The following is a 142,459-nucleotide window of genomic DNA, read 5'->3' as shown; positions in this document are numbered from 1 at the left end:
TTTCGATGCCGGCTTTTGAGAGACTCGTTGCCATCTCGTGTCCCTAGTGGGAGGCGACCAAATAAGGTTAAAATCATAACAATCTTCAGGAACACCAATATTTTCTTGTTTTTCCATAAACAGAATTTTCTTGTATCTGGTGTCTTTGATGTGTTATTCCTACCTGGCAGAAGGGGGCGCACTCCGCCACGATGACGTGGAACTTGCGTTTGCGTGCAGCGTCTTTGAGGAAGGCCTCCGCTGTGCGAGAGCGGCCGATAGTCATGATGACCTCATTCGAGTGAATGTGCTCCAGGGCCTGCATCGCAATGTTGTCAGTTGTTCCCTCTGAAAAGTGGTGGAGGGAGAAATAGCAAAAGTTTTTAACCTCCAGTTGAATTAATGAGTACCAGCTGGTTGATACATATGTGAATGTCCAATCAGTGCTGATGGGAAATGTAGTCCCATGAAGAAAGAAAGCTCATCGTCATGCTATATTGACCAAGAAAGACGTTTTCTCCTGCCGCTGAGCAGTGCCTACATGTACCAGAATGCATTGTGCGTGAGCAGAGAGTTTGCTGCGTCTGATAAATAAACAAACTATATATATATGTTTAAAACAAATTGAAGGAAATATTCCTGAACCTCGAAAAGTACAGCAGGTGTTTTTCACTCTATATTCCGAACTCGGATAGTTAGATAAGGTTAAAAATGGGCAAACTTTCCGTTTAAAAAAAAAAGAAAGAAGCAAAAACCAACCCAGCTCAGTCAGTAACTCATTGATGGCCTCGATGACGTTTGCTTTGAGTGCCGTGAAGTGCTGTCGGAAGTTTTCCTCGCTGAGTCCTCCAGAGGTCAGCAGCTTGTGGAGGGATTCCTGCTGGTCCGTCTCTTCACTGCTGCCTCGAGATCTTCAAGAAAAATATGAAGCAAACAAGCTCACACAAAGCTCAGAAGCACTTCATTCACTTCCACTGATGTTACGGAGAAGGGAACCGTGGAGTCAACAAACAACACGAGTACTACGACAACAAATCCAAACATCCAGAATGACATGAAAGGAAACATGACCAGGTCATGAAAGACACATTGGCGCCATCACATTTGGGTCAGAACTTTTCTAATAAACTTTATTATATTAAAAGAATAAGACAATATGTATTTGGCTTTAAATTGAGCAGTTCTTTTGAGTAAAAAGCAGTGTTCCCTACAGTGAGATTCATGAGGCCATTATAGACCTGTAACATGAACCAAATTACTTTCACGTTATCTGAAGAAACAATGTCTGCCTATATTCACTTTATTCAATTTATTTTGTGAAAATTCAAATAATCATTGTGCAATCATTGTGTGCAATTAATCCAGATCAGTGTTTCTATAATTATTGGCTCATGTGAGTGTGTATAATCTGATTGTCATCTATAACCTTCCCAATGCAGTGATGATGTTAGATCTTCACCTGGCATATTCCTCTCTGACAATCTTCAACACCCGTCTGATCATGTTCCCAACAGTGGTCTCTGAGGGCTGCGCGGCCGTCATTCTTCTCCCCTCTTTACGGATTATTTCCATCAGATCGCCTGAAACAGAGAACAATCGAGTGGAAATGAGATTTAACTGCTCACGCTTATGACAAACTGCGATTCAATCCATTGTTAACTCATTTCAATGACCACCCAAACTAATGTACCACTTATTTGTCTTGTTATATGAATGGAGCCCACAGCATGTCAAATGTAATGTATTCTGCATGCATATATGTTTCCTCTGCACATATATATCATTCTAGTATGTATGCAAATCGTATATAAACACTCTATATTAGGGTATATAGTATAGATACTATAAATGTATTTTACTGTATAAACAACAATATGTTGGACCCAAAATTACAGATAAGATTATTACAAAAGAACTACTTCTCATTACTTTGTACTTTCACCATCTATTAGGTTTCAACCCATTTTTTAAAACACGTTCCCTCAAATGTCAAAACCTATTCAACTTTAAATAAAGGTAATGGAGAAACTGGAACTTAATGAGAAAATTGTTTCCTTGACCAACACCCCCATGATCTGTGAAACTCATGACGCGGTTGTTACTGTAACATTACTACCACACTTTTGACAGCTGTTTCACTACAAGTCTCCCCTGTTGTAGTACAATGACATTGTTCACGCTCTACCTGGCCTCCTGTAACCTCTCATTTAAACTAAGTTCACAAACAGCGGCATGGCGTACCCGCGCTGCTCCACCGAGCCTGCGCTGTGATCCTGCGGAGCAGGGCTGTCGTCTCCCGGGCGGTCTCCGCCGAGCCCCGCAGCGGCCCCGTGCCGCTCCCTCCGCGCTTCAGGTCGGACAGAAACGACTCGATTCTCTCCGTGAGATCCGTTTCCTTGTCCGGGCCCGGCATAGTTGTTGTGTCCAAACGAACCTGCTTATCGGTGAGGAGAAGAGACAGCGCAAACGTTTTGATCCGGAAGTGCTTCGGGAGTACATCCGGGTTATTGGGCCACTCGCGTCATTTGATTGGCGGACCGCTGCGCGAGCTATTGCGTCAATTCTGCGGCGTTTTCACAGCAGCTGTAAAAATGACAGTCTGAGTGGTTTTCACCGACAACCTAAGGATTTCTGTTTCTGTCAGTTTCTGTAGTGCGGTCAAGATAGACCGCACGTTTTTTTCAGTACTCGTATGTACTAGTAACTAGGCATTACGGTACGAGCGTGCGTGTAATATCGGACTTCAAAACAAGAGCAAACTTCCGATGAACGTCACGTCACATTCAATACGTCTGTAGTTTTACAGATATATTAACGAATTAAACTAAACGAATGAGTGAAAAAAATATGAACTTTTTTTTCATGTTTACAATCAACTCATGCAAACAGTATTTCAAGAGGAAAAAAAGTTCCATTGTGTGAATACTTTTACACAATCAAGACGGTCTGATGTTGAATTACAAAATAAAAGCCCTTCAAAATATCCTTCATGAGCTAACTTCATTAGTTCATGATCCAATGTATGTCTAATTTCCGATTAAAGAGAAAATGGTTACAAACTAATTCCACTTCAGATTAATAGTATGCAATTAAGACATTCTGATGTTGAAGTGCAAAATAAAAGCCTTTCAAAAATCACCTACATGAGCCAACTTCAAATCATTTTTGAAATTTGACATCAGAATGTCTTGTTTGTCTCTGAGTCACATCTTGAGGTGGTCTACCATTATTATGAAGTGAAATTAGTTTAACTATGGGTCATTTCCTTTTAAATGACATTTTGATTGTTTCTGGGTGACACCTTGAGGCGGTCTACTATTAATCTGAAGTGTTATTTGTTTGTAACTATGAACCATTTCTTCTCTAATTTGAAATTAGACAAAGTAGTTCATTGATTTGAAGTGAGCTCATGATGAGCAGCATGGATTCTCCAAATTATAAGAAACAAAACCTCTTTGATTCATCAAAGTAAAAAAACCATAGCTCACTCACCTTCTGCTCTGTGGCGCTTTGACGACATGAAGGATACAACAATCCTCTGTGCTGTAGTACTGTGAAAGGCTGTCAGTTGTTGGTTTTGGACGTGCTAAAGTTTTTCTCCATCGAATTTGAACACACTTATTAGAATTTGTTTTGGATAATGATATAATTTGTAATATAGATAAAAGCATGTTCAGGGGTTTCAAAATGTTGAACTATTTACAAACCGATAAATAACAATGTTATAGCTCACCATTGTGACCAGCAGAGCAGCATGTATTGTGTCATTTAAGTGTATTAAAGATTTGGAAATATTCTGATTTTTAGTTTACACATTCACTTTTATTTCTTCCTGTATTAATTTGAGTCTAGCACTCACAACACTGTGATATGACAGCCTACTTTGTGGGCTGGTAAATCGTCCACTGTTGTCCAACGTTTTACCAGCCAATGAGATGTCGAAAATCACCTTTCAGACCTCATATGTCAATATTATAGTATATGTAGGAAATACATGCTCGACTACACTAACTACACCATCACTAATGTAAATCCATCCAATATTTTATTGAATAAAAGCCCAACACAAATTTACAAAATTTATCAGTCAACATAAAAATCATTGATTGCGCACAATGCGCATGCTCATTGTTAAAAATGTACCCATGACAGATGCCGTAATTAATCCCAGTCAAAAACAATCTGAATATTTGCAACCACCCTTATTCTCATGTAACCCAAGCCTCATAAGCATTTCCCCAAAAAAAAAGAAGCACGCTGGATGGATCGGCACTGTAATTGGGAAGTGATACTTTGAAAATTGCAGAAGGGTATTATCATTTACCAGTGTGTGAATAAAAGGAGCGCATGACTGAAAAGATATTTCAGAAAGTGTTGGGATTACCAACAATAAACTTAAACCTCAAGACAAGAGAAACTTGCAAGTATATATGAATTGTATCATAGAAGTCGGGCTGGTTATATTACTAATAGTCATATGCAAACAATATAATGCTGCAAAATCCTTCCCAAGAAACTTTTTGGTTTCTGGTTCCTTTGATTTGTGACAAATTAATGTTCAGGCATTTAAAAAACAACTAGAACTTCAAGGAGCTCATAGAAGTGACCTTATTTATAACTGCATACGAGATTACTCTGACAGCTCACAACCCCCTCCAAAATATACCTGTAGAAGCAACTAAACAGCATTTACAATATGAAAACAAACTAAAGACACGGTTAAATTTAGCTACCAAACATGTATGCAAATGAAGTGACATAACACAGAAGTTCAGTGGTTGCTAATTTTCTCCAAGTAACAGCAAACCACTTTTTCAAATAGCCTTCACTTGATAAAAGGGTACCAAGGATCGAGATTGCTTGGCATGGCAAAGAATGTGTACTTAACAAAAGGGCAAAAGACATTCGCTCATGGCACATTCATTCAAATTGAGCTCAAAATCAAACATCACTGTTCAACTGGTTGAAGGAACTAGTTCTTATTCAGTAGGCTGCAACATTTAAAACAGTGCAGACAGAAAAGTGAAGTACCATGAAATGGACATATCTCACTACTGCAGTGACATACACCTCCCATGTCTCACAGTGCATTTCTCCCTACAGCGCTTTTATTGTTTCAAACCACTAAATAAGCAGGTGAATTTTTTTTTTTTCCAGAGGACAAACTTGAAATTGTGAAAACTAGAATTTGAGCCCCTGAACCCCACTTGCTGTTGTTTGCTGGAGCTAGTCCAAGGAGGGTGGATGTTGGGATGTGTTGGCTGACTGGTAGGCCGCTCGCCCCGAGGTAAGGAGCCATTCTACTCGATCAGTTTCTTTGCCTTGAAGAAGCGCCGCAAGTAGAAGACCTGCCATGTGGCCAGCCCAATGAGACAGCACATGGAGAATATGCTGAAGTACAGCACGCGTGTGTTGGTGGACTCTGGAGGGTGGTGAAGAGAAAAAGTTGTGTTACTGGTCAAGAATTAATACTTTTTCTTCATACAATGACCTAACTAAGAAAAGATAATTTTGATTTTACTCTCTTCAATAATTTAAATCTGTCACACTCTTAAGCTGGGCAGACACTGTTCTTTTTATGTACATTGCTTTTACTTTATTTCTTAAAATCTGCATTTCTGCATGGCCAGAACCTGCAATTTGTGGCCAATAATAGCCACTAATAGCTAACTACCCGGCTTTGCTACAAAGACTGTAATTCAATAGTTTCAGATTTCCTTCCTCCCTCCATGGTAATGTAGCTCTGACAGCTAGGCTGAGTAGCACAGAGAGGCAGGGCGAAGCAAAGGGTCAATTGCATTATTTTCTTACCGTTAGTGTCTCGCATCTCCTCCTCTCTCTTCTTCATGTAAGCAAAATCATTGACGATGGACTCCGACAGGTCCTCCAGTCGCCTCAGCTCGACCTCAAGGGGCTTCAGCTTCTCCACCTTGGCAATCTGGGAGAGACAAATCAGAAGCAAATTAATCCACAGAAAAGTAAGGCCTGAGAAGACAATGGGAAAAAGGATAGAGCCACTCTTGAAGCAGGGCCATTATACACTTTGTCCAGCAGGTGTCACTCTGAGGCTGTGAAATCTAGTCAAGTGAATTATATTTGTATCGTGCAATATCTCAAATTTGCCACGAGAAGGTACACACCTCGTACGTTTGATCAAACTGATGTTTGCCATTCACTCCTGCTCATTTAGACTGCTGAGAAAGCTACCTTTTGAACTCGGGTGGGAAGTGAACAGCTGCGCCGCCTAAGAAGGCGGAGCACAAAACAAGCCAACCACAGGAGTATGTGAAATGAATGTGTGAAGAGTACACATTTCACAGCTAAAGTTAAGTATTTGGTTGGTTTGGTGGATGGTTATGGCAGCCATTTCCGATAATGTTGTGGTGCAAGATACTTCCTTTTGTTCACCTTATGTAAAAGTTTGTCATTTCATTAAATGATGGAAAACAGGTTACAGTTTCAACAATAATGCTCATAACAACTATTGCTCTTTCAGCACAATTTGATGCCAGGCACAAGAATTAACTTGTCCTAAGTGTACCGATAATGATGCAGATTTCAAATCTGCCTGACATCCAGCATGCGTAAACCAAACATTGTGCAAGAGACAGGGACTCCTTGAACGATACGTCGTGTACTGAACAGATTGCACATTTTTCTCAAAAGGAACACACCCATCTACGTAGATTAATATGATTTCAGCTCCACCCTCCGTCTTTTAGACGGGCAAGCCCACATGAGCTCTCCCTGAACAGCCACCTACACTCAATCAGTGGGGCAGAACGTCATGTTCGTGCAACATGAGTGGGAAGGGGCTTGATTTTCAGCTCGCCGGACTTTATCACTTCTGTACTTATTATTATGTGTTGCCTGAGGCAGTCACGGTGCCAAGTGCGATCCATTCTCAGAAGAACCACCAAGTAATGAAAGCGATGATGCACTACATTGTGTCCCTATTTAGATAAATATTGAATGATGTGAAAAAAAAGACCTCCTACACAGATTCCCCTATTTTAAATCACCTTCACGTCATTATGTTTTTCGACAATGACTACTTTGCACTAATCCACACAAGGCACCCACATAACTTTTGCATTCGAACCGATTCAGTTTAATAAATGACTGCCTATTTACGTACTATTTTTTTTTTAAATTGTGAATACATGTCGTGAAATCCCTGCTGCAACCAGTGCCCCACATCCACTGACCTCGTCTCCAAACTGCAAGTCATTATCTGCCGTATCTGTATCATTGCAACCAAAGCAAGTACACTGTTGGGACTCCAACACATACCTCTTCATAGTTTTTAGCCTCCACACCATGCTTCATGTCCAGATTGACCAGCTGGTCAGGGACTCTTCCAGTTCCTGGTGAAAAGAGCAGAGAAACTAGCATCAGAGGCAATTACCTGAAATACAACATTTTAACTTGTGTTCACTCACTAAACCTATTTTCTGAAAAATATTTTTTTAATTAACTAAGAAACAACCAAGAAGGTTTTCAGTTATTTCATGTACATTTAAAAAAAAAATCACTCTAGTTACATAGATTAAATAGTTATGAAACTAAAGGATTAAACGTCATTGCACATTTTATTTCTTAACAAAGTGGAGCACAAAAACATTCCTCACAAACTCAAGACACTTAAATCTTTAGTCCTGGTCAATAAGTCAAACTGTGACTGTTTAGACAGTTTTAGCATACTTTGTATGTATATTTGTCAGTGAAAGAATAATTAGGGGGGCTTTGACCAAAGACATTCTTAGTCGACTAACACTCAGGCTTTTGTAAACTAAACGATAAGATTACAAAACTGAGTTTCTCTAAGAAGAATTACATAAAAGCACAACTTTCAATATTGCGTCTAAAATCAAAGAAATTGAGGCTGGTTCCCAAGCATGTAAATGTTTCCTGAATTGACTCATTACGTCACTGTCTCTTAGTTTTTAGTTCTTTTAACTCGTCTTGTTCTGTGTTTTCTGTCTGTAACTATGTGTTTTTTATGCTGCTGCCTGTCTTGGCCAGGTCTCCCTCGAAAAAGAGATTTTTAATCTCGATGGGACTTCCTGGTTAAATAAAGGTTAAAATAAAATAAGCGATGTGCTCATACGTTTCTTGGGAATAAATCATTCAGCATGAAAAGGAAGTTAAAAAATAACCAATCAACTAAATAAATCTTAGTTGACTAAGATTAAAAGTAGCAATTACTTAACAAATTGACAAAGAAGAGGCAGAACTAAGAATTATAAACAGATTAACTTTTGGCGAATGAGACATAAACGATCAATCTGTTGGTTATGGGGATTAAACTTACCCATGGGTGATTTGCTCTCAAAGCACACCTCAAACATGTCATAGTCCTCTGTGGTGAAGGCAAACTTCCCCTTAACTGCATCTTCCTTGGAGTAAAGAGTGTGGCTGGAAGAATCTGTGATCTACAAAGATAAAGAAAATTACAAAATAAAATATCAACTGCATTTATTCTGTGTTAATCTATTCTGCTTTGATCGTACTCTCAACATCATTGAAAATGAGAGCATGCTCTCAATCTTTTCTCTGGATTTAAATAAAGGTTAAATGAATGAGTAATGCTGCATCAACTGACAATCAATTGCCATTGGTTGCAGCATATTGAATGAGAGGATGTGCTGCTTTTCCCTGTTTAAATTACATGATGTTTACAATCGGTTGAATAAACAACAATTTAATCATTTCAACTCATATTAGCATCTTTTCTAGGATACACTATTAATAAAATAAATAAACTAAACCGATCAATTATTAATATAATAAAACAAAGTTACAAGCAGTTCTAATTATCTCAATACAAACTAGTGTAAAACATTAACTAAGGCCGGTAAATACCTAAATTAATATCATAAAACCAGGAGAAGTGATGCATACTTGGCAGCTGTTCCAATATGGAAACTTCCAGGATTTTTTACTTGAGTAAAAAGTAACGTTAATATGTCAATACGAACATGTGAGGATATACCACCCTTGTATGCAGCATGGAGGAAATCGTAAAACCTAATTTATTTAAAATAACAATGACGTGACATATGGTTGGTTACAAGCTGTCGTTGACATGCTGAGTGAGGTTGATCACGTCGGTCCTGTAAGACTGACGTGTAACAGCAGCAGAGCCGGACAGAGGCGGCTTTACCCCACAAAATACAAGAAATAACACTAGTGACACAAACAACACAACAGGGGATTCCAGCAGCGTTGATTGGCGTCAAGGTCATTTGCTTAACTGGTTAAAAAAAATGCATTTTCAACAATAGTATGAGCGCGCATTGACGTTAGCTGCTGATTAGCAACTGAAACCAGGAAGACGTGTTTTTGGGGCCTAGATTAGCTTCAGTGCTAACAACAGTTGTCACACATTTCAGCCGCACTTGACCAATAGTCGGGACTGATTTAATGACACGCAGTGGATTTAATTTGTGGCGTTTGTGTAACTAAACACGAACGTGGACAAAACGGGAGCCACGTCGGCCTCGGCACAGACGGGGTTACGTCCACGTTAGCTGGCCGCAGGTCTCCGCTTACCTTCAGATTAGTTTTGGTGTTCGCCTGTTCGGTTATGTCGTACTCCCCCGTGACGAGTACGTCCTTGTGGATCTCCTCCCGTAGACACTTTCTGGAGTTGACCGGTAAAAAGAAAGAAATTGAAAATACAGATTCAATAAGAACCGGTAACAACAGTAGAGCAGCGAGTCGAGCCATGGCTACTCTGCTCAACCGTCCGACCAACCAGCCCGTGCCAGCCAGACAGTTTAACACCGAGTTCCAGCTCACACAACCGGCCTGACTGAGCCCTCTTGCGCCGCCGCTGGCCTGGAGGACCAACTGCCTGTGCAGTGGGTTCAACCGGTGTGTCCTGGAAGTCCCCACGTTGCCTTCTTATCAGTTCGGCCACGTCTGTGAGTGGTCTGTAACGTTACAAGCACTGAAGAACAATCTATAAACTAAAATCTAGATATTAGAGATGTCTGTGTGGTAGTCCTACTGATGCAGTTTGAGCGTACACGTTGTTCTTTTCAACCTCACTGTCGTCATCTGAAAATAGTGCTGGCTCAAGTGTAATCGGGTCAATATGGGACCAAAAAAAACTTGAATCACTTTAATTACTTTAATAAATACACTGTGCAAAATAGTTTTATGTATTCTCCCAGAATATTCAGTGATTGTAGATTATTTTCTGGTTTTTTTATGACTGTTTTTACTGTTTATTATTTGTATATCACTTATTTTTAAATGATGTTTCTTGCGTGCACTTTACCCCTTTTGTTGCTGTAATCCTGTAAATTTCTCCAGTAGGAGACTAATAAAGGATCATGTTATTTAATTTTTTAATGGGAGAGATCGAAGGGAGGGATGAATTTTGACACGTTTAGGTGACACAATGGCTGATGATAATCTCACCAAGACCAGGATAGACACTGCAACAGGGACCACCAGATGCATCCCTGTGGGACTCCTGGGAAAATGTAGCCAAAGCCCCCATGGTCATGTCACTTCCCACAAACTATTAAACACCTCAAGGTCTCTGCTGATTTAAACAGGACTCAGTGAGGAAAACTAAAGTAGAGCGTAAAAGACATGCAACACTTGTGTAACCCAAAGACCCTGGACAAGACATTGAATGAACACCAGAGACATCATTTGTAGTCTGTGAATCAAAGCTTTGACAGAGCTCAAAGACTTCACCCAGAAGTTAATAGATGGTCAAAGAAAGTAAAAAGGACGATGTTAACGTCCAACAGAGACCTTCTTTGAATAGATTTCTGACACCTGAGCTAGCTTGATATGCTGGAGAATAGCTTCTGATGCAGTTGTAATCCCTCACAACGAATAAGTGGTATCATTTTGACATTGCAGCTTATATGGTACACACAACAGTGTTCACATCAGATGAGTTTCTATAGTTTCATGATCCAGATGGGGACAACTTGATCACATATTTTACAAAAGGGTTAAACGTTTAAGAGATACACTAGATTGTATGCGTCCCATCACTATCAATGGCACACAGTAGGGCCCAGTGATGCAATGGAACGACATGTGGTGGGTTTAAGATCATACAAGCAGATCCTTTTACAAACAACTTGACGACTGACATAAAATCAAAGCTTTTGGGAAAAAATACTATACTTCCATAGAATACAGAACATTTATGACCTGGGGCCCCCGATTGGGTAAAAATGGCCATACCATAAAGATATTTATGAGAGTACTTGAAGAAGGCTCACAAGTACTCTCACTGTTGTGCAAACCACAGAATGAGCTGGTACTTTCACCTATTTCACAAAATAGCAATCTTATTTGGGAGTTTGCGACACTTAATATCTTTCAAAATAGAGACTTGCAGACACATAACCCTTATCTGTTGTGGTATAATACTCAACATGAGATAAAGTGTGACCCTAGTTCACACAACGTGAACTCTCTTTGACAGGAGACACATGCTTTAGCTGAATGAGGGATGATTGATATGTTTCCATCATTGTACATTTTTTAAACCTGCTCCCAAAGATATTAATACTGTAGTTAGACTAAAATATTTGAAATCATATCTTCCATTTTGTTCTGCTGGTCTCGTGATCAGCTTATTGTTATTTAAAGATGTTCACAAATGTCGTCAATATTACAGTATTTGCATAATAATCCATCTTTTTTGGTCACGGTATATCTTACGAAAGAGACATATCATGTTCAGTGTTGGCTGGGGTATTTTGAAAATCCCAAAAGCTATTATTTTTCTGTCAGCAGCTCTGGGATTACCCAATTATATATGATAGAGCTGTCCAGTTTCCAGGGAAACATCCTTGCTACGGATACGGCACGACGAGACGAGGAAACGCTGCTGTGTGGAGAGTCTGGCACGACATGAACAGTAATTATTGGAGAGAGAAATCCCTTCAGCATTGTAGCTTAGTGCGTCAAATAACCGCTAAGAATAGCACGTCACACACTCCTCCGAAGCTTTAAGGCTGAAAATGAAATTCACAAAACTTTCATATAACTATGACCAATCTAAATTTGTACATCTTTTCTGTACACTGAAAGATGAACGTCACACCTGATTCTGCTTGGAACCACCTCCTGTGATTTTCAATACACACAAGTATTGTTTGAACAGGGCTGAGGTGCAGTGAGCAGAGTGTACTTCAATTATGACTACTCTTTTTTATTACGTCTGGTCACCGATTCAGTGTTGCGTGTCACTACTTTACAGAGGGAATACGTCAACACACTTTCCAGTCAATTGCATTGTTATCACCAAAATACAAACAAAAATCAAATCATATGCTGATAAGAGCACAGAATGCAGATAAAGTTCAAACACAAGTTAGATTTTTCATGCTCTCCGTTGATGAGACACAGACTGGGCCACAGAAACGTCATATTTTAAGGTCTGTATTGTGTCAGGTGTGTCCCTGCAGACAGAAATGATACGGTCATTGTAACTGCCCTATTGAGTAACTGTATGTCACTTTCAGGAACAGGGGGGAAGACACTGACGTAGTCATGGTTTTGTAAAGCTTTCATGTCCTCTCTCGACAAAAGGAAGCTATCAGGGGATGGATTTCTGTGAACATGGAGCCGAGCCAAACTGAGGTCTTGTCATCGTGGCGTGGAGGCAAACTCGGGTGTTTCATCATCGCTGCGCTCACAACCTAGGCGGAGGAATCTCTGTTTGCCTCCCTCCCTGCTATCCTCATATACTCATCATTTTCTCTTTCCCTCCTCCTCCCTTCTCGTCTCCTCGCTCTTCTATCCCTCCTCTCTTTCTATCAGGCTTACGCTGCCTGGTTCCTCCCTTGGGTTGCAGCACCGACGCAGGTTGGCGTCATAGTGGTCTAATTTTACTGCTGTTGATGCTGATGTTAAAAGAAGCAATAGGCACCTGCTATTTCTGCTGCTACCCTTTCTCCCTGGGGCCGGCAAAGAGATATTAATAGATGGAGTTATTAGGCGCTGCATGGTCGCACATTGAGGCTTTATTGAGGGGGGAAAAAAAGGAAAACAGATAGGCACTCAGAATTCAGCAGTTATACAACAGCATAGCGCTAACAGAACAAGAGGCTTTGAGAAAACACAGTTTCGATTCCAGGTATTGTACTTCTGTAACTTGAATTCTCTCAACTATAACACCTATTTGTAATCTTTTTTATGTTGAACTTTGGAAGAGCAGGCCTGTATCCAAACAGGAAGCACAGTAACAGCAGCTGTTATCATGGCTGTGTTGCACAAAAAAAGGTGTGTCTACACTGGAAGGGAACAGACGTCAGAGTAAGTTAGTTATTGTGCGATGGTAGGCTTTCAAACAGTATGTCCTTAACATGCACACAACACCCGTTTCCTGTGCAATGCCATTTAGCAATCCGCCTTCCGATGATTCTTTATATGGGGAAATATTCAAACAAGGTGAAATGAGCAAGCGAGGTGGACGAATGACAAGTAGAAGGGAGTGGTATGAAATATTTGTGTGTAACATGTGTAACAATTAAATGAAATTGCTGAATCACCGGATATGATAATGGAGTTTGATTTACCTCAGCAGAAATGTAGCACAATATCTCTAGTTTTATTTTTATTTCTATAAAGTAAGTCACAGACCATCTTTTGTGTTAGGGATGGATCTACTGTCTTCATGTTCGGACTTCTGAATAACATTTTTCTGTTGAGGAAAGATGGATCAGTGTATATGTGCTGGACAAAAAACACAGCTGCAGTACATGCACCTGAGCCATGAAGCTGAGATGAGATATATATATATATATATATATATATATATATATATATATATATATATATATATATATATATACATACACACACACACACACACTGTTTTTTTCCTGCTTTACAGTTTGCAAAAATCATTTTCTCGATCACCATCTTCCAAATTAGACATTCATGGCACATCAGTAGTCGATTTGGCCCAGCTGTGCTTCCAGAAGAGGAGCATTTAGAGTCTGTTTCGTGGGAATGATGAGTTTGAACAGACTGAATAAACCCACAAATTTGCACTTCATGTCCAGCTGTCTGCATGCCCCAGTCTATTGCACAAAACACACACGCACACAAACACACATCGACACACAGCAACATAGGGGTTATTTCAAACTACTGTCTGTGCCTTTATACAATATTTATGAGGACTCGTTTCTTGCATTGTGCTGTAACTCACATGTGTCTTTGACTGGGGGAAGAGGTAATTTTACGATCTTCCGAGAGAACAGAATAACGTAAACCGATGTAGATCGTGGTTAAAACGTTGCTTTCGGATTCTATGGCGAGTCGTCTTGTGTAACTATATACGTGTGCAGCGGTTGTCTTGCGACGAGCTGAGGACGAAAGCAAAATACCACATCTTATCGTTTAGGGAAGTAATGCCTGGCGTTTTCCCCTTTTCTATATTCCAATAACTAAATCAGATATTACTGAAGACAAATTCCAGAGACGGACACTTACATGCATGTGTTTTAGTGGAAAAAGCCCGTCTGCATTCTGCTGGCACAGAAGCGGCAGCGTTCTATATTTGGGCACGGAAGTACCACGTCATCGCGCTATGTTTGCAAATTTGAAAAAAATGGAAAGAACGCACTGACGTAGGAGCCCTGACGTGTCGTTAACCTTGGCAACAGACGGAACAATAAATAGAGCCAGTGGAGATGCAGGAAAAAGACTGCGATGGGGGCTAAATTTAGGCATTATTTTAATTGTCTGTTGAATAACACTGCTATCCCATGTCAGCACGGAGAAAACGTGTATGCATTTGTGTACATATAATAAGGAAAGTGCCACAGATTCCACCATACAGCAAATTGAATTTAAATATCACTATCTTTTATTTACATATCGTACAAACAACATTCATCTTTACTCTCTCTCTCTCTCTCTGTAAAAAAATAAAATTGAAATTTCATAAATTAAAACCACTAATGTTTTCACAGAAAACTTCATAAACCACTCAGACCATCATGGTTAAGACAAAACACGTCAGTTTTAAGTTTTTTTTTTTTTTTTCCATAAACGGTTCACAATTACTCTCACATTCCATCAACCAGAAAACAAACTAGATCAATAATAACTATTGCTCTGAACACATCAACACTACAACAAGTTGTTATCTAGCACCATTAAATCATATATGAACTCAATAAACGACTAGTTGAAACATGCTTTTTAAACTTGCTACATCGATGTAATAGGCAAGTATATCGATCAAGGCAAATAAAAACATAAATAATTTGCTTCCTGGTAAACGTCCATTCATAAGCCCTGTGCTATGCACATTTATCTCATACACATGTGCTTGATAGGAAGTACTATTGTTGTTCAAAGAGTCTTTAAAGGGCCAGCAGGGTCGGGGAGCTGAGGGAATCAGAGGACTGGTCGTTGCTGCTGCTTTCTCTCCTGTGGGCGACGCCACAGGTGGGGAAGGTCTCTGCCTCTGGGAAGGTGAACACAAAAGAAGATGTGTAGGTGGTGCAGGCTGGTGTGCAGGTGACCACGGGCGTGCACAGGGACTCAAAGTCACTGTTATTGGCTGAGGCGTGAAGGGGCTCCCAGTCCTGAGTTGTGTAGAGGGAGTTGGACAGGTCCACCTCCGGCACTGACCGCGCCGTCTCCATCTCCGTCTTTGCCAGCAGATCCAGAGACTCCTCCAGGACAGAGGAGTCAAGGTCTGTGAGCTTGATCGCGCTGCTGGAGATGGTGGCGGTGGAGGGGACGGAGCTAATGCTGCTGATGCTGGAGAAGATGGAGTTGGAGGTTGAGGTGAAGGTTGGCTGGCTGGAAGCGAGAGTGGTTGCCTTTGGGGTGATGCTCTGTGGCTGGGAGGACACCGCAGTGGAGAGGCAGGGGTGAGAAATGGAGATCACGGAGAAGTCGGTGTCCAGCTCGGAGGGGATTTTGCAGATGGGTTGATGGGCAGCCAGAATGAACTCGAGCCTTTCCTTCTCCTTCAGAAGATTAGAAATGTCGTTCTGCAGAATGGACTTCTCATCCTCAAGCTCATCGGTTTCCTGCAAGGAGGGAGATAAATAGAGGAAAGTGGCATTAGGCTTGGCTGTTGGATAATACGACCATTAGCTGTGGCGAGAAATACATTTTGACAAATGGTGGTAAGTCTGTGGCATATACTTACAGCTTGCAGAGTGTCTGTGAGCTCTCTCCTCCTGTTGCGGCATTTTGCTGCTGCCTGCTTGTTTCGCTCTCTGCGAACTTTTTTCTTCTGCTCCTCCTCAGGTGTCACCTGCACATAATACAAGATAAAGTTAGGCCTTCAGCTCTGTGATAATTAATACACTGCAACATGGAAGTTACGAAAAGGCATGTAACACCCATGGGGAAGATGGTAATTACCTGTTCCATTCTGCTCCTCTTGTTAGAGTTATGCCCCCTGGATGAAGACCTCATGCTTGGGGTGGAGTATGCAGGGCTGGGGCTGGAGCTGTAGGGAGGAGGTCGGTGAGAAGGGGCCACCGAGGAGATCAAAGGATGGACCAGCCACTGCAGATCGGGGCTTGACGAAATAGCTGTGACGGTGGGGATGAAGGAGGCACTTGATGCTGTCAGGTCTGTGAAATCCTGGAGGCAATGAAGCAAAAAAGATCATGAGCACATTTGGTATACTTTCAGGATGCAGCACTGCGGGATGGTCTATAAAAAGCCGTGTGGTTTAAAAATATCCATGTGATGTCAACTATGACGTTACAGTTGCTTTATGGGGTTTCCAGGTGGATGAATGAAGCGCGCCTCGAAATGTGTGCACCGCCGATCAATAGGCTATTTCAAGCCCAACCGGGCATAGGCTGTTGCTATTGGTCAGTCAGCTTATAATGATTATTATAAACCGTAAAGATAAGATTATGAGAATTATTTAGTTCGGGCTAAAGTGAACGGTATATTTCAAAGTTGCATGCAGACTAATACACTCGAATACCCTATTGCTATACATTATTATTAAAAAGAAAAGGTATAATATTTAGCTGGACATACCTGAGACTGGGGAGATCCCATGCTGGAGTACGATCCCGCTGGAGACGGGTAGTATCCCAAAGTGTCGGCGGACGGAGAAGCGGTGCTGCAGCGAGAGGAGGAATCGCACTCCGTGTTGAAACTGGTAAACATCATCTTTCCTCAAAAAGAAAAAGTCGGGAGATCCAGACGAATTAAAACTTGAGGAAATACTTTCGTTGGTTTGGGAGAAACTCTCAAATGTCGCTCCCGATATCTTTGCTGTTGTAGTCGCTCTGCTAGTGAAAAGTTTGAGTGCCAACTCTGAGACCTCGGAGGGCTTTTATAGCGTGAAAAAAGGGACGGGCCAAATGACGTCGGTAAAAGGGGAGCGCTCCTTACAGGACACCGGGAGGGGAAAACACCAAAACATTCACTTAACAACGCGGCAGCGGTGGCAAATCCTGCTTTTACGTCGTTTTCACACACAAACAATTGATTATACGATACAAATGTGTGCTGTTTAACATTGAAAGTAACATTCAGAAATAGTTTTTAAACTCACCTCGCGGAATGGAATATTCCAGAGACGGGATCCCCAATACGTAATTTCCCTAATATGGTGCATCCTGTAAAAGGGGCGGACCTTGCTGGGAAACACACAGTCTGAGATTGGCCGACAGCGACATGACGTTATGTAACACAACAAACACAACGGCTGTTGTGAAAACTGAATAAGTTGGATCATTGTCAGCTAAAGAACATCCTACACAGCAAAATAAGTCAAACATTTGAACATGCAGATCTGTCTGCTCTGAACTGAGAGTACAAAACACACAATTTGAATAGTTAATACATTAGTAACTATATCAAGAACATGTAAGATAAGATTGAATAACATATGATAATCCATTTGTCCTGCAGTGGGGAAATTGCAGGATTACAGCAACAAGAGACACAGTAAAATAAAAAAAGTTATACAATTAAACAGTAAAGGTTTTTTTGTGGTTATTTAATATAGCAGGCAAATTTTTTATTTTTTTATTTTTACCTCTTATACTAAAAGAGCCTTGAATGTATTTTGTAGTTCGCTGACATAGCATGTGGAAACCCAAAATACTTTCATTTACAAGTTGTGGTTGGAGGAATCAGGTCTATCTTCCAGATAGAGCTCCACTAACTCAGCTCAGCTCCCTCCTCAAACCCCTCTCTCATGGTCATATGCAACTCCCCAGTCATAGCAGAGTTTAGAGTTTGTCACATAAATAACTAACACGTGTCTTCATTGAATATAATGGGACAACCTCACAGTCTGACAGGCTGTGTTCATGCTCAAAGCCCCACGACATGGTTCTGCTAAAGGTTTCTGCAAAGCAAGTTTAAAACCGTACTGAACTGAAGACATTTAAACATTAAAAACATTACGCCGCAAACGTTGTAAAAAGGATTTGTTTGAATTCAGATGTTTGATGACTATTGTTTTAAAAAGGTTAAAAGTAAGTGAAAACTATGTTTTAAAACTGAGTTTTAAGGTTCTAAATTAATTATTAGCCTGACTGAGTTTTAAAAAAATACGTTTAGTGCAATGGAATAAAGCAATGTGCATGATTTGGATGGAGTACAAAATAACTATCTAAACATACACCAAGCTTATAATTAGGACATGTTAGAGCAAGTTTATTGTATTCTTCCCACAGGCAGTGTTGAAGCCTTAGTGCGCAATCCATGGGTGCGTTTAGTTGCAGAACAAGCTGATAACTGGTTTGGTATGTGTACTTTTGCACAACAGCAGTTAGTTTTTCTCAGGCGTGTCCATCACAAAGGTCTTCCCTTATGGCAGAGGGAATCCTCATGACTAGTAGAACAATATTCGTGATTCCCTAAAATGCAACGTTGACACAAAGAAAACGTTCAAACTTTATGTTGATCTTCAAATTCAGTGTTTAACTTAATGATTGCTTTATAATATATTTACATGCATTAAGTTAACAAGCCCAAGAAGAAAAGAAGGTCTATACAGTTATTATAGTGTCAGCACTTTGCTGGCAGTTTTATGTTGAGTAAGCATTTGACAAATTTACAAATGGGTCGATAACATAAACTCTGTTTAAATTCACAACAGTTGCATTAAGATAAGTAAGTCAGTGTAAGTTGCATAGGAATGTCCTTCTTTATCAAACAGCATAGATTCAAGATTTAAGATGTTTTTATTGTCATATATGCAGATAAGAGACAGTTACACTGTACACTGAAACACACATTTAGCTAGGTCCTCCACAGAATTACAATAAACTGCAGGTAAAAGAACATTTGAATTAGAATGAAGAATACAAAACAACATTGTTATAAATGAACAGGACAAAGGCTGGCTGTTAAAGTATTAAAGTATATATATATTATTAACATGACGTTGAAATATGCCTAGATTTTAATAAAAGTGTTATTTTGTCAAAGTGCATGGATTTAGGTTAAAGCAATTATGTTTTGTTTCCCGCGCTCGTGTTTTGTTGAACATTCCTGGTTGTCGTAGCAACACTCCACCCCTTCATGTCAGTGACGTCCTAATTTTGCATAGCAACAACGATCGTCTATGTTATGATAATGATTCACTCCACACATTAAAAAAAAACCGACTCCGCGACAAGGCAAATTAAAACACGTGATGACGTTTCTGGTTCCAGGAAACGGCGTCAGAGTGGGAGCTCTGTCTGTGTCGTGGCTCTCAGACAGAAACCTCCCCTCGGTGTCTGCGGAGCAGCGGAATGAACGACACCAAACAACCTTGTGGATTGTTTCAGTATTTTGTTTGACTGGTTGGCAGCAACAGTAGCTTCCAAAGCAGTAATGACCTAGAAGACTATCAGTTTAGAACAATGTGTTTAGTTCTTTAGCGGGACGAAGAGTATAGCCTATCAATGATGTCAATAAAATATGTTTGAAAAATGTTTGTAATGACGAACATAATCACTTCGCTTGATTACTTACCATGATATTAATAACCTAAAAATACATTTTTTAAAACAGCAACACAGACAAGGGTTAATGCTGAGATAGCCCATTGAGAAAAACCTTTTTTTTGGGAAAGCATTTTAAGATGTAATGTTATTTAATGATTTACACGCACTGATTTGCCCAACAGGCATGGCCTACTTCCTTTATTCATATAACAGATTGGTAAAATATATCTATATATATCTGCATTCACAGGAGCAATTATCTATTTCCTAAATTTGCATGAACTGATGTCACTGAGTCTAAAAATAAACTCCGGTCTGTGCACATTCACGCTCAGGTTGCTTTGATCAAAACAAGTCTTTGAGGGTGTCTGCAGTTATGTCCGACCTTTGAACCCTTCTGGGCTTGAGCCGCCGGCGACTGAATGGGCTCAATCCGACCACCTCATGATGTGCCAGTAAATAAACCCAAAGGGGGGCTGTGCCTGCCGGGAAGCAAACGAAAGAGCGCGCAGCCCCTCGCAGCGGGGAGAGGCCCCCTCTGTTCCCCAACCACCGCTTTCACTTCAGTGATCCGTGGAGTCATCTGACGCCTAAATATCATATCCAGCCCATACGATCTCTTTAGGAACTGGATGTACTGTTCGGGAATAAGGCTCACATAACCGGTGCCAAACAAAACGTACCAACACAATAAATCAGATCGCTGTCGAAGTGAAAGAACATAAATGATTATTGCAACAAAAACAAAACCAGCCACCAAATTAATCAATGATATTATATATGTAGAGGCCCAACATGTATTACCCTCTGCCATAAACCAATACATGTTACTGATTAATCATTGCATTTGTCAATCTATCTGGAGTCAGTGCATATCGTCTTATAGTTTAAGGGGCTTGCTCTCGTCTTCTCGTCCTGAAAGTAGCACAATGACGCTGTTATCAGGTACAAGGCATGACGATCAGCGCATGTTTCACTTTCTTTTGTGACTGTGAGTGAGTGGGCCACACACACAGCCCCACGTCCGTCTGCGCGCTCTCTGTGCACCACAGCGCGCCCCTGTCTCACCGGAAACGCCATATATGGCTCGGTCGGTCCATTCGGCGATTGGCTGCTTTACTACAGCGACAAATCTGTTGCTGGAGCGCTATTCATATGCAGAGACAGGTGAACAAGGCAATGTGATAAATGGATGACACTTCTTTTAGCAGCTCATAAATAATCAGCCGGTGTGCTGGAAGCTGTGTGGATTAATTAAATCATGCTGGGTTTCACAATATCCAAATGATGTGATGGAGCAGCTGTTTTATTACATTGTATAGCTTTAGTACACCAGCAGCGTCACAGTCTATTCGGAGGGACATAGACCGACTGTTTTAAGAATTGGATTTTAATATATTGCTTTGTTATCACCGCCTTTCTCCTGCAAGAACATTCTGTTTCCTTGAATGCGCCAAAAATAATTAGGATATGTCTCGTGAACGTCTGTGGACGTATGGGAACATCATGTATATGATGCAGATGCTGCATACATGAAATGACGTAGCTTAGTTCATTCATGACGATGGGCACCTCAAGCAGGCGGGGGTGTCACTTAATACAAGCTATGCTCAATATTTTCTAATATGCGAGTTTATAGAACACGTAAAGATGAAATGGTTGCTAATATTGTTGTTCAAACATTGCACGGATGTATAAGTTGAATTGGAAAACATCCGCCCCCCTTTTTCTCCTCGTGCCTCTCCCTCTGTGCGATGGTTCGGTCTCACCAAACAGATTTCATTCATAAAATTCCAGCTCACTATAAAAGGCGGGCCTCTCCACTATCTGCACAGTTACCATTTATGAACCCGGCAAATGGAATATAAGTAGTGGTTTAGGTGTGAGTTTTCCACTTAGGTTTAAGAGACTGTTCTATCTTTTTATGCAATGATTTTAGACGAGAACATGCATCCAGACTCCAGCACTGAGTTCGACTCATCGTCCAGCTGTAGCACAGCATCGCCTGGCGGGGACACCCCTGGGTGCAGCCAGCATCCTCCTGACTCGCTTTCATCATCAGTGGACAGCACCAAGGTAGAAGCGGATCTGATCATCCCAAAAAAAAAATATCCTTACACATTTTACAGGATTATTAATGCACACGTTTTACAGGTCGGGGAAATGCGACTATATGGTACAAAATGTTCATACATATGCGAGCATCTCACAGACAGCATTTCCTTTAACGTGAATGCTGTCTAGTGCTGGAAATTATTCTATACAAACACATAGGCTATAGGCAATGTCTATAGGCGCCATGCCATCAAGGTAATCCGCAAAAACAGCGCCATATATAATGTTTAGTGTTATTTCAGAGAAATTATTTGTCATACTTTAACACAGACCTGTCTTGGTCGTGACCTTTCATTTTAGAGTGATGATGATGATAGAGATAATGACAATAACTGACAAGGACGTGATGATTAGGCATGCATTTGATTTTGATAGATTCGTATTGATTTGGTCCTTTTTTGGAGGGGGGCTTTCCTCAGCCAAATAATTGATGTGCCATTTGAGCACATAAAAAAAAGGTCAGCCTCGAACGTGGTTTCTCTCTCATCAGGTAAGCCAAATTAGTGTTTGCCTGCATGCACATGCTTGTCTCTGTGATGTGTTTTTTCCAGGACGCTGAGACCAGTGCAGCGGACTCCTTTGTTCCGACTGTGACTGCAATCTCAACCTCTCCGGATCTAAGGTGGATGGTGCAGCCGACAGTCATCACATCTGGCTCTCCGTCGCCTGGCCGTGCAAAGACTAAAAGTCGCGCCTCAACCCAGTCGTCTTGCCCGGCAGGTGCAAACAAGGCAAAGCCCTCCAACAGGAAAGGGCAGAAAGACAAGGTATGCACGAAAACAGGACGGGGGGGAGGGGGGTGGGGGGGGTCAATGAAATGTCACTTGAGAGATAACGTTACAGGTAGCCAATCAATCGATCAATCAGCCAATCAATCAACCTATTCATCAATGAGTCGTATTGTTCTCCACCATTACCCTATCATATTCCTCACCACGGCTCCTTTCCCCTGGTAGAGGTTAACATGAAAATGCAATTATCGCGATATTTTCAACAGAACGTGAAAGAGGATGCAATTGTTTTTGACGGTAAAGGAAAATTAACGTAGCGACTGTATAGCAAATAAATGACTGCAGGGAGTTGCACATCAGGTGATTTGATTACGTCTAATTGGCGCAGCGAGTAATTACTTTGGGAGTAACGAGCACAGCGCTGTTTATGAATGGGAAATTGCATTAAAGTGCGCGTTCACGTGGTCGACGAGACCGTGCCAGTGGTGCAGCATTTTAACGCCTGAACTGGAAGAGAGTCTGCGCCGAGCAGATCAGTATTCCCAGCATACACTGCAAGGACGATTTTTCTTCTTCGTCTTCTTTTGGCAAGTGAAATGGTGCCGGAGAGCCAAATGCTGATATGGCAAAACTCAGCAGGGAGCGCATTTATTTTTAAGGTCTTTTTTTTCTGATTGATTTTAGCCTTCCAAAGAGGAGGAGGAAAGGAGGAAGATCAGAAGGGAGAGGAACAAAATTGCTGCAGCAAAGTGTCGTAACAGACGGAGGGAGCTGATAGACACCCTGCAAATTGTAAGTATGCTGCTAATCATATAGAAAATCCACACAGCACGCACTCTTCGTGAGCTGAGGATACTGCATAGCATGTCACCAGTCGTTAAAAACAACAGGAGCACATACAATGTTTTCATGCCTCCCTCATGCCAAGTCTTTTATCTGATTTCGTCCCATCTCACCTCAGGAAACGGACAAGCTCGAAGACGAGAAGTCTGCCCTCCAGGTGGAGATAGCCGACCTGCTGAAGGAGAAGGAGAGACTCGAGCAGGTTTTAGTCACCCACAAACCATCCTGCAAACTCCCTGCGAATGAAGGTGACGAGGAGGATGAGGAGGAGGAGGAGGAGGTTGAGGAGGATAAAGAAGATGATGTTGACACCATGCTGCAGGATCCTCCGGCCTCCCCGCAGCTGCTGTCCATCTTAGAGGATGGTAAACCCCCGGAGAGCAACGCAGCCATCGGAGAAGCCTCATGTCAAGACATGGACAGCGTCCCCATCATCCCCGCTGCAGCCATTTTGGGGAACTCCAACATCCTCCTGTGCTCGAGTGCAGAAGAAGAGACTCTGGAGGACCTAAGAGGAGACGACCTGGACGATTTGGTGCCCAGCCTGGAGATGGCAGTGACTCCGGACATGGCTGCATCCGTCCCCGACATAGACCTGAGCGGCCCCTTCTGCCTCTCAGACTGGGAAACCCTTTACAAGTCTGTGGCCAACGACCTTGAGTCTTTGAGCTCGCCAGTCCTGTCTTCCAGTCCCACTTGTAGCAATTACCGCACAGTGTTTTCCTTTAATTACTCCGAGATTGATTCCTTGGCCGAGGGCTTGGAGAGCCTCAAAGGCAGCCTCGGTGCGTCTGAGTTGATGAAAGATAGTCTTAACTCTCCGACCCTTCTGGCCTTGTGAATGCAAAGAAGTTATGCAACGATACTGTTATTGTGTTGTGAAACAGCCAGCAAGCTAAATGATCTATCTCTCTCTCTTAAGAACAATGTTTTGTAGTGTGAGTTTTGATGTTGTATAAATCTTGACATCAAAGGTTGTGTACATGACATGTTTTCTGTGACTGTAACAGGGTTTGACTTCTTCCATATCGCTGGTGCAATTCTCTGAGCGGAGACTTTGTCCTGGTAACAAAAATGCATGCAAATACAAGTCATCTGTATTCCAAGCAGAGGTGGTATCTTGTGTTTTTAAATGTGATGTGAAGTTAGATCATGCTCGATAGCCTAACGTATGCGTAATACTGTTGACAAAGTTGTGTTGTAACAAGTGAAAATAGCAGGGTTACTTACTAAAGTGTAGTGTATAGGTGTCACATCTTGCTGTAAGGTGTCCCCTAACATTTCCTTTCAAGTTTTTTCCATAACAAAAAAAAGATCACGTCATGTATTTTATCAAGATGTATTTTATGACATAGTTTATTTTTTTACTTATCAAAAGTTATGAGATGCAAAAATTGTATAACGCTGGAAATAAAATAAGACAACCACTAGTATTGTCTTATGTTGTCATCATTCAGAATTCAGGACTATAAATGTGAATAAACATTATCAACACAGGATTTCTTTTTTTTTTTTAAATTATTATTAACTGTTCTGGAGCTTTCTATCATCTTCATCAGCAGATGGAGTTTGCTCAGTATAGTAATGGGATTACAGATGTTTAAATGTCCTCATGGTCGGAGCAATTTTAAGGGCTTCTTTCTTATCCTAATATAAGTGTTTTAACTGGTCTTTTCATTTGCTGGGGAAGATCATGATTAAAAGCTCCAAACAGATAGCTGACTAAATGGACCTTGTGGTGCAATGTGGACTGTGTTTTCCAAGGTTGAGAATTCATTTTCATCCTTGAGCTTCAGGGATAAGAAGATGGCATATATATGTATATGAAAAGAAAGACAAAATGAAAATTGATCATTAAAGTTGAGCAAACTTCACATGTCAAAATAGATTATAAAATATGATCAAAAGCACATCCACACACAATCTTACAAGATAGTTTCCTCAAGTGGCATTTCCAACGTCAAGTACACCAGTTCATAAACCAACATGGATGAGAAGGGCTTAACAAATAGACACCCGAACATCCATAACAACTGTTCCCGATGACATAGTATATATGATAGCTTCATAAAACGAACTAAATTTCTCCAAGAAGAGGGCCAAGAATATTAATATTTTCAGCTGAGTCCATAAAGATGTCAGTGAGCCTATTTTTGGATTCAGGATTACATAAAGTGCAACCACCGGGGACTGAAACGTGTTTAAAATGAGTGGGAGCTGCAGAAACAGCAGGTTAATTATTTATTCATGGCTCGTTCACGGCTCCGCTATTGTCACGGTCAAGGGAATCCGGCTCCACAGCAGCGCAGTGCGTGCGTGCTACGTCACCACGCGATGCCCGTATCACTTCCGCCTAACCATGTTTGGGTAATTGCAGTTGTTTTGTTTCCACGGCGACGGGGTGTCAGATTTCGAGGCCGGAGGACGTTACCGGAAAAGCTCGAAGCAGAGGAGCGAGCAGGAGCGCTGCTGATGGAAAACAGACGAAGACTTTCTCATAAATTACAGAGCGGGTGTCACGTGCACGGTGATAAGTGGTCTAATTAGTAGTGTAACGGCGCCAAAGCCTTTCTCGGAACAGAAAATGGGGCATTTAATGACCACAGCCTGTTTGTTTTCGGGACTCACGGCAGCGATACCGCTGCAGCGGTCAGTGGAGGGCACTTAATGTAACTTAATGTAACCACATTCAGCGCTAACAAGTACATTGTCTTCATGCGCAAGGCAGAGAGCCTTTGCTGCGTCAATGTTCCCATAATAGTAATACGAGTGACAGGATGTGAGAAGTGCAGTACTCCTCTTTCGCCAGCAGGGGGAGCTATACAGCGTGAGCAGCGCCCAGGCCCAAACGAATGAGTTTCTCTGCAGTTTATCAACCGCGTGTGTGCGTGATGTCTTGATGGTGCCCGGCAGATCCAATGTGTACTGACTCACTCTTTGTCAACTTGTACCATCACACTGTGTGTGTCCAGCAGTGCGATGAACTCCACAGCCCGGTTCAGAGTTGTAGAATATCACATAGATCATGTTGTTCACAACCAAGCATCAAGCCACAACCTGACCGACCGTATGAGATGTGAGCTGAGAGGGTTATTCAGTTTGGACTCTGCACAATGTGGCAGCGGTGGAAAAGGTATTCAGATCTTTTAGTTAAACTAAAGTAACACAATCACAATGTAGAACTTTTACAGTCAGAATGATAAACAAGTAAAAGAACAGGAGTCTGCACAGCAAAACACACTGGGTGTAGAAAAAGTAAATGTACTCTGCAGGCAGGTGTTATTGTTGTATTATTACAGTGTTGGATAATCACTAATGATGCAATGTTTTCTAAGCTTTTATCAAATGTTGCTGCTGAGGGCCATGTTATCTCTCTACAAGACAAGGGTGCCTCATTATATAGAGAGCTGAGATTGTTCTGCACATTTTTAATGTAATTTTGTATGCATCTCATATGCAAGTGCTTTTAAAATTTGAATTTAAGAAATTATGTAAAATTGAGAAATTTATTGAGAAATGAATCAGGGAGTTAAGCTGAACCATTTTAGTTAATTGCTGTTAGGTAAAATACATGAATGGCATTTCATAGACTAATGCACTGTTTTCATAATAACTTAGAATTAAATGTAGCAATATAAAAAGTGTAATATTTCACACTAAAAAGGTAGTAAGTTTCATGAAATGGAAATACTCAAGTGAGCGCACAGGTGTTTTCAATACTTTAGCTGATTGCAGCTCTTGTCAGGATTGTTGGGGGCGTGTTCAAACTGCAGGATTGACATCTCTCTCACTCTCCTGCTACATTGGTTGCATCTGTGAGGATGGGACACCTTTCCCCTTTATTGTTCATTCATGCAGTTTGGTGACCTTATGTAATTCAAATCATAACTCAACCTACAGAGAAACATTTTGACTTGACCGGTCTACCATGACGCTGTGACAGTGAGCAGCATGCACAACACCACGTCTATGAAACTGAAACAGTTAAATGTTCAATACTTAAACAGGTGCTTTTCCTACTATGACAAAAAAATGACTCTCATGGAAAATACCTTTTAGTTACATTTACCTTTGTAAGTAGAGTTATAGGCATATCATTGGTTTACTAATAGTAGACCATCTTGCGATGGGTTCACACTAGCCACAAAGCCAAATCAGACCAGGGGTGTGAAATGTGTGCGTAGGGCCCTTCCACACCTCCTACCCCTGATCCCACCGCACTAGGTCAGCCCACACCATTCCTCGAACCACACCTTCAACACACCTGCAAAGTGTTAGGACTGCATCTTGCACGATTGTGACGCAATCGCAGTCTACAATCTGTCCACAGACATATAAACGCCTGGCGAAGTATTCCAGGAACACATTTTACCTCGATGACTCAGACACAGACTGACGAGGTGATAACAATACCAGCGTCTCTGCTGCCAAATATGATGACCTTATCCCAAATTTACACTTATCACACACACTAGTTGATACGGACGAACTGCAAAAGTTAGTAAGTTAGTTGTTTCCATTTGGTAAAGCTTTATTTAAGCCTCCATTCTTTTAGTTTTTCTTATATACTGACAGTGTATGTGCAGACATGTGCTTTCATGTTGAACAGATATAAAGTGTGCATTGCAAAGCATTGGCTTGGCCTTTCTAAGTCAGAAGATACAAAACATGGAGTAGTTTGCTGACTGCAGTTATGTTCCAGGCAACATCAGCACTCTGTAATATGTCTCACATTGCATGGTTACAGATCTGTCTTTCTATTATTTGTTGTGTGCTCACTGTTTCCAGCTCTGTTATCTCATCCTCATACACCTCCTGACCACTTGCTTTCCTGCTTGCTGCGATATTCCCAAGGAAGTGCTATATTTACAGTAATAAATCAATGTCACACGGGTTCGGGAAGACTGGGTCACCTGACATGAGTAACACTATGTGAGAGCACACATGAACTCAAACAATACTGTAATATTCCAACAGTAGATGGCAGATACAATAGAAGAAAAAAAATATCTGATTTATTTTGGAAAATCCTTTTTTTTTCACGACTAAATAACTGATATGTATAAAACAGCACTTAAAACATCTTTACTAAATAATGTATTCTTTAAAGACTTTGATGCAACGTGATACTGGTGAATCCATGTCTGACAGCTCTTACAACACTGGGAGCTTTGACTCAAATGGAAACAGGAGCTCACAACAGCAGCCTTGTGTTGTGAGAGGGAGATGAAGATGAAGAGGGGGAGGGTTTAAAGTCAACACCAGTACGCAATTGGTGCACTCGGTGATTGATTTGATATCGTGAATGGATATGGTGGGAGCCTGCTACAGCATCACAAATCAATCCATCAAGATGGGCGTGTATATTATCTATGTGTTCAATGCACAAGAGGATTAAGGGGGAATGTAAAAAAAATACAGTAAGTATCCGTTGAGACACTAATACAGTATTTTACTGCATGTTACTGCAAGATTTGATGTCCTGAAGAAAATCAGATTTACTCTTGAACCATTTGTTTCAGAAAAGGGGAAATATCATTGTGTTGTAATGCAACTGGCAAACTGCAGGACGTCTGTTCCTTGTTTAAAATATCCTGCATCTTTACACATTACTAGACATATTTTGACGTGTTCTACAACTGTCTGAGATTATTTTGAAAGAAGAAAAAAAGGAAGGAAAGGATGAAAACACAATGGAGTGGTGGTAAAAATAAAGCTTTTCTCTTCTGTCTCCGGTGCGGTGGATGATGAGTCAGGATTGTGTCTGGAGGTGTCTGGTTTTGTGGGTATTTCCCAAAGACATGGTATTGGATATTACTACAACAAAAGACTTCAACTTAGCAGACAGATTTGAATCAGGGTGAATACGTGAGAAAATATGACTTGTTGGTCCTTTTTAAGTCGTCAACAGGAGTGCAAAGTGTGAATAAGAAGCTGGTGTTTCAGCAACAAATACAATGACAAATAACTTGTGTACTTTGTCAAAATAAAGTAAATCAAGAGACAGAAAAAACACAATGTTGGTTGCTGTTTCGTTGTTTTTGCCTCAACTTCTGACTTCACAAACTGCAAGAAGGCTGCACGAGTTTGGCAAAGCTGCAAAACCACAAACCGCTCTCCGTCTCCATTCATCATTCAGGCATATTGTGAAAAGTGCAGCAAAGATTATGTGTTAATGCAAAGACTCTGAACTTTTAAACAGAGCAAACAAACTGCATGCTTCAAAAACCTCAGCAGGGCTTTTAGTCATTTCAGCGTATTACAAGTACACATTCACACTTTTGTACCTTTGTGGAACAAATTAAGATGCTCTGCATACTTCAGCTGCATATCCAGACTGGTATATATTTTTTTTTCACAGTGTCATCACCAAAGCTTATTGTTCTTGGCAGGGACAATTCCCTCTTAAAAGCTTAAAGTGCCAAATGGGCCTGCACCATATGTGTTCATGTACTGAGTGACATCTCCGGATGCCTTCCTGCAGGCACAGAGGAATTCAGCTAAAAGTCCACACCTGTAAAGGGGAAAACCAGGACCTTCCTTGTTCATGAAATATGTCTGCTTGTTGGCTCAGTTCTGCTTTATTAACCCCAAATGCATCCCCTAAAAATTTGTCATCTATGTTGAGAGCGACTGTGACGCACAGTCCCCACCTCCCCCTCCCCCCGACCTCCCCTCCGATGGAGACATAAATCACAGCAGAACCAAATTAGAGTCTAAAAAAAGGAACCGAGTGGGGTATTTTAGCGAGCCTTGAATAACTCGTCTGCTTGTTGGAGGTGGAACAGTTGAGAGCGCATCGAGTAAAACCCAACTGAGCCTCAGATTAAAGGTAATAATAATAATAATCTGAGGTATAATAAACGATGCAGAAGGCTGAATAGGTTATTCTTGATTAAAAATACAGAGAGCAATATCAAACCTTACATTACAGTCATGCACAACTTCAAGTATTGAAATAAAAAAATAAAGACGTTGAGCGAGAAGCTATATATAAAAGCTATATATATTTCTAAGGGTATAGTTTTCAATCTACAAGATTTTTATTCAAGTATTTATATATGTTCAGTTTTAGAAACTGTCTGAGGTAACTGCAGAGTGACAATAGTCTGTTACTGTTTTTATCCATTGTTTTTCAACTTTGCACACAATTCTAAAAAAAAAACTTGATCGTTATGACGGCTAAACTTTGAGCACGATGCCGTTGTTATCACTAAAATATACATTTTATATCAACCAGGAATGATCTTAAGGCCTGCCTCTCCTAACAGACACATTTCAGTGTAAGAGCAGAACAGTGGGAAGTAGTTACGACTGCTCACGCTAGAGGGAAGCAGCAGGAGGAGATATTTTCTGGAACTTTCTGGAACCTCCATCAGAAATACTTCAACATGATTTTGTGCATGTGTTTTTACTTATTACGTGTTATGAATCAAGTCGCAGCTTTATTAAGGAGAGCAAATACAATCGGGTTTCACAGCAGCTAAAGCTACATGTGCGAATACCCTGCAGGATTTACTGCATTACTGAGGCCTTAAACTTCCTCTACCACCTGGAATAATACCATTTCCACTCTGTGAGTTTATCTGAGAAAAGCTATGGAGTATTTTTCTCTTTCAGTCTTACAAATGTGTGTAATAGGCACATTTGGAATTAATCTGTGCAAACATCTGAATGCCAAAGGACTTTTGGGGTAAAGTTAAATAAAACTAATGAAAACATTTCATAACAGTTACCAAAATTAAGCAGTTCTGTTCTTTCATTTTTGCGTGTGTCTTTGAATAGATAAACAAAGCCTTATTTGAAAGACAAAGGGATGATTGTTGTACTGGAAAACACACCCTGAATGTTTTATTTGGGACTATACTAGGTGTTAAATTAGTTTGTTTTTGTCACTTGGAGGCTGCACATTTAACTGGGGTGGTGGATTTTATTTGATCCTTAAAAGAGTCATGTGATGTCTTGAACCATTATGGGCTGTTGACAAACCAAATGCCCTCAATGGCTAATTTCCTTATTCTTAGGTTTTGCTGTCATTTAACAAGTTAAACGTCTTCTGAAAGTAATGAAACTTGAAGCCACATCCTTCCCCATAAATTATCTCAAGTAGTGTGTTCTGAGGGATTTAAATACATTTCAATCTAATAAAAAGACTAATAATAGAATGTGCTCCGGGGTAAAGTGTCCTAGTGTCAATCCTCCACATCGGAGGTTCCCAAACTGGGCTACGGACCTCACGAGAGATCACAGGATGAATCGGAGGGGGTCACAACATGAAGAAAATGAATTCGTGAGAGGAAACCAAATCATTCCAAAGATATTTCCACTCTAATTGTTTTGCTCATGTCTTGTACTATATATACTACACTAAGAATCTGAGACATTGAGTCCTGGGTGAACATCTCGTGTTCACATTGTATGTTGTGAGAAGGAGCAGCTACAAGGAGACACTGATTTGTTTCAGGGGTCACAAGCAAAAAGGTTGTGATCAGTGCTCCACTATAAGTCCTCCAAATGCATTCAAATGTTTAACAAAACAATTAAAGGCAGTTTTTAGTTCAAGGAAAGGTTCCTTATATTCAAACAAACAGACATTTCTGCTTTTGTGTAACACACAGTTTCATGTTAACATAACTTCAGCATGTGGAAACAACTTGCCATTTCAAGTTAAGAGGATTTACATTCCAAATTTGTTTCAACTTGCATATAAACGTTATTTTGAGAGTGTGCTTGCTTCATAAAAAATGAAATTAGCAATAATTCTTAATTCTGTTCAAAAGATATTAATCGGAAGAGAATATACACAGACTGAAAAATTGACCACAATGTCAACTCATTGTTCCCATACAAGTACTAACATGTTTTAGAGAAACCTGTAGTCAGTGGTAAAAAGTAAATACGTATTCGCTTAAGTGGAATTTTGTCATCGGTCCGCATCGCGTGTTTCCATTTCTATATACCATATTCCAGTCAGAAATATTGTACTTTTCGCTCCACTACATTGATGTGACAGCTATATCTACTAATTACTTGTCACGCTTAAACTTCAGCGCTTCACTCACCATTAGTGTAAAAACATACAAGTTGTGATATCTGATAATAACGTATTCCAATACTCTGAAAGGACTGTTTCTGCATAATGAGTACATTTACCTTTGATACTGTTAATGATAATACCATTATACTACTAATAATACTTGTTTGCAAGTGAATGCAGGACTTTGACATGTGCTAATGCTGTATTTGGAGACTTCTACTTGTACTTGAGGATCTAAGTGAGACCTCGTCCAGCACAGATAATAGCTCATAAATTAAAAAAAAAAAAAACTGGACTAATGAAGAGTTGTATTTTTGGCAAGAGCTCAATTCCCTCACCCGCCTACCAACTGTCAAATACCCAAACACCTGCAGCTAAGACTAGCGTGTGTGTGTTTATAGCCGTGACTTTATTCCCTGACTCGTTTACGGCTGCAGTCGTGCGTTCATTCTGTCCATCTCCGTCTCTCTCTCTCTCTCCGACTGAAACTTTCCTCTCCTCCAGTCTGTGTATGTTATTCTGTTGCTAGGGGTGGAGCAAACATCTTCAGCCCTCCTCTTGCATTATTTTCATCCATGCTTACGTCTGGGACAGCAGTTCCGCATTCCTGAGCCCTCGCAGACAAGATCAGTACTTAAACGGGCTGATGCAACGGCTTCAGTTAGTCCTAAAGCCCGCATCCAGTCCCGCACCGTCCCATTATTACTGCGGATTTTTGGACGCACAACAGGTAAAGACTGCGCGTGACCCGCAGAGCCGAGTCACTGCCGTTTCCTCCCTTGTGTGTGTGTGTGTGTGTGTGTATGTGTGTCTATGTATGTCTGGTGTGTGTGCTCGCTAAATGTCGGTAATTACAAGCTTATTTGCATTTTTTGTGTGCCATTTCTCTCACCACGTTGTGCCGATTAACGTCAGAGAGGTTTAACACGCTGGATTGTGTTTCGAGTTTTTTTTTTTGTTGTTGCATCGGTTGTAATATTAATATACAAAGGTGAATTTGCACGCAAATCGCTGTGGAAAAGTCTGGAGGTTTTAAATAGTTGCAAAGTCCCCCCTTCACGCACCCCCACCGTGCTCGTTACGGCAGAAAGGCAATGTGTTGCTACAACCGATCGGCGGGTTGTTGTAGCAACTGTCGCATGTAACGTCGGCGACATTAAAAGACAGTTGGCCAAAGGTGTTTTCGTCCCGTGAGTCTTAATTTCCAGTGTTGCTTAACAGTCGGCTCGCGGGTGAAGACAGTTATGTAACGCGCTGGGGTTTCAATGTGACTGCAACGCGAAGCGAGTCTGGCGCACCAAACTGCAGCGACTCGGCGACGTTTTTATACTTTTCACACGAAATGAACGTGCCAATCAAACTTTTGCCACCACTTAATTGATCAGATTGTTGTGACATTATAATCGGCTTGCTATTCCAGTTAATCGACCTTTGTCTGACTCTTGAGTTGATACCAGATTTGCAAAATGACTGTAAGAGAGCAGCGTGTTTCTCTGCTGGTGTGGATGGAGATATGATAACAAGGGCTGCAGCTAATGATTGTTTTTGTATTAATAATTAATTGATGCTTGTATCGTTATTGATTGATTAATTAATCACTTATACAGGTTCTAAACTAAACATTGCCCATCACAGTTTTTCAGAGCCTGAGGGGATGTCTTCAAATAGATACAGACACAATGGCATAACATAAGAAAAAAAAATCCTCACATTTGAGAAACAAGACATTCACTTTTAATTACAATTATGACAATGATTTGTTTCAGCTTTGATAACAGTAAAATATATACTATGAATTGTAATAAATATCCTTATACTTCTCTACAGCGTCCAAACACAGTTGCATCATTGACAGAAGACGACTGACAAGTTTTCTCTGAGTAAGTATTGTGCATTTAAATGAGTTTTACATTGGAATATTCTTCTGATGATTTATTTAGTAGAACTGGTTCACCTTCAAATATAAGTGATGTAAATGAAGTGTGAAGTTTATTTGGCAGCATGCAATATTTGTGCAGCACACAAATAATGTGCACTCGATTTAGCTATGTGTGTAATCTTTGCTTTGGCCAATAATAGCGCACATGCTCTATATGTTTAACTGCTCTGGATGAGGGAAACTCTGTCTGTCCGTGTGTGTGTGTGTGTGTGTCTGAATTTGCATACTACAACAGACTCCAATACTACACATCTTCTTAATTACTACATACATCGTTTGCTTTCCCCGTGTTGTTGTGATGAGCATCCCTTCGTCCACATGAGGATCTTTTAAAAGATTTCCACTCTGCTGTGTAACAGGAGCCTTTAGCTTTAGTTTTCTTCCCCTGTTGGACTTGAAGGTTAAAGGCCAATCATGGAATGGGAAATATGATGGGTAGGGGTGGCTCATGTTTGTGGGTTTGTGACTTGCCAGTTCATGGGTTCATGTTTTCCCACACAGTGAGTGCATCCTCCTCAGCTGGTGCAGCGCTCGCTCGTATACAACGCCATGCCATGCATGCAGCAGAGGGAAACTATGCGTGTGTTCTTTACATCCGCGTTTCCTTTGTCTCTTTATTTGTGTTTGTGTGAAGTGAACAAGCGTGTGTTGCAGAGAGGTTTGAATGCCCCAGCGCCTGCCCGGGCACATCCGTAGGATGGTTTCTGCATAAATGGAACGCTGCAGTGGATTAATGGGGAAGGGCTGGCAAGCCGACAAGCAAGCAGCACAGGGCCGACAGGGCTGAGAGGCTGGACGTGGGCGCACAGGGTTTATTTTAAGTAGAAATGCCTTCCAGTGCGTCTCTGGAGAGCTGGAATTGCCAAGCTGCACCCCAGTACACTGAATAGACAGCAGACGCATTGCAGGCGAGCGAGCCAACTATGCAACAGCTAGGCTCAATGATACTAATACTAATGCTGGGGGGGGAGCAGCTATACACTGCCCTGTGTATCACATTGTAGCCCCTATAAGCCTTTCCACATGTTTTTTAAAAAACAGTGTGTCAGGACAGGCTAGACGTGCACTGTGGAAGCAAACACCCACATGTCCAAAGGTGTAACTGAGAGGCGAGACATTAAAAGCCAGTGAGCTTTTTTTTTTTTTGGTGTGTGAAAGAACAGCACACAATAAAAGCTCCTTTTCATAGTTATGATTTCCAGATTTCCTGCGTTTTGTTTCTACTTGAGGCCAGTTTTCTCCATTTGCACGAAATAGCACTAAATTGTCGCTAAATGTCGACCTCGGCATTGACGTTTACACTGAAGCCAACAGCAGGACTGAGCACATGCACACAGTGCAGACATTAGGGCTTGTTTAATCAGAGCAGGCGTGTGCTTGACGTGGGGCAGATGAGGAAACGTCAGAGGACAAAGTATGAAGCGGCATTAAAGTGACAACCACGCGTTACGTAACAACGACGATTGCTTCAACAGGCGGCATTATATCAGATTTGCTGGACTTGGTTAGCCAATATCTTATCGGCGAGGATTTCACATATCATGCCTTGGATTTGTAACAGACGTGACGTCCACACATGTGGCATGTCTTTCGTCTGCAGTTTGTATTTTTGATTCAAATTGATTGGTTTATTCCTCGCCTGAGCCAAGCTGGAGCTCAAAGCTACGCAAAGTAGAATCCTGATTTACAACGCGAAGAAAAAAAAAAGTAACAATATAATATTTCAAACCAGGACCACCCAGATGCAGAATATAGCTGTGTGACTCTTTGAATGGCATGGAGCGGGCCGAGCAGGAATCCAGCCAATGATCACATAGTGATGTTTGAATAAAGGCAGCCACAGTCCTCAAGCCATGTGCATATCTGCAGGTGCTTTGTGTTTTGATTTGCCTGGACAGTTTTGCATTCTTCGGCTGAAGTCCACAATAAAATGCAATAGTTGAACTACCCGCCCTCTTGTGTAACTTCATTGATGACCTCTGCAGGCGTTGCGCTTCAGCTCGCTCACTGCGGAGACATCCAAACTGTTATTGTGAGGGGAAATTAAACTCGCAGCTGAGGGTCCCATCTTCATCAGAGATAATATTGCAAGGTTAAAGGTTTGTAATTGCTTTGAACTGCTTTGGGAAAGTTTAGTTATGTTCGCAAGAGGCATCGTGAAAGGTTCCTTATATCTGTGGCAGCTGTTTAGCCTTTAAGAACTGCCAAAAGAGAACTGAAAGCCGAAATGAAAAGAGATCCCATTTTCTGTTGTGATAATCACTTCCACTCCCACACACTATCACCCCCGAGTTTAATGGCCGGAGATGACCGCGGTACGATCAGAACAACAGCCATTATTACAGTCTCTTCCCCGCTCACGCCTGTGTCTTGTCCCTCCAATGAAAATATAATGAGGGGTTTGAGGAATGTTGATGCTGTATATTTGGACTGTCCTGTCCTCGAGGAAAGTCGGTGCCAAATTCCCTGGTTTCCTCAGAGGATTGCGAAAATGCTGTAACTCAACACACAGCCTGACTGAGTGCAGACGGTAATGATGATCGCTGAGACCTTGGCCAGAGATTGAGAGAGCATGCCTTGGCCTAAGCCTTTGCGCTCATTGTTCATTCTCAGCGCTGGGAGCTGTAGACGCCGCTTTAAACAGAGTTTTGCAAGATGCTTGTGTGTGGGCCGTGCAATGCATTATTAGTCCAAAATTAGACTTTAATGAAGCACACTGACAAAAAGTGGTCGACAGAATCTTGGAGAGATCTTCCTCATCTTTCCCGTAATGCCACGATCCGGTGATTTATAGTCGAGTGGTCTGGCAGCGCCAATTTTCAACTTTGTATATCCAGCAAAGATAAGTTAGCAAACATATACTTTTAAATCCTACTTGCCTGCCACCAAAAACACTGTGTTAGTAGAGGTTAAATGTGAGTGGGCTTCTTTAAAAAAAACAAAAAAAAACAGCAGTATATGAAGGTAATGAGCGGCCTTTGAAAGCCCCCACCCCCTCCTTCACCGTCTCTATAGGGGATGAAGATAATAGGGCCTCCAGTCGTGCTGCAAGCCATCGGTAAGGGGCTGAATTCCTCAACACTGTTAATTGGTCTCAGGAATGACTCAGGAAATGGACACATTTGGTCGCGCTGAAGACATTTTGAGTATGTGAGCAAAGAAGCCAGCCAATCGTATGCCAATGGAGTATCGAACACACAGTGTCGACTGCCTACACATTACATATGAACCCTCACGTGCACGCACACCTCCGGCTATCTGCTGCTCACATGCAGTTCGATGAGTGTTGGGCTGAAGCCAGAACCTGGGTAGAGTACGGCCCTATATTTCATAACTAATAAATGATATTTCCGCTCCCCGCCTTTTGGCTTCAGCCCGTCTCCTCTCAGTTCGGCCTGAGAGGCAGCAGCAGTGCCGGGCTGTGTAGGTGTCTTTGTTTGAGGCTAGTGTGGGCCCAAAAGCTGCGGCACTGGCTTTTCTGCTCGACTGCAAAAGCACAGGAACCACGTTGCATCATCAAACGCTGACCACTAATCCTCGGCTGCAGGCTGCTGCTGACAGAAAAAAAAACGAAGAGGTGAAAAATACCCCTCTTTTTTGGAAAATGTAAAAATCACTTTGACTCATGCTTTTTGGGGTATAATTACACAGCGCGAGACATGCATCAGCAAACTTTCCCTGTTTTGTACAGATGATGCTTCTTCAGGCTTTCATCTCTCACGGCTTGCCGGGGTGTTGAATTTTGCGAGGGGGGTTTCAAGACACGTGTGTGGCAGTTTGAAAGAGACGGAACAGCTTGAACATAAAACAAACTTAAAAAAGGCACACTAACCATTGTGTTTGACTTTACAGCAGCACTTAAACGTGAATGGTGTGAAACATAATTGATGGCGTCTTGCATCAGACATCATTTCACTTTTTGTTTGCAGGCCGCTAGTAAAACTACTTCAAGGGGGCGGGGGGTTGATTTGTGTAATCTGATGTCATACAGAGAAATATGAGGGTTATGTACGTTTGTGGTGAAGTATTTCTGAGTGCGTGTTGAGGTCTGGCCTCAGCTGCATGCTTCGACAAGCCATTGTATGAAATGGGAGCTTTACTTGCAAAGTCTTGACTGAGGAGCATTACTGTGCACAAGCCAGGCTGATGGGCATCAAATATAATCACTCCTGGACGGACTGATTTTAAAGTGTCAATTTCCATTGAAAAAAAAAAGAGAAGTGTTTGTGCAGGACAGGGCCTGATCTGAGTCTGTAAACGAGTCCTGCGTGTCTGGCCAACTTGGATATTGGACTCCATTTTGGCTCTGAAAGCGATTTGCTCAGTCATTCCTAATGGGTGCTTCAGTTTCCTGTGGCGGTTCTCTCGGCCCAGGGGTTAGTTTGCATTGCATCCTTTGAATTCCAGCACAGTTATTGGTCAGCAACGAACAATGCAAGAACAAAACATGGCATACTCTTTGTCACAAGCCATCAGATCGGATCTAGCAGTCGGAAGACTTTGTAGTAAATGCACCGGTTCAGTCACTACAGCCCTACAATCTTTGGTTTGGCCATTAGCCCATTTAAGAGCTCTACTTCTCAGTCACCCCTGAATTAGATGCCATATGGTTTTCCTTGTTCTTAGACAGCCTCCTCTGCAGAAAGAGAAGGCCTTGGCACCTTCCATTCCTCCACCTCTCCCGGGAGTTTGAGAGAGAGAGGGAATTTTGTCTGAGAGGGATTTTTACCAGAGCTGTCTTGTTCTTTTCCTCTCCAGCAAAAACAACAGGCTGCTGCCAAGTGCAGTGTAAATGGGAGTATACATACAGTGGGAGAGAGGGAGGGAAAAAGGGAGGAAGGGGGCAGTCTGGATTTAAATAATAAAATGCCTCATTGGACACTGGCTCCACACACCAACTTGTCCTTGGAGCGAATAAATCATGCAGACTGGAGGTGGTAAGGAACAGGTCAAAAGCAGTGTGGAGGTGTGACAGACTTGACAGTCGCTGCACTGTAACACTCCATGTTTGTGGTCATTAATATCTAGATGCTACGCTAATCCCCCCCCGCCCAGAAAATAACCATCACTTAGTGCCTACAGATTGTTGCAGACAAGACTGTAATAAACAGAAAATTGAAGCATTATGTGACAGTCTGAATTATTTCGCAGAGAAGAAAGACTATTGTGCATCAGAATCCAGTCCCGGTCGATTAAAAGTGGGCTGATTTGGTTTCCACCACGCTCGACAGTAAACTCCCGTCCAACTGTAAAAACACTTTGAGACCAGCCCATAACCAGGGTGGAGTACATCAGAATAGAGTTACATAACCTTGTTTTTTTCATTACCTCCTCTTTGACTTTTGTAATAGAGTGAGTCTTTCTGCCCTGCAGGAGAAGTAGCAAAGGAAGAGAAACCTGGTTTAACTTACAATACGGTCGGGCCTGTCAGCCACCAGCAAAGTCAGCTGTTTCCGAACCGCCTCACAATACTCGTCTTTGTTGGTTCAATGTGAGGGGGGCTTTGTTCGGGCTGTGCTACGACCTGTGGAGGTTCAGCTTCGGCCCAATGCTCACGAGGCAAACGTGATTCAAGACGTTGATGCAGAAGTCACACTGATATCATCAATGGGTTGTTTTTTTTAAAAACTCCTCGTCGCTTCGGGTTATTAGGGAAATCCTAGCCGACACCCTGGCAGCGTGCCAAAGTTATCGGAGTATCAGTTATTCAGTTGTCTCCGTCATGCAGGGGTTTTGTCAAAAACAACATTTGATCCACAAAAGGGTTTCTGTTGCTATTCAGGGAAACATTTCTTCAGCAGAAAATGTGTAATGGCTGCTGAATGTTTGCCTCTACTACCCATCTTTTACCTAACTGCACATGTTATACCACTGCATTGACTGGAGCTATTTTTCTAAACAAATACTAAACAGTAAAAGCAACAATTTGAGATTTTTTTCCCCTGCTCTCACACTGCCTCTCCTCAGAGATTGCAGGGATGGGCAGGGTCCAGTCGGCTCATGTTTCACTGTTCCCATCTGTAACATTTGTTTTTTATTTGGCCATCAGAAGTTTTCCAGCTCTTGGTCGAACAGTAATTAGAGAGACGTCTTAATTCTCCAGCCACTTCCTTTAGGCCTGTACAAGTTCTCCGTTTTCTCCCCTCTGTCCCTCATTCCTCTCTGATTGCATTAAAAAGTGCTGCGGTCAACCCCTTTAAAACGACCCCAAATTGTTGAAAGAGGGTGGCAGTGGAATGCACGAGCGTCACCCGCTCACTTTGGACATGAGAGCTTGTTTGGTATCCTGTGAATCCTCATCACGAAAACCGAAATTAACATTCAAGAAGAAAACTACTCCATACATTACAAGACGTAGAAAGTCTTCCATTGATGTGATCACGCTGACGGGTTTTCATTGCTTCACTTTGCATGTGAAAGTACAGAGATGAGCGTGTTGCTGCTGACAGGGAGAAGTTTGTTTTTTTTACCGGCTGCTGACTAAGAAGATAACACAGCTGTCAAAGCTGTCAACGTGTGAACGCATTCTTGGAAACGGCAACCTGTATTTAAAAGACGTTTGATGACAAGGACAGAAGACAGTAAATTCATTCCTTTTTGGGGATGGAATGCCATCACTGCAAGATCACAACATGAAAGATACTGTCGGGTGACGGCAATATGATGAAGAGCGTTAGAAATGTATAGCTCACGTTACCACCAGAGAATAGAAGAATGAGAAGTAAATGTACTCAAAAATCCCCTTAAACACAAAAACAAGATGCTATACTATCAACTACAGGCAGTACAGATGAGATGGTTTACATGTGGGTGTACATTTTGCTTTCCACTAAATGCACTGATAACGTTTTCTTCCATTTTCTTCCATTTTCTCATGGACTTCTTTAAAGGCTTGATTCTCCAGCGCTAATCGTTCCCTTCCTCTTTTTCTCCGTCCCCGCAGCAGCGGTGGTGGCCGGGTCGGACATGATGCCGGGACAGATACCTGACCCTTCGCTGGCGGCGGGCTCCCTGCCCTGCCTGGGCCCGCTGGCGGGCATCTCGGCCACCACGCTCACGGATCAGCTCAAGCTGGCCGACTTCCGCCAGCTGGGAACCATGCTGTCCCCGCTGCATTTCCTGGGGAGGCTGGGGAAGAGGCCGATGGCGATCAAGACCGAGGTGAGGAGCGAGGAGGAAAGAGGAAGTGTGCGGCAGAAGGGCGTGTGAGGGACGTACGTCAGAGGGTCAGAGAGAGTCAGAGGGTAGAAAGCAGGAAGAGCGCATTTGATTCAGGATGTTTCAAATCCTTTTATCAAGGCAGGTTTTTATTATTGACTGAGGGGATTTTAAATGTCTATAAAATATAATCTCATCTAAAAGTATTATTAGAAGGAGGAGATGCTTTGGTTTGGTTCTGGGACCCTGTGATTCAATATTTAAGGATTAAACAATCAAAATATTTTGATGTAAATAAGTATATCAAAGGGATAAAAAAAACTTTACAAGCATTTCCACATTTTATCTTGAAGAGGTAAACCGGCCATTATGAATAACTAAATGTTAAAAACACAGTTTTTAGTATGTGCTATTAAAAATGTATACACAGTTCAAATTATTAATATGTGAGACCAAATAAATGCATTTCGTAAAAGTGAACAGGCTTCTTTTCCCTCGCTCGCCTTTCATACTAGATGCAATGTTTTAAGTACGGTAGGCTACAATTATCAACACGAACATTCAGGCTCCATCGCGCAGCTCAAAACTTATAAATGTCAAATAAAAGAAGAAATTCTGCTGTTTTTATTTGGCAAACCCAATTCAATCTACGACTATTAGTTATAGCTTCATGTCATTTAGAAAATACTTCTCTGTATGAAATACATGATGCAACGCTCGTTTGTCATATTCACAACGCGTTGCGTTTGCAGATGGACGAAGACGACAACAGGAGGAAACGGAGACGAGAGAAAAACAAGGTAGCAGCAGCGCGATGCCGAAACAAAAAGAAGGAACGGACCGACTTCCTTCAAAGGGTGAGTCCACGCCACGGCGATGCTGACGAGCAGAAGCAGAGCAGCTAGGAGTGGTCAACAAAAACAGCCTGACGACCGTTAACCTGAACAGCTGATTTTGACCAGTCAGCCCAACTCAGCTAACACAAAGTTTTAACAATTAAGACCACTGCACCGACACAAGTCAGGGTTTTTAGATGTTTTTAGACGATTTATCAGCACTTTGCACATTGTATTCGCCTCGTAATTTCTAATAATTCAATTCAACATCTCCGTCCAGGAATCGGAGCGTCTGGAGATGGTGAACTCCGACCTGAAGGCCCAGATCGAGGAGCTCCGTCTGGAGAGGCAGCAGCTGATGGTGATGCTCAATCTCCACCGGCCCACCTGCATCGTGCGGACCGACAGCGTCAAAACGCCGGAGAGCGAGGCCAACCCCCTGCTGGAGCAGCTGGCCGCCGACGCCAAGTGAAACCAGGGACGCACAGTCCCTGACGCCCAAACTAGCGGCAAAAAGTGCCAGCCTTTTAAATGAAAACCTAACTGGCAATACATTTCTAGAGAAGCACTTGAGATCCAAGCTGAAGACTTTTGGAGACTCTGCCCAAAGACCTGAGGTTGCACAGCTTCCTCAGTACTGCTACATGAGCTGGCTCTGTCCATTGGAAGACTGGCAATACCCAGTTTCATCTCCGCATTAAGTGTTGTTGGTGACACCCGCTGTGCCTAGTTGTTACTTCAACCATCTCTACATAAAAGGGACCAATGGAAACAGTAGAGTACGCCTGGAAACAACGCTGAGGAAACACACTAATATCAATATGGTGCTCTGTTACAAAAGCCCTGAATAGATTGTGTGGCATTGTTTCAATGCAGAGGCTTAGTGTTCTGCAGCTTTTTTTTGTATGCTAGCCGACATATACAGGTGTAGAGTCTTTAGGATACAATACTCAATACAAGTACACCAGACGGAGTAGAGTGTTTTTTTTGTTTTTGTAATGTTGATTTCTATACTCTGCCTCGACGATGGCAGTAACCGGTTGATCCGATTTGTGGTGACGCTGGCGTCATGAAAAGCACATATACACAAAATGTTTACACCCGTGTCTTTTGGACTTGTTGTCTGTCCATTATCGTACTTGTTTTATACTGCTTTGTATACATAAACATATATGAACTGCTTGTTAATCACTTGATGTGATTTGTCTTTTCAATCTTTCCAGTCCGTGTCTGTCATGTTGTGCTGTCAAACAGCTGTGAAAACAAGCAGAAATCCTTTCAGATGAGCAGTATTCCAGTGTCTGTTCTGGACCTGCATTTGCGATGTATGACTCTGTTACCATGAATAGATTAAATTTTATTTTCTAACTACAAGAATGTGCGTGTCTTGTTGTTGTTGTGTGTTTTTTTTTATTACAAAAACAGACGTGGAAAATCTCAAGTGTTTCTCAGTGAAATTAGTAGAAGTCCGTTTCTTCGCTCCTCCCATTCATAACACGAGAAGTGACAAAAGTTGTGCAATCATGTTTCTTCAGCTGAGGCACTTTGCCAAAAGTGGGACTTAACTTTCAATTGCGAAACTCGCAACGCGTTTATTTCTCAGAAAGTTTTATTTTCGCTGCATTATTGCAAATTTTTTATTAATGTATCCTAAAATGTTCTTACTTTCTTTAAAGCTTTAAGAAAGATCTTTCTCTAATTGTTATAATAATCATTGCATTTGATTAGTATTCTCGCCTCTTTGAACCCCTACCATGTTTTAATCTTAGTTCGTTAAAGAACATTTAGTAGCAGTGCAGAAGTGTTTTCGGTTGGACTATATAATAATCATTACTGCATGCAATTCCACGAGTCATATTGCTGCTGAACGAGGACAACCGCACCTACTCTGGTGACATTTTATTTTGAAGAGCAGGAAAAAGTTCCCCATTTTTTGTCATGTCCGTAAAATAATTTTGAATTAATCAAATTAATACGTCTTATTTGGATAGAGCTATATAAAAACACACTCTTGGAACATAAAGTTAATTTTCTCAAGAGGCCCTGAGTGGTTTGTCCCTCAAGCCGCACTGCGGACCACAGCGCCATCTAGTGGAGCCTTCTGTGAGCTGTGGGATTTACAGCCCGATAAACCAGTTTGATTTCACAATACTGGGCAGATACTATGAAGACAAACGTAACGGATGATATTTCCATGTCCACATATCTTTGTTTGTTTAATTAACCGTTGCAGGGTTCTAAAATATAATCTCCCAGCAACAACGGTTGGTTTCCTGTCGTTAAACCCGGTGACAAAACGGGCTCACGTAGTCTGGTTTCTCTGTTCTGAATAAATAAATACAGTTTAACAGGAAAGCGTTTTAAATGCGGATGCGACGTAACATTCAACTCTTTGGACGTTGGTCAGCTTTTCGGACGAGACCCTAAAGTCTCACTCAGGTGTTCGCAATTAGCGAACTGTTAACGCCAGACAGACACGGAAGTGTCTTTCTTCATGGTCACACAACTAAGACGTCACCAAACCTCGTGGCAACTGCGACTCACCTTTTAACCCCGAGTTTAAACGGGTTCACAGTGCATTTCTACACTAAAGCTCCAGTTGAAGCAGTATTGCGCAGGTACTGATGAGCGTCTCAGGATCCAGTGACGTCATGGATCCCCGCGAGGAGGAGCAGCTGCCACCTGATCCGACAGTCCTGCCCAGTGAATCGGAGTGGGACACTGATCTGGACACAGACAGTAGGTCAACGTGACCGTACATTCATTGGCAATGCACGGTTTCCCACCCACTCACCTCTTTCTGCTGCATTCCTCCTCTTCTTCTTCTCCCTCCTCTTCTTCACCCGGTTTGGTCGCCTATAGGTCGGAAACACAGTTTGTTCAGTGACGAGCAGTACCTGCATGCCTGCCGGTGGGCAGGCTCCATCCCCGTGTCCTTCTTCCTCAGTCACCAGGGTGAAGCCGACCTCAACCTGAACCACTACGGGGTGGGACCTCTAGGAGCCAAAGCTCTGGGTTGGATTCTGCAAGTAGGGGCGCTTTAATCCCTTCATCTATGTTCTCACAGAATATGTACAACGATCACCAGACATGACCATCATTTTTACAAAGTAAAGTTATGAATGGTGACAGGTCAGGGTAGAGTGATGCATTTACTTTTGGTATGTCGTAAAAGCATTTGTGATGCGATAGATGTAAACAGAGAAAACACATTTTTCTTTTTTTCATGTTTTAGAATGACCAAATCATAACTAACCTGGAGCTGGAGGACAACGCCCTCCAGGCCGAGGGAACATACCATCTGATGGAAATGCTTCAAACAAACATCACCATCCAGAATCTAGTAACTATTCTCAAACTATCGAATACATCGGTTCTGAAAGATGTGCCTGTTCTCATCGATTTTTTTATTTGACTGATTCTATTTTTTTACAAATGCTTATTTCATCTCAAAATGTCTTTGTGTCAGAATCTTTCCAACAACCAGCTGCGCCTTGAAGGAGCCGACCTCGTCTCCAAAATGATTTCAGACAACTGCATCATCAGGTCCATCAAGCTCTCAGGTGATCAACGAAGTCTTTCTCCTTTCAAGATATTTTATGTCCACCTCTGACTTGTTTTTTTAAACAAATAATTCAATTATTTTCTACTTCCTTACTTAGGAAATGGTTTTGATGATACTGCAGCTGAATACTTTGCTGATGCTTTCGAGGTACATTCATCTTTTAAATCCGTGCAAAAGAACTTTTGAGCCCATGAACACATCTTATCTCCTGAAAATGTCCATCACTTTTATTTTTAGAGAAATGATATCATCCGAGAGCTGGACCTCAGTCACAATAAGATCTCTGCTACAGGAGGACAACACCTGGGCAACATGTTAGGTACAGTAGTCCATCTCTGTGTGTAAACAAAGTATTTATCTCACGAAGCTCACACACCTAAAGTCCAACTGAAATTGTTTCTGTAACAAAAATATTAAAAGCTACTGTTCATATTTGTTTCTCAAAGTCACAAACATAGGTTTAGAAGTCCTAAATCTGAGCTGGAATCATCTTTGTATGGGTAGCGCGGTGGCTTTGAGTGCTGGACTGAAGGTGACAAACAGAACACACACACGCACACACGCACACGCACACACACACACACACAAACACACACACAAACAAGCCTTCAGTGCTTATTGAACAGCTTCCCATCGCAGCTGCTTGTCACTCACATCTTCTTTTCCTTCAGGTGAACTCGACTCTGAAGCAGCTCCAGCTGTCGCGGAACGGGTTTGGCCGCATCGAGGCGGAATCACTTGGTCAAGCGCTGAAACAAAACGGCACGCTGGTGCTGCTGGACCTCAGCAGGAACCTCATAGACAACAAGGCTGTGGACCTCCTCTGCAAGGGCCTGGTCACCAACGACGCCCTCAAGGTGCTCAAGGTGAGCGGACAAAAGGGTGAAAACCAGGAGCTCTGGTACCGTCCTGCTGCGTTTGATCAGCATTATTCCAATTTGTTAACTCGTATGTGTTAAATGTTGGGTTTGTGTACTCTGGCCAGCTGTCCCATAACCCTCTGACAAACATTGGAGCTTTGTCGCTGCTCAGAACGGTTACAAAAAACACAAGTTCAGCCATAGAGGACATGGATATTTCTGTAAGTGCAGAAAAAAACTATTTTCCCCTCAGTATATGAACTTAATATACATTTTGTCTGTGTGTGAATGTGATGATTACATCTGACTGTCATACTATTTATACACTGACCATGTGTTTGTGTGTGTGTCATGCAGACAGTTTTTGTTTGTGAGACCTTCGTGGAGCTGTTGGAAGAAGTCTGTCAGAGGCGTCCTGGTCTGGTCATTCGGCACAGCGTCATGCACTCCGTAACCAGGAACATATCGGCGCTCCGGGACTTTCAGGTGAGAGGTCAGGAAGACAAAGACAAGTAGTGACAAAAATTGTCTGAAGCATCCCAAAAAAAGGACATAATCTGTGCATGTGTACTCATGAAACTCTAGAAATTCCTCCAAGGGCGAAATGAGAGCATCATGGACTTCTTCCAAGCTTTGGATAAAGAAAGAACCATGAAAGTCCCCACCGTTGCCTTCAGGCAGGCCGTAAAGGTCGGACTTACAACTTCTCACACGCACTGCAAAGATATATTCATATGTATCAGTAATGTTTAGGACAAATCTGTCACAGAAAAAGAGCTTTACTAGTCTGAAGTATTCAGATATTCACTATTGTCTGGATGAGGAGCAGATGTTGTCATCCATGCAGGAAGCGAACGCACCTCTGGATCAGCGGCAGCTCGAGTGGTTGATCAAGAAGTTCGATCAGAACTGCAAATTCACCATCGCCTACAGGTGAGTCTGCGTCATGTTGGTAGTCCAGTATTAAAAAACATTTAACAACTCAAGGTTTGGGTTAGTCCAACGTTGTTAGTTTTAAAGGGCCGGGTCACACACATTAAATAGCAAAAATGCTTTCCCTCTTTGCCTTTCGGAGTCAAACTCACAAGTCGTTTCAGATTTATTTGCCTGGATTTTGAATACATTTTGGATTTCATTGGTTTAAGCATGAAAATGTGTTTTTGTTCATTGTTGACCTTTAAAAATTGTAGTTTGACAAAACGATCTTAAATCAAGTTCCATGTACAAGCTTTTCCTGGAGCTTTCAAGCAAAATGCAGTTTTTAGTGCATGGAGATATTGTTTTATTTGGGTTGAAAGTACCCTTTAAATGTAGTTTGGGCAAAGTGATTATTCCGTTCAGATCTTGTGAACACACTTGTCTCTTTGTTGCAGTCAGTTGGCTGATCTGTAATAGATGACCTACGGCCAAGATGAGGATTAGACATCTGCAAATAAAACTTAATGACGTCTCTTCATTTTGTTCTTTGTAAAGTCACAAGGTCCTTCCGTTTCATCATACAACTCTTACGACAATATTTCTTCGCAAAAACCTCCCATTGAGTTACTCACCAGGAGGTTTAACTGACACCACAAACCCGATGGCCATGTGCACCACTGACAGGTGTCTCCTAATAACATCCCCTCTCCCTCCACTGGGGTCCTCAGCTCAACCCAATTCTGTCCAGCATGAATACTTGAACCTCTGACACCAACCAGCTGCACCCACCTGAGCACCGCCAGCTGTGTCTGCCGATGGGCCACAGGGTCCTCTGCCTCATTCTCTCCATCCAAAAATAATCTTCTGGTATGACAACAGAACAGAGGAGGAAGAAAAAGAGAGCTGGCGTCCATATCAAAGGAGCGAGAGGAGAAAAAGAATGGGGCCAGATGCAAGCGAGTTGTTTTCGCCACACTGGTTAGCTTTGAATTAAATGGCCTGTAAAGGAAACGGCCCCGTTATGAATATGCATTACTTAAGCGGGCCATGTAGAGTGGGTTTATTAAGGGGGAATTGTCTCAAGGTGCGATGTCCCACAGTGCAATTTGTGTCCGTCTGGTGGCTCCAGTGGTAACGCACCGTCTCACCCGCACCTCTTTATTGAAACACGTGTAAACGGCTTGACACCTAATATTGTGGGTCACGAGGACGACTAACATCCCGTTTCAATTATATATGATTATATGCAGTTTTCCTGAGAGGGATTTAGAAAACCTCCGTGTGAAAAGATGAAACAACTGCTTACCGTGATGCGAGCGTGGCCGTCTTCCTTGTTCCTGCATCTCAATCAAAAAAGATGAGGCAAAGAAATTAGTTCTTTTAAATTAGTGTATTATGAGTGATTTTAAAACCAGTAGAAACTCTCAAACTGGGATGCGTGTTTTCGAATAAAGTGCATGTAATTTAAGAGTTATTCAAATAAAGCAGTATTTTTTTGTACAAGCGCCAGGCTCATATATACATAAACTACCTTCACAGAAGTCTCTCTGGACTATGATTCGGCTTCCAAAGTGAAACGTAGTCATTGAAGAAAACTCAAATCACTGGATTCAGTTAGTTTCAATGCACATTTAAAATGTACAGTATTTTAAACTCAGTGGTCTTTTGTAAGATATGAGGGAGGGCGAATCCTTTCTTAACTCACCGTGACCTTGATGATGAAAGGATAGATCAATGCTTGGTATATAAACAGAATAAGACATTTCCATTTGTTTAAACTTCCCAAATAAGTCTGACATCACCGAACTCAATCACTTTCCATATCCTCTCCTGCCTCATCTTTTTCTTTAAATCAAAACACACCTCATTCATTTCATTCATGTTGGTCTCAACATCCTCTCCTCATCCCTTCATTCACTTACTGAAAATACATAGAAATCACACCGTGCATCATTCAGTACTCCAACTTGCACTGTAAATTACACTAGTTAAGGATTAACAGTAAGAATAGGGATTATGAGCTGTGTAGTTATTCTTTCCAGATAACTTAAACAGTATAAAACAGCAACAAAGTTCACAAACTGAACACTTTGACAGTAAACTAACGTCACGCCCACTGAAGGACTCATTCAACTTTGTGGTCTTCAAAATGTTTACACTACTTCGCTCTTAAACTTATTGAGTATACCATGAAGAGTTTAAGTGTAAAGGAACAATTTTTTTTCTCGTTGGTATTAGGAAACCCTTCAAGCCTACTTTTTCCAAATTGGACTAAAATACAATTCTTTATTTAAAATTGATATAATTAGCCATTTAAAAAAGACAAAAAAATAAGAGAATAATTTAGGCAAATGATCCCTCTGATGTGGCTTAATGAAAACAAACAGCTTGCTGCCAATTTCTAATGGGCCATCTTTCATCTGAATGGACACAAAGACTTTAAAACCCACATCTTATTGAGCGGTGAAATTGCAAATTCACAAATTTGGCCAAATTCTGAAGACGAAACAAAAACCTGCCAACGAACCCTTCAGATATCTATGCACCCACTGGCCCAGTCTGCCAATTAGCACGATCTCGAAAGCGCTAATGGAATCTTGAGCGTTAATAAAGTAAATAATTAAATTAAAGGAACCCTTGTATCATTGTTTGCTGTATTCAGGCCCATTAGGACCTCCTGTATTCTCATGGTAATCTAATGTTTGGGTTTTTTTGTGTTCTCATAATGAATTCTGTGTTTTCCCTCCAAAACAGTGTTGTTCAGACATTTGTGTAGGTGCTGGCAGAGAAACAAAGACGTACATTAGGACCCTTTTGTCCCCCGCGATTATTAAAGTAAACAGAAATACTGAAGGGTTATCATACACAGCTGCACACACTTGAGCCTGTGTTTGTGAAGTGGGAGAAAAGGCCAAGCAACCCTTAAGACTCTGTCAGACATGATCCCATTATTTGGAGCTTCTCAAGAGCCGAGCGCCAGGCTGGCGGCTAATGAGGCTTTGAAGATCGGTCTTGGGCGCAGAATTCACCCGCAGCAGAGAATTCGGGAGCAGAATAGATTTGGCACGAGATAAAATACTTCAGTCTAGACCGGCTATGAAGACCGCCACCGCCGTGTGCTTTCACTGCGACGTCGTCATAGTTCTGAGTCCGTTCTTAAGAGGGTGAGACTTTAGGTGAAATGTTCAGTAAACAGTTTCTCTCGTGCACGGAAAATGGCACTTATGTGTAAAGAAGATTTTAGTGCCATTTTTTCGGAAATACTTTAAAATGTACATCAAAGTCCCAACATATCCTAATGTCTTGTGTAAATGATTCATAACCCAAAGAGATTACATTTCAAACCATGTCAGCCAAACTTTACTTTTGGGAAGCTGGAACCTTCAAACTTTAACGATTCAATGACGATTTAAATTGTTAGCAATTAATGAGTCAAAAGATGTAATGCTTCAACTCTCGTAAATCATTGTTCAGACTCGTGGAAATAAATCATGTAGAAAGTTTGAAGTAACTGTGCAAGACAAATTTTAGTACAGAAAACTCTTGATGTTTAATGTTCAAAATTATTTCTTTAAATAGATACAAGTATTGTATATTTATATATAGGATAGCACAATGAAAATCTCAACATAAAATCCTGATGCCAAATTGTGCCTTTTGAACATGACTCCCAGTATATGGAAAAAAATAACTAATAGTATTTGGTGTTTGTAAAGTTTCTGTGAATTCCCGAGTGTGTTTTACTAAAAGCACGTAGCAGTTTGATCAACATTTATAGAATTTGATGGTCAAAGAATCGGCAAAACCCAAATGATACAGAACACGAGTGAATATAATTGGAGTTGGCTCAAACTGGCAACCGACAGAAACTTTGTTTCCGGTCACCGATTTCTTTTTTCAGACGGTTGCTCGAAACAATGACGAGCAGAAAACTAAGAAATTCTTTGAATTCTGTGTTCAAATTAACACAATTTAAACTAATTTGTGTGCGCCCGGCTTGAAAAAGTGACTCGGGGGCACCGACTAACGAGCAGGGGAAAATGTCAGGCAGCCAAATGCTGCCCGGAAAAGCCATGTAGTCTCATGATTACACAAATGTGACAGGGATGCAGCGAGTGTTTATCTACTGCCTCGTATTTTCATCTGAAGAGCTCATTGGTACAATAACGCACCCATGTGTGAGTTATATTCAACCTTTTTCAGCCCATGTGTTCCAATTTGTGTCCCAAGATGTGTAATTTAAATGTAACTTGTCTCTTTGCTAAACTAAAAATGGAGTAAAAACAATAACCTTTGGAAGATGGCACGCAATCTTTTTGCTTTGTTAATGTAGCCAAATCCCATTTTATGTGCAGTCTCTACAGATAATACCATGTATTTAAGCTTGAGTGTGTGAAGTCAACCTCATTACCCCCAAGAAGTCAGACCGAACGTTTAAAAGTGGGACAGCAACAGATTTTGTACGACTTGTGCGTGTTTTGTGACGTGGAGTTCATCTTATGCGGCATTAAATAAGAGTGATGTGGCGGTAGAAACATCACATGTCCAGAAGCAGCACGCGTGGATCTTCCACCGCCGCTTTGATCTTGCGGAGGAACATGACCGCTTCTCTGCCGTCGACAAGTCGGTGGTCGTATGTTAGTGCCACATACATCATAGGCCGGATCTCAACCTGTCAGGGCAAAAAAGAAGTTTGGAAAACCAGTAGATTCACATAAGTATGTTTGATCATTGTCTGTCCAGGCCGACTGTACATGTAGATCAGGTCTGTTGGGGACTCGCCTCTAAAATGCTTCTTCTTGCTACTTTGTTCCACACAACCTCTTGGGATTTAATCCCCCCGTCCCCACCTCACACACCATCTGAGCTTTTATTCTCAGCACCACTTTTGCAAACCCAGGAGATCAACTAAAATCCCTCTTAACTGTTTTATTAGTCATCGGGTTATAGCTCATTGAACCTTTCCTTTTGAAAACGCACACAAACAATGTTTCCATCTGCATCTATGGACACAAAACTCTCACCTGGCCATTGATGGCCACGGGCCGGTCAAAGATGCCGTGCATGCCCAGAATGGCAGACTGTGGGGGGTTGATGATGGGCGTGCCGAACATGGAGCCAAACACGCCGCCGTTGCTGATGGTGAAGGTGCCTCCGTCCATATCTTCAACAGCGAGCTCATTGTTACGAGCCTGAGGCACACAACACAAGTGGGTTCTCATTTTTGTGACAAATTAATTACATATTTCTTTAATCAAAATTGCATTGCAGTCTAAAATGACAAATATTTGGGAAACCTATCGCATCAAGCTTTTACCTTTACTCCCAATGCATTAATGGTTTTCTCAATGTCAGCAAAGTTCATGGTTTCAGCGTTACGGATCACCGGTACAACAAGTCCCTAAACAGACACATGTTTTCAGGTTTGTAAAATGTTACCCAGCATTTAGCAGCAACAGTTTTTAACAATAAAATGTAAAGTTTTATTGAGGAAAGGTCGTACCTTTGGAGTTGACACAGCGACGCTAATGTCTACATAATCCCTGTAGACAATCTCTTTGGTTGTATCATCAATAACTGCAGTAAAAACATTTTGGGAATAAAGTTTGAAAAAATGCAAAAAGACAAAGAAAAATGTACAACTTGGCTGTACCACTTGGGAGAAAGTTTAGAGAGATAAGATAATCCGTTATTAGTCCCGCAGTGGGGAAATTAAGCAAAAGAGAAAACAGTGGACGTCTTACCGGCATTGACAGCAGGTTGGTCAGTCAGAGCGTAAGCGGAAGCCTTCACAAACGCCGACATGAAACCCAGTTTGATGTTGTGCTTCTTTAGGAAAGCAGCCTGATGGGTTTTCCTCAGCTCATGAATGTTGCTGAAGCATTATTGAAGTAATATTAGAGAATGTGTTTTGTGAGGAAACATTTTTTTAAAAAGAAGAAAGAAGTTTGTAGAGTCAAACAAATAAAAATAAGACATTGGCATGAAAGTGCAGATTTTAACTGTGCGCCGGGTTGTTTTGTGCCAAGGCTTGTAGTCCGAATTGGCTAACGTTTAGACCAATGTAAATATGTGAAGAAAGTTGGAATAATCTGTTCAGGAGCTGCTGCGGCTCACCTCATGTCCACCTCATTAAAGGTGGTCAACATGGCGCAGGTGCTTTGAGCCTCCTTTAGCCTCTGGGCGATCCTCAACCTCATACGGCTCATCTTCACCTGGACAAAAAGGAGAACAAACAATTATTTTCCACTTTTTTTAAACATGCAAATGAAACACAACAAGTGTGTCTTCAGCAAGTGTGTTACCCTGTTTTCTCCTCTCCCTGCTGATGTCACAGGAGCTGGTGCTGGGGCTGTGGGCTTGATGGCAGAAACTTGAAGGTGGAAAGACAGAATACAACAATAAGAGTCAAAGTCAGATACATCCTGCACAATAATATTAAATAAATGCTTTCTGCAGAATGTAGATTTAGATGACGGAGAAAGAAACACACCAGGTTTGGCTTGTGCAGCCTGTGGTGGCACTTTGGGTACTGGAGGCATTGCAGTGGGTGCTGAGGCTGGAGGAGGAGGTGGTGCTGGGGCGGCAGCCGGCGCTTCTGCTGCTGGTGAGGGAGCAGCTTTGGCAGCAACACCTGTGGAAACACACGTAAAGAAGGACAAATGTCACATGGGTTTAATGATTCACAGCATACACATTTTGCCTAATTACGTTATTGCTGTCATAGTTCAATGCATTTCTTTTAATCTGTAAGTTCTCAGTAGCTTCAAAAACACAACTACAGCCATCATTTAAAATGTACAGCACTGGGAAAAAAGTCTGCTCAGAATAAATCACTGATTGAAATGAATACACAGTACTAACTGAGTTGTGCTGGTAGTATCAAGCATTGAAAAATCACATCAGATGTTTCACATTTAGAACTATTTTTGAAAATGTCATCCTGTTTAATAAAAGGAAAGAGTTTGTTTCAAGATAAAAACACTTTTCTACTGAAAAAAGTCAAGTATCCAAAATGTACTTTGTTGGTAGCGGTCCTGAAATTAAGGTATCACACTGCCACCAGCCTATAAAAAAATTAAATTTGTTTACTTCAGTGAAAAATGATAACCAATAGTCCACCAAGCTTACCTCCTTTACGGAGTTTGAAGAGGGGCTTCCCTGGTTCTACCCTTCCTCCATCAGGCACCAAAAGTTCCTCAATTACACCAGCTGCTGGTGAGGGGACTTGCACCGAGGTCTGAAAGAACAAAATACGGACGTTTCTTAGGGGTCATTTACTTTTTCAAACTGTCTTTAAGAGAGAAAAAATCTGAGATGATTTTAGGGTTGATGGTCTTTCTAGTTCATACCTTGTCAGTCTCAATTTCACACACCACTTCATCTTCAGTCACTGAATCGCCGACAGCTAAAACACAATCAATGAAAGAGCATGGATTTAATGTGCAGAAATGTGAATTGCCAACAACGTTATATTGAAGACATGTTGACTTGTACTAACCTTTCTCCCACCTTACATCTCCCTCTGAAACGGACTCTGCAAACGCAGGCGTTTTGACTGTGACAACCTCATCCCCTGGACAAAACAAAAAAACAACCGTTACTTCAACTGAAACACAGAACAACTGTCTTCAATACATAATGTTGAGAATTATTGTAATACAGACTGTGGACAGCAGATGTCTTGAAGTATCTGATGTGGAAGACATTTGCTGAGGATGGAAATTCACATCTAAAAGTCAAGAAAAAACAAAGAATATTACTTATTTTTCGTCAAATGCAACTGTACAAACCAAATTGTTGCATTCAAATACACACAATACTAATACATGTTCTATAGCACATAAAAACTCTTTAAGATAATAATTTGCTGCACAGCTGTAGGGCCAAGTTCATGATTTATGAATAAAGTAGATAGATCTTACATTGACAATGTATCATTGTGCTGAAGAGTTTTTTAACCTGAGGTGACCACCGAGGAGCATTCAAAGACAGACAAAAGAATAGGAGCAAGCACTTACGGCTGAGAATTCCTGTAAACTAGCTGGCTGCAAACAGGGAGGCCTAAAGAGGAAAAAAGAAGAGAAAGCAGGAAATAAAATCAACAATAACAACAACAATTGTGTCTTGAGGCCGTAACATGAGTTACGACAGAAAGTTTTTCTGAGAGCTGCAATTAACCACTTGTGGGCTCCTGAGGCATCTCAGACGTTCAACAAACATCACTTATTCTGCTTTGGATGATCACTCAGAAAGAATATCAAGAATGCAGTTTTAGATGTCACATTACTAATGAGGTTCTCAAACCAGGCTAAAAGGTCAAGTCTACTTAGTAAGAAGCACACTCACCTGAAACACTTTGTCGGACAAGCACATTATTTGCCTGAAAGGATAAAAAGGAAAAATTGGTTTTACATGCATCTATTTGTATATGTTGTTTATGAATTTATAATGGTTTCGACGACACCTTATACTGGCAGCTTTTAAAATCCCATCTGTGGGATTTTGATTAGTTCCCCAACTGGAAATCCTCAGTAAAGGAACCTCCATAGCTTCAACTTTCAGTCAAACTGCTGCATTTTCCAACACTGACTGTGAGGTTAACCGCGCTGCATGGCTGCATGTTATGAGTCATGTCTCTGGGTATTTTGAGGGCAGGGCCTCTTGTGAGGAAAGCCGGCTGGTTCTGGCTGCTTTTCCATTGATGTTTAGCAAAAGGAGTTGCCCGTTACTCAAACCTACAACAACTGATGTGGGCCGAGGGTGGAGTAGTCTGAACTTGAACTTCTACAGTATATCAAAGCATATACAGGCATGTTTCTTGAGTTTTGTTTTTTTCTGGCTCACTAACCAGCTGGTGTTGATTACAAACCATGAAGAGCTGAGTTCAACATTACATTCGCTGGTGAACAAACAACACATAATTAGCTTAATCCTGCTTTTGTCTTCTTGCATATCCTTTTCTTGAATCTGTTCGATTAGTCGTTTTCTTGGCAAAAACTCCAGAATAATTATTTTGCAAGATTTTCTTTAAATTATGTCTAACAACAATAACGTACTGTGTTTAGTGTTATGCACTTTTCAAAGTCAAATTCCTTGAATGTGTAACGTACTTGGCAATACACAATTCTGATTCTGATATTCAACTGCACCAAATTACAAAAAGTAAGCACCTCTTTCAGTGACTCTCTTTGTACAAACATGAATGTTGTAGCTTGCAGAGCTGTCGTTTTAGACATTACTTGTGTACCTAATAAACTGTAAACTGAAAACACCCCACTGCGGTACATAATCCACGAGAGCAAACGTCTCCTTCAGCTACCGTCGGGATTATGTTTCACCTTCATTACCTGTTTAAAGCACCAAGACAGCTGGAGCTCGTGCACTTATGTTATGTCAAACATGACATGTTCTATTTCTGTCACGTGAGCGTCCTACAAACGCGACACCATAACCAGCTCACATTAGCAACTGCTAGTTTACTGTAGTGTCAAACCAGTTGCAGAAACAAAAACAATATAGCTTGCACGAGAATAAGACCCCTTTTGTAATAGTCTGATAGTTATTAGGCTCCTGTTCTCATATTCTTCTCAAACTTGACTGCTAGTGTCTGACTTGTCTGCCCTTGGTAATCTAGGCGAGGCCCTGCTTCACTAGCTAGCTAACGTCTGCTGAACGCTAATGTATCTCTGATTTAACCGGAAACAAATCGTGTCAGAGTCAATTCGGTTACGTTTCCAACGAACCTGGCTCACGGCGGATAGAGAACGACCGAGCGTCCGGTACGCACATCTGGACCGCGATAACATGATGCTAGCCGGGTAGCCGTGTGTCCCTTAGCTCGGTTTGACAGCAGTCGAAGGAGCGGGACGGAAGCGAGCTCCGGAGCGCGAGGAGGGCGGTGCAGGTGGGAGGAACCACTGCGGCGGTCCGCGGAGGGGGAGATGTGGGAAGAGTCTTCGGGGACCGTGCGGCAGGAGCTGGGACTGTGAAGAAAAATCATTCTAAACTAAAATTTGACAAATATTTCGAATATCAAAACATTACAATTTAAAGTTGGTTTTTAGATAACAAAATAATTACATTTACGTAGAGGAAACAGGACTGGACCACTGCCTGTATTAGGCACTAATCAACAGTTAATGATTTAAAATTAATTCCACAATAAACATCCACAGCACAGCTGGACTACCTCAAAAGGATACAAAAACATACATTAATATGTATTCCCCGTACTAAGAGTGGGTTATCCGATTAAAATCGCATGGTATTATGTACAGGTAGGATCGGATAGGTTGGCATATTTGACCACACCTCCTGATTTTTGGAGGGTCTCTCAGCTGGACCACTACAAATACTCGAGTCATTCCTCTTCCTGCCAGCTCCAGACCTACAGCCTCCTTGGATCCCTTTCGACAGGCAACAGGTGGGTCATATAACATATTTCTGTATGTAGATGTGCTTCCTGTTTTCTGAGCGACACTTTTTAGTTTTTACTTTCATATGAAACTAGTATGTAAGATGTTTATCTCAACCTTTGATTGAGGCTAACATTTTATATGTCTTTCTTTTTCACCCAACAAGCATGGATCCAAGTGTTTGGAGCAAGAGTATGTATTCTTCCAGCAGCCTTTTCCTTGACGGCTACCCCATAGAGCACGTCTCCTCTTTCCAACTGGATCCCGTGCTGTCAAATTCAGAAGTTTCAGCTGTTTCTGTGTCCATGGACGAAGACAGCGAGGACATAACAATGCCACCGGAGACAGCTTATTACAGCAGTGATGATGCTTTTACAAGTTTGATCTGTTCCAGCCAGCTGGAGCTCAATCCACCAAGAGACAACCCCGGTGGACATTTACCCACCAGAAAGCACTTGTATCCTGCATCCGGTTCTTGTGATCACCACGAGTGGAACTTAAACAGTGGCCATCAAGCAAAGCGGGCCAGAGTAGAAAATATCATCAAAGGCATGACCAGCTCCCCTGGAGTGCGCTTCATAGAAGGGATGACAAGTCAGCACGAGGAGTCGGGCGGCATGCAAGAAAATGAAAGTATTCAAGATCAGGAGCTCGCGAACGGGAGTGGATCTGACAGCCGGACGGCGAGGAAGCAGCTTGAGAGTCAGCATCAGCACCTCAGACAGCTCAGAACGAGGTTAAACCACGTGGGTGGGGTCGCCGACGTTGCAGACAGTAAATATCACACCTGGAACAACTCTCCCGAAACATCTCCAACGGAGGCATTCACAGACTCATGTGGTGAGTTCCAGAGCAGCCCAAGTAGAAAATACCAAGGATGGAAGAAGGTGAAGCTGATGAACTTCTTCCAGTCGAAGCCGGAGAGGATAAAGCTGATGGCAGATGTTTTGAAGTACGAACTAAGCAAAGCCGTCAGTAAGAGCGTTGACTCGATTTTGAAGAGCACACCACTTCTCCAGGCATCTCCAAATGACGAGGAGAACACGGTCACTGATGCGTCTCTTCGGCCTCCAGGTGGTAAAGATGATAAAGAAAGACTTTCCTGTGAGATGCGACAAGTCCCAGGTGTTCAAACCGAAGCTCTGTCCCTGGTTGTGCAAAAGCCTCGACTGGAAAGAGCCGACAAGCTCATCATCCAGTCCAGATCAAAAGCTCCCTATCGCCCTCGACCCCTAGTCCCCTTCAGCCATGACTCGGCTCTGCACCGAAGTCTGCCGTCAGATCGGGATCACAGCGCTGAACATGCCCTCGGGTATCTGCGGAGTGAACGCTCTGAAGATAGCCAAGCGAAGTTTGAGACGTACGCCGCACATTGGAAGCCGGTCAAAGTGAGATCGAAGGTCAACTCCAGATCTGTCAGAAGCCCTCAGGCTCACGCTGTGTCGGTGGGTCCCGAGCTGTTGGAAAGGCGGTTTCTGCCTCACGTCAAGATGGAGTCGGAATGCCTGAGGAAGAACGACCCGTACATGTTGAATGTATCCTTGGCACGTTTTGGAATTTGCCGTCGAATAACGAAGCTTTTAGGTTTTTCTCGTGGCTTTAAGAAAGCAATCAATAGAGACAGAATTAATTCCCCTAGTGTCTTCTGAAGCAGCTACCCTTTACATAACAATTACTCTGTCTTTGCTTATTTGAGTTCCAAATTACCACCTGTTATGTCACAAACCTTTTCCCCTCTGTGCCATTAGCAAAACACAGAAGTCAGCAACTTGGCCCCTTACAGATTCCAATAAATAGCAACTTTGATCTTCCAAACGTGCAGAAAATAGCAGTCTTTCATTTACGTTGAGTTGATAAATGGATCTCTCCTCATTAACAAAGGAAAGTCCTCTGGTATTGTCTTGATGTGTGGTTTACCCCTTAACTCCGGTGCGTTCAGGAGGGTCTGACCACGAATCACCTGAAGAAAGCAAAGCACATGTTCTTCTACAGCCGCTACCCGAGCTCACTGGTCCTGAAGATGTGTTTCTATGATGTGCAGGTGAGAAAATATCACACGCGTCATTTTTGTCAAAAAGAAATACAGATGTATAGCGATACAAAGTTGCTGTATTTTGCATTGAAGCAGACACATTTCATGCTATTTCTGAGAGAAAATCTTCAACCTAAATCTCACAGCAGTCATTGGTTGTTCATGTGCGGCATGTTTTATGATCCCAAACCAGTTCATCCTTTCAAAATAAATCACCACAGAATAAAGAATCAGTCCCAGACAAGCAGATAGGTTTTGTTTTTTATTTGTCATCATAATCAAGCAAGAACAAGATTATTAACTTTTTTGATTTGCTTTATGTTTTTAATACTGTGAAACACATGTTCTGTCACATCAACTTACCCGTCTCTCGGCTCCTCCCTCAGTTAACGCGCTGCATCACCTCTCAGCTCATCAAGTGGTTCAGTAACTTCAGGGAGTTTTACTACATCCAGATGGAGAAGTTTGCCCGGCATGCTCTCGTAGCAGTGGCTGACGTGAGGAGTCTGACTGTGGGGAGAGAATCAGAACTTTTCAGGGCTCTCAACATGCACTACAACAAAACCAACGACTTCCAGGTAAACTGATGCTCCTCTATTATTCTTAGTGCTGATATTTTACTGTCATCACATGATTAAAAAAGATTAAACAGCCTCCTGTTCACTACTTTTGGAGTTTAAGTGGATAACATCGCAGATAAAAACAATTATCTTAAAAGTAACTTAAATATTTAAGATTTTTGTTAGGTAAACTGATACACTATAATTATTCTTACTTGCATCATACAGATGTGTTTGTTGGCTTTGGGATCCTCCAGTGAAGTTATTTTCAGTTTGATCATGTTCAGTCACGTTCAGTCTAACACACAATTTAGTTTCGTTAGTGTGTGTGTGTGACACTTTATATTTGTCAATAGTTTCAAAGCTTCATTTTCAAATTAGTCAGATTTGCCGCATCTGCATATTTATTACTGGTAAAGATTATAGTGGCTTTAGGAGATCAATTCAATATAATGGTCCCTAATAATTTGCAGGTTATATAACACACACGTAGAAAATATGAATTTCTTCAGAAATGTTTGCTTGTTTTTTTCTTCTCATTTTTAAACTGGCACTCTGATTATTCACTGATCAATTTGTAGTTTATAACTCTGCTTCTTACAGAGTAAGTACAGATGTAAAACAAATAATGTTGTAAGTTCCTGCATGCGTCAACACATGGCTATATTAGATGTGTTAATGCATAAATAATTCCAAGATGATGTACGGTAGAGACAGCTATCAAATAAATGTATCATGAAGAAAAAGGCACAAATCCTTGTAGATGTAATATATCACAACACATCAAACATAGTCGTGAGGATTCGCCTCGAGTTAAAGAAAAGGCCTTAGCAAACTATGGGATGTTTGTCTTCCAGATTTTAACTAAGTCTGTGAGCAAAGCTGAGCACATTGCATATCCAACATAAAAAAAAGGTTCATTCTGAGGAGAACAGATTAGTGGTGAAGGGATCATGGGGGTCTTTTATATGGAAACATTTGGCGGACTAAGTTAAAATGAAAGTGCAAACTCACAACAATATTTTTATTTCCCATGTGCATTAATTGGAATAAAATGAACAAATTATCATTAGCAGCTCTGCTCGTTTACAGACAATATTCATGCAAAAATGGAAAAGCTACTTTACAATTCATTTTCCAAAAACCAACTACGCTTTATGAAAATGCAAAATGTTTTTCTTAAAATTGTCAAGGAATATCCATCAAGGCATTTAAATAATGTAAATGGGAACTGATTATTCCATTTTTTTTAATTTAAATTAGGACCTAGATGAAACTGCAAAATTAAATTACAATATATCTTGCATTTTTATTTTAAAATTTGAAATAACATTTTAATTAAAAATTGTATCCACTTAAAATAAATGCTTTTGTGAGATACATTTTTCATTTAGTCTGCCAAATACTTGCGTTAAAAAAATACTTCAAATGCTAATATGTTATGAGTTCCCCTAAAGATAAAAAGTTTTAAACAGCTTTTAAGAACCAAACATTTGAATTCATCATAAAACAATATTAAGAAAATAATAAACAATTTTTTGATTTTTTTTTCTAAAAGAGAGCAAAACTCTTCCGAACCAAACCAATGACGCGTCTCCTCGGATACTTACGCTCTGGACTGATTTTTTTTTTTACCTGGCAACAGAATACTGCATGCTTACAAGCTCCATTATTATCATAATTCAACAATGTTACAGTTCAAACATTTGTAAAAGTATTCAGAACTATAAAAAACAGAAACAATATGGTTTACATTAAAAAGCAATGAAAGCAGATTCAGGTATCAGCTGACGTGTGTTGATGCAGTTTGTAGATCTGCTTTAATAAAGTTCTAAATTAACCGAGGTGCCTTCGCCATGTTACTTACCTTCATTCTCCAATCCCAATTCTGTATTTTACCGTCTGTGAAATATAAACACTTTGTGTGTAAAAGGCTTTTAAATCTTCCCCTGTGGATTCACAGGTCCCTGACAGATTCCTGGAGGTTTCTGAGATTACACTAAGAGAATTTTACATCGCCCTTTCAATGGGAAAAGATCGTGATCCATCTTGGAAGAAAGCAATCTACAAAGTGATCTGTAAACTGGACAGTGACGTACCGGCTGAATTCAAAAGTCATCCCTCAGGATGAGACCCAACCAGACGCCATCATGTGCCACAGTGGTCACTGTCACAGTGTGGACTTACTCGTGCCTTGAATAGCAAACTATTTAGTGTCCAATGAAGCATAGGGGGTATTGTACAGCAGAATAGTGACGAGCACGCTCGCACCGATCCAATCTCATGTCCAGGTTCATCAAATGCTACTGGCTTGTTGCAGCATGTCGTTTGACATTTGTGTTTTTCCATGTCAACCATATTATAGAGCAATAACAGTTTGTATTGTACTTATTGTAAAACTATTTAATCTGTGATTATCTTCAAGTGCAACACATTTTCAGTTTTTTATGTCTGTTTATTAAAAGCACAAAAAAAGGTTCACACAACAGCAGGAGAAGAAAAACATATTTAATATTCAACAGAGCTTATTATATGTATGTACAGGATAACGTGAAAATTACAAGTATTCTGAAATGTAAATTATCATCCGCTTCTGGCAAACTGTTGTTAAAATATCTCTTCCATACTCACCATGACGATCCATTCATCCACTTCCTACATGATTGGCTGTGGCTGGATGTCCACGGGCAAATCTTCCTCAGTGGCTCTGTGTGTTCGGTCGTAAGTGAGGATCCTTGTCTCGTCTTCAGTAACATCGTTTGTAATCCAGATAAAAATTCTCGAGTGAAATTTCTGGAGGATTTGCTTCCCAAGTGCAAAGTTTGTAAATGTAAAATGTATCTTTAAAACTGAACACAGCTGCTTACATATTAACCATGATTATCTCACTCACTGAGACTGAATTTGGTTTCCATTGAATACCAATATGAAGTGTGCACATAGGCATACAATAACTGTAAATAACTACACCTCTGTGCAATATTGTCATTACCTTGCTGTCAACAGTGAGCGAGAACAAGAGTCAAACAGGCAAATTCTTCTCTTCATTAAGTGTGCCACTGTCAGGACTTATTGAGTGAATATTCTGTATAAAACATAAGTATAAAACCAGCTCTCATCTTGTTTTAAGCGTAAGTGGCTTGTGAGACAGACACAATAAAAGCAATACATTTGTATTGTTCTCACTTAAATATTATGGTTAGCTTTGTTAATGTGCATTAGTGGTGATCACATATAGTATTAATCAGCTGAATTGTGTTACAGGTGTAACATGCGTATATCTGGTCTTTGCATGTGTTAAAACAATGGCGAAAAACTCAAAGAGACATACAAATAAAATACTATTATGATCATGAAAATCCACTGTGGGCTGAATTTGTCATTGAGGAAATCAGACTTTAACCACCCCAAAGTTCCCGTTTTTACGTTGTTATTGACAACCATAAAGGGTTCTTTAATATAATTTTAAATTATACTTAAAGGTTGAAAACACAGAGGGAGGTGTTTTTCAATCCTACAATCATGCACTCACGTCACACGCAAACCCATTCAAGGCACAAGTGCACATCTCTGTGCAATTATCTCACAGTATTTATTGTTCAATTGTTTCAATAAATACAAACCTAAGACAAGAGAATGGCAAACACACCACCACTATGAGACTGAGGGGCAACGCAGAGGTGCAAAACTGTCACGGGGTGCGATTCATTTGCAACGGGAATTGTTGGAATTTGCTAACCCAACCATTTATTCTTACCTCTATTCTCCTCATGTAGCCATACATAGTGATGGACCTGATAACAGCCCGTCTGAACAAATGTTACAGGGGGATAAACAAGTGATGTCAGGCGGATGTAAATAGTTTTTCTTAAGCTCCACTGATTCAAATCGAGCACATTCTGCTTCTTCTGGAAGCAAAAACTCTTCAGACATCGTGTTCCTCAAGAAAGACTCCCCAGGTTGGTGATTTTGTGAATGTTTTATTGTGTTTTTTCAAGTATACATGGATCAGAAAAACATTGCTACAGGTAAACCGTACAGAAAGCATGAAGAGTATAAAACAGCAAGAACCATGTCCGAGTACAGAACACATGACCGGAAGAAGCACAGAGTTACAAACTACAAATTGATCAGCGTGCCGGTTTAAAAATGAGAACAAAAAAGAACTATACTGCATCCTTATTCATAAAAAAACTAAGAATTTGATAACCATTGGTGGTATGGATGAGTCTCTTGTTTCACCACAAGTAAGTCAGTGTTTTCACATTCTGGAAACCTGCAGAAAGAAAAAGAGATCGTTGATATTTTTTGTGATCTAGTTAAACTTTTATATGACAACTAGACAAAAACTTTCCTAATAAATTTAAGTTTTGTAAATTCAGTTATATTCAAACATTTTGATAACACTTACTTTATGCAGAACAAAGTTACAATTGTATTTGTATTAAAAAAGAAAAGTAAATACAGCCGTGAAACATATGGTGGCAATCAAACTAAGTAAGGTTATACGTGTCATTTTAGTCAATATTTAATGCGATTAAGCTCAGAAATGTAAAAAAAATCCTTTTGACAAAACAGCTTCTTGAGAAAAAGCTGAGATAAACCAATAACTTGATTTAAAGAAACTATTAATCCATAAAGTACATTTAGAGGACATGTTATAAGAAAAAGCCTTAAACATGTTCTCATCACGTCATTGAATGTTACATTTGTATTTTTAAATCAGCGATTTGACGATTCCTTACTCTTAACATTGACAGCCATCCTAACAACATTATACAAAAGAGGAACATACATTACCTTTTAATGAAGGGGGGGAAAAAGGGGACAAGATCATCTTCTTAGAAATACTTGGTACGGTTGAGAGCCCTTTGTGCCAGCTGTCCGCTCTCGTCCGTTATTCTATCCCAGTCCGTTTGACCCACCACGAAGCCGATTGCTCGCTTTCGATCCGCTTCCTTCTGCTCTTCGAGGTCAGCCCAACGGACCTTGACAAAGCAACCACGGGTGGTGTGTTATGACGGCGAAGTGGATGAGCGAGTATCACTTCAGATAAATCTGTTACATTATTTAACATTTTTAAAAAAATGGTGTATACAACTTGAAGACAACCGTGACTATCTGGATCTTTATCGTCAATGTTTTAGCAATTCATTTTAAGAAGACCAAAGCAACAGGTGTACAGCAGACGGCAATTTACCCGTTTCTTTCCTGGTTCCGACATGCGCGTGGCATAGTCGTCCGGCAGCTGAAGGTAGTCCTCCATGTCTTCACGTTTCCTTTTCCCGCCGCTCCCCAGACCGTCCAACTTGTCTGTATAAATGGAAGATCACTGTGGCGATCAGTTGTCATCTCCCATGATTTGTCCATGAAAAGCCAGCGAGTCAATCGGCATCTGTTTTTTTTTTTTTTTAGCTATGTCCTCTTGCACAATCACATAACAATAACACAGTGAAATCACATCAACACTAATAGACGAGGGCGTCCCGCCTCATTTGCCTGGTTTGGGATCTCTAGACGTTATGACCACGTTTACATTTACATGGATTTTGAGTTGGAAAACATCAATAAGTCAAAGGAGGTTCACTTTGCATGTTTCCGTTTACATGCAGGACTTCATCTTGTCATTCTCTTTGTACATTCACTCGTCTATAATAGACATGTTTTTTCCAGAAGAAAACAAACGCCGGCTCTATTAAAGAGTGTTCCATTCGAAGCATCTGTCAATCGTTAAATTATTAGTTTAGGTTGTTATCATGCTGAATCCAACCAATATCATCAACCTTTCACTGAGGGGTAAAAGATTGGGTCGTCATAAAATCAAGACTAACAAAGAAGAATACCTACCAAGTTTGGCCTCGGACGTGTCCATCTCCCATTTGCTTTTTGGAATGTAGCCCTATATTTTATAAAGAAACACTGCAGTGGTTAAACATCTGGGCGACACAGGGAAAGGGAGAGAGAAAGCAGGGGATGGCTGAAAAGAGAGCAGACTGGTTTATCAGGCGTAGTAAGACAACAAAGACTACTGAAGGATGAGGCTGCGTGAGGACTTATCTGGTTAAGACAGAATGTAACAGTGGCATGCAAATATTTTGATCTGGCAAGTTGAGACTAAAGCTTTTGTTCTTGACGACATGCAAAAGAAAAGAGAGAATGGATCATTGGTGTGCTCTGCTTTGTAAAACACAACTTCTGTGCCAAAGTGCTTTTCTTTATGAAAAGATTGTCAAGCAAACCGCTATGTGCTTTTAGAAGATAAAAAAAAAAGCAAAACAAGCACTCTGGTCTCCAATCACGTACTTTGTCTGTGTAAGTTAATGATCGTGTGATCGACACAGTTTACGTGACAAACAATAAACCTGAGTGCCAGTTTGCTGCTGAATATTAGTGTCAACTAATCATGCACATTTTCCTGGTCAAAAAGTATAGTGTGCTTTTCTGACATTGCATCACTTTCCCTTAACCAATCCTCAGCTGTTGAATTACACTGATGCGACTTGGTTGGCCAGCACTAGCCGTTTCCTAAGTAAAGACACACCCCTGTATTCTTTTGACACTCTTCAGATCACCCAATTGAAGCTGCAAAGGGTTATTTGAGAGGTAAAAAATGGTCAACCAAATCATTTTTTGTGTGCAACATATTCAAAATGCAATGCGTGCAGAATAATTTGTTAATCTCGGAGAAAACATCTTAAGGCTACGTGCATACCAGGTAAAACCATGACCAACATGTGAGTGTCTGGTACTGGACATCATATAAAGAGGTGACACCTTTTTTTACGTTAAATTAATGTGCTTAACAATGAAGCTGACAAAACCATTTGACCCATCGTATTACGACGGGAGAACGAGCCTCTGCAACTGAAATTATTATGGATGCACCAGTGGCCCTTCTTTGTTAAAATGTCATGATGTGATACCAAGTTTACTGGTTTCATTAGTACAATAATGATACATTAAAAGGGTTATTTTTTTCTCTCAATGGTTCAATGTGTTTTGATTTTTTGTCGACAGTTTTTGTTCTTACATACCTGTTATTTTTCTAATTTTTAAAAACTAACACTGGATCTAAAAATCTATTCACAGACAGTTTTAGAAGTCGTTGAATTCCTCATGGGACATTACATTTTCATGCATTTATGATTTTTTTTAATTATATTTGTGAGATTTGTTTTTGTTTTGTTTATGATTTGTTTTTCACTGTTCTTTATATACAGATGTTTTCCGTCAAATTTTGTGATTAGACCTCTGCTCAGGTTTAAGACGGGCGAAGCTTTACTTGAGAAGACCCGCCCACTCAGTCCAGACAGAAGTCTAATCAGGAACAGTGAGTGAAAACATCTGTGTGGGTGAACATTTGGTAGGTAGAAGCTTAAGGAGTCAATCATTTCATTTGTCTTTTCATATTTAAATGTCTTATTATAATTTGTATTATAGAAATCCGTTTGTTACGAGTATGTACACATGGGACAACAAACAAAAACAAAAGACGAATGCTAAAAAACAATATGCTGCAGAAAATGTCAGGCGCTCTGGCTTTCAGAGTTTAATGTACAAAACCGAAGCTTGACGATAAAAAGAAGCAACCAAGACTCTCTGTCTGTTCAGATTATTCATTAATAAAGTTCTCACATACATGACACATTGTCTCCCGAAAGACTTTAAAGATTAAACTCAGAAAAAGACAAATCAACTTTCAGGCTTAATATCTGTGGGTGGCATCACATCACCGTTGGATTTGGTCGCAGGTGCAACAAACAAGATCCGACACACATCCAACTGTGATGTCAGTTGTAGTGTAGTGTATTCAAAGGTTCAATGTGTAACTTATTCCATGTATTAATTGTGGTTTGTATTTATTGCCAACGAATGGATAGTAACGTGGCAAAAAAAAATAGATCTTTCCCGACTTTCTTGCTCAAGAGTCTATTGACTTTCCTGTGGAGTGATTTTAATGAAATCAATGTGTGTTGCTTCATAACATTAAAGTTATGTTCAAATAAGAAGCTGGTTAACGCACCAACCAGTTCAGCTCGACTGTGGATGAATTAACTGACGTTATCGACTCAAGACAGTATTTCTGCTACAATAGCTAGCTAGCAAGCAAGCTAACGTTAGCTATGAGAAACCAGCTAAAACCCCAATATCACATTGTTATTATTATCACTATTTAATATGTGCACTCTCTTGTGGTGGGTATGAATACAATATAGTAATTAATGTCATTAATAACAATCTATTGATTTTCTGAAAGTTTCAAACAGAACCTCAAATGGTGGAACGGAGGCTGAAAGATGGTAAATGTGGGCCATTGTAACCACACGCTGGGTAGAGCGGTGCTCTGCATCCACTGAGCTCGCTTTCAGCTCAGCTGGTCGGAGCGCAGCGAAATTAGTTAAATCCCTGAACTGTGGACGCCATTGCTTTTCTACACAGTGCAGTCAAACACTAGGGTAAAAAAAAGAAAAAGAATATACTGCCTTTATTTAGCCTCTCTATTCTCACTAATGATGGCTGGGAGCAAGAGGGTCCTGTTACCAGCAGCAGCACAAAGTTGTCTGTTTGCGGGTCGAGTTCTCATGACAGGGAGGCGGGTGCTTGCATTAAGTAACCCTGACCCGGCCTTTTAACGGGTTGCAATATAGGAGCAATATTTGCGATGATACAGTGATTACAAAATAAATGGGACAGGGCTGTAAAGTACGTAGAAAAACCAAACAAGTACCATATTGGGGACTCCTCTTGTGCTCAAGGGCACAGGCAGCCCCATGAGGTGTGTTGGTGCCGCTGAATAAAGTTGTTCTGGAGATGTCAGTGACGCTTTAAATGGGTTTGGGATCCGTACAGATTAATTAATAAAGAGACACTTAAAGTGAAAGTTGAGAACTATTTGTAAATTAGTCTGATGTTTGTAACTTACATTTGTTTTCTTGATTTAGATCAAAAACTTTTTACACAGTTTAAAACAAGCCATCATCACTGACTATTTTTCATTATCATAAATCATTTATATTTGTTTACTTTTTCTTGACTTTTGATAACAGACCATCGGACCTCTGCCTTTTGTGTTGCATCCACCGCTCATTGCTGTGTTACAGCAGCTTTATGTTTTAATTATTTGGGCCTGGAAACAATATATTTCCCCCCATCTTCAACCATTTCGTTACTACTTTGAATTTTATGCACAAAAAAAAAAGAATTCATCCTTCAATCTGATGGATAAAAGACGTCCACAAAGAGGGTTTTCACAGTTAAATCATTATCATAGTGTCATATTTAAAGAATAACCAACAATTAACGGACAATGTCTCTAAATCAGACATTTTAAACTGTTAACTGCATGTTGTTCATGGACCCTTTTTACACTTCAGTGGACTTTTCTAAACAGCTTGTTTCTATAAACTACAGTCCTGTAAAAGTCTACTTGTGAAATCTGGTCATGTCTAAAGAAAGTGTTTTTTGGTTTGTAAATAATAAAGCATATAATAAACAGTCAGTGCAGAGCTTGAGTATATGACTTTCAAGCAAGAATGGTCAACAAAACAATCTCAACAGAGCATTTTCCTGAGCCAGTGGATATCTTGATCATACGGACAGATGGGGCCTCACGACACAGTTTGAACTGTAATGAGACAAATCTCTTGATCTTCATATTTATTCTAGTTATTTGTCTCTACCAACTCCTGAATAAAAAACATCTGTCTCTTTAGCTGATACATCCCCCACTGTGTCACCAGCTAGTTACAGATTGTGTGTGATGTTTGCTGCTGAGCAGGTAGTAAACAGTGAGTTATGAGAGTGAACAAAAACAATAAAGCTGCAGGCCGGACAACTAAACATGAGCTGAAACTTGGGATAAAGCTGAGGGGAACTGCAGATTTGGTGGATCACTACAAGGGAGTCCTTCCTCATTATTTCCCATCGACATTTGATAAAGTATTATTATATATTTAATAAAAGCTGCTTCAAGCCAAAGCAGATTTGTTGTCAGGCGATTATTAGGCAACTGTGCTTTTTTTCTTCCTGATAAAATCACTTAAATGGTCACAACTTAATTACATAGTTTGGTCCCAAACTTGATAAACTCCACATGGAGACAATCACCCTGAAGGTGGTGCCATTAAATTTGGAAACTTTTGAAATTCAGTAGTTCAGTTTTAAAGATCTTATACAAAAATCTTTCTCCGACACCAGATACTAGAAAGTCCATCATTTTGATTTCATCAACACCAATGTAGGTAAATTAAAATTGTAACTTTTTAACCAGAGTAGTTGCGAAGTTAAGCTGGTTAAACAATCATATTATTTGCTTTGAAAAGGTTTCAAAACCTGAGCCCCAACACACTTATGTCTGTATATGAATGCACCTGTAAACATTTTCCTTTATGTCGAAGGCAATATTTACCTCATTGTTTTAAAATGTATTTGGCATTTTGTTTTTAAATCACACGATTTTTAAATAATTGGTGTTTTCTTAACCAAGCTTAATGAGAAATATATTAATAATGAGTATGTTTTACACATGAAAATTAATAGGCACTTTTTTATTTTTTAACTTGATTTTTGGATCCAAATTAAATGTATGTCTAACAAAAAAAAGGTTTGTCTTTTCTTGAATGAAAATCCAAACTCAGCAGAATGGTCCAGATTCATCCGCAATGATGGAGGAAAAAGTTTTGGAACATTTTGCTTTATCCAATATTTTTTTGAAAACTTTGAGATAAAAATTAAACTACTAAACTAACCCTAACCAGGAAGCCTTGAAATTTACCCTTGTGTTAATGGACTGTCATTTATTTTAGGAAAATATTCACTGCAGCATCTTGACGGTCTCTATCTCGCTCCCAAATATTTATTATTTTTATCATTTCTCTGCTGTGGTCTGCTCTGCTCTTCCTCGTGCATCTGATATTTACTCCATCGTAAATCAAATTACGAGATACGCCTTTTGTGAAAGATGGGAATACAAATAAGTGGAAATGATTCTGGAAGCTATGTGGCTATAAATGAAAGCTTTTCATGTCCTACCAGATCACCCTCTTCTTCCTCCTCCCTCTTCAGCACTTTGGGCTCGTCATCAGGATTGAAGTCTTCCATTTCAACCTGATAACACAGGCACATATTAGTTCAGCTCAGTTACTAAAAAAGGACGATAATATTATAAGAACATCGCGTGTTGAAGACCTCACCTCTTCTATAGCAGCATCCTGAAGCAGGGACCGGACATCCAAGCGCACCATATGACGTGGTGAAGGCTCCCAGTTGTTGGACATCTGTGTACAGACGGCTCAATTAAGAAGTGCATTTTACACGTAAGACTGAACATTCATCTTATGCCAAATGTATCTGAGACAGTAATTAGATATTACAGACCTTTAATATATCCTTAAGAGTGCGCGCATGGACATTTCTCTTTCCACACGTCTGAGTGTCTGCAGTGATTTCAGCCAAATACACCTTAAAATATGAAAATAAAACCTCTTATGCACATGGCCGATGGGATATGACATATTTTTTATTTCTGAGACATTCACAACTCACCTCAAAGCCTTTCGTTTTGGCTGCACTCCAGAACTGTTCAAAATGTTTAACCCTGTCATTAATAGTGTCTAAAATGATGAAGGGGAAAAAGCCGTCATCCAGAGTTTTCTTAAATGTTTTAAGCATGCTGTTCCGGTAAGTATCTTCCATCTCCGGCTCATACTCGTATTCAAGAACCTGCAAGACAGATTTTTGTATTGCATCACATTGTTTATAATGTTCACAACAACAATGACAATTTCTAACAGCCCTGCTTCAGCCCCACTTTGTTGTTGTTGCGTGTCAGACTCACCTTATTCTTGACCCGTCTTCCCGTGTCTGGATCTTTTTGTACTTTCTCAGTCTCTGTCATGAAATAATCGTCCAAAACAAGAACTCTTGGAGGTGCACCGCCACAATCGACTTCCTTATCCTTGATAACGTCAACAACATTAAAAAACAAAGTTTTTATGTTTTGATTTGACTTTTTCAAAAGGCAATAATATTTGTTTAGTAAAAAAAAGTACACATAAACTACAAGTATTGTTCTTACACATAATTACACTATGACTTGCTGGTATAACGCCACTCACCCGTATGAGCTTTGCAACATGACTTTTTCCGCTTCCTGGAAGCCCTCTCATTATGATGACAATCTGTGAAAATGTATCACAGACGTGACCTCTTAATATACTAACTAAAAATGTGATATTGTTACACCAAGAAACATTACTTCAGTAATAAATACCCTTTCAGGACGAGATGATCTGCCAGGTGGTTTGAGGATATCGTCAATATTCTTGATTTCTGGCTTCCTCTCGACTCGTGGGGGCGGCTGAGGTGGAGGTGGGAGAGGCGGTGCAGCAGGAGGCCCTCTGTCTTCTGGATAACTTCTTCTGTCTACTGTATGATATTCATTGCGATTTAAACATTTCTCTAAATGGCATTATTTTCATTCCATGTAGATTTACTTAAAGTAATTAGGAAATTAACTTGTGATTTAAGTGCGGAAGTTAAGGTCTACCAAACACAGCTTTTGTATGCAAGTGCACGTCTGTAAACAGATGTGAGATGGAACGTACCGTAAGGTGAGGAGCTATGGCCGTAGCGCTCAGACCCACTGCGCTCGAGTCCGGCGCGCTCGTATGGAGGTCTGTCATATCCAGGCCTCGCGTAATGATCTTCTCGATCACGACTGTCACTTCTCTCCCTGTCTCGAAGATCCCGCTCTCTCTCTCTGTATGCCGAGCGTGAAGGAAGTGCCAGTGGAGATCTACACAGAGGAGGACGAGCATTGTCAAGATTTGCTTTGTCGACGAGAGTTCTTTGATTCAAACTAGCACACACTGACGACCAATAATAATCTATTGACACAATTTGATATTGTACCTTTCTTCAATCATGGACTGTGTGCTTGAATTAAAAAAAAAAGACAAATAGAAAAAACAATATTACATATGCACAGAAGCAGCGTGCTTCCCCACAGTTAGGAAAAAAGGTCTACTGAGGAAACACCATACCTGTCATCTCTCTCTCGTGGGGGATATCGCTCCCTTTCATATCGGTCTCTATCATAATCAGATGGCAGCTTTTCTCTATACAATTCCCGCTCTCGGCTGTAGTCGCGACGATCCATGTAAGGGTCCGATCGTCTATCAAAATATGGGTCTCTACTGTACGGATCTCTGGGACCAAGAGGTTCTAGGACAATGAAATAGTTAATCAATAGTTAGAAAATTGCAAAATCCAGTTCTGTTTGAGAAGTGAAAGCTAAGCTTTAAAGTACTGAGACTCACCTTTTTCATAGCCCCTGTCTATAGATGGGTCAGGCCTCAACACAATTCTCTCACCATAAGACATCCGCTCAACAGTGGCTCCAGGCTCTGAAACACCAAGTGTTAATGTCACCAACAAGATCTTGAAACTTAACCTGTGTTATCTGTTAAAATGATCAAATATGTCCATCTCCGCTGCACATACCGTGCCCATGCCCATAATCCACAGTCTTTGGCATCATTGAGGGTTTGGGGAGAGATGTCTGGTAATCTGTGGAAACAGGCTTTGTATCCCAAGAAACAGGTTTGGTTACAGCCGTCTGTGCTGCTGCAGTCATGCCCTAAAGATAACAGATTTAATATATTAATCAACAGCTAAATGCAAAATAAAAACATTATATTTTAACAAATACATTTGTGAAACTGTATGAAAGAATACAAATCATAAAAGTCTGCCAAGTGTCCTCTAACACATCCACCAATCTTGCCGCAATGCAATCTCATTAACTGGGCTCAAATAATGTTTGTAAATATTACCTTTAGAACGTTCCTGACGTCTGGTGGGATTTCCAAACCAAGGAGACCAGCAGGAAGCTCAGACAGGATGTCAGCTGGTACAGGCTGAGGCTCAGTACCAGGTGTCTTCCCCTCCTGCAGCTCCCTGTAGCCCCAACAGAATGGAAGTTAAGTTCACCAAATAGTTCCCCAAAAACCATTTGACCACAAAATAAAGTAGGTAATATGCAAGCAAAATGGCAAAGCTGCAACTACAATAAAAAATCCTTCTGCTTCAGTCATGGTATGGTGTGCAAAGGCCGCCAGCCGAGCATGTTAACATTTATGAATGATTTCATTGATAGGAAGACTTTGCCGTCACCTTTAATTGCCCCAGATTCAAGAATATTAATTAATTTCTGCATCTCACTACTGCATTTTATTTCTGAAACTGCACTTGAACTTTTATTCTATTTTTGACCGTTTTAAAATGAATGTTCTTCATTGATTTTAAATATTTTTTTCTTTTGTATTATGTTTTGATGCTTTAAATGCTGTAATGTAAAGCATTTTCAATCACCTTGTTGTTGAAATGGGCTATACAAAAAAGTTGCCATGCCCACCACCATTTTCGTGCTATAACTAATTACAGAAAGTGAGTTGAACACTGACAAGTTTGGCCCTTACTACTACTCCACGGCGGGTTTTAGTTGTTTCTGTAAAACCTCACCTCAATGAGTCCAGGACCTGCAATAAATCGATTTAGTTTATATGAAATTTAGCCTGCTACAACGGTAGCAATGTCAATGGTATACATAAAAATGGATGCAGCTTCTACCATCCTGTAATGTTGATTAAATTGGGAATGTCCGTTCCACTCCTATTCTATTTCTATGGGTGGATATTTCCACACCTGAGCATTTAATGACAACACTGCACGGCTAGATTCCACTACAGATAAGTCAGAATATAGGAACCTAACATAATGATGCATTAATTAATGGCAAAAGTCAAGAAATTACCTTATAAGTTTAAGCTCCTGAGCAGCTTTCAAGATGATCTCATGCTGACGTTGGGAGAGAGCAAGAACATTTGCTCCACTTGTTCCTTGTGATGCCGGATCAACCGAGCTCTCTGGCACGTTTGTGACAGCTGAAGCTGGAGATGAAGCTGGACGTAAATCCATAGGAGGCTCTTCCCTGCGCTCTTCATAGCGACCTCTGCGGTCCTCATAGTCCGCGGGATACCCTCTGTCTGGTGGTGGAGGAAGTCTCGAAGGCCTATCCCATTCTGAAGGCGCTGCGGATGGTGGGTATGATGGTTCTTCCTGCCGGTACGGTGGCTCAGCCCCATACTCACGAATTCTAAGTTCTCCCCTTCCCCTATCATGTTCACCATAAGGATATGGCTTACCTCTTTCTCTTTCCTCTGGCCAATGACCATCTCTGTAAGGCTCTGGAGGTTGCATGCGAGGGGGATAGTCCCTCTCTGGAGGAGCACGGTCTCCGTCCCATTCAGACTCATAGTACTTAGATTCGTGCCCATAGTCATTAGAAGGATAGTTCTGTGGTGGCCGCCATTGAAAACCATGTTCCCCATGACCATAATCCTCCACAAAACACTCATTATGTCGTTCTTCATATTCCTCATGTGTTGCGCCTGGACGCCACATGCCTCTGCCTGCCATTCCTCTACCCATAGGTCTCCTTCTCATTCCCCCCGAATCGATCATCTCATGTGGAGGCGGAGGAGGGCCTCTACCATGTGGCTGTTGCCACCCTAACTCAATGCCTTCATTGTACAATGTTTTTTCCATAGGATCCATCATTTCGTGAGGTGATGGTGGTGGCTCACGACGTCTGCCTCGTCCTACATCAGAATGCATCGGATGGCTATGAGGGTCATGTCCATGGTGCATTGGATCCAATTCAGTATCATCAATTTCCATTCTATGGCCTAATGGTTCATGATCCATTGGCCCATGTGCTGGGTGAGGTGGGCGCCCTCGTCCCTGGTGCATAAAGCCAGGATGACCACGTGGGGGACGACCCCGGCCAGGTGGAAACGGGGGTCTCATGCCTCTCATTGGTGGTCTCATTTCTCCCCAGTAAGGATCCCCTTCCTCGGAGTACTCTGCTGACTCAATTTCTTCCCAGTGCCTGTCCATTGGTCCCCCTCTGCCCATAGAAGGTCCCCCTCTGCCCATTGGAGGTCCGCCTCTGCCCATTGGCGGTCCGCCTCTGCCCATTGGCGGTCCGCCTCTGCCCATCGGAGGACCTCCTCTGCCCATCGGAGGACCGCCTCTTCCCATCGGATGACCGCCTCTGCCCATCGGATGACCGCCTCTGCCCATCGGTGGACCTCCTCTGCCCATCGGTGGACCTCCTCTGCCCATTGGAGGGCCGCCTCTGCCCATTGGAGGGCCGCCTCTTCCCATAGGAGGGCCGCCTCTGCCCATTGGAGGGCCGCCTCTGCCCATAGGAGGGCCGCCTCTGCCCATTGGATCATCATAATACTCTTCCTCTGTTGAGAAGTGATGTCCACCAGGTATCCATCTTTCTTCAAGAGACTCCTCCAAATCCTCACCATCACACTGCTCGTATGAAGGATCTTGCCAGTGATAATCTTCCTGCTCTTCAGGTACCTCCACATTCTCTTCAGATGGCATGTAGTCATAAGACATTTCTCTCATATTATCCCCAAGTGGTACAGTGTTCGGTCCCCTGAATTCCCCAGGGCCTGCCTGCCCACGTCCCCGCCCATGCACTTGGATAGTTACTGGTGGCTGACCACGTCCCCTCCCCGGGTGAAGCATTGGAAGATCTGGTCTTGACTGCATATGGCCAGAAGCTTGCGGCTCCTGTTGGATTCCAGGAGTCTTTGGATCAAGTGGGGGTTTATCGTTTATCATTGGTCCATCTGATTTGAGGGGATTTTGTATAGCAGTACTTTTTGAAGCAACATCAGAAGAAGAAGTTGCAGAAAGGTTACTGTTTCCAGGTTTTAGTTTTTTGTCATCGTTTGTAGCATTATTGTCCTTTGATTCCTCAGGTTTTGGGTTTGTTTGTAATGTTTGTGGAATGGGGTCATTTTGGACAAAAAAGCCATCTGTTCCAAGCAAGTTATCGTCTGTCAAATCATCAGCATTGTCCTTATCACCTGGCTTTGATTTAACTTTTTCTTTTTCGGGTTGTGGCCCAGCCGAATTTCCAGAACTCTTGGAATCTATATTAGCTGGTTGTTTAGTAGCTGGTTGGGCCTTAGGTTGGGGACATTGCTGTTGTTTTTGCGGTACAGTTGGACGTTCAAAATGAGTTGGTGGGCCATCGAGCCTTGTGGCCTGCTCAAATCTAGACTGCTGTCCAAATCGAGGTTGGTCAAATCTAGGAGGACCATCGAAGCGCTGCCTTGGTTGGTCAAATCGAGGGGGACCATCAAAGCGCTGCCTTGGTTGGTCAAATCGCGGCGGGCCATCAAAGCGCTGTGGTTGATTGAACCTTGGGGGACCATCAAAGCGCTGTCTTGGTTGGTCAAATCGAGGGGGGCCATCAAATCGCTGTTGCGGTTTGTCGAACCTTGGGGGACCGGCAAAGCGCTGTTGTGGTTGGTCAAACCTTGGGGGACCATCAAAGCGCTGCTGTGGCTGGTCAAATCTAGGAGGACCATTAAAGCGCTGCTGTGGCTGGTCAAATCTTGAAGGACCATCAAAGCGCTGCTGTGGCTGGTCAAATCTTGGAGGACCATCAAAGCACTGCTGTGGTTGGTCAAATCTAGGGTTGTTTTCGCTGGGACCAGCAGGGCTACAGAAATTGGGAAAAAAAGAAACCAAAAAACAGAATTATAATTAACATTATTAATAATAAAGCTTTCGATTAGCATCTCAGTTATAGGCTATCAATATAAAACATATATTTTACACATCAGGTAATGTAATAACCCACCAAAATTGAAATACTCAATTGATTTTCTGAAACTTTTTTCTTTTGAAAAAAAAGCCAACAATCTTAAATGTAAACTTTTATATTTTAATTTTATTATGCTACTAAAAGGAACTTTTGATTCTTTTAATTTTGGTTGTCAAAACCTGCAGTGTTTCCAAACACCAGATACCCTTAAGGAAACATCAAATTTTACTGCATCAGGGTCTGACTGGCCTGTGCAGTCCAGGTTCTGCTTCACTCGAGCCTCCCTTCATTTCAGCAGGCCTGGGCCTTCAGCAGCATGGTGTCGGTGTTGGCTTACATTGGGGAATGACAATGTAGGGAGGCAAAGCTCTGCTCCTCACTGGGGGAGGAGCCGCTGTTGCTGGGTTTCAAAGATCTCCACCTCCTGCCGGAGTTCCAACTGCTGGTCAAAGGCTGACCTGCTGAAATCTGAGTTTAAGCCTATCTGGGGAACCTGCGTAACCAGTAAATCGTTTCGGGATATCTTACCCAATGACAGACATAAAGAATAATTATACAGAAATAGCCAATATTCTCTACTTATGTAGGTTATGTTGAGGTATCAGGATTAAATTGAGAATATTAATAACCAATTCAAAAAGTTCCTTGTAGTAACTTTCGATAAAATCACAATTACAGTTGTACATGAACACCCTACTGACCGTGGACCTCTGACGGTGTTGATGCTTGATGGCTGAATGGTGGAGGGACCTGGGGGTCTGACTCCTATGCTAGCAGGAGCCGCTACTCTCAAAGGGGGTCCAGCAGGGGATTCCGAATGTGTCCCAAAGCCAGTCGGCCGTGGACCTTGAGCGTTGGGTCCAACACCAAGTGGGGAATGCTGCATAGCCAGCTTTGCAGTCTGTTGCTGCTGCTGCTGCTGCTGCTGCTGCTGCTGCTGCTGCATTTGTATGTCTTGTCCAGGGTACTGGCCAAATTGTCCCATCATACCACTATTATACTGGCTTGAGGCAAATGGCACCATGGCAGAGAGAGTGGCCACCCTTTCTTGAAGGTGGGCATTGGTGGCGTTCATCTGCTCCTGCCACTGCTTCCATTGACGCTCATAGTCCTGCAATTGGTCTTTGTGGGGATAGGTCTTGAAATGCTCATGCCACAGGACGAAAGAGTGATCCCAGTCTTGGAACAAAGGGGTGAACTGCTGCTGTTGCATTTCATAGTGCCTCAGCTGCATTTCAGCAGACATCGTCTGCAAAAAAAAGGACATTCGATTTTAGTTATTTGGTTAATTACCATACAAGTACATGCATAACAAATAAATCACTGACATGTGGCATGTGAAAATAAAAACATATTGGCTTCCAAGCTGCTGCTGCTGCTGCTGCTGCTGCTGCTGCTGCTGCTGGGGTTGCAGATCAGAGTAGTTGCAGCTCAAACTCACTCGAATGCCTGCTTTTGGTTCCACTCAACATACTATGCTTGCTGTTCACCTTTCACTTAATGTACCGATCATAGGACACCAGGGGAAATGACCAGCCAGTAAGTAGCTTTCAAAGAAACTACTATTTACATACCTGAAGATTTGTAGGTTGCTGAATCAGCTGTTGGTATTTTTCCAGGATCTGCTGAAGCTTTTCGTGTTGTTGCATGAGAGCCTGGTATTGTAAGCCTGCTCTTTCTTGCTGCACCTTTTGCCACTGCGCTGCTGCAGCCTGTAACTGCTGCAAGCGGGCAGCCTCCTCTGGGTCTTGAGGGACATCAGGCTTTAAACAAACAAGATTAGAGCAAATCACATTTTTGAAACTCAAAGATTTTTTTTTTACATAACTGAGGGTAGGTTGTACTACTGAGAATATATTACACAACCATTTACATATGTACATAAGTCCATTATTTGCTCCTCTGTAACTTTGCATGTAGGACAATTACAATGAATGAGCTTGAGTTCTATGAATTTCACACATTACGACATGGCAGTTATCACAGAAATGTGGGTTAATTATATCATGAAATATCAAATATGAGAATGATCTATTGTTCTTTACAGTTTGAAAATAATTATCTGCAGCACCATTTAGTTTAGAGTATTACAGAAAAACACTATGGATATTAAAGAATAGATATAATAGAATATGTTGAGAGTAATGACTTATATCTTCAACATATATTTTCATTCTTCAAGAAGCTCTAAAACCAATAATCGGAACAGATATATATTTGCAGCACAATTATTCTTGGTGTTAAAATGTAAAAGACTATAGGCAACCTATTTTGCCAATGCAGGAGTACTCCCCAAGAAAAGACTGAATTATTACATTCACACCTCTGTAACATAGTAGTAATGCTTACCTTTGCCTCGTCAGGCAGTGGAGGTGGTGCAGGGGGCTCCTCTTTTGGAGGGGGTGGAGGAGGTGCGCCTTTTTGTGGTTCTGATGGAGGAGAAGGAACCACCGAGCCAGAGGGTGGCAGCGGCAAAGGACCATCGCCCTCTTTCTGACTAAGTCTGGCTTTCTCTTGCTTCAACTTTTGTAGATTTTGAAGATGTTGTTTATACCATCGTTGCTGTTGCTCCTGTGTGAAACAACTTATATCAGATAAAGTGCACGAGAAATGTTGTCCTCACTTTCACAATGCAAGTGTTTGGGGAAATCTTGCTTTCCATGTGTTATCTGTATTTCTAGCTTAATGTGACACAATAATACGATTATAATTAAACATGGTATGTCAATGACCTGCAACAAACACATTTTTAATCAAACCCTAAATCCTTGACAAACATGTGATTCAATGTTTATTTACCTGCTCATATTTAACTTTTCTGATAACCAAAACATATACAGTAAACCAAATGGGACAAAATTTACTTCATATACAAAAATGAATTTAACTCTTCATTTTACAGTCTATATTAATTAGTTTTTGTGCACATATTTGACATTTTGTGCACGTATTTGACATTTCACACCATACAGCTGTACACTGATTTCACATTGACTTGGATTTATAATGTTTTCTGATTAATATTCAGATTACTTAGGGTAGTTTCTTTTGTATGCATTAATGTTCAACATTGTTTAAATTTTAAACAAAAACTTCAAATTTGGAAATGTATTGTATTACTAGGTATGTGTGATGCAACTTTGTGCATATGTACGACATCTAAAATTGTAGACAGTTTCTTGGGTTACTTTCCATCCCAACTCTCAAAAGATGTCTTGTGGAATCCAAGGAAATCCCATCCTCTTTTCACCGAAACAAAATCTTCATTTAAGTACTTAAATATATTATCATCTGCTCTTTGATATTGAAACCATCTGCTGGTAGTCTTCTGAGAAAGACCAAAACGTGTCCAAATCCAAACAATATGTATGTATGCATGTATTAAATATATAACAGCTGACTACCCGGAGTCAAACCTTATACAATACCTGCAAAGGTAAGGACTTGTCTTCCTCTGTCGTGGATGGATCTTTCTGGTTGGCCTCTTGGGCTTTGGGAGCACTGATGATCTCTGGTGGTTTGGATGACGGGGGCTCGGGAGGAGGACCAGGTTGGGGATCGTTGGGGTGCGGTTGCGCTGGAAGTGGAGGAGGCTGTGCGTGACCCGGCTGAGGAGCAAGTGGACCTCTGGCCGGCTGGGTAGGAGTCTCGTCTTTTTGAAAATACGACTGAGTCCCAGCACCGCTGTCTGGATGCCCTGCTCCTTCTGTATGCCAAGTTGATCCCGGATATCCAACGGACTGTCCGCCGCCGTACGCATTCGTATTATTCCCGTGGTGTAACACGGACTGTAGCTGCTTCTGGTGCAGCATCTGCAGCTGCTCCATCTGCTGTCGGTGCTGCTCCTGCAGACTGGAGAACGTCGAGCCGCCCGACGGGGCGTCGAAGCCGCCGAAACCCGGCGCCTGACCGCCACCGGGCGGCCTGTGGGGTCCGGCCCCTCCAAAGTTTTGCGCCTGGGGTGCCCCATAATTTCCCCAGGAAGGATACATTTTTGTTTTTTTAAACGAGGTGTCCACGGCCTTTGTCCTCACATACAGCCGGGCATGAGTAGCTAGAAGCTAGCTAGCGGCTAACGTGAACCTACCTCGTAAGCAACAGACAGCTAACTAACGTTACATGTTCATGTCCCGACTGTGCAGGTCGCATGAAACAAAGAGTATAAACACAAACTCTGTAGCAGCAAATAGTTATCCTTTTGATCAAAATGAGCACGTCCAGCCCATGGATCTATACCGAGAACTAGTGTTGTGAAAATAAGCTACAAACAACGTTTTGAGACGGTGATATCATTGAACGTGTGTGGCCAATGGTACAGCTCAACGAGCTCAATGGTGACGGAAGTGCATCACAAGTCACCCGGTGACCACTTCCGGTGGTGATGAAAACGTTGTTACAAATGCAGTTTTTCTTAAAGAATAGGATATATAATATTGATCATAACAATAATACTAATGGCACTATTCAATATTAACTATTAATTAATACTAGTTCATTGTTATTGTTTGTACATTATCCTTGTTATTATATTGTTATTGTAAATTACTGTAAGTCAAAACATGTTCACAGGTAATTCCTGAGAAGCCTACTGTGGATGCTCTCCTGAGGTTTCAAAGCTGCCACTGCAAATATATTAATCTGAGCAGCTGACCCTGGATCCGTGCTTTTACCACAAGAGGGAGACATTTACAAAGACATGTTTACTCAACTCTGAACCCTTTTTTATACTAAATAAATGAATAAAATAAAACTCAGTAAATGTCTTTGCCTCACACCAAGAAAATTGATAATATTGCAATGAAATGTATCCATTCCAACAAGCTCTTAAAATATTTCATGTACATGCAAATGTGTCAGGCGCCTCATTGAAATAGCATACCATGATTTAAATTAACAACATTTTAACAACTATATGCAACTACTTACAATATATTCTTTATGAAACAATAAATTAAATGTAACCTTAAAAATCTTTAAGGATTAGGCCTCCAGCATGTTTGTCTATACAATCTACAGTAGTTTGTTGTCAGAGACCAACTGTGTGAGTTCAGACTGTGTTTAGCAACACAGACGGTAGGGTGGGAGGTAGACCAGTGGGGGTAAAAGACCAGTGACTTTAGGTTGCCCTTGAGGTCTGATACACATAAGAGTATTTTTTTCTTAAGATCACCAGTAAATCTGTATTAATTTTGACCAGAACCACTTAAAAAGAATCGTTAAAGCGGATTAATCAAGCCCGTCCTGTTTAATGTCTCCCGTTAATTAGTTTGTCAGCAGTGTTTTAATATCGCCTAATGACTTCATATTTCACTGATGACATTAAAGGGGTGTTAAAAGAGGGGAAATGGCCCATTCAGGATTCAGTTCTTTCGCTTAAGATGCCCTCGATGAATAAGACAAGGTCACGGAGGCCTAGCCTTTAGGGAGAGATACATTATCAGGGGATGGGACTGGGAGAAATCCCATGGAAGAAGCTCTCTCCCCTCTAAAACAGCATGACGGGCACAATGTGATACAGTTCTGTCTTAGAACAATACACTGCGCAGGGAATTCATGATCCAGCTTAGGACAGGCGCTCTGTATAGGATGGCAGGATAGCCCAGTGTGGGCTACAATAATATGATACTTTGGACTAATGCCTTGTGCTTTTTGGAAGGGGGAGGGAGGGTGATTGTTGCACTGTCATTTGTGTATTGTATTAATAACAATACAATTTTAAGCGTTTCTTGAATGCATTAGAAGTTGGCCCTTTTCAATCATCATCAGCACTTTCTGAGGCTTTCTAAGCAAAGAACAAAGAAATCAGAAATCGTAAAGTTGTAGCTCACAGTATTGAGGACACTGCATTTTCTCTGTGATGAAAATCCTATGTTAAACAAAATGCTCAATGGAAGCTAATGGATCCCAAACAAGTCCATGCACTGCTTCCAAAATGCTTTGTTTGACAAATCAATTTTCCCATAACCCGGTGAGGAGAAAAGTGATGCGGATTGATCGCCCCCCCTGACTTTGTTTCCAGAATATTGTTTGATGGCTGGATAGATTAATTGGTATGACATTTGAAAGCCTTCTCTTGACTGTCAGCATCCAAGCCTCTATACGCCAATCGAACCTCGGTCTAATTGTCTCCTCTATAATACCCCACTTCACAAATTAGAGACAGGGCTTCTATAAACTCTTCTCAATGTAAGACCCAAACAACATCACACTGCTCAATCAGACGCTGGTTTGAATAGGGGTGATGCCTGCCTGATAAGATAGAGCGCATTAAAGGGCATCACCCCAAAGTGCTGCGCCAGCACATCTTCCTTGCAGCACAGTAGATCTGAAAATTACAAATCAAATCCAAGCAGCCGCTCCATCTGAGACTCGTTAGCTGTTCATACTGTTTGAATCTTAGTTATGAGGCTAATATGAATTAGAACAACAATAGTGAGGATCACAAAGAGAAAACCATCTATCTGTGACCTTGAAAACGTTGGGTATGCATGTTGGATCAGATTTTGAGTAAAGATTTTGTATTTAAATGTGCGTTTGTTTTTCTATATAGTGCAACATTGTTGCTTGAAACATAACCAACATTGTTCTTTATAATAGATGAGTCACAATGAAAAAAGAAAAAAGCCAATAGCCTAAATAATTAAATAATGAGGATGGCTGATTTCACTCACAGGGTCGTGGTCTTGTGCATGCTGGCTCACTGTCACACTCTCCAAGCTCACTGGGACACTTGAATGGAGCGAAGCCATTGTCATTGTTATAAGCAACAAATAATTCTACAATGAAATGTCAAAATGTGTCCTGTGAAAAAACTATATTTTACTATATTTCCCAACTGAGATTTTTCCATATTGATCATGCCGTGGTATCTATTCATTTCTGTGGTTGCATTTGAACACTGGGAAACATGTTGCAATGAGCACAAATACATTACATGATTATTTAAAGGAATATTTAAAATATATGTATTAAATTATATCACAATATCAAATTATTATATGTTATAAACAATATCATCCATAACTGAGATGGCAATTAGTACTGAACTTGAATTACTGTAATAGTAAAACAACACAGTGTACTACACTGCATGCAGCACATAGTAAATTAACTATCAAAGACAAATAAACCCTTAAATGCAGAATAACAACACTGTTTACGTTAATAATTTTTCTGACAGTTTAATATATATTATGCAGCTTGTGTTTTTTAGGGAAAAGTCAGTGTTTAACTCTAATGGTGACTCAGCAAATAAGGGAAGAAAATGTGAACACTTAATCTTGTTAAAGTTGCTCAGTTGTTATCAGTGTATGTATGGTAAATAGAGTTAGACTTTTTGCTTTAAATAAAACCTGCGAAAACTGCATTATTTTTAGTGCCATAGACTCTCTCTCTCTCTCTCTCTCTCTCTCTCTCTCTCTCTCTCTATATATATATATATATATATATATATATATATATATATATATATATATATATATATATATATATATATATATATATATATATATATATATACATTTGCTGTGCCTCACAATCTGTGTCTTACACAATCAACGGATGGCTGAGTTTTTTTATTTTTTTTTTACAAGATATGTGATTCACTTTTGAAAATGCTTGAAAGATAAATTACTGTTTTCATCAGTGATGGGGTAAAAGAAGATGGACACAGTTCGGTCCCAGATACGAAAACAGTCAATAATCTGCGGTCCATATGGTCTCGTTGTCTTTCTGCTTGGTACCAAATTCCACTGAATGAAAGACTTGCAGTTATCTGCCCGCCACAATTCATCATCATGTATTTATCATTCAGAATGACTAATTGCCTGACTTGACTTCAATTTTGTGGGCCGGGCTCCTCACAGAGCAAGCTGCTCAGCGGCCCACCTCCCTTCACTCGCCGCTCCTCCCTATCACCCCAACACACCCACTTGCCTTTGAAAAACTGTAATTGAATGAGTTTATGTCGTCAGATTGATTAATCATATTAATTTGTACTTATTAGTGGGATGGTTGAAAGCGATGACAATTAGATTAATGAAATTAGTTAATTCTTCCAAACCACACCATGATACTCCCAACTATAACGAACCAGGAGAAGAAAAAAAGCATAGAAAGGAGAGACTGTTATGACAGAATTAGCAATCAAGATTTGGCTGCTAATTGAATGTCTGCTTTTATTAATGATGAGGTTTATAAAAAGACCTTGAGAAAGGAATATTAATTGATTAATCAAAGTGCTTCAAATTAAGGGGGAGTATACAAAGCAGAGCACTGAAAATTTCTCTCATATTTAATTGTGAAGAATGCTGCGTTGTCTTTTACAACACGCCAACATATACTGATTGACTGTTTATTGACATCTGGCTGTACAGCTGTCGTTTAGTTTTCCCCGTCGACTGAAATATTTGTGAAAAATGCCATAAAAGCTTACTGATGATGTAATTCATTACATCTTAGTTCAGTAAATTGTGATAAAAACTAATATTTTTGCAACATATTACTATATTTTGGAAAGACATTGGTGCAGTAATGTCGTCCTCACATTACCGTGAAGAAAAAAATTGAGTTTTTATTAGTCAGTCCAACATGTTGACATGATAAAGAGACTCCACTGTAACACAACAGACCGAGGCTCTCCACACAACAGTAAAGCTGGAAGTTGCCTGACCACAGATCAGTTCTGCAGGGAGCCACATGTCCCAGTGGGACCGCAGCCATACATTCATCATGCCTGTTTGCCTGTTGTGGAAAAACAAAAATCCATATAAGTATATGTAAATATAAGTAAACAGAGCCCGAGATCCCTCAAGCCGATAGACCGCTTTGAATTTCATTACGCAACAAGCTGTCCGGCAGTTATAAACGATGCTCATGAGAAAGAAGTGATTGTTCGATATGATAAAGATGAAATGTAATAGTTTATGCCACCATGAATCTGATTGTAACGTCCACACTATTAGAAAGGCAGATAAGAGCATTTATGACTATTTGCTCTGTGTCGTAAAGGGAAGTGGGCTGTTTGATTAATATGAGCAGCTGGCTGGCTCCAGGTTCAACAGATTGTGTTGTTGCATATAACTTACAGAAGCGGTAATGGGCCGGTTTATACACTGGAATGTGAACTGCCACACATGTGAGATAAGCAGAATTATGACGAGCACACTCTGCATTTAGAAAGTATAGGCTGGATATGCATGTGTAAGTGTAGGTGAGTAATGTTTTTGTTTTCACTTCAGAAATATTCACATAGATGGCGAGATGATATCCGGTCTATACAAAAGTGTAAAATAGGTTGGTTTCCACCTTAAAAAACATATAAATCTTGCTCATAGTTATGCTGCAGTAATGGATTACAGCTAGACTTAACCCATTCAATCAAAGTGTTAGGTCAGCGTTCCTTTTACACAAGTATATTATTATTATATTCAGCCTAGTCCTTCATATGAAGAGAATTCTTACCGGTGAAACAAAAGGGAAACTCCATAAATTTCACACATCAAAGACTACAATTTTTTAAATTTAAATAAGTGAGCTCACCAGACCTTGATAGCCTGCTTCTCTTCTCTGCCTTCTCTGCATTGGCAGCTAACATAATAACTGACCAAACTGTCAGAGTTCAAGTTGCATTGTGGGTAATGTAGGTGCCAGGTTCTGACAAAGAGTTCACATTTGTAACTTGTGAACAGCTTTTAAAGTATTGAACTTAACTGCAGAAGCAAATATCCTTTTTGTTAACAGTACAGGAGTAAGTTATAGTTTGCAGAAATAATTACAACTTTTTAATATGCATCAAATGACTTTGCATACAAAATGTTCTGCTGCACCTTCTACCAGGTGGCAGTTCCTGAACAAAAAGCCAGTTGTGAAAATATTTGCATTTGAAAGCCAAGTTTTGCACCTCTGCATGCCAGTTAACACACACAGTCAGACAGGGAGTGGATACTGTTATGACATCGAGAATCTGTAAATATAAACAATCATAGACATGGTCCATTAAAACTGCTGCATATGGGAATATTGCACAAAAAAGCTGACGCCTGATGTATGGTAAAGAAACTCGTCAAAGATGCAGTATAATGTTTTATTTCTAATAAATCACTTTTGAAAAGACATGCCATTCAGGTTTTATTTGGGAAATTCCAACCCGATAGCCTATACATAATATTAGAAACAGCTAATTTAACCTTCATGAACCGAGGGCACACATTTCAGACTGATTTCTTATCATGGTCATAAATTAAAAATTGGTCTAATTTACACACCTGTTAAAACCAATAATCTGCTTCTTAACTGGATCGGACAAGATCCTGCTGCGTTGGTTTCAGGTTGACATGAAGGACCAAATAAACTTCTTTTCACCAATTTTCTGTTGATCAACTACTCGATAAATCAATCAAATTCCTGCAACAGTTGTGCTTAACGTTAACTCTTCTTACCATGAATAAGTGCATGAACAGGATGCACGTGTTCTTTAGCCACTCTGAACTGGACAAGGTGAATCCGCACACTGGACACCCACAGGATGCGGTTATTGGATGCCTATTTGCCAATACCTGCCTGCAACTCCAGATCCCTAATGGCCCCGTTCATCCTCGACTGACCACTCATCTTTGGACCAACCCCCTATACATTTCACTATCCTGAAGTCCCGCTGACAGGGTCCAAACATCTCTGTTGCCAGATGTATTGACAGCCGTCAATGGTTCGACTTGATCAAATGCTACCGCACCAGTCAGAGGCCATCAGTGGTCAAGGCATCCTCACCGGCAGGATCTATCGTCTCTGTTTACACAGTCCATCCTCTTTAAACTGTGCTATTGATCTTGGCCTAGGTCATGGAGCTTTGGCATCAAGGTAGGGGGAGGTGGAGGCGTGGTGGATGGAAGAGTAAGGACGGCGAAGGAGGAGAATAAGGACACAGAGGAGGAGGATTCCCCTGGGTGTCTCTAGTGCCAGCTTCTTCTTATTTAGCATTTGACCCTGCTCTTGGCTTTACTGCTCAATGCGGCGGCCTTATTTTCAGCACATAGTCAATGGCTGCCAATATTTTGAATGAGGACTTGTCGGTGTTCTTCAACAAAAGCTTAAAAATACTCTAAACAAACCAACGTGATGTGTTTGAGGTCAAAGGTTTCATTTTTACCCTCCAAATTCCTTTTGTCAGGTCAACATTTGACAGTTTCCGAATCAGTTGTCCCGTTCACAGGTTTCTCTGCACCTCCACACTTTGCCGTTCATTTATGGGCATTTCCTGTGGTCGCCTGTTGCTGTCGTTATTTTACAGCTCCGCGCTCCAGTCCATTAGCAACACCGCTGCCAGAGCACAGAGCCGATAAACCATCTGGCCAGGCTCCTGAAACAGATAGCAGCCTCTTAATGGAGTGAAAAAGTAAAAGCAATTAATGTCACATTAGCACATCACTAATAAGGCCTGCCCCCCAGTATGCCGCGGTGAGAATAATCGGTTAGTTCAGACTGAGATGCATCCCAATAACCCGTCACTGTAAGCAATGATACTGAGTCCGTGTTGGCAGAAGTCATTTCCCCAAACAAATGAAACACTTTTAGGGGGACTGATCACTCAGATTGTATCTTGACTTCTTTTTTCATATTATGTAAACCTGTAATAATTTATATTTTTCACCTCTGTCACCTCAGTATTTTGGCAACAAGCTGCCAAAACACTGACATATTATCACCTCATGAAGCTGATACGACGAATGCAACAACATTCTATTGCACTTGTGAGTCTTGCCACTTGGCGAATATAAGAACGATATTTAACTCCCTTTTATCTCTGTTTTTGGTCGCCACCAACTTAATTAAGCTGCTAAATACACCAACTTTGTCGGTGTGAGCAGGCCCAGTGGGGTTTAGCAGGTTCACCTTTTGTCTTGTATTAGCATGCTAACATTTGCTAATTGCGACTAAACACAACGATAGCTCAGGCTGATTGGATCTTTGCAGGTTTTTGCTCTTAAACCAAGAAGGTCAACAAGTTATTCTCCTCACCAAAACATACTAATCTCTGTAAACAGATTCGGCATTCATATGCAGGCAAATGGACAAGATGTTTGGTGTCGGAAGTGTTCGAGTTTCCATACGTAATCAGAGTAATATTGACCAATCCCGGTCAAGCAGGCTTTGGTTGAATGCAGATACACGGTCCGTGTGGGGAGCGAAGGCCCAACAACTATCATCTGACAAGGGTTAACTCTCGCTCCTCAAACTCCAGTCTGGCATCTCAAGTTGCTAATGACACTGCAAACAATGATCAGCTCGCGGAGAAGGAAGTCCTGGCCAGAAATACAACCCCAGAGGCTTACCCTTACTTAGACTATAGGTTCTGAAATTGACAAGATACCAACGTGTCTTTTTTTAATTTTTTGTGTTTGCTTATTGTCACGTTGGCAGCAATAAGCCGCCATAAGGAATGCTAAACTGTGTTAAAAATGTGTTCCAAGTAAACTCATGAGATCCAAGTCCTCATGTTTTCTCCTGAGCACCCAAGGCATAAATAGTGCTGTGAAATTTACAATGGATGTCATTCAGTGCTCGAGAACAAACATGGCACCTTCTGCTAAGTCGCTGCTGTGTGAGAGTCATCTGGCCTCCATGAATCTGTCACATTGTTGTCATGACCTCCCTCACTTTCAGCTCTTGTCTTTGAACTGTAATTCAAACTTCACAGAACGGCAGCGCCGTCTCAAGAGCTTTCCCGAAAACAATGCATGCCCTCTCTGGCTTGAATGAGACTGGGGTTTTAAGATCTGGATTAATTGTTGTCTTTTCCCTGTGTTTAATTATACAAAGACCAGAGCACTGTCTTTGCTGCTGTCTAATTCCACCATGTTCCGCTAATTATGTTGTGTTAATAGAGCTTTTTCTTTTACGGCGTCACACTCATTAACTTAGCGGTGACACTGACCTTAATTGGATAAGAGGCCATAAAATCACTTTTCTTTGATTAAAATTATTGCTTCCTTATGAACATCATCCCTGACTCTAACTGGCTCAAAGCCCATGAAACAACATACGACGTAACTTTTACAATGATGTGTTTATAAAGTTCTGGATGTTTACCTCTCTGTAAGATGTCAGCAAACTGTATATCAACACATTTCTAAATATAGCCCCACAAAGTCCACATTATAAAATCTTGTCATCATAGCGGCACAAACCAACACAAAAGAAAAATGTGCACACAGTGAATCCTCCCACATCAGGAGGGGATGTGTCACTTCCTGCGGCATACTCTGGTTGCAGATACGACACAGCTCTGTAGGTTTAATAAGGGTCAGACTGAAAAGAGAAGCCGGAGAAAACCTCCAAAATGTCAGACACTGCAGTATCATCACTCACAGTAAATGGGCTTCTTTTTCCAGCGTCTCCCCTTTTCTCTTCCTTGTTGTGATCCTCCTGGGTCCGGCGCGCGGCGCCGATGCTGTGAACTGATATGCAATTATTTAAAGCAGCTTGTAAAATATCAACTTTCAGGTCAGTTGATGAAACAACAACCAAATGCGTCAGTGGATTTGTTTCATGGAGAGTTCAGGTTATTCTCGTAAAGGATAAAGCAAAACTATAGTTGTTTTCAAATCAATAGCAGTGCCTGTATGTTAAAACATCTCAATGTTCAAATAAAGCAGACCTCCAAAAGGCCCGTTATAGATAGAAAACAGACTGCCACCACCGCTGCTTTCCAATCCCCAGTACCCCTGTTCCCATACCCACACATGCCCTCAATTACCCTATGAGCACCACATGTGCAACATCATTAATAAGATCCACTAATAATGGTGGCGAGCTTCATTGGCCGTGTGTGAGATTTGACTAATTACTGTAATTGTATCGGAGTCATGCTCATTAAATATGAAAATTGTGTTCTGTGAAATGAATGGGTTTTCATGATCACTCTTGTATGGACAGGCGAGAAATAAATTAGAGAACAGTTTCTCGTTGCACAATTAACTACAGCACACACAGCTACCTGCCACACCCCGCGGTCTGGTAACCTCGTGTGTGTGTGTGTGTGTGTGTGTGTGTGTATTTGGATGTTTGGCATTACTTGTTGCCTATGATTTTCTATACACGTACTGTATGCATGACCTGCTTACCCATGAAACGTGGAAATGTTAATATTGCACAGAGCATATAATTACAATTGTAATGATGTTTTTCTTTATCTTTCAGTTTTTCAGCTACATTTATTTTTTTATATTTGATTTTATATTACTTGTAGCTCATATCAAGTGTTTTTTTTCTTCTGGTTAGGTTGTTCTGCAGGAATAAACATCAGAAATGACAAATATTATAACTAAAATGCCATTTATCCAATTTAAAAGAATATGTCTTAACTACTTTGAGTGTTTTTAATGGCTCTGCAATTATAATGTGTAATCATCACCTTCATAGGTAAAGAAAAAGCTAAATCTTCCAACGTGAACACACACACGACTAAAACCCATTTTATATTGTGGACTTCATTCATGACATCTCTTGCCAAATGCAATTAGCGGGGAAAAACTTCCTATATCCATACATAACTGGATGTGCCCGTGACTCTTTACTGTAACTTTAGTTCATACTTCTTTCGATCATCCCTGGGGATTTCAGCAGCTGTCAGGGCTCCAGAGCCTCGGCGACAGCGTCTGGGAGTGGCTACGTCCCGGAGGAGCAGAGCACCCCCTCTCCGCCCGCCCCCTTGTTTCCGCATGCTCAAGTTGTTTGAGAAATCTTGCAATGCAAATGTGGTACTTACCTTTTACCGCCCAGTAACAAAACTGTGTCACACTCACAGCCTTCTGTGAAAGCCCTGATTTTGTCTGAGGAGATATAGAGGTGAGGAGAGGCAGGTAAACAAAGCATAATGTGGAGGTCAAATGCTAATGAGAGCTCCATTTGTTACGTCTGGCTCCCTCCAAAGGCAAAGTAACAACGTCAGAGGCGCCCAGACATAATAAATCATGCCAATAAATAATAAACTTTAAGATTCAGAGAAGACTTGATGGTATTCATTGTGCCGCCTCGAATGAATTTACAACCAAGTCCTGATTTCTCTCATGTGACCCTATTTAAATTGCTCCATTTTAAGCTGCGCGCTCGAGACAGCAAGCTGCTTGCAAGTCCATTTTCAGGCCTAACGCCCCACCATATAATTTCCATCTGCTCACTGGTTAATAGGGTGAGGCCAGAAAGAACCCCACCATGAACTATAATGTAACTTGCTTTAGTTGAGATACAAGCCATAATGCTGCGAGACTTGAACAGATGCAATGCCATGCGGGGTTTGCAGCTGTTGCGAGGCCTCGGAAAACCCACAGCTGGCCCCTCTCTGTCTGAGTCCCCAAGTGAAAGGAGAGTGAAAGACGGACGTGACTGATGAGGTGATGAAGAACCCAAAGAGGCACGTGTATCACAGGTAGAAATGTGCACCGTGTTACTGCTTAGCTGCTTCTTTCTGGACGGCCGAGGTACAGAAACTCAGTCACTGCGGCTGCCTATAGATGGCGCTCAATACATTTTGAAGAACACTGGCTTTTCTCAGGGCTGTCCATCACAAAAGAGCCACCGACTTCATGGTGGCGGGGACGAGCGGCGGAGAAAGGCACCCTTACCTGTCCTTGAGCCAGGCGAGTGAGAGAGGGTGGGGGGGGGGGGGACAAAAGAGTAGATTCAGCATGTATGTACGCTGTAGCCGGGAGCCATAAATCATGACCTTCTTCAATTCACACAGGGAGCATATTGATGGTTTCCTATCTCCTTCACTCACTTTCACCTGGTTACATTGTCTAAGACAACACCTCTCTGGGTAACCATGACTGACACTTTACAGCCTATTCTCAGTGGACTCTCACCTCGGCCACTGAATAATCCTCACGTGAGCCAAAAGAAAGGATTGTGAGTGTACGGCAGTGGTGAAGGTTGCACTAACAGCGTGATCATAGATTTCCTGAAAGCGGAAGCCGACAAGGTTGCCTGATTAACAGACCGCAGTGTGACAGTGTCAATGCCCCTTCTTAAGCACGGGCAGGCCGGACAACTGGTGACGATTTAAGGAGAATAAAACACGGTTGACAAGATGGAAAGTCACTCTGAGGACAGTGGGCCGTGCCCTGATTCCTCCAAAATGACTTAAAACAGAGGAGAAAAAAACACCTGCAATCCTACAAAGAGCTGCAAACGATGAGAAGTTTATGACACAAGTGATTAGGTGTTTTATTCTCCTTGCATTTTTTCTTCTTCTTTATTCAGTTATTTCTCAGCAATCCTTAAGTGCTAGAGGGGGACACCCAGACATCCACCACACTAACATACTGGGGTTGCAGAACAATCCACAAGTTAATACACAGTGGTTATTTCTAGCAATAATATGGAGTGGCGGGCGTAGCCGTGCCAAGAGAATAAATAAAAAATGAAAAAGTGACAAGCCCATTTATTTGTTTAATTCAATCTTCTGTTGAGAGATCTTTTCGCTGGACATCATATTTGATTTTGTTTAAGGGAATGGTTTGTGGCAGGCTGATTAAACACAGACTTAGTCCCCCATCCCCCATATTGGCTGAAGTTGAAAGCCCAGTAAATGAAATGACTTCCACAGGATTGCACCACAAAGGAAGGGAGTGTGTCAGATGTGCATTCAGCCAGTGTTGTAGCCGAGGCAAGGTCAAACGGGACATTGTGTAGACAGCTAACCAACTGACAGTCGGGACGGGAGGATGCCGCTACACCCCAAGGCACCGCCTTGCTAAACATACAAGTGCACACAGACAGACGCGCACTTACACGACCGGTCATGCTCGGCACCGTCTGACTGTACGTTTCATATGCCGAGGCTCTACTGCGATACGAGTGAAAGGAAGATAATAACATTCACCATTATTTTCATCCATCAAATAGAAACAAAAAACCCTGGATGATCACTGCAAATCATTTTAAAGTTTTTTTTATGACATGAACTAAGAGTCTGTTTTTCTTTGGGTTATTTATTATCAATAGGAAAGACAAGATCTTTGAATGTTTATTACATATTATTATACAGTATGTAGACATTTTTATGATTTTAAAACTGCGAGGCGAGTGTGTCTAACTGCAGCCTTTCTATTCGTTCATCTGAAATGTCAAAACACTCCATGTGTTTCTTTATGTTCGGGGCAAATTGCAATCAAAATGCATGTTTTATAACATTGTAAAGAGTCAGCATGATTGCAGGACGAACACATTCTAACCTGCAATTTCATCTAAAAAGCTGAAACCAGTTGCTTTATTCCGTGTCTTCACATGTTGATGAAAGAGTTCATCATATCCATACATAAACTGCTCTATAGACTCAAGCATACAGTGCATTGTGGGTATCCATGGTGGCAATCATCAAGTGGCACAGGGCCGGAGGTCTTTCATCACAAGGTCGGGGGTTCGATCCTCGACTTCTCTTGTCTGCATGTTCAAGTGTCCTTGAGCTGAAGCCCATGTAGCTCCCCTGTTGCTTCACAGCAGCCCACTGCTCCCAATCTTTAGGATGGGTTAAATGCAGAGGGCAAATTTTTTGTATGTATGTGACAAATAAAGTTTATTAAGTCAAAGGTAAACGCCCACAATAGCCTTTTACAGGGCTGATGGTTAAGGGTTTACATCTGACAATGACCATGTGTCCAAACATTGCCACGTTCATGTATAATAAACAGCAGTGTGTTTTTTTAATTTTATTTTTTGGTATCCATAAGGGACCTTGTAACTCCCGCACCCACCAACCAATGGTGATAATATAACCGAACCATGTCTGTAAATATGGTACAAAATAAAGAATTTTGAAGATTGATCCCCATGTTCGTCGATAGTAAAGAAATAATTTGCAGTGATTACATAAATTATGTGATTTTATTGTCACTGTACATTCAGTGCAGATCTGACTCACTCCAAAAAAAAAGCATATATTTACACATGAGTACATCAGGCATGAACACAACAAAGAAAACACAAGAAAATGCCACACAATACTGCAGAGAAACCCAGCTGTTGTTGGCTTTTTGCTTCTTCATCCCAACATTTCACATTTCCCCCCCTTTGTCTCCCCAGGACTGTGTATGCATAGCTACCCGAGCCTTTTCCAAGCATACGGCATGTTTATAATTCAAATGAATCAAAACTCCCTTTTAACTTGATTCATATATCACAATTGCTAACATATTGCTTTTGAGGGGAGTAAACCTCTCGGGTAATCACATGTCTACGGTACACACACCTAGCAGAGTCCTTTATACACCGCGGACCGGAGCGGCCAGGGAGGTTCCTCCGTGTTTTATGTAAATCTCGTCATCTCAGAGTGCGCGGAGATAAGATAACTCCGCAAATGGAACAGCGAATGAGCAGCTTTCTCCTCCGAGGAATGTGATCCCCCCCCAATTGCAGCAGGTTCATCTACATTTTTTTTAATACCCAGTCAGTGATGTCACTTTATTTCTGTGCCACCGATTCCCAGGAGGAACCCATGGCCCGTTTCCAAACCCAGGATAATTTTCAAAATATGAATTGAGGTATAGGGTCTAGACTCCTTCACTCGCTATACATCCCGCTGTGCTGATGACCAAAATCGATGATAACACATGGTGTGTGTTTCAGCCATGAGGGACACAGAAAAGGAAAAGAGAACATCCCACCAAACATAACGGACTCGCATGACTCAATACAGTGATTTATATTATACAGCTATTCAGATGGGCTCCAAATGTGTGTTCAAGTTGCTGATACACCATGAAAAATGAATTATACGGGCAGATTAAACAAACGATCATAGTAAGATCAATGCACAGCAGCTACAGGATAGTATGATGAAATATGCACAATACATTTGCGGCGTACAGCACTTTACAGTATGTCCACGTTGTGAACAAAGCACAGCTAAATGTCAGTCTGATGCTCCACAACACAAGGAACATAGGTGGCCATATTCGCCTTGCATAGCCCAGTGATCGCTCTGTTATGAAACTATTACAGACACGCATGAAATCGCCTTTGTAAAGGTTTAGACAATCCCTCCCCACTGTCAACCGAAATAAAACGTCTCTCGTCCCCACGGTAGAGCCAAAGCAGAAATTTAATTGCTCCATTTCTATTGAGAATTTCAGCTTAGGAGACAATTAGAATTAATTGGATGTAGTAGAACCGTTTTAGAGCTCTGAAAGTAAATTAAGCATTTTTCTTTTATTTTTCTGATATTAATTTGAGAAGACGGGAAAGTTGGGAAACAATTATCTGGCACCAGTCTTCCAAGTGCAGAGAGGAGGTACGTGAGGGAGAGGAGAGAAGGTCGGCTTGCATGTTTTTGCAAGTTTTGGGGCCAAAACCTGAAGTACTTTTCTTGAAACATGGTAATATGACTGTTTTTATGGTAGTTTCATCTCTCAGTGAGGCTTCGGGGCGTCCCACACTGACCAAGACACTGAGCTTTAATCAATGCATCTAGTGAGAGAACAAAATAGATGTTCAGCTGTTATCACTTCCGTCGTAAGTTTGAAGGATGCTCAAAATGAAAGGACGCACAACTGGATGATTAGCAGAGTAAAAATACATTAATATTCTACTGTAAATAACATCTATGTTCACAGGCTGGCTCAAAACGCAGTATTATCAGTTTTTCATTTTGAAGTATATGTAGACGCTTTGGTTTGCTACTATACAGCGGCCCCTGACTTCCTTTGGGGATGGATTAGCTGGTTACACACTTTGGGGAAGTGCATCATGGGAATTGTATTCTCTACTGTATTGGGGTATAAGTACCTATGCATTACATTACAGTGAATCCATAGCGTCCATTCCTGTAGGGATCTTTTAAATTGTATAAACTGGCCGACATCAGTAGTTACTGGTGGTTTGGCTTTGTTTTCTTCTTGTTGGGCCGAAGCTAATGGCACTTTAAAACCCGATAAAGACACGACCGCTTTACAGTGTTCAGAAGGGACAATATCTGTCTCATTAAAATCCTAAGAGCAGCTGATTATTGTATTATTTTGATCTTATGATACCATGTTTATAGTTGTATCACATTCTTCTGATTGCTTTCGTAGAATCATTTGGCAACTGGTTTACAACTGATAGGTTTGCCTTAAAAAGTCTATAATTTCTGTAATATACAGATTTATTACTTTAGTTTGCATCAGTGTTGTGTAAAAAATTCAACACAGTGCCCGTCTGAATGAGCACCGCCATTAAAGATTGGCAAAATAATTGTCAAAGATACAGAACATCAGTGAGCTGAAATCTGTGGTTTGATATTTTCTGTCGTTATAGTCGAGTTTCAAATCGCAAAGGAAATCAAGTTAAGCTCAGAAACAAGTGTCATTATATTGTTGCACATTTTTAAAGCTGCAGCAATCTGGTAAAAGTCTTCCATCTCCTATTTTTAATTACCAAGTTGACAAAGGGACTCAACACCCTCAGTTTAAAAACAAAAATGAACATTACTTTTATTTGAATTTACCACCCTGATAGATCACAAGAAAAAAATAAAGAAAGTTTAAAACTTGGCAAAGTCATAAAAGGGGAGAAACTATGCCCAATATTGCCACAACCTTTGTTATTTGGAAAGCATAAAGTAAAATGTTCTCTCAGAGTTGCATTTTAAAGTTAACTCTCTTAGAGCCAGACTATTTAAACCCACAAGCTATCACATCATTAGACTCGATGCGTGAGATTATCGCATGCAGATTTTGGAATAATGCAATAGCAAAAACAAACAAAAGACTGTTGTGATTAACTGCAGAACTATTGCTCTGAATATAGTGACACTTGTTTGAACATGCGACCTAAACAAAGAGGGATGGATGCGAGAAAAAAGCAAAACCTATACAATATAATGCAATCCAACACCGCGCCGTCACAACCTGTAGGACGCAAGAAGAACCAGAGTTGAATCTGCAGCTGTGTGACACAAACTGAACATTGTGGACTTCACAAAGTAGTATTTATTGCAGGGCTATCAGGTTGCATTACAGAGCGATTTTAGATTGCATTCACTTGCATAGATGTTGCTGTTGTTGTACCTGTATCTAAATAAAAATGTTCAACAACCCATATAGAATCTAACTAAGTTCCAAATACTTGCGTGTAACACTAAAGACAGAGAGGAGTGATGAGTGTTGGTGTCTATAATAAAAGAAAGAAAAACACAGACTGAGACTTAAAACAATACCCATTATTGCCGCGTTGTTCATCGATGCTTAGTGCAAACTCTTTGTGAACTGTGATCCCCAGCCAACCAGTGTCCTTCTGTCAGCACCCAGTTGACTACAACCGCCGAGTCGATTCGATGAAGCTACTACGAGGTAAATATATTACGAGGAAATCGAGAATCTCACAGACCCCTGGTCGCTGTCTTTGATGACGAATATAAGAATATGTCTAACAATTCTCCCCCCTACCCGCCCAGTGCAATTTCACACAATATACAGTACACATATTATATGTAGACCAGTTAGAGACTATTGCTTTAACAACTGAGATTAAAAAATACGAAACGGAAAACAAACAAAAAAAAGCACATATTGTGGCTACGTGGCCGTACAGTTCTTCAGGACATTTATATTAACATACTTCCATTTTGAGATGAAAATAAGATAAGAAACAAATTCACAGAAGCTTCAGGTGATATAGAGCAATGGGTCTCTGGCTATAACAAGACCTCGGTTGCCTGATTTCTGTACACAACATCTTTATATACATCATCATGATCCCATGTCAATCAGGTTGATATTCACCCTTTTTAAAACCATTTCAAGTCCCCTTTTCTTTTATGTTTACAACCATTTAAAAGTGTTAAAATGACTCAGTAGTCCAAGCTTCATCCTTTCACTGTCAATTGGCACACCACCTTTTTTTTTTTTTTTTCATGGGCTGTCCCTCGCCTCCCATTGAGTGATGCAGCTGTCTGTCAAACATCTGGCCCAGGTGTCAAGCCTTGGCTTCCAACATCTCGAGGAATAGTTTGTGCATGGGGACTTTGCCCTGCATTTTGATGCCGTAGAAGTGCTGGACGGCCTTGGTGGCGGTCTGACGGAGCAGAGGCAGCGTCATTAGCAACTTGCCTGCCCGCCGAGGGTCCTCTGGGTGCTGGGGGCCCTCAAAGTCCTGCAGAGCCTCGTGGAGAGAATCCTGCAGCCTTTGAACGGCCTCGATGTTCTCTATATGCATGGAGTCTGGAGCAAGAGAGGTAGTGGGGCGGGGATGGAAGGAAGAAAGAAGGACAAATATTTAGATTATCCTTAATTTAAAGCGTCATATTAAATGAATGAACGAAAGCAAACATTTTATATTGATCTCCTGCATGACAAAAGATCTACAACAACAAGGTGGTGTTCTGCAGAAGCATCGGCTGCCTTTAAATCCGGTCTTTGCAAACATGCAATTTTGGAGAGAGGTTTTCTCTTGGTAGTAGTTAATGACGCTCCTTAAATAAATGCCTGTGCGTGGCCAGGGCTCTAGGGAGAGAAAAGGAGAGGTACTGTAGGTCTGTATAAATATACGGTGGGACAGGAAAAAGATTCATCTCTTCTAGTATCATGGACCACATACATCCCCCTACTAATGAATTCAGATGGCTGCATTACTAGGATATCGTTCAGCTGAATGATGGCGGCAGATGGCCTTCATTTCCATAAGAAAGAGCAGTTGGCCCCCTTATGTATAGGCTCTAAAATAAAACCAGTTGAGACTTATTAAAAACTGCTCTCTATGTATAAGTCTACAAGTCAGGGGGAAAAAAAAAAAATCAGGCTCGTCCTCCAAAGGACAAGCTGACAGAGAGCGTTTTAATGGACAAGCAGCGGTTTGCTTTCAGCCAATTTCACTGCACAGATTTACAGTGTCGGCTCTAATCCGTCCGTGTATCATAATCCACAATTCATTAATACAATTGTGCACAAAATGTGAATTCAATCCAGTATTATGATTGAATCTAAAACCATTCATCTTGTTGTGTATCTAACAGAATAGGAGCGACTCGTCTCATCCTAAACACACTGTGTTACTGACGTTAAACTAAACGTGGCTGCTGATTGACGTGTGCGCGTGAGTTACATCAGCTCCGCTATGTGTCATGAAAGTTGTAGAGGGAAGTAAGACCCTGCATAAACATGTAAATGAGGCAGGAAAAAAAAGCCAAGTACAAGGCTAATTATGTTCCTAACTGACTGATTAAGTCTCTTTTACCAGTCGCCTTCTGTGTAAATTGCGTTTCTATCTTGGGAAATTAACTAGGCTATGTGGACCGCACATGTGTTCCAGCTCTCTTCGTTTGAAACCTTCATGTTAATACTGATCTGATCCGCGTTTGGCTGCGCGAGCATATGTGTGTGTGAGTGTGAAGCAGAGGGAGAGGAGGAGGAGGAGGAAGAGGAGGAGGGTGGGGGGGGGGGGGGTGGCATGTTTTTTTCAAATGTGTGTCAGTGTAAATGCACAGGGAGAGCGTTTTCATATGTGTGTGTGTGTGTGTGTGTGTGCGTTGAAGGATGTTAGGGGCGGAATGCAAAACTAACTTTGAAGAAACAATTTCCATGTAATCCGTCAGCAGCCTGGCTTCAATCCCATCGATACTCCGCTAATTACAAAATCAATGGCCATGAATTTCCACAGCTGTCACACCCACAGGACCCCTGGAGCCGAAGCTCTCCGAGACTGTGTTCAAACGAGCCGAAGCTGCCCTTTCGCCCTCCCTGAGCCTCCCTCTCGACCCCTGCCTTCCTCTCTCACACTTCTCCCTTACCTTTACATCCCCGTCTTTCCATCAACCCCTCTCCCTCCCCCTCCCCGCCAGCTCTCCCCTTCCCATTTATCCTTCCCGCTCTCCACTCTCCCATAGAGAGTTTGTCATCAGAAGACTAAAGCTCTGGGCTCAGCATTTTTCATTTTTCAGTCAGGCAGGAGAAAAGACTCCTAACAGGCATTGATTAGTGGGGGACAGCCCGGCCTCATGAAAAGCAAACTGTCGATACGGGCGCAGCGTCTTCACATTGGAACAAACGAGGCCCGTCGCTCCCCGACGCTCATTCCACTCCACTTAACACATTTTATTGACAGCCCCTGTTTTCCTAATGAAATGCTAAATATATCTCCCTCGGCTGTGGCGCGCTGGCAGCCACTGTTATGGAGATGGAGAGAATGAGAGCGCAATGTGACAGTCTCTTCCTCACACGCACACACACACACACGCAGACACACACGCACACACAGCGAACAAAGTACAAAAATATAGATGCACACACACACACACACACTCTCACACACAGCGATTGTGTTGAATTAAACAACCGTGCTCCTGACCTTTTTGTCCCCTCTTATCAGGAATCCTTCAGCGTGGTCGTGATCGGCTCGCCAGATATAGACAATCACTTGCCATTATTTCTTTTATTCTTTAATTGAATGCCACCTATCTAGATTTATTTAAGATTTAATAAAGAGATATATACGTTCCTGTCGAGCTTGTGACACTGGCTGCAATTTACCATAAACATGTATTGTTCGTGATGATACCGTTAACCTCATTATTTTAAAATGTGTTTGAATTCCATTGGTTTGAAAGAGGAAGCTCTAAAATATTTGTATTACATTTTTCTTCAATTTTCATGGGTTGAACTACTCCAGGTTTTTTTTTTTTACTGAGTCCATGTTTAATTCAATAACATTCCTCCAAATAACAGTATTCCTGATTCACAGATTTGGCATATTTTGGTGTGTCCACAATGTAAAATAAAGTGAGAACAATGTCTGTCTGCAGTGCATGTGACCAGCAGCGGGACTGACTGAGGCGTTGACTCTACCTGAGTTGGCGAGGGCGATGGCTTTGAGCGTGACAAACTCCTCCTTCTCCATGCGCAGCTTCTTGTAGCGTCGGACCAGCGGCAGGATGGCCACGTGCAGGTCCAGCAGGCCCGAGATCCTCGCCTGCTCCTCGTCCACCACGTAGTCCTCGGCGTAGACGATCTCGTCCTCGCAGGGCAGCGAGCGGAACACGATGCTCAGCACCAGGATCTCCATCCAGGCGCTCTGCAGTAGACTCATCTGGTCGGCCAGCGAGAGAGTGGAAAAACCTGCAGGATTGATAAGAAAATGTGTTATTTTTTTGGCGGGGGGGGGGGGGGGGTTCTTTCTAGGTATCTGCTGCACTCACACTGTATAAGCACATGGCGCATCACGAGATAAACCCATTAACCTCACTGCACTGACATCTCGGTCCTCAGGATGTTTTATGGGCTGTGTATACAACCCGGTATAATCCCCGGAGAAGTCCAACTTGAAACAGAGGCCGATGACTGTATGCGCTGGCTTAAGGGGAGAATATAAATCAGTCAAGTACGGAGGCCTTTGAAACATGAGCCAAGGGTGCTTCAACCATCAGCCATCGACAGAGAGCTCTCTGCAAGCCACCTCATAAGCGCATGAGACACCGCGTAGTGAGGACAAATCCAGTGTTACACCCAGCCACGTCTTATTCACGTCACGCTACTAAATTAATTCTTCTTCAACACAAAATACATGAATTCTAGATTTTGAAATGGACTAAAATGAATGGTGCTGAAGTAATAAGCGCCCTCTGTCACTTGATGGTTATCGCTGGTTAGTGTCAGCAAATATATTGTAAAACTCTTCTTTTGTCAAACATCATTTGGCTGTAATGCTCATCAGGGTTGTTTCTTTATGTGAAGTGAATCAATTAGTTGTATATATTTTCAAGAATGAGGCAAATGAAGGCAATCTGGATTCATAATAAGGCACTTTGAGGCAGAAAGGATTAAACAAGGAGTTTAGGGGATTATGTTTGTTCTCCAAAAACAAGAAATCTTGAGAAAACAAATTTCCCGTTAAAGCTTGGATGAATATTTAACTTGTATTTCTTTATCCATCGTAGTTAAAAGAATAGTGTATTTTGCAAAAATCAAAATTTTGTAAAAATGGTATACTTCCAATTAGCCTTTTTTTAGCTCCCAACTGCATATTACAGCACAGTTTGCTCACTGAGTTTGTGATCATTTATATTTGCCATGCAAAGTCACATGACCAACTGATGAACTTCATAGAAAGAAACCTCAAATACCACCCAGATGAAGGAAAGATGGCGTAAAACGTTTGGGCAACAAAGAACAGTGTATTTAAGAAGAGTTGTGTTCGGTTTTAGCTCCACATTGACCTGCATCTCATGTCTGCGCTTTATCAAATGAAGTTATGTCAGTCACAGACTTAATTGCAGGACTTCTCTTTAAATGAACTGCGTTATTATTCTTACAGAGTGACATCAACCCAGCAGCGGTGAGACAATACAGGAAGATATTCCACCTGATAAAACACCTTCTTGATGCTTTTGTCTCTCGTGCTCAACCTTATGCACTCGAGGTAAAAATCCATCCAGGGTCTCGAGGTCGATCCATCAAGTCTCTCCTCCAACATTCACACCGGCCGCGTCAAACAGACAGATATCTGAAAGGACCTGAAGCGCCACAATACCTTGCACTCCTCTATAGTTAATAGGAAGGTGATTGGGGGTATTGACCCAGGGGCTTGAACCCACCCCGCTGCTTACTTAAGTCTGAGGTTGTATGGAGGGGAATGGGGGCAGGTTGACTTAAAAGAGGTTCTCCCGATGGTTCTTATCAAGCAAATAGAGAAGCGACGGGGAGAGAGCGGGACAGAGAGTGAAAAGAGTGCTGGGGGTGTCATTGATTAGTAGATTGTAATCAGTCCACCAAATGCGAAAGGGGGATCGATCCAAGCCTCAGATCTGACAAACAGACAGTTGATGGAGGACATCCGGTACACGTTTAGCGGAGGGAGGGGGCGGAGGGACTACGGGATCACTGAATGCAGATACTGTACACTGCGTCAGGGATTCATGAATTTACTCTCCATCCCCAAAAGACAAGAGCATTAATGGCTTTAAGCCCGTCAGGTGTATTCAGAATAACGAGGGAGGACCTGTGAGTATAACACATCACATGTGTGAGTAAGAAAAATAGAGCAATGATTCAGACAAAAAGTTTGTTATGAGTGTTTAACGAATCAAACCTCCACTGAAAAAAAAACCCCACTCATGAGTCTTTTGGGCACCTTCTATTAACTCATTTTGTGATATAAGCATCGGCCTCTTAAGCCGCCTCCTCCTTTTCTTTCTCTCTTCCTCAGCTGGTGTGTGTGTGTGTGTGTGTGTGTGTGTTTTTTCTTTGCACTCAATTTGCTGAAGCGATGGAGTGACTTCCCGGCTCCCTGGGGGTCGCCCCGGAGCTTCAGGTGTGTCGCCCGGAGGTGGCTGAGTCAAGTGTCGCTGTGGAGGGTGATTCCCCTCTGATGAAATATCAATATTTCACCCTACTGATTTGCTGCCGTTTGACCAAACATGACACAATATTGAGCAAACTAGGGAATGTCTCTGTCTCCATCAGTCTTTTCAGCCTTGTGATGACAAAAAGCATAGGCAGAGACAAATATACTACAGGGTTCCACTGCACATGTGAACTTGACTTATTATCTACTGAGCTGCACTACAAATGGAAAGAGCAGTAAAAGAGAAATTAAAGGAAAACTGTTTTAAGTTTACCGGCTGGCAGGCAAACCACTAGACAATACACAGGATACCTAAAAATGCAGATACTGCACTCTGCCTTTGGATGAAATCCAAATAAAAAGCGATCTGCAGTTTAATACATTTAATTATGTGATTTAAAGCCAACGTAAACACACCAAATTGTATGAACTCACGAGAGAGAAAACGCTGAGATGGCACTTACTGACACTCTGCTGAGCTCGGCTAGTTACCTTAAACTAGCTTAGATTAGCTGTAGTGAGTTATGTTGGAACAAGCTGGCTGGTGGGAGAGCAACATCTTAGCAAGTACAGACTACCGAGCCAGAGTTTGTAGAATGTTTTTTTATTTTAGCTCCACTTTGAAGTTATTGAATACTTTACACGCTGTTTTTACAAACGTAATTTGCAACAGCGAATACACTGTGAAAGAAATTGTATGTCAGAAAAATGTATAAGAATGCATTATCATTATTACTTTAGTCATTTATATAATTAGAAGTAGATAATGATGTTTATTATTCTATTATTTAAGTTATTATTAGGATCATTATGTTCAGGCATGCAAAGCTCTTCGGTACATGAAGGGAACAATCGTGTTCTCGGTCGAAAAGTGAAAAAGTCTAAATTATCTTTAAGAATGAGACACGTTGAGCAAACATTTGACCTGAACCAAAGAGTGTTTGTTGCCTAAACCAAACCACAAGAGAGACTTATGACGCAAACACCGGTCTCCAGGTTTAAAGTCCATTTTGTCTCGGTAGCCCTGAAATTAGTGATGGAGGACCAAGTCTACATCAGCATGTAACTATTACAGGAAATATGACAGGCGTTCTGAACCGCTGTATCGTATGATTTAACAGAACACCATGTGCCTATTTCTATAAAGGCATCACTCATGTTTACATACATACCATGGGATGCAGTGATTGTTTGCAGAAAGGAAGAGTGCGTCGGCTCTGCAACAGTACAGTAGCGGTACAGATCAGATAAGTAATTGAATCCCTATTCAGTGCAATGAAGAGACTGAGTGGTTGGCAGTGAAGCTTGAAGCTGTCATTGAGAGCTAGGTCTAAAACAGACAGCAGTTCACTCTCTATTCATTTAGTATCATTACAGGCCTCCTAAGAGCCCTAATGGGCCTAATAAAAAGACAGAGGTAATAATGAGACTAGAGGGCTCTATGTGAGCCGCAGGAGTAGGAGGGGGAGAGTCAGGGGAACCAGAGAACAAGGAAGCCGGAGAGTGTGTGTGAAAGATATGATAGTAGTAGAGTCTGTGTGTGTGTGTGTGTGTGTGTGTGTGTGTGTGTGTGTGTGTGTGTGTGTGTGTGTGTGTGTGAGTGTGAGTGGCAGAGAGAAAGAGAGTAAAGAAGAAGAAAGCGACGCGGAACTGACTGAACATTAAATACCAGAGGGCGCTGAATGCAGTTGCCTGGAATATAAATCTACACATGTTGGGTGCACTTAAATGTCTGAGATGGGCCGTGCGTGAGTGTGTGTGTGTGTGTGTGTGTGTGTGTGTTAACAGCTGCACAAATGAGTGGCCACCCCTGACCTCCTGACAACCGGGCCGCGATTCTGTTTCCATTTGTGTAACATCCAGTCACCGGCAGCCTGGTGATGAGTTACAGCCTTCCTCTCGAAACATGTTTAACTCTGCTTTGGCTTCAGAACCACATCTCCTCAGAGTTTTGTTTATGAAGGCCAAATTATTATTTTTTGGTGTCAATATTTAGCTTTTTTCGCCTTTCGGAGTAAAACCTGTGCACAATAAAGTAAGTTGCCGTGAGCCCATCAAATAATTGAAGTCTTCAAAATGACAACATGCAACGCTGAGTGTGTTTTCTGTTACATGTTTCCTCCCGGTGTCTCCACATCTGGGTGTTGAAGGACTTTTACATTAATGGAGCGATTTGCAGTAATGACTCTTATTACCTCATCGTTAAGGCCATTTGCGCAGTGGGCTATGAGTGTAATGGTGGGAGTGGACTGTTAAACTATAGGGACCCCTTTTGTCTTAATCGTTACTTGGTGACACTCTGACCCGGTGGCCCCGGGTAAAATGTCCCCAGAGTGTCGCATAGCCCTTTAATAACTCTGTCAGGTCTGGATTTAGATCTGCATAGCATACGAGATCAATAGTTATTCACAGAAAATGGAGCTGAAAAATATGACGGTTGAATTAATTTCTGCACCTCTTTCTGCCGCTATTGTCTGATTAAAATGAAAAATGAAGGTAGTCAAAAAACATGTGTGTTCTCAAGATGTTTGATGACAAAGAGGTCAGGGAGAACTTCCCAGCGGGGAGACGGCACCCTGGCTTCCCCCAGCGTCCCAGCTCTCAGACCACACAGCTCCCTTGTGTCTTCGTAAAGTCAATCCTCTCCCCCCCGAGCCCACCTCCAAGCCCTCCAGACTGCATTCATTCAACGTAAATCTGGTGCCCAACCAGTGATTAGGGCTCATCGTGGACGGAGCAGAGCGCTAAGGAGCTGATTAGTGTCATGCCAACTGGGAAATGAGCGATAAATCCACAGGTTGGAAAACAAATCTTAAGTTGCTATATTTAGCGTTCTGGTTTTAAGAATGGATTCATTTTCAAGCGTGACGTGAGTTTATGTTATTTTGATGAGTGAATAATCGTTTCGGCTCTTTGGTTCCAGATGATTATAGATTTTCAGTACAAATTGAATACACCTTGGTGGGATAAAACAAGCGTGGGAAGACGTTATCTTCCGCTCTGGGAATTTCTAATGGGCATTTAGTTTTAAACGCGCTCGCTGCAGCGCTACATTGCATTACCTTTTTTTTTTTTTTTTTTAAATTGGCAACATGTGCAATTTTGTACATACTATACTTGATTGGATCAATGAGTTGTATCTAATTTGAGTGCAACCTGCGCTCCTTTTAAACAATCTGGAGCACAAAGTGTCTGTTTCAACCGAGAGAGATGAGAAGAAAAGAAGATCTGAGAACATTTTGCATAAAAAAAAAGTCTTATTTAAGTATATGTCAACGAGGACTGCGGAAATCCATCAGTATTTCCCTAAATAAATCAATTTTACTGTGTAGTCTCCTTAAGTAAGTAAGAGGATTGCCTTCTTTAAGTCTGGGATTGAAATGGAATACATTGACACAGGGGCGGATCCCCCCCAGACCCTCCCACCACACCCAGTCAAATCACAGGTTTCAGCTGCTCTTTATTGATTAGATTTTAGAATATGGGACTAGCTTCTCCCTTAGGTGCAGATGAGTAGCAGATGTTAATTATCCTGTGTGTGCCTGTGTGTGTGTGTGTTTGTGTGTGGGGGATGTTTATGTGTGTGAAACAGTCGGTGAACTACTTCAGTAATCTCATACTGTATCGTTCCAGCACATTAAAGTACAAATGTGGGTTTACTTACTTACTTTACCAACAACATGTGCGATATGAATCCCCATTTCATCAATAACATCTCACTAATTACCACATTGGACATTTTTGGGGGGATATTTTTTCAAACTAAAACAACAGGCCGGATAACTATCGCTCTGTTTTGCATGTCAAACATGTATTTGTAGATTAATTGGAAATACAAGAAGAATATTTGTTGTCGTAACGCTGGAAATCTTGTAAGCGCTTGCTTGAAATGATTAAATCAAGAACTAAGTATGATCTGTAAACAATATCCCAGACAACGCAGTCATTCGTTCGCAGGCACGCGTCTCTACCTGGGATGTGTTTGGCCCAGCCGATGATGACCACCAGCTCGCGGTCGGCCAAGTCGCACAGCGTGGTCAGGGCCTTGATGTCTCCGTCGGGCATGGTGGGGTCAGGCATGGCATAGATCTTCTCCGGCTCCACCACCAACAGATGGGAAACGATCTTCGTCACTGAAAGACGGATGCAGAAATGGAGAGGGAGAGAGAGAGAGAGAGAGAGAGAGAGAGAGAGAGAGAGAAGAGAGAAGAGAGAAGAGAGAAGAGAGAGATGGGGTGTGAGACAATTTTAGGCCACAGTATCTACATAAAATAAAATAAAATGCAATTATGTTGGCCGGATTATACTGGGGCAGAGAAATTACAATAAATAAATAATAAGTCTGCATAGTGTTTGGCTAGCACGTCATAATAAACGGTGCTCAGTCATAAAAGTAGCAGCTTGGCCTGGTGATGAATCTGATGGTATTTTTCTCCCCCATGACATTAAAAACTCCATCTACAAAAAAAATGTCACTGCACATTGTAAAATGAAGACATTTCTAAATGTAGCCCTACACGTCCCAACATTTCTATAAATGCCCAAAGTTGGGGAATTGCTTTGATACAAAAGGAAAAGCCCAAATCTGCAACAATCAGCTGTGTGAGAGCGACACAAAAAGAACAAACAGCGTGACTCACTCGGCTTTTTGGCTGCAGGCGGGATGCCGAGGCCGAGGTAGGCGCTGTTCTCTGCGTCCAGCCTCCGCTTGTACTTCTGTCTCCCCCCTCTCACCCTGTCCAGACGCACACCTGCAAAATAAAACAACACACACATGCATGAACGGCGGCAAAACCAAAGAAATGCTCGAGCGCATTTTTCTTAGTGCAGTTACATCGTTTGCTTTCATTGACAAAAGACTGAGTCATGAATCTGAAGGATTGCTCCTCAGCAGCTCACTGCTCCTAGATGCTGGGAAAGCAGGGATCAGATTTCATGTGTGTACATGTATGTATGTGAAATAAGGATTTGCGTGTTTTATTATATTTACATTCAACAGGAAAGTGTCGACTACTTCTGGAGTATCATATACATCTGTGTCCAGAAATGTTTTTGTAGTTGTGGTATATATATATATATATATATATATATATATATATATATATATATATATATATATATATATATATATATATATATATATATATCGCTGACTGGAATACCAACCATGTCGAGGAGGCCTTTCAAATAATGTAGTAATCTACTTTATAATTAATTATACATGCATGCATTGTAATACAACGTAATGCATGCAGTTTGTGTTTTACTTTTAAGTGAAATAGTTCAATACCTCCTTGCTGCAGATGGACGAGTGTAAGTACCTAGTTAGTATACACACGGACATATCGGGGATTATCTTGGAAGCCACCACAGAGGACGCATCAGATGCACCTGATGTGCTGGATTTACACCCTTGTATTAAAAGTTGTTTGTGCATTGAAGGGAGAGCAAACACATTTTACATGGTCAAGCGGAATTGAGTCGTGTGAGATTTCCCAGTGACTCGTATAAATTCCTTTGATTCCCCTGGAAACAAAAGAATCCGATTAGGATGGTCTTTCAATTTCCTGACACCGACTATCCACTAACCTAATTACCCACCGTGCCCGGAGGGAGCTCATTCTTCCCAGCAAACACAGTGAGATCATTTTATGCCTGGCAGATTGAAGCTAAATCGAGAGCCCCTCTCCTAACACAGCTTTCCATTTGTACGCCTTAAAGTAATCAATAAGCCTTGCAAATAGACTTCTTGTTCTTTGAACACATGTGGATGTGGTTTTAATTAGTCGGTTAGGCAGCGAGGAACCAGGGTTTTTTTCGCAACGGATGGAGCTTCAGTAGTTGTTTCCACCATTACTCTTGGTTAAGGTAAATTTAATATTATAAATTGTGCTTCAGGAAACGGTGCGCATGTACTCCAGATATTAAATCAATCCGATAGCGTCTCTCTATCTCGTGACACAGATAAGCCTAATATAGGGATATGCAGAGTAGAGGCTTTCACAACAATACGCTCGTGTGATACAGAAACTTATTAAGCAGTACACCTTAAATTCATAAGCTATAGACTTGTCAGACTAAGTGACAGCAGATTGTTGCTTCTTTTGTCCCTTTTATCTACTTGCATCCTCACACGTACATACACACACACACACACACACATACACATACACACACAGACTTTTCCACGCTGCAGGCCTCAGGGTCATGTGGCTGCGACAAGCGGCAAGTGACCAAACAGCCGGAGTTAGAATTCCAAAATCCGCGGGGGCTGTTTGAACTGGAACATCCAACTGGTCCATAATTAATAGACGCTGACAAGAATTAAGAGCTCAGCGCTAACCAGTTTCAGTTTACAGCTTAAGCGGCGCTGCAAACAGCAGAGACCCGAAAGCAGGAGGGGCAGAGAGAATGACAGAAAGATATAATGTTGAAGAACGCCAGAGTCTAAGACAGAACAAGCTGCTGTTTTTGGAACGTATCAGTTTTCTGCAAGATCTCTGTTTTTCTTTCTCTCACTTTCCCTTCCGTCTGTCTCTTTTTTCCCCGCCGCCGTTCAGCATCGGGTGTACATCTCCCTCCCTGACAGCTATGCCTGTCCCAGCCAGCGCCTGATCCAACCAGGGCGGGATTATCTCCTCCCCATGTGATACGGCGCAGTACTGAGAATCTGACCACAACAAGACAGCTGGATGAGGCCCCTTGCAGAGGGGCCGGGGAGGAGGGTGGTTGTGTCATCGCCAGCGCCACATTCCACACCTCGGGCCCAAAACCACAGGAGCCTCCACGCTCCAAGACAATCAGAAGAGGTTGTGTCTCTGTAGTGTGAGACATGGGGGCTACAGATCATCTTGAAAGCATCTATAAATATAGATATATTTTATTTTCTTCTGTTGCTGGCCTTTCAAAAAGTGTGGCAGCCAAAGTATGAATGCAGGGGTGAGGCTACGGGGAGGTGGTAGAAGTGCTGTGTGCTGAATGTTATGAGCTCGGTAAGATCATACAGTACGGTACAGTGTGCTCATAACATAAGAGACGACCTGAGACACAAAGATACTGGTTGACATTCCATCCTTGCTCGTGTGTGTGTGTGTGTGTGTGTGTGTGTGTGTGTGTGCAATGTGTGGAGAGACGATGAAGCATGTTTGCATATGGAACAATCTTTACGGCCACCTGACCCCGGCTTCCCTTTCACATTCAATATCTTTATTGACTTGTGCAACCTTAAAGCACATTCCCGATTGAAGTGGTTGTGTTTTCCTTTATGTGGCGGCCGTGGAGCGTTTGTGTGTGGCGTGTGGATTTATTCCATTCTTTTAATGTGTTTATCATTTATTATTTATTTGGATCCCTGTTCTTTCTAACAATGTAGTTACTGATCCTCCTTTGTATCCATATAAAAAATACAATTATAATTGAAAAGCATACAGCCAGGGGTTTAGGTATAATTCATTTCCATACAAACAGCAAAAATAAAGTCACTAAAGAGTTGGAACTGCTGGCACGTGACACATTCATGTATTCAGGTAACTTGAATTACACTCCCTGTAAATCTCATTACAGTCTCCATGCTGCCACAAATAAGATTTTTGTGGGGAAATAATGAATAATTTAAATATTTTTTTGGTTGTTATATTGAGATTAAAGATACTTGAATTACACTACAAAATACACACAATGTGTCATATCATGTAACTCCCCACTGTTGCTAAAACCCTTACATTTCCACTTAAATGAATGACTTGACAAAACGTCTGTGACCTCAATGGCTCTGGGCCTGCACACTGTATGATGATTAATAACTAATGCATCAAATAATGACAAATTGATGATACCAAAGTATTTTCATCACACAACGACGTGAGCACGTGGCTCATACAGTGTGTGTGTCAAGCCTGTGTACTATATGCTACTATATGAACACGTGCTTGCTCATGTGTGTGTGTGTGTGTGTGTGTGTGTGTGTGTGTATCTCACGCAACTATTTTCAGCCGCTCACCTGTTAGAGGCGCTTCTTTCTAGAGAATGTGTCAGAATTGGCTGGCTGGCTAACGCTGCCAAAGGGAGATTAGGAGGTCCCTATTTTAGCTGGGAAAAATCAGAGGGCTGTGGCGTGCGCCCCCTCCGACACGGTCGCTCGCCCTGTAAAAGGCGCAGGGACCTTGCCCTTCCAGCGCTGCTTCTGAGGGCCGAGCCCGCGAGCCCGCCGAGAGCTAAGGACATCGGACAGCTTTTGTTTGATTGTAGAAGGAGAGGGAGGGCAGAGGAAAAGGGGTTCTGGGACGTGGGGGGGGAGGGGTATCGGGATGGCGTCCCACCTGCTCGAACCCCCCAATGGGCTGACAAGACAAAGCAGGAGTTGTTCCCCCATAACCACACACACACACACACACACACACTCTCTCTCTTTATCATGTTTTACACTTTTCATAAATCTGAGCCGGCATGTCGCGAGGGGTATTACGGAGCATTACAGAGCCGCGCTGACCACAAATGATGTCCGGGTCGATTCAGGATCCCTGGTGTGCGGGTGTAGCAGGTGTTGGCACAAATTGCTGTATGTTAGGAGTGGATAAAGAGGAAAAGAAATCGTGAGGGAAGGGTGCCCGCAGGAAACATGGACCTCACGGTCCGATTCCCATGTCTCTTGTCAAGGAGGCGATGATATACATTTCGTACTTGAATGTGTGTGCTATGAGTAGCGGAGGTCAGCACTCCGCTAAATCCCCTTCTTCAGAGGAACACGTGTTAGCCTCCGTGTCTGATCTATCACCTGCCAGGCAGCGAGGACAGGCCAGTGTGGAGCCTCTGGGTGGGCGCTGACACTCAGCTGCAGTCTGCCAGCTCCCCTGACACCCTAAAAAGCAAACAAGTGCCTGACATGTGTTCTTAGATTGCAAGAAGCGCCAGAAGAAAATCAAGTGGAAAAGGGGCATTCTGGCTTTCTGCCTTGTATTCACAGACCAAGAGCATTACATGAAAATTTTAATCTGTTTTTGAAGGTACCTTGTTCAAATGTATCGGCTAAGACATCAAAGCATACAGTATATACCTTTGCTATATCTTGATTTTGATGATGTAATCTTAGTCTATGGATTGGTTTCTGATCTAAGCCTATTGATTGGAAAGGGACCTGACAGTCTGTGATATTGGATATGGCTCTACTAATCTTTTGTGTATGTGGCTGGAGGAAAATAAGGCTGTAACGTTATCCCGGTAGCCACGTTCGCTAAGGAAAGACTGCTGATCCCTATCTGTGGTCGGGCGAGGGCGAGACACCGGTGTAGGTTGCCAAAATAGCCTGGCAGCTTGTATTTATTCACCACATTACAGCGGTGTCAGAAAATCCCCACAAGCAAAGAATACACCACAGAAAGACAAAGCTAAAAACCGACAAGCAACATGAAAACCGACAAGCATCGACTTCAGAAGAAGACGGGCTGAAGTGTCTGTTACTGAAGTTGTAAAAAAAATTCATTGATGACAGAAACTCGGGAGGCCTACAGGGGTCGCACACCTTCAAGAGGACATCTTTTTTAAACGACTTGATGAAAGAACTTCGCTGAATTTGCTGCAAAAAAATGACAAAAAAAACAAACAAGTAGAAATCTTCCAACTTCAGCAGAATATATACGTGGACTGACTCACATCACAAAGTGAAAAAGACACTAATTCAGTCCAGAAAATTCTTGCATCATTTAACAGCATACAGTAATGCTATTGGGTCATTAGCGCTGCTATTAGCTGCGGGCACTGACTCCTGGCAGTAGTGACTGACACCATGCCTTCCGCGGGTTGTAATTATGTGAGAATTTTTCCATTGGACGTGTGACCTTTTATCAGCCTCAGCTGGACATTTAAGGGGTCAGTGAGCGAGGCTGCTTTCCTCAAACGGAGGTTACCTTCCACCCAGCTCATCCAGGCGCTCTGCTGAGGCGCAGCAGTAAAGCCGGATCTGGAAGGGAGCCTGTCGTCAACCATATTTTTCCAAGAGATTTTGCTTTGAAAATTTGCTTCCTCAAGTCCAAACTGGCATGACGTCCACCCGCGCAGAAAACACACGAGACCATCAGGCAGATATATACCGTCGCTTTAATTCACCGACTGTTTTTTTTTTTTTGCTTCCCCGGCTCCTTCGGAACAGTAGAGCTGTTTGGGACCAAACACTGGACTCAAGGCGCACCTGAAGCCACCACACCGGGCTTGAGAGCTGAGGCCGGCTGATTAGCGGCAGGTGTTACGAGGAGGAGGGGCTCCCCCTGCCCACCAATGGTGCTGGTCTGTAACTGTAGCAGCTGGCACTTTATAATTCAAGATGGCATGCTTAGAGCGGAGCTTAGAGGGTCCTGGTGGAAATATTAGACACTTTTAGAACGACTGATCGCATAAGTTGTCTCAACATCTTGTGCGGAGTGAAGCATTTCTAAGAATACTGCTGTAATATCCCTGAGATAACTCTAAAATGTGTGTATTTTGGTCAATATGTGTGCGCGAATCGCCGTAGAATAAGAAGATCTTAAAATACCAACAGAGTTTTACAATGAAACATGTGGTGGTAAGGTTCCTTCTCACATGACGCCTGCATTCATATTACACTATGTGATTATTCCTTTTCCATGACCAGCCCTTGGCCACTTGTTACATGGTGATCTCATTACATGAAGTAGGGCAAGCCGCTGTCCCCCACTGATTCCACGATCAAAGCCCCCCCACGTCTGTTAGAGGCCACGCCACGGCACTATGCCACGATTAAATGTCCTTTTTTCCTTTTAATTGAATGCCATCACTTTCAGAGAATCACCTACTGTGCCGCTTGCCGTGGTGGCTGTGATGCCGCGTCTCAGGAGCAGCAGGCGGTGGAGGCTACAGATTCCCCCTCTCTCTCTCTCTCCCTCTCTCTCTCTCACACACACACACACACACACTGACTGTCCACATCACTGGCTTAGCTCGGCCCGCCACAGACGACACCCCACCGTTTTTCCTCTAAGCATGCGCTAATAGTTTCAGCTTTATTTCTGAAGCAACTTTGTTTTTTCTGGCCGCGAGTCAAAGCCCCGGTGTGAGATATTTGGGCCGGGGATGAAGACATCAAGAGTGGGCGCATTTATAAATAGTGTTGTAATGGCAGCACAATGGACGACCCTTCACTCTGCGATGAACAGACACAGCTACGTCAGTACATAGGGAAGCTGTATTAGTGGACGTGAACCAGGAGCCTGACACACAATCTTGTGTTACCGACACAGATTGCTGTTCGCTGCCGCTGCCTTCTATTATGAGTTGTGTTTGGTGATGGCAGAACACCACAAAACTGTATGGCCATGGTTTATTTTAGGACATTTATGACTGTTGTGTGTCTAAATTCGGTCTATTATCACATAACAAATAAAAAAAAAAAAAAATTATATTGTGAGATATATATCATACAATCAGTGCGGATGGCAGAAGTTTTCAAAGTCTGGATCTGTGGCCCGCCTTCAGACAAAATCAAGAAAATCACATTCCTCAATGCAGAAATTCTTTGTAAAGAGCTTTTTTGTTTTTGTTCTTTATGATTTTTTAAGCGTATTTATGGTTGTTTATTCACGGTCAAGATCTAGAACAACGATGTCCTGTAGTGACGTTGAATTTTAAAACATTACTATCTATTAATTATCTATATGTGTTCATATTTAACTGCGTTATGACTCTGGGAAGGAGCATACATGTTTATGTTAATTGAAGCAATTGAGGGGCGCTAAGAGGTTTTAAGTTTTAAGCCAAATCAATATAATTCAACGTTCAATCATTTTGTCATAAAACTCTTTTGGACTCATATATATATACAAAGACAGTCAGGAACTAAAACTCAAGGAAAGAAATACAATTAAATTAAATTCTTTGGAAATCAACAAATAACACATCATGCTCCTTTGCTCGTATTTGGGAGAATGACCTTCTATTGTTAATAACTGAATATTAATCATTCCAAAAAATGTAAAAATTCAACACTTGGTATTTTAATACAACAAAAGCATAACTAAGAGATTCTTTGCATCAGTGTGGAATACATTTTCTAAACCCACAAATGTAAAAAACAAACAAAAAAAACCTCTCTTTTCTTTGAAAAGAAAGAAAAAAATCTATCGGCTAGATTTTCCCTCTGTACTCCCAAAGGTCTCTCTATGGAGGAGAAACAACACATGCAGGAAGTGAGGTGGGATGTTCGGAAAGCATTTAGCGGATCAATACGGTCCAAGCGAGAGAGGGGAAGGGAGACAGACAGACAGCGAGGGAGAGAGAGAGAGGGCGAGGGAGAGAGACACCCAGAGCCCGGGGGACAGGGAAGTCTTTTGGGAACGGCCTGTGCTTTTCAAGAGTACAGTTACACTTCTCAGTCCGTCTTGGTAAGAACATCCAACTCAGCGGCTTTTTCCACCCGTCTGTTTCACAGGGCGAGGCCTACGGGTGTGAGGAGAGGTAAGTCGGGCTTGTGGGTGATGTCACTGGTGTCTCCCGGAGACAACAGACATCTTTAATATGTGATCATTGACCCTTCTTCCAGCCCCCAGTGAGCTGGTCGGACAATATTAGATTCACCGGCACGAGACAACTGCTTATGTTCAACATATTTTTAAATATTTTTAAAAGTATGTATTGTTTTTTATTAGTCAGCGCTTCATGAGCTGATGAAACGCAATTATTTTAGGTTGGTCACACAATTTTAAAAAGCATCTGTAGGCATTTTTAAAAGTTTCAGAATCAGCTTAATTCCTTAAATTGTAGTAAAACACAAAATCTGGAAGAATGGGAGTAATATTTCTTTATGACAGCAATATTTTTGACTTGAATTGTTGAGACCGATGAGCCATATTTATAATCATGGATCCCGGTGCTCACAGTGAATTGTTCAAAAATGCTTGTGTGATTGATATGAGGATAAAAAAAACAAAGCGTTCATGAGATATTCATAGTCACTTCTTGATATTTGGTCTAAACGTCGTAACAGTTGTCTGTTGCATATTACCGCATACGCTGCTGACCGTTGACTGTCAGACTAAGATCTCTTAAATCATATCTGAGGTGGAATTAAGGAAATAAAATCAGAACTCACCTTCTTTCAACATGCCAACTTTAAGACATTTCATGAAGCGGCAGGCCTGGCACGACTTGCGTCTCCTTTTGGTGATCTCGCATTCATTGGTGGCCGGACAGCTGTACTCAATATTCCCTGCGGAAGATCAGAAAGACATGGTGTCATTAATTTAGTCATTAATTCTGTGAGCACAGAATCAGCTATTAGGAGGAGTTTGAGAATTATTGGGTAGCAAAGAAGAACCAAATCAGACACAGACAAGAAATGGGTGTGCGTGTGCGTGTGCATACACACACACAGACACACACTCACACACACCTGTCCCAAGGTGACCCCGTGTGCCGCTCCTGAAGGGGAGGAGGGTTTAGTGGCATTTTGATGGGACATGTAAAAAGCACCTCTCCGCCCCGGAGTCCCACCCCCATTTTGATTCTCAGATAAATTAGCTTCATTAATGCAGAGCATCCTCTCCGCAACGCTCGCCACGACCCCTTCCAGCCCATCTTTCTTCACCCAAAGCATGATGGGAAATCTGCCCTCCCTCAACAACACCCGGGCTAAGAGATGGAGGCACAGCCGAGCGCTCTGCATAATGCTTCCCGGTAAGAACCGCGACGGGCTGTTAAGACTCGCCAATCTAAGGATCCCATATCATGTGGCAAAACTCGATGTATTATTCAGGCCCGTCTTGACATTTGTTGGCTCACTATGGAAATATTTCCTATGCAATTTAATCACTCGGGTCCAAAAAAAGCCTGAAAAGCAGACATATTGAATCTGCTGCCTTTTTCTTCTCTCACCAGGTTCCGGTTAACTTTTATTTTCTTCCCCAGGATCATTACGCGGTCACTTCAAAAGTGGACGTGACCCCAAGAATCCAATGACAAATTCTCTTTCCCGAGTATCCAAACCCCTTGATTGAGTGTTTAAACAATGCCCCCAACGTCCAGGGATGTATTAATGGTACCTAAAAACAGCGAACCAGGTGTTATCTGTAGCAGAACTGCCAGAGCTGCCCTCCCCCCCACAACACACACACACACGCACGCGTACCCACACTCCCCTGTTGGTCAAGGAGAAGGTGCCAACATTTGTCAGGATCTCTGGCATCGATGGTGCCAGCGGGGTCACATGCACAGTGAGGGGCCGGGGCGGCATGCCAGGATGTTGGCAGAGGCTGCTGCTGGTTTCAGGGTGGGTTAAGTCTTTTACACTGGATACAGTCGAGTGCAGCGACACATGCTGTGTACCATATCTATACGACAAACTAACATTATACAACATGCACTCAATAGTAGCACAGTCATATTGTACCGTTTGTGTAGTTTACATATATGACAATTACATGTGTTAATATAATTCATTCTAAACGTGGTGTCAGTAAGAGACCGAATGTAAATTAAGGACACAAAAAAGTCAAAGAATGCTTTCTCTTTTCAGGCTACTGTTGATGTACACTGATGGCCCACAATGCAATGCACACAAGCAGCTCACGCAAGAAAGACATCGCTTTGTCGCCACAGTTTGAGAGCTGATTGGTACATGTATTGCAAAGATGGTAAAGTATTTATTGTATATTAGAAAAGAAATGAATGCAACAACAGTACTTTGACAATAACTACATTGTACATGTTGTATATGTGATCAGTATGTAGAGTGGACAACTAATGAAAATGATTCTTCATTTTTAACATTTAGTAGTGTACGTCAACATTAAGGATGCATGCTAAATCACTCCCGATATGAAATATAGTGGACTATCTAATGTCGGCCGTTTGTTAAAAGTCGGAGTGTAAAAACTGGAATGGAAAAGGTCCATTATTAAAGGAAACATTTTCTGAATGGATCAAAAATAACCTTTGTGTGTTCCCATGATGATGTGTGTGTGTGAGGGGACGGGGGTTGGGTTGCATTAGGGTTGCACAATAGTCTTAAATTGCCTACCTCTAAAAGCTCACTGTCGGCATACCCTCTTAGTTAATCAGGTCTTGTGTCCACCTTTATTTCTCAAAGGACATTTCAGCCACTCTAATATCCTTCCTTAACCTCTCTTATTTTCCCTCTAAATTTTGATATATTATTATGCCATGCTATTATCCACGCACTCATCTCCACTCAAGCTGGACCTCTCCTTGTCCTCCTCCTTTACCGAGGCCGGGACCCCCCTTCCTGATTACCATTCCATTAAAGCGGCCTCTCCTTTCAGTGAGTGACCACGTCCCCTGTCCCTTGTCCCTCTGCATTTTATTTGGAGGACTCCTCAGCGTAGCGCTCCTCTCTCCCCTTCCTCTGTTATTGCCCTGCTGACACGTGCCTGAGCTTCTAATTGGCCCCTGTGTCCCCCCCTCCCTCCCCCTTGGGTGCGGGCTGGAGGGGCCCGGGGGCAAAGAACAACAACTCCGCTCTCGACTTTCTCCCGATGAAATGCCTGGTTCTTAATTACAGTTACCCAACACTGATTGTTATTGACTGAAACTCCCGCGGCCCAGGACGAATGACGGACAGATTAGGTTCATTATGGGTCTGTCCTCCACGAAGGAGAGCGAGAGGGAGAAGAAGAAGAGGGGGGATCGTTGCAGGACAACACAAAGTCACGCACAAACACAATTTAGAGTCCTTCGCTGTGTTGCTGGTCGGACTGAGACACATGCAGACTTTAAATGACCAGATAAAGCTCAAATGTAAGACTGTTTTTAAAAAGGTAGGTCGAAACAGTTCTTTGCATTTTCTTCAAACGTTCTGAATGATGCTTGTCAGTTCATCCCACTACAATGGGTTTGTATTCGCAGCATCCTTATTATGTCAATTTTGGTGGCTTTAAGATACTGTAATTGTTGTTTCGTGCTGTCCATTTGTCAAAGTGTCCGTCTAGTAAGCAACATTTCTGTTGTCTTTTCTTAGTGATTGCGTATTTTGTACGCCATACATCGTCGTTGTGATCAATGACGTTTATTGCTGTTTCTACAAAAGAGTAGCATCACCTCTGCAGTCTGGGTAAAAGTCTCGGTCAAACATTATCACAGTTAATGACGTCACTATGGTATTATATTAACACCTGTAAAATGTGTTTGGCTACAGTGAAACGTAAAGCAACCAGCTACGTTGGTTTTTGCCAAATACTAATAAAAAAAAGCATTGCAGAAGATCTTAAACTGCTTTGCATCGCCTCAGTAATTCAGAAAAGCGTTGGGACAGATGAAATGTACCTCCTCAATGCGGCCAAGGCCTCACTAACCTGCTGCCCAGCTCCATGTCGACGGACAACAAATCCTGCCGATAAAATTCTAAATTCTGCAGCACATTATCTCTGTCCAAGAGACTATCCTGGAACAGCTCCCACACATGGCAGAGTCAATGCCAGATGTACGATTCACATGCAAACGCATAAAAAGAAATCACAACCCAGAGCAGATTTACAGTCTGGGCCTAATGCCGGCTGTAGACGCTCGTAATCACGACCTCGTATTAGTCCCACGAGACCAGACGGTTGGCGAGCAGCACTGAGGAACACGTCAATATGTTTTCCTGGCAGTCCTAATTGTCATGGTAAAGCTAATAAAATGTATTTCGAATCATCCCGAAAAAGTAGCACACAGGTGGTATCGTACATCTGGGTTAAAGGGCGAACACTTTCTTTGCAGATTATTCAACCGCCTGGGAAATTGCATAAAATACGATCATTCTCAGGTTCAACTGGGAGCATGCGGGCATTGTAGCTGAGCTCGTGAGAAGAAGTGGCAAATACCTTGTATCGTCCTCTTAAAAAAGGCTTTGCAGGCCTCGCAGGACGCCACCCCATAGTGGTACCCTGAGCCAATGTCACCGCACACCAGGCACAGCCTCTTGGGAATGGCGTTGAGCATGTACTCGCACTTGATCGGCGAGTCGTCCGCCACGACGCCGGAGCACTCCTCGTAGCGGCGTAGGCAGGCGGCGCCCCCTCCGAGCATGCCCGGGTTGAACATTGGCGGGGAGTCCAAGGCGTGCGAGTGTCTGCTGCCGCCGTTAATGTAATGGCCGCTGGCGTCGGAGTTGCCGCTGGGACTGTGGTGACTGCCGGTGTCTACTAGCGAGGAGGATGGACTGGAAGGCTCGGTTTTGACGTAAGACCCACAGCTGGATGATAGGTGTCGGTCCTCAGTGGGCATTCTGGTTAGCAACCTGGATGGACACACACAAGGTGGGAGCTGAGGTCAGTTGAGGGAACAGAAAACAACTGAAAACCTCAAATAATCATTTATTTTCTTGGGACTCAGTCAGAGAAATCCCCTGATTTGCTTCACCTGCCATGGATCGGCTAATCTTTCAATTAAAGTAAAGAACTGGACGAACAGGGCTTTCAAACTACATCAGCAATATGGAAACCTAACATGCAAATCAGCACGGATTTTCTAGACTGAGACACAAATAACCTGACACGGAAGTAAATATACATCAGAAAACTGCAGTATCAGTGAAATTACCAGCATTAACAAGTTTGACAAGACGCACAGAGCGTTGCTTTCTTCCATCATCTCCTGATCATTCTGCGAGAGATTCATCAGCCGTGATGGAGCGCGCCGCTCCGTCTGAGTTTGATAGATTGTGTTACACACACAACCATTTATGTGCTGGAATGCCAAGTGATATACTACAGCGGCTTATTTCTCTCAGGCGAAATGGTAACTAACGACCATATCAACAGATGCCCCATACGTCTTGCAAACAATGCCCACAATTGGTCGGCTGCCAGCGGTAAATGAATGAATGAAACTTCAGAAGGCCGTTAATGGACAGAGAGAGAGGTGTTACACTCAGCATATGGAGGATCATGGGTAATACATGACCCAATCAATAGTCCCGGTTAGTTTGCCAAAGGACGGTGCCGGGTTACGGTGGACTTAAGTGAGAGGTTGGAGAGGCTGAGGAAGAGGCACTGACCCGGGATTAAGTTCCCTGGTCCCACATTTCATTACAACATTTGTTACACAAAATGTTACACAAAGCCGACTTATGGATGAAAAGCAACGGTTTCAGTTGCAGGATAATTAGCAAATATGATCAGACACAAAAAAGGTTCCTGGCGGAATTATTGCATTTTTAGAAAGCGAACGCTTTTCATGGCAGATTTTATTTGTCGAGCTTAAAGAGGACACGGTTATTGATTTGCCGTGGAAAGTTTGATGGAAGAAGTGATGTCCTTTTTGAAAAGGCATGTCACGATAATGACGTCGCAGACTTATCGTTCAATAAATGAACGTGACCTCGATCATTTTTGCTGATCCCTGTATTGCACATTGTGTAAAGTCCATTTTAATTATTGTTGTTATTTTGGTTGTGTGGTTTTATTTCATTTATTTAGAATATAATAAGATGTAGTTCTCAAGAGTGAAACATGTATGGTTATTTCAAAGGGTGTACTTGCATTATTATGCTATTATATGAACATTATATCAGCGGCATGAAATGGTCTTGAAATAGCAATAATATTGTTTTTCGCAGTTATTTCTGGGACAAAATATTTATCGTTCAACAAAAGCAGTTATTGTGACAGGCCTACTGCTACTGTTGCGCAATACTTTCTCTTCAAGGCCTCTGTGTGTTGTTGTAATTGCAGTAGCTTCAATAACATCCTCTCAAACAAAGCATGAAATGAGGCCTGGATCCGCGTTCGGACCGCTGGCTCTGTCTGTCAGAGTCGGTGCTGATCTTACACAACTTGAGCCCGACATGCTCGCGAGTTGTAAATACTGGGTGAGAACCGTGGAACGCCATGTTAAGAATGTCCGAAACTAACAGGAAGCTGATGCTGAAGCAGCCTCCTCTGAACACGTCGCCCATTTGCTGCCAGGGGCTGCCCCGTTTTTCAAATTTGGTATTGTGGTTGGTAATGAATTTTCCCTCCGTGCATAAGTGTTTATATAAAGCCATGAAGTCATCCGGCCCCGACAACATGAAACCTCTCTTTTAACTGCGAGCGGCTGGAGGGAGGAGGAGGAGATAGCCTCTACCCCTGGGCCGAGATCAGATCTATTGATCCTTCTGCTTCCTTCCTGTTCCAGATGAGGCATGAAAAAATAAACCCTCCTCTTACGGGTCCCAGACGTTCCTTATGCATTTTTAATCAGCCAGGACTGTTAACATAGTGAGAGATGGAGCGATACATAATGTTAGTCTTCCTTCTGAGGCTATTGTGGTTTATAAAAGATGCGCGGTGCTCACGGTAAATCTCCTCAGCAATCATCACGCGCCTACACTCGATTGGAAGGAATATTTTCTCCCATCTGAGGGAATTGGAGAAAGCGGCGTGGCAACAGTTAATACATCATCGCAGCCAGATCGGGGGATTCCCTGTGGAATAGTACATTGTGGCATATGTAAAAAGTAGTTCACTCCCCACTTAGCGCACAGTAACGCTGGGGAGATGTTTTTTGTTAGGTTTAATGGAAATTTCTAATGGGTCCTTTCAAATCTGTCGAAATGAAATAATGGCACGAACCACCAATTCGTGCAGACAGAAATAGCTTCATAGTTTCATAATTTGGTTTCTTCTCCTTATTATAAAAAGAGACATAGAGTTTCCGAGTGCAGACCGAGTCTCCTCAACCCGCCCCGCTCCCTTTGCAGGGCGCACACACACACACACACACACACAGACACACACACACACTCAAACGCGCACAAACGCATTGCACCTAATATCTGATGGGGTAATGTTTGCTCCGCCGCGCAGAAAAATGGTACAAACCAAGCAGACAAGCAAGACTCATCAGACAGACGTGAAGGTCACCTGCCTTCGCCGCGCTGCTGCTCTTCGAGGCCCAGACGGTCCCACAATGGATGCCTCGGAGCAGCACAGACGCAGGGCTCAGTGTGTCCACCACACTGAAAGAAAGAGAGCGTCTAGACGCGCGACAACGAGAGAGCCGACCGCAATGTTTCATGTGACCGAGGCGCTGCCGAGAGGCCGTTCGTGCTCAGATCAGTGACCGGTTGTTTTGGTTTTGGTTCTCATTTTTGGAGGTGAAGTGTAATGGGTGTGGAAATGTCCCACCAGAGCAGCTTAAAATCTCAAATGTTTATGTGAGCATGTGTGTGTATTTTGGCACGCCTCCTCCTACTGGCAGTGTTGCAGATCCCCTGCTTCCCCACATAAATCCTGTCTCCATCCACCTCTCCTCTAAACCATGAATTATGTTTCCCGGCCTTCCTATTTCTGCCCGATGCATTTTTTTTTTTCAACCAGCAGTTTAAAAAAAAAAAAAAAAAGGAGCACATTCAAAGCAATTCTTCACAATGACCTCGACGAGTGAAGGGTTAAAAAAAATCCCGACTCTCCATATTTTACTATGTATTTTCCCAGCGAGGGGAAATATTATTGTGAAGCTCGGGGGGTGAAGCTCGTAGCAAGGAACACAACGTAAATCATGGCGCTGAACACACAGTGGAACATGGAAGCGTAGAAGGACAGAGGCAAGGAGCCATGCATGAAATTAGTTCATTAATCTTTCTATGATAGGCTGTCCTTGTTTGGGGCAAACTCTATCAGCTTTAAACTGAGTGCCCCTTCCTGCCTGACACATAGATTACACCGCTAGTCCGCGGACGGGGTTTCTGGGAAATGAATGGTCACGCGAGTGGGAAAATGGGGTAGCGTGCGTCGCCCAAGTGTTAAGTAGCAACAACAGCACGCGCGTGACATAGCGTCGGCACAAATGAAGGTCATCAAAAAAAAAAAGAAAATGTGTGCGTTCTGAAATTCAAATGCATTTACGCGACGCTGCGAATAATGAGGTCAGTTTACGGTGGGGAACCGGCATTAGTCCAAAATATATTTTTACAGCATGTTTTTTCAGGTTATTTGTGATAATTGAAACAGCCATGTTTATTCAAATCTGCGCGCCGTGCATGTCTTTTCGTCGCCTTTAGCTGTCGGCTCAAACCTCGCAGCTTGAGATCACGCGCGTCTGACTTTACAGCCGCTCAGTCATTGACTGGAATATTACAGAGAAAGTTCTGATTACTGCGAATCAAGTCTGAGTCTTTCTGTCCTTAAGTTCTCGTAGGTCTCCTGATCGGTGTCTGGTGCAACATTTTCTGCCTCTAAACTGGAGAACAGTTTCCATCAATCGTTCTTTAAACAAAATACTTCTCCAGACTCACTTATGTACCCGGCAACTGAGGCGATTACTCTTTTTAAAAATGTTTACCCGATCTAAGAAATATTGTGTTTCCTTCTTCTTGCCTCTTTGGGGGAGGTTGCGCCTTCAGCATCTGTTTTAAATATTTATATTCGTTTTATTAGGCTTCATGCATCTTGTGTTTAAGTATTTGTGCATTAAATGTTTCATCTGGCTGCAAGACAGAGAAACTAAAGTTTAGGAACTGCGAGAATATTTTCTTTATTGATGGATATGCCGATAATTTCCATCACAAGTTCTTGGAGACCAAGGTGACATCTTCATGAAAATTGAGACGTTGAAGATAGTCGAGGTTTGCAAGAATGAAAGGATCAAAAAAGTCGCCAATTTGTAATTTTCTGCGGTAATAATTCCAAACACCTATTCAGCTATATGTTCCATAGCTGAAGAGAACCATGGGTTATGGTTGAAACCTTTGAAAAATAAGTAAGCAGACCTATTTACTACATATTTGTGTTCCGAAAGGTGGAGAAAGAATCTCCTCCCTCGTTTTTTTTCTTCTCATTTTTCCTTTATTACATATCTTTACTTTAAAGTTACCGCTGCTGAACAAGTAAGTAAGTTCCAATACTGATTGTGCTGCATGACAGATGTACTTTGTTTCTGCTTCTCTCTCTCTCACACACACACACACACACACACACACACACACACACACACACACACACACACACACACTCGTACACAGAACTTCCAGCATATGGCCTCTTCAATGTCACTGCCACGAGGAGAGATTGCATAGATTTCCCTCATGGATGATGTCTCCTTACCTGGAGTATCAACCCCCATCTACATACACGTCCACCACCTCCAGGAAATTGCTCTCCCTGCAAAGTCAAACACACCCCTAACTGCCTTTTAAAGAGAGACAGAAGACGGAGGCTATGGGGGAGAAAGAATAAACGAGCAGAGACTTAAGCCGTCATTGGGAATCAGAGGGGGGACTCATGAGGGACAGTTACGATATTGATTTCATAAATAAACAGAGATGGCCATCGATCCTAATGTTATTTTGCATTTCAATTACTGCCCAGTAACATAACCTTCAAACGTCTGCTTCTCCACAGTAATAACATCCACTGATAATCACAAGCAAGTCTTGTCCGCCGCAAATTGGCTTCTCTCTCTCTCTCTCTCTCTCTCTCTCTCTCTCTCTTTTATTTATTTATTTTTTTCCAAATGTGTAAATGACACAACTTTGCATTTGCCTAATGGTATTAGGGCATGGGCTGAATTTCAAGTGAGACTCAAGCTGATACAGTAAGCGCTCCGGTCAATTGACACAATGCAAATTAACGTGGTGAAGAGGAATTAAGTTCACAATGTGAGACCTCGTGAAGCTACGATGAGGCCCATTAAATTAAACATGCTGGCTGGCCAACACTCCATGATTAGACGCACTGCTTCTTCTTCTTCTTCTCTCTCTCTCTCTCTCTCTGTGTGCATGTGTGTGTGGTCATTTCATTTGATCAATAAAACAAACTCATTCTAAGAAGTCCTAGCTGCTGCTTGCATACAGCCACGTCGTGTTTTGATTGAATAGTGGCTACAAAAAAAAAAAAAAAAAAGAAGAGAGAAAGGAAAGCGCCCATCTCCATCCTGATGAATTCAGAGTCCTTGACAGGTTGCCTAAAGGATACATCTATATCCCTATATCAAGAGGGGGTCATGACACGTAATGAAGTTATTTCTCCTCTCATGCCGTCACGCAGAGCTGGGCCGTTCCCTCGTATGCAGCAGCCATCGACATTAATAAACACGTCAGGCTGAACACTTTTGAATTGTTTTTGTCGTTTGTCATCTTTTGCCTGACCGTCTTCATGGAAACTCAAAGCTGGCGGTAAAGGAGAAGTATAGCGTTTCCTCCCACAATGTCAACACAACACCTAACTGTCCCCGACACCTGCTCCCTCCATCCGCCAGTAGGCTCTGCTGGCTTGATGGGACCAGTGAAATCAACTGGGAAGCCAACTATCAAACTTCAGGATGTTTTTTTTAATAATTTGGGGTACAAAAAAAAACGACCGTGTCACTGTAAGTGCAGTGGTAGCTGTTTCCATGCGGTGCTAAAGGTGTGTTGGAAGCAGACACAGTTGTCCACTCGGTGGAGTGATTAAGCAGAATGTAAGACACTGGGCCTCACCAACTACATTACAGTAATGTTGCCAAGATTTAAAATGACATTTCATTTTCTTAGAGTTCTTTTGAAAAACACATAGAAGCAGAAAAAAGACTCAAGTAGCATGTCAGATATAATCTCTTTGGTGGCCACGTAGGTTTACACATACATGGAGTTTGACTCCAGTTTCACTAAGCTCTTTGTACTTTTATATATCTAATAAACAAGATAATCTAAAAAAGACAAAAATATATACTCTGTGGCAGCAACACTTTGAAAATACCACCACCTGAAATTTTAATGTGTTTTTATATCATACCGTTTCCAATTGAAAATATAAACTTTGGTCCAACACAATAGCGAGAACATAGTACATATAAAATATTCTGATGGTATTTCATTGAGCTAAACTTTTTCAATACTACACATAAAAAAAATGAATGTTTTCCGTGTCTCTCATTTGTTCAGAAAAATATCTGTATAATAATCTATATAATAAACATCAACTTTCTAATCTCTTCCTTATGAAGTGGAATTATGCGATCATGTCAGGAATGTTGACACAAAAAAACATAATCTATTTATTTATATTTTGTATATATTAATGACACTGCCTAATGGAAACATTACATGATAAACAACATATGGCCATGTGTGTATAACTTGTGTAATTAATACCGACTCGACGCATTATAAGATGCGTTTCTCTTAACAGACACAGTCAGGTGTTTCCATGATATGGCACCCGCTAAAATTAGATCCCAGGTCAGTGTGCGATTCTTTGGTCTCATCCGTACATGTATATGCACGCGCACGTGTGTGTGTGTGTGTGTGTGTGTGCATATTTGACCGCTTGTGCTTATGCATTCCTGTTGGTTTGTTTGTGAAGGGCAGCGATGTAAACAGCAGGTAGAACGAGAGTGAAATGGATCAAAATGTATGAGAGCAAACTGAATATAAACATTTCAACTTGAAGCGTAAGTGATGCAGAGACATCATGTGGCTGACAATTTTAACATCCACAATCACGTTTTAAACGTTATATTTTTGTGTTTCCTAATGAACATATACAATTATATATCAAGTGTCTATGAAAAGAAAAACTTTTTGTCTCCCTCTTGTCGTCTGTCTAGAAAAGTGGAGAGTCAATGAAAAGACAGATTTGAAAAAAAGATTGCAAAGTTTAAGGGACGCTGGTCCAGTTTGTGATCTTCAATCCACATTTACTGTAAAGCTGCAGGTTACTTGTAATTTGGTTGCATATAAATTTGCTAAAAACTTGGGTCAAGAAACAACAAAACGGACCTGATGTGTATTTTTTATAAAGTTTCAATGATAAATTCCACACACTGAAACGTGTTTGCATTATTGACACGGTATTTTCTCAAAAAGCCAGCACTGAAGAGAAAGAAGCAGCTCAGTTGGTGCATTTCAGCGTATTTACATTCGTGGACGAAAGAAAATTGTAAATATGTGTGTATAGATGGATGAAATATTTCTATAATATAATAACTGACAAGCTATAACAGTAGACGTTGTGGGACAGTTGGACACATCAGTCTTGGGGCCTCTCACCTCTGGCCAGAAGGTTGGTCGTCAGTCCTCAAGTGATTATTAATAGCATGCCCTGCAGCCAGACCTTACTAAGCACAGCTTTATGTGACACTAAAAGCACAGATTTACTGTGTGCAAATACACCAGCAACTACAATTACACGCAGTGTGGTTAACAATGCTTAAAAGCAAAGACAGATTTTAGGATAATTTACTGTTATTACATGTTACACTGCTGTTACAATGAAGAGAGGTGGTTTTTTTTTTGCTACCATAAGCTGCAAGTTCCCAACAGTTTATCGTGATAGCAGGCTGTTTTATTTGAAAGCTCCATCAGGGTTTTATCTCCTTAAATAAACTATAATCAACATAGCAAGTTAAACAAACTCCTTTAGAACGTGCAGCATTACTCAAAGGGAGATGTCCCTCTCAAATGGGACCCAACTGTCCTGCAGTTTTCAGGAGGGGGGAGGGGGGCAATTTGTGCACATGCATGCACTAACGTGACCAGTTCCTGATTCACCAAATCACACAGAAATGTGTCCATAAATGCAGTGTAAACATGCTAATGTACACACATGAAGTCCAACACACACACACCAAACAGACCTGGGTCAGGGTCACTTTAGGTTTCAGCATCATACATATATATATCTATTCTTTTTTTTATAATTTAAATTCAACTTAAAATGTTTTCACAGGAAAAAATCAAACATGTAATAACAGTTTTAATTAAATGGAAGTGTACCACATGCAGTTTTATAGATTCTGGAAATTGATGATTGTGCGAAAAATAAGAGCTCAGGGGTTGTGTGTGTGTGTGTGCTTTTTTTTTTTTTTTAAGTGCGCAGCAATCTGCACATGAATTACAATATTGAATGTCAAGACAATACATGCAACCGATATATTTAAACACATTAACAAGAAGAGAAACCCGGATCTGTTACTTTTATGTGAGCTGTCAAAACAACTGAAACATTCTCAAAACAATGGTGGTTAAACATTACCCTCGCATGCATTTTCTATCTGCCCGCTCAGGAATTTGTGTCATTAATTTGATTGTAGTAATAAAATTAAATGTATGTACTTTGTATAACGTACCTCACATTATGTGTACATCATCAAACAGTTTGTATTCTCAATGTTATCAATCTCACACTTTATTTTCTACTTCAGTGCCATTTTGGGTGCCAGTGCAAATCTAAATTACAACATAAAAATCAATGTAAAAATCAACGAGATGCACATTTTAATGTGGCATGACATTACTGCAAATGTGCATGTTTAAAATCATCCCCTTTGAAATAATTCCCACCAACACCTCTTATAAAATCTGCTACTTGTGAATGCACAAACGCTTCATAATTTCTCTTAATAACCAAATACATGCTGATGTTAATTCCCTTTTAGTCTTTTTTGCTTAACGTTGAGAGTCTTGTGGTGAGTTTGTAAATATTCGTAATCACTGCTGCTCAGCAGGTTAAACCTCTGCAATCCCATCTACAGCTTAACAATAAGAGGATCCCAGTAAAGGGTATGTGTCCAGTCATATTTGGTCAAGAGAAGAGCGTCTTTACAGGCATGCAAGGAGTGCAATGAAGTACAAAAGACAGGCGCTCCATCTGAGATGCGAGACTTTCTTTGACTCCTAAAACTAAAACAAGCTGCTGGATCTCTGCACTGTATGAACCGAATGCAAAATGACAAACCTGACGTTCACTTTCATCTTATTTAGATATACAGTAATTCACATACTTTGTTTTACATTAACCTGCAAACTTTACTGATGACAAAAATGCCTCTTATCTGCAACCACATAAAAAAGTGATCAAAGCTTTTGCAAAAACACGAGCAAGGCGCTTTTCTGTCCGCTGGAACGTCACCCGCAAGAACTCTCACACAGACTGGGCAACACTCCAGTCACAGTTTTCTTTCCCTGGGACAGCGTTGAACAATGGCTGCTGCCAGAGGATACTGGTCTGGGATATCGTCCGCATTAATCTGCGACTGCCTCTTCCCTGTCGCTGAGGTTAAACCCTGGATCCTGATGCAGAGCTCGACAGCTGTAGGGCAACCGTCCGACCTGGACTCCCCGCGGGCTGCGCTGCCGCAGCCTCACTGACACTGCTGAGCTCGGCTGTCCCGTACGGGGGAGCTGAGATAACACGAGGAACTCCCTGTCTTTTTTTTTTTTTGTTGTTGTTGTCATTTTTTGAAATAGTTTACTTGATGCATGAGATTTGTTCAAACAGAGAGTTCTCTTTGTGATCATTTTTGAAGTGAATGAACTGTTTCTCACCTAATATGGTAACAACTGTAGAAGGTGAAGGATGAACAGAGAAGAGGAAAAGATGCGGAGGAAAAGATGCACCTACTGGTTGTGGTAGCAGAGAGGGTCAGGGATGCACAGTTCGGAAACATCCATCAGTCCACGTTAAGCATTCCAGGTGTTGCAACAAAAAAAAAAACAGATAAACAAACAGCTGGGGAAAAGCTGGAGGAGGAGATCAGTTCCTAAATCTCCACATATCTTGATGAAATGTTGGTCAGGTGTTCCTGGGTGTTGCCTCCCCTCCCTCCCCTGTTCAACACACACACACACACACACACACAAAATATTTAAAAAAAAAACCTTCTGCCTCGGCCCGACAAACTCCAGTCTGCACAGGTGCTGCACACTCAGGAGGCTCAGGAGTACGTGTGGAGAGACGTAGAGTGGTGTTGATACAGAAAGAGGAGGAAAACCTGAAGTACAGAGGAAGAGAGGGAAACGGGAAGGGAAGTGTCGAGAAGAGGAGAAAGAGTAAAGATCAGGGGAGTGACGGATCGAGTAGGAGAGAATAAAAGACAGACACAGATGGATGGAGAGCAGCCGTGGCGAGAGCCTGCACTCAGTCTGAGCAAGTCAGTGAGGGGATTGAGTCTCCATTGAAGTCACGGGGGCTCTTTAAGAGCAGGAGGGAGTGGCTGGCTGCATATGGAGCTGCCGCCATTGGTCGGTTTCAGGAAGGCTGTCCTGGGAACAGCCAATGGGGGCGAGAGATTACGGAGATGGGACGGGCTAATCAACGACCAGTCGGTGTCCAGTCATTCACAAGGGAGCGCTGCAAAACACAGAGACAGGCAGACCCCCCCAGATAGATATAGATGTGTGTGTGTGTGTGTGTGTGTGTGTGTGTGTGTGTGTGTGTATATATATATATATATATATATATATATATATATATATATATATATATATATATATATATATATATATATATACACAAAGTGGATGGTAGTAATTCACAAGCAACAGCAGTAGCAGCAGCGCTCTGAAGGCGATTTAAACAGGTCTGTTTACTGTGCTTTAAAAGGCTCAGTGCCAGCTTACAGAGCTAAACTGTTCTCTTTACTCCTTTATCCTCTCCACCATGGATCTGGCTTTCCACAGCATGCCCTCCTTTGAAGTAATGGCAGCTGCTTCCCACAGCATTTCACCAATCACACTGTGAAGAGACCAATAACCAAAGAGACAGGATGTAGGAAACCGAGAGTGATAATGACCTCGGCAGCAACGATAATAACGATGACGACGACAGACAAGTTTGAGTGGATCTTTACCACGTCTGTGTAATGTGGCAGCCATCAGGGGAAACTCAAAGCCCCCCCCCTTCCCTTCCCTTCCCTTCCCACCCTTTCCCCTCCTCATCCAACCCACTTCATCAACCCACATTTTCCTGATCGATACAAAACCCATCACACGCTCTTATTGATCACAGCGTTGCTGTGTCGCCAGAAGCTTCGGGACAGACTCTGTTTCCCAACCAAAAAAAAATCATGAATTTGGATGTTTTCTTTTCATGTCAGTCCACATCAAAGTCACAGCAGCGAGGGCTGATTGCTTTATTAAAAGAAGCTACGCATTCTCAATTAAATTCTTTGATCAATATTTTGTACATTTCATGTACTTTCCTGCAGCGGAAAACCAGGATATTCCCGCTGATCTGATTAAGACGTCCCAGACATAATCAATAGAGGAGATAGGTTTATGTTTTTAAGAAGACGTGAGAGAGAAGGCCGAAAAGGAAAGACGCTAATGTGAAGATGACACGTATGACGATTTCACATCAAGGTGGAACGCCGGGGAAGAAGTTAATGACGTGAAAAATCAAACGTGGAAGTGTTTGAAAAGTTTGTGTGCGTTGTGAAACAAATCTCAGATGAAAGAAATTGAATAGAAATCAAGCTGCGCAGTTGGTTAAATAAACACATTTTAACTGAAGATTATCACACGGACATTCCCATCTATCAGGGTAGTTTTATATCAGTCTATTAATTAAAAGAATCACTACACTTGTGTTTGTGTTGCCAGTTTTCCGAGGTGGGCCATATTGTAAGTCCAGGGCTCAGCTGTCTCCCTCCTTCTCAGCCAGCCAGCTTACACAGCGAGGGGACACCGGGCTTCATGACATCTGACAGGAAATCTATTGAGCGCACATTCGGTAATCCCACTATCACGCTATCGCCAAACGAAGAAGCAGTAATCCAATCATTAGGTCTGTATTTAAGCAAAACAGATTTTCAGCTCTACGACCACGAGTGTGTCTCTTTAAGCAGATCACAGCAAGTCTGGGATCAAACCACAGAGCAGGCAGCAGTTTAGGTTTTCAGAATAGTTTTGCTCTCATTTGCTGTTTGTCACTCTCAGTGATGTGTTATTCCCCCATCTCCACCGCCTCTGAATGCTGGAAACGAGAATTGGGTTTATTTTCAGGGAGAGACATTTAGGCTTATGTTGTTTGCTCCAGTGAAAATGTGTGTGTTCGTGTAGAAGAAGAGCACATGAAACCTGGACAAAACGCTTCTGAAAGCAGATCAGAAACGCTGAGTTAACCGTGTGTGCAACCAGCAGCTTGTTTGTGAAAAGTGAAAAAAGAACCAATCATTATCTGTCAATAAATAGTAATTACATATCGTGGTGCGTTGAGGGACACGATCCCCCCCGTTACACTGTCTGCATGTGATTAAATTCATGATTCATGGACAAACTGGTCTTTTATGTCCGACCTTCTGACCTCTCCAAACTGACACTGTACCATGTGGCTCAGCAGGAAGCCGGCTGGGTACTTCCTCCTCGCTGGTGCTGTGGACTTAACTTGTGACAAATGCTGTATGAAACCTTTTGACAACGAGAAACTGATTAAATAATTGGATGAGTTACTTAAATGATAACAGAAAAGGGCTAAAGCAGCTTTATGCAGGAGCTGTAAAGCTGGATATAAATGGCTGCCACCTCACAGCTTCAACTGAGCTCATCACATGAACATACTCTAAATCACACGAGTGAAACAAAGAAAAAAGAAGATAAAAAGTATTTTTTCTTCAAAAATACTTCGTCAATGACGTGTTTCTAATGTTTCTTTTAAAGTATGACTTGTAGAATGATAAAATTATAGAAAGTTGATGAAATTGGAAACAGCTTCATCTCTGACGAGAATTATGATACAAACACTATGTTTCCATTTAAATTAGAAGAGAAAGAAAGAGTGAGGAGAAAAAAACATCTCTATTCTTGTGAAAGCCCCAAACCAGAAATAGGATATAACCATTATCATCGTCATGTGTTTTTCTGTTATTTACTAACAAATTATGCATACTGAAGAAACTAGAGTGCACAACTTCCATCAGAAATAATGACATAAAGTAGAAACATAGAACTATGGCTCAAATTAAACAACTAAAAAAGAAGTCTGATGATGTTTTTGTGTTACACCTTTCTGGAAGTAATTTTATTATTAAGCCACTAAAGTAACAAAGTGACGTTATAAATAAATCTGACAACAATAAGGGCGATTATCGGAGGTTTTACCTCTTCTATTATTCTGTTTTAGATGTATTTGTTTTCTGGGTTTTCTTTACACTTATGTCATTTTGGTTTGGTTTTATTTTTGTTACATGTTCAATATGTTTTTTTGTTGAAAAGAAGTGTTCCCACTTCAATATTGAACATGTTTTGATGATATCATTTGACAAATCATATTTTCATCTCCTGAAACACATTGAAAACCCTCACCATGAGAGCAAACATATTCTACAAAGATTGTGCAACCCAAACCAAAACACTGCAGAGATTAAACGTCTAAAAGAGAAGCGTAAACGCTTCAACTCCACCTCCAGAGTCCACAAATCAACAAATGTGTCTTTATCCAGCTACTAACACGCAGCGCAGTGACCAGAACCTGAATCCCACAGATCCATCATTTGCACATTTCCCTCTCGCTGCCACACACTTGTTTGGCTCGTCCGCTGGAGTAGTGTGGAGAGGGATAATTACTATAGCCACAGGGCTGCATTAATCAGCTGGGTGCATTTGTTGGTTTTTATTCCCCGTCCCCTCTCTGGGCCACGCTGACTGAGCCACCAGGACGAGGCGGTGCAGGTGGAGGAGCGTGGTCGCCCCGCTGCCGGTTCACGCTGGGTTAATAAATGCTATTAGCCTCTATCTCTTGCCTCTTAATTTCTCATTTAACTGCGGACAGCTAAAACAAAACTACACGAGCGGCGGTGTTAATCAGGGACTCGTAGCAGGACTCGGATATCTTGATTGAGAGAGCTGGACTCACGCGATGAGGGACAGAAATGGATTCTGGGATCTTTAGTATTGTGACTGGACCTGGTTTTGCTGTGGCACTTTATCATGAAATGTCCATGGAGGAAACCCACAGTTGATTGTTTATTATAGTGGTTTCATATTTTGATATAGGGTTTTATATATATTTATATGTCCAAATTGTTAAATTGTGCGTATTCGCTCCTATAAGAAGGAATACTATATTTTGTATTATATAATGTCCAGAGTGTCTGTTTGCATCTACACTTTAGCCATTTATATTGTAGATATATTGTGGTATTATATTTACATAAAGATGAGGAGTCAGTGCAGAGACTTCCATTTTTAATTTTTATGATTTCTTATTTTTTAGGAAAAATCTGTTTTTTATATATACTCTTATAATATTGTCTCCTGACATTCGTGCTGTCATGTAACGCGGCACCGCCGCTATCCCAGTTATTCTCACTGCATCATTCATTATTAAAATGTCCTCAATCATGACAAGACACTTTGGTTAAATGCAATCGCCAAATGGCATATATTATCTCGAGGACATTTCTCTAACCTGCGTTACATCCACGCTCCAAATAAAGGCCGCGATTGTGATTCCAGCAACAGCGAATGCTCTCCGCTGTGTTTAATCACATTAAATATAAACAAAATCAATTGCACCAGCACGCTCTAATTTTAAATAGCTCCTTGACACCAGCCGAATCCTCGGCGACTTGTCGACGTCACCTGCATAACACAGGAGGGTCTGGACGGAGTCACCTCTAAAGCGAAGCCAGGTTGTGTCATTGCCATCCAGAAACAGGATCAATACATTCCTCTCAAGTTCATTCCAATAAGGCAGCTGGCAAAAAAACGGCCCTCGTGGCGTCAGCTTTTTACAGCTTTATGACGCTTATGCATACGAAGCAAGCCTGCTGTGTTTAGACCCTGCAGGTAAAACAGCTAGCGCCGAGAGAAGCGGGTAACTTTACACGGTTGCTTTGAGTGTCTGCCGGACAAAAAGACTCCAAAACACGATGAGACTTTTCATTTATTCATTATATTTAGAGCTCTTATTAAAAAGAGCATGCAGCATTTATTTATTTATTTTTGACACAGAAGCAACAGCTAGCTTGTGTTTAAGAAGGCACTGGGGAATATGCACTTACATTTAGGTACTGATCTGTGGACTAATAGCAGTGACAACTAGTGCATAAGTGTTCCCAAAAAACGTGCCGTATGTTCATTAAATTCGTGTCACGGAACTGCTGGTTGAGCTCATACCGACTTCAACGTCTCAGAACACCCACAGGGCACTGGTAACTCTTCAATTACCAGCTCCACTCTGAGGAACGCTTAACTTAAGTACAAAACTTTCAGTTTCAAATGACTTATCGTGTGTTTGATAAGGAAATTATCCTCTTTGCTTGTCTCATTCCCACAACGTTTCAGTATAAATCACCTCCAAAGACGAGAGGATTGTCAAAACACTTAGAGTCAGCGGCGTATCCTGTGAAACAAAAATCATCTGAGCATGATTTTATCTATGCTGATAAATGATCAAATTAGTTCAATGCATAATTTAAACAGCTACGGTCGACACGCACACACACACACACACACACACACACACACACACACACACACACACACACACAAACACACTTGAAAGCATCATGCACAGTCTCATATGAAAAGTGAGGGAGGAAAAAATAAATGTCTGGTGCATTTTAAACTGCAAGAGTTGCAGCCTGTTTACACAGTGCTGATGAATATAATACTAAAAACAAACATTTATGTAAAGCAGCCTCCGTTGGCAGTAAATCTCATTTTAAAGAGAGGCTTGGTATTCAAGACTTGGCTCCGCTAAGATCCAGGGATGACTTTCATTTAGTCTCACCTCTCCATCCAACTGGGGTCACCCCTGTTGGTATAGCAAGCACAGCAGTCACATTGCTCCACCATGCGCGCAGATTGCTTACTAGAACCGCCTGGAACCTTTCATATTTCCCAGTCAGCATTTTTACAGGATAATTTTGGCAGCCTTTAAGGATATCGCTGCCTTAATAGAGGATAAAAATAAACGGGTGGTGGAAGGGCTATATCAGGCCGGTATAATCTTGTATTCTATACTGTGTAGAGCTAAACATCTGGCTTTGACTCCATTCAATGAGATTAAACTTCTCCCCGGTTGATTCCAAAAGACCATTTGTCCTATTTTTAAAACCAGAAAGAGCACATCGAGCCAAGTGAATCTAAAACGGCCAGTTAAACTGATTAAAATACTATGGTGTAAATGGCATTACAGAGCCGCTTCTAAGAATGTCTTTGGTCTATATCCCATTGAGCGATTCTGGTCAGCAGATTTCTAAAGATAGTTTGGTAGATTCAGTTTGTATTTGCACGCGTGTGCGCGCCTCCCCGCGTACTGTATGTGCGCACACATTGTGGGTGACTGCTGCGCAATGATATCGGGATATGTATAGTTACAGCAGTGACTGACTTCTGTAAAGGAAAGCTTGTCAAAATGTCTCAAAGAAGGAAACAGCTTAATTCAATCAGCGCTGCCGCTTTCAAGACCACTCGGGAGCCGGCTAATGGTGTTAGAAACTTGAAAAGTTGGAGAAAAAAAATAATCTTGAGGAAGTTCTCACTACCTGGGAAAGAAGTCTGTTCCTTGAGGCTTTTCTATACTGTATGATAGTAAAAGCTCCACTCTTCCGGGCCTTGTTGCTTCTCTGTGAGCTCAAATGCTGGATTTTAGTTTGTGCTCCTCCCATGAGGGGCAAAGCTTTGCAGAAGTTAGAGGAGGGTTATATGAAGTTCAGTGGAAATGTTTTTTTTTTTCCAGCTTTCAGCCAACTTTTTAATAAAAGACAAGAATATGGATCGAGATGTTCTGCAGAAGCATGTTTGGAAGTGAGTGGATGGGGAGTTGGAGAATATACAGGTTTAAGTAAATGTTAAAAAAGGAACCCCTCTTCTAAATAGGCATCCTGTGGGCATTCCCTTTTAGAATTATGAGAAAGAGACAAATGTTATGCCAAAATCTGGAGAAAACATGACAGTGTGTGTGTCTATGACTATGTGCTGTGCTGTGAAAAACCGTGGGTCTATAAGGCATGCACCTCGTTTGTTTAATGCGCCCTTCCCCCCTCTCCGACATTCACCCCCATTAATTCCATGATTGTGTCTTCCTCTCATTTTCTCCCTCGTTATGCATTTAATGTTTCCAATTTGCCGTCATCACAGAAAAACGCCACAAGAAGCTATAAATTCTTTTCTAATTCCAAATAATTAGGATTACACGGACCAGTGGTTTTCAATCAGCGAGATCATCTCAGTGATAGATGGTAGGATAACTGGTCATTGCCGAGACATAAATATTGTGTCGTTCAATTAATCTGGTCTAATGAGGTGTCAAAGCTGCCACTCATCCATCAAATACAATTAGGAATAAACACATATGCATGGAGATGGGTAATTAATAATTAGCAAAGCAAAGAAAACTGTATTGGTTTCAGCAGCCACACTCACAGAGCAATTTACCACAGCTCTTTCTCCATCTGATCTTCCTCGTGACTGAGACAATGCCACATCAAAGGAATTTCAATCAATTTTTACCCCTTTTTCACGTCTGATGTTTGATACGGTTGCAGATTCTGCGAGGACATGTGTCACTTTATACTACGGTTATGAACCTTAAAGAGGCAGCTCCAAACCACGTTAACAGCTTCACCTTAAAAAAGAAAAGCCTTCAATCTGGGTGCCTTTCATCCAGATGAACTACGGCAAGACCTGGAAACACAGAGTGCGGCTAAAACGTGATGGATAGAGTTCTTTTCTGGACCAAGAAAGAGGAAAACATTTATTCTAGATCTTGGGAATTGGGGACTGTCATCAACACTTCATCTTCATCTCTCTCGAAAGCCCACAAGGCTCATTGTCCTAAAAAAGACATTTCACAGCGAACGTTCATTGTCTTCCATTTTCGGAGGGCAGTCAAGCATCCTGACAGAATTAAAGTGCAGTGCTGGGATGAGACCTCTAGTATGAAAATAATAATTTATCCTGCCGAGCTCCAAACATAATGTTCCAGCTGTCAAACGCTTTCATCAGAATCTGTCACACAAAGGTGGAAATATTTGAGACTCACTCGCATCAACTCTCAGCCACAGATCCTGCTTATTAACGCTCTCTGTGGCACCCAAGTTGACACCTGTCAAACAGGAGCATTGGGGCCGTTTGCCTTCGACACCGTCAACAATTATGAGGCTTCAACTCAGACTTCTGGTCATTTTTGGAGAAAAAAAAACTAGAAGGACTCCGATAACGCTAATTCAACTACAACGAGTCTTATCCCACAGCAAATATGTTTGATGTTTTCTATTAAAGTTAGTATTGAACTTTTAAAACAGTCTCAATATAGTACTATTGTAATCATCAGGGAGAATATTGGCTATGTTAGTTATTTTTAAGGCTCGTCACCGGGTCCATTCTCTGCGAAATCCGACAACTAGTGTACATTTCTAGCAGCAAATAGATGTCAAGTTCCGACAGCAACCAACCCACCAAACAAACTTAGATCCGGCTTCGCTGGGAGTCGATACCAACGGCTCGCTGCTGGAGACCAAGATCGTCTTACTGGAAGCACAGGAGAACCAATAACAAATGAGATTTTCTCAAAAAGGCATGCGTCTAAAGTGTATTTTAAATCCATGACTTGTCCATGTAACAAAGTATTCTTACAGGATCTGAGTACTTCCTCCACTACTGACGCACATAATGTAAGTAAGCGACGTTGCCACGTTGGTCACTTTAGCTTGGCTCATTTGTATTAATTACTGTATTATTACTGGTATAGCAAAAGCAAATGAGAAGACAGCGCATGTACCCTTTATGTTTATCGTACACATGACATTCTTACCATACATTTATCGTGAGGAGTTTACTACAGTGTCCAAGGGTTTTAAAAAAAAGGGACCGTCCAGTGAGCCCCTGCAGTCAGCGGTGT

The 142,459-nt window shown here is 41.6% G+C and overlaps 10 protein-coding genes across 14 annotated transcripts in view; 4 read left to right on the top strand and 6 right to left on the bottom strand.

Moving 5' to 3' along the window:
• The window catches only part of eif2b2 (eukaryotic translation initiation factor 2B, subunit 2 beta), a 3,170-nt gene extending 721 nt beyond the window's left edge, over window positions 1-2,449 (bottom strand). The window contains exons 1-5 of the mRNA XM_068577247.1: window positions 2,221-2,449; window positions 1,439-1,559; window positions 739-890; window positions 164-327; window positions 1-43 (exon numbers count right to left, since the gene is read on the bottom strand). The exon at window positions 1-43 is cut by the window's left edge and continues 53 nt beyond it. Of these exons, the coding sequence (XP_068433348.1) occupies window positions 1-43; window positions 164-327; window positions 739-890; window positions 1,439-1,559; window positions 2,221-2,392 (652 nt within the window). The 5' untranslated portion in view covers window positions 2,393-2,449. The remainder of the gene's footprint in view (window positions 44-163; window positions 328-738; window positions 891-1,438; window positions 1,560-2,220) is intronic.
• Window positions 2,450-4,002: 1,553 nt separating this feature from the next.
• Window positions 4,003-9,820, bottom strand: tmed10 (transmembrane p24 trafficking protein 10). Its single transcript, XM_068577573.1, has 5 exons — window positions 9,535-9,820; window positions 8,294-8,414; window positions 7,273-7,346; window positions 5,791-5,917; window positions 4,003-5,401 (listed from the first exon to the last, which is right to left on the bottom strand). The coding sequence occupies exons 1-5, from the start codon at window positions 9,709-9,711 to the stop codon at window positions 5,280-5,282; spliced, it is 621 nt and encodes a 206-aa protein (XP_068433674.1). The 5' UTR covers window positions 9,712-9,820; the 3' UTR covers window positions 4,003-5,279.
• A 4,999-nt stretch (window positions 9,821-14,819) lies between these two features.
• fosab (v-fos FBJ murine osteosarcoma viral oncogene homolog Ab) lies at window positions 14,820-17,251 on the bottom strand. The gene is made up of 4 exons (XM_068576818.1): window positions 16,999-17,251; window positions 16,363-16,587; window positions 16,145-16,252; window positions 14,820-16,022 (listed from the first exon to the last, which is right to left on the bottom strand). Exons 1-4 carry the CDS (start codon window positions 17,131-17,133, stop codon window positions 15,345-15,347), a joined length of 1,146 nt encoding a protein of 381 aa, XP_068432919.1. The 5' UTR covers window positions 17,134-17,251; the 3' UTR covers window positions 14,820-15,344.
• A 4,486-nt stretch (window positions 17,252-21,737) lies between these two features.
• On the top strand, window positions 21,738-25,099 carry LOC137785670 (protein c-Fos-like). Of its 2 annotated transcripts, none has more exons than XM_068577111.1 (4): window positions 21,738-21,989; window positions 22,580-22,795; window positions 23,444-23,551; window positions 23,721-25,099. In XM_068577111.1, exons 1-4 carry the CDS (start codon window positions 21,843-21,845, stop codon window positions 24,441-24,443), a joined length of 1,194 nt encoding a protein of 397 aa, XP_068433212.1. In that variant the 5' UTR covers window positions 21,738-21,842; the 3' UTR covers window positions 24,444-25,099. The 2 variants fall into 2 exon arrangements, with proteins under 2 accessions (XP_068433212.1, XP_068433213.1); XM_068577112.1 differs by lacking the exon at window positions 21,738-21,989 and adding an exon at window positions 22,179-22,518 and having other exon boundaries at window positions 22,651-22,795.
• An 8,129-nt stretch (window positions 25,100-33,228) lies between these two features.
• LOC137785716 (jun dimerization protein 2-like) lies at window positions 33,229-43,949 on the top strand. The gene is made up of 5 exons (XM_068577170.1): window positions 33,229-33,369; window positions 34,467-34,519; window positions 41,522-41,739; window positions 42,489-42,593; window positions 42,853-43,949. Exons 3-5 carry the CDS (start codon window positions 41,545-41,547, stop codon window positions 43,042-43,044), a joined length of 492 nt encoding a protein of 163 aa, XP_068433271.1. The 5' UTR covers window positions 33,229-33,369; window positions 34,467-34,519; window positions 41,522-41,544; the 3' UTR covers window positions 43,045-43,949.
• An 897-nt stretch (window positions 43,950-44,846) lies between these two features.
• On the top strand, window positions 44,847-48,453 carry LOC137785800 (leucine-rich repeat-containing protein 74A-like). Its single transcript, XM_068577307.1, has 13 exons — window positions 44,847-45,311; window positions 45,435-45,601; window positions 45,808-45,915; window positions 46,042-46,135; window positions 46,235-46,284; window positions 46,375-46,456; window positions 46,584-46,669; window positions 46,809-47,003; window positions 47,123-47,218; window positions 47,355-47,483; window positions 47,583-47,687; window positions 47,845-47,930; window positions 48,371-48,453. Exons 1-13 carry the CDS (start codon window positions 45,197-45,199, stop codon window positions 48,387-48,389), a joined length of 1,332 nt encoding a protein of 443 aa, XP_068433408.1. The 5' UTR covers window positions 44,847-45,196; the 3' UTR covers window positions 48,390-48,453.
• A 2,987-nt stretch (window positions 48,454-51,440) lies between these two features.
• LOC137785906 (dihydrolipoyllysine-residue succinyltransferase component of 2-oxoglutarate dehydrogenase complex, mitochondrial-like) lies at window positions 51,441-57,862 on the bottom strand. The gene is made up of 15 exons (XM_068577467.1): window positions 57,662-57,862; window positions 56,265-56,298; window positions 55,937-55,979; window positions 55,583-55,647; window positions 55,417-55,491; window positions 55,268-55,323; window positions 55,047-55,155; window positions 54,409-54,549; window positions 54,221-54,288; window positions 54,033-54,130; window positions 53,660-53,790; window positions 53,419-53,492; window positions 53,233-53,316; window positions 52,940-53,107; window positions 51,441-52,587 (listed from the first exon to the last, which is right to left on the bottom strand). Exons 1-15 carry the CDS (start codon window positions 57,722-57,724, stop codon window positions 52,453-52,455), a joined length of 1,344 nt encoding a protein of 447 aa, XP_068433568.1. The 5' UTR covers window positions 57,725-57,862; the 3' UTR covers window positions 51,441-52,452.
• Window positions 57,863-58,227: 365 nt separating this feature from the next.
• LOC137785905 (prospero homeobox protein 1-like) lies at window positions 58,228-63,517 on the top strand. Its single transcript, XM_068577466.1, has 5 exons — window positions 58,228-58,341; window positions 58,500-59,868; window positions 60,273-60,374; window positions 60,752-60,943; window positions 62,889-63,517. The coding sequence occupies exons 2-5, from the start codon at window positions 58,501-58,503 to the stop codon at window positions 63,054-63,056; spliced, it is 1,830 nt and encodes a 609-aa protein (XP_068433567.1). The 5' UTR covers window positions 58,228-58,341; window position 58,500; the 3' UTR covers window positions 63,057-63,517.
• ylpm1 (YLP motif containing 1) lies at window positions 62,391-82,934 on the bottom strand. Of its 4 annotated transcripts, XM_068577463.1 has the most exons (22): window positions 82,052-82,934; window positions 80,973-81,194; window positions 80,198-80,386; window positions 79,325-79,872; window positions 75,741-78,518; window positions 74,761-74,884; window positions 74,429-74,564; window positions 74,245-74,331; window positions 73,969-74,149; window positions 73,838-73,861; window positions 73,531-73,721; window positions 73,197-73,351; window positions 73,042-73,104; window positions 72,762-72,881; window positions 72,470-72,646; window positions 72,302-72,385; window positions 72,118-72,201; window positions 71,957-72,031; window positions 66,773-66,824; window positions 66,126-66,238; window positions 65,726-65,913; window positions 62,391-65,201 (listed from the first exon to the last, which is right to left on the bottom strand). In XM_068577463.1, exons 1-21 carry the CDS (start codon window positions 82,613-82,615, stop codon window positions 65,767-65,769), a joined length of 6,114 nt encoding a protein of 2,037 aa, XP_068433564.1. In that variant the 5' UTR covers window positions 82,616-82,934; the 3' UTR covers window positions 62,391-65,201; window positions 65,726-65,766. The 4 variants fall into 4 exon arrangements, with proteins under 4 accessions (XP_068433564.1, XP_068433563.1, XP_068433565.1 ...); XM_068577462.1 differs by having other exon boundaries at window positions 62,391-65,913; XM_068577464.1 differs by having other exon boundaries at window positions 62,391-65,913; window positions 73,197-73,348.
• Window positions 82,935-96,536: 13,602 nt separating this feature from the next.
• Window positions 96,537-133,419, bottom strand: LOC137785835 (steroid hormone receptor ERR2-like). Its single transcript, XM_068577359.1, has 7 exons — window positions 133,235-133,419; window positions 122,753-123,168; window positions 119,026-119,142; window positions 110,570-110,680; window positions 109,901-110,062; window positions 103,436-103,705; window positions 96,537-100,816 (listed from the first exon to the last, which is right to left on the bottom strand). Exons 1-7 carry the CDS (start codon window positions 133,282-133,284, stop codon window positions 100,572-100,574), a joined length of 1,371 nt encoding a protein of 456 aa, XP_068433460.1. The 5' UTR covers window positions 133,285-133,419; the 3' UTR covers window positions 96,537-100,571.
• Window positions 133,420-142,459: the final 9,040 nt, after the last annotated feature.

Source organism: Clinocottus analis, unplaced genomic scaffold (assembly GCF_023055335.1).
Source record: "Clinocottus analis isolate CAN_PGR_092001 unplaced genomic scaffold, fCliAna1.0.p SCAF_15, whole genome shotgun sequence".
Lineage (NCBI taxonomy): Eukaryota > Metazoa > Chordata > Actinopteri > Perciformes > Cottidae > Clinocottus > Clinocottus analis.
The sequence above is the reverse complement of the archived record's forward strand: the minus strand, read 5'-3'. Positions and strand labels throughout refer to the sequence as shown.

Excerpts from the sequence above, each read along its gene's own strand:
- LOC137785905 (XM_068577466.1), top strand. The coding sequence starts at position 58,501 with ATGGATCCAAGTGTTTGGAGCAAGAGTATGTATTCTTCCAGCAGCCTT. Across the intron at positions 59,869-60,272 it reads ACGACCCGTACATGTTGAAT|GAGGGTCTGACCACGAATCA; the intron begins GTATCCTTGGCA and ends CGGTGCGTTCAG. Across the intron at positions 60,375-60,751 it reads TGTGTTTCTATGATGTGCAG|TTAACGCGCTGCATCACCTC; the intron begins GTGAGAAAATAT and ends CTCCTCCCTCAG.
- tmed10 (XM_068577573.1), bottom strand. The coding sequence starts at position 9,711 with ATGGCTCGACTCGCTGCTCTACTGTTGTTACCGGTTCTTATTGAATCT. Across the intron at positions 7,347-8,293 it reads TGAGAGCAAATCACCCATGG|GAACTGGAAGAGTCCCTGAC; the intron begins GTAAGTTTAATC and ends TCTTTTCACCAG. Across the intron at positions 5,918-7,272 it reads AGGCTAAAAACTATGAAGAG|ATTGCCAAGGTGGAGAAGCT; the intron begins GTATGTGTTGGA and ends TGTCTCTCCCAG.
- LOC137785670 (XM_068577111.1), top strand. The coding sequence starts at position 21,843 with ATGATTTTAGACGAGAACATGCATCCAGACTCCAGCACTGAGTTCGAC. Across the intron at positions 21,990-22,579 it reads CATCAGTGGACAGCACCAAG|GACGCTGAGACCAGTGCAGC; the intron begins GTAGAAGCGGAT and ends TGTTTTTTCCAG. Across the intron at positions 23,552-23,720 it reads TGATAGACACCCTGCAAATT|GAAACGGACAAGCTCGAAGA; the intron begins GTAAGTATGCTG and ends ATCTCACCTCAG.
- LOC137785716 (XM_068577170.1), top strand. The coding sequence starts at position 41,545 with ATGATGCCGGGACAGATACCTGACCCTTCGCTGGCGGCGGGCTCCCTG. Across the intron at positions 41,740-42,488 it reads CGATGGCGATCAAGACCGAG|ATGGACGAAGACGACAACAG; the intron begins GTGAGGAGCGAG and ends TTGCGTTTGCAG. Across the intron at positions 42,594-42,852 it reads GGACCGACTTCCTTCAAAGG|GAATCGGAGCGTCTGGAGAT; the intron begins GTGAGTCCACGC and ends ATCTCCGTCCAG.
- LOC137785835 (XM_068577359.1), bottom strand. The coding sequence starts at position 133,284 with ATGGATGTTTCCGAACTGTGCATCCCTGACCCTCTCTGCTACCACAAC. Across the intron at positions 110,063-110,569 it reads GCCTGCAGCCAAAAAGCCGA|TGACGAAGATCGTTTCCCAT; the intron begins GTGAGTCACGCT and ends TCCGTCTTTCAG. Across the intron at positions 103,706-109,900 it reads CTGGGCCAAACACATCCCAG|GTTTTTCCACTCTCTCGCTG; the intron begins GTAGAGACGCGT and ends TCAATCCTGCAG.
- ylpm1 (XM_068577462.1), bottom strand. The coding sequence starts at position 82,615 with ATGTATCCTTCCTGGGGAAATTATGGGGCACCCCAGGCGCAAAACTTT. Across the intron at positions 72,386-72,469 it reads CCAAAACGAAAGGCTTTGAG|GTGTATTTGGCTGAAATCAC; the intron begins GTGAGTTGTGAA and ends TCATATTTTAAG. Across the intron at positions 72,032-72,117 it reads AGGATGCTGCTATAGAAGAG|GTTGAAATGGAAGACTTCAA; the intron begins GTGAGGTCTTCA and ends CTGTGTTATCAG.
- LOC137785800 (XM_068577307.1), top strand. The coding sequence starts at position 45,197 with ATGAGCGTCTCAGGATCCAGTGACGTCATGGATCCCCGCGAGGAGGAG. Across the intron at positions 46,285-46,374 it reads ACTTTGCTGATGCTTTCGAG|AGAAATGATATCATCCGAGA; the intron begins GTACATTCATCT and ends TTTTATTTTTAG. Across the intron at positions 46,670-46,808 it reads CTTTGAGTGCTGGACTGAAG|GTGAACTCGACTCTGAAGCA; the intron begins GTGACAAACAGA and ends CTTTTCCTTCAG.
- fosab (XM_068576818.1), bottom strand. The coding sequence starts at position 17,133 with ATGATGTTTACCAGTTTCAACACGGAGTGCGATTCCTCCTCTCGCTGC. Across the intron at positions 16,253-16,362 it reads AGAGGAGCAGAATGGAACAG|GTGACACCTGAGGAGGAGCA; the intron begins GTAATTACCATC and ends TATTATGTGCAG. Across the intron at positions 16,023-16,144 it reads TCACAGACACTCTGCAAGCT|GAAACCGATGAGCTTGAGGA; the intron begins GTAAGTATATGC and ends CCCTCCTTGCAG.
- LOC137785906 (XM_068577467.1), bottom strand. The coding sequence starts at position 57,724 with ATGTTATCGCGGTCCAGATGTGCGTACCGGACGCTCGGTCGTTCTCTA. Across the intron at positions 55,324-55,416 it reads AGATGTAAGGTGGGAGAAAG|CTGTCGGCGATTCAGTGACT; the intron begins GTTAGTACAAGT and ends ATTGTGTTTTAG. Across the intron at positions 55,156-55,267 it reads GTGAAATTGAGACTGACAAG|ACCTCGGTGCAAGTCCCCTC; the intron begins GTATGAACTAGA and ends TTGTTCTTTCAG.